The sequence below is a fragment of the Micromys minutus genome (assembly GCF_963924665.1).
Source record: "Micromys minutus genome assembly, chromosome: 5".
Lineage (NCBI taxonomy): Eukaryota > Metazoa > Chordata > Mammalia > Rodentia > Muridae > Micromys > Micromys minutus.
Window position 1 is genome coordinate 3837894 of NC_137974.1, and position 131294 is coordinate 3969187.

At 42.9% G+C, this 131294-nt stretch overlaps 1 protein-coding gene across 1 annotated transcript; it reads right to left on the minus strand.

Moving 5' to 3' along the window:
• Positions 1 to 60823: 60823 nt before the first annotated feature.
• On the minus strand, positions 60824 to 116862 carry DNAJC15 (DnaJ heat shock protein family (Hsp40) member C15). Its single transcript, XM_080916679.1, has 6 exons — positions 116560 to 116862; positions 100012 to 100063; positions 96402 to 96475; positions 92565 to 92641; positions 88540 to 88610; positions 60824 to 61053 (listed from the first exon to the last, which is right to left on the minus strand). The coding sequence occupies exons 1-6, from the start codon at positions 116659 to 116661 to the stop codon at positions 60980 to 60982; spliced, it is 450 nt and encodes a 149-aa protein (XP_080772805.1). The 5' UTR covers positions 116662 to 116862; the 3' UTR covers positions 60824 to 60979.
• Positions 116863 to 131294: the final 14432 nt, after the last annotated feature.

The following is a 131294-nucleotide window of genomic DNA, read 5'->3' on the forward strand; positions in this document are numbered from 1 at the left end:
TGTGGGCCAATCAGCCATCATATCTGTGCTGGCTGGTTCTGTGTCAGCTTGACACAAGCTGGAGTTATCACAGAGAAAGGAGCCTCAGTTGAGGAAATGCCTCCATGAGATTCAGCTGTAAGGCATTTTCTCAACTAGCGATCAAGGAGGGAGGGCCCAGCCCATTGTGGGTGGTGCCATCCCTGGGCTGGTAGACCTGGGTTCTATAATAAAGCAAGATGAGCCAGGGGAAGCAAGCCAGTAAGTGACATCCCTCCATGGTCTCTGCATCAGCTCCTGCTTCCTGACCTGCTTGAGTTCCAGTCCTGACTTCCTCTGATGATGAGCAGCATTGTGGAAGCTTTGGATTTGTGACCCTTTCCTCCCCAACTTGCTTCTTGGTCATGATGTTTTGTGTAGGAATAGAAACCCTGACTAAGACAATATCCTTCTTCAAACTGACCAATCCTCAATTAGGGAAGAAAAAACTCTGCAGAAACTTTAAAACACCAGCTCAAGAAGAGACTGGGTTTTTCTTGGCATCCTTCATCCTTCTGCTTTGCAGAGGGTCCTTTTCTCTTTGTGTCTGCTGCATGGGTGTTTCCTCACCTCCAACAAACACTTTTCTTGAGTTGCTGATTCTATCTGTTCCTCTTTGTGGGGTTTGTGTTTGAGATTTTTTTTCCCTGTGTTTTAGTTTTTCACATGGCAGAGAAAACAAACCCAGTGAAGACCTCTTATCACTTCCAGAAAAGGGGCCTCAGTAAACAAAAGAAAAATTTCCTGAAACTTTAAGAAAACTGCAAGTTTGGTTAGTAGTTCTGTAGTGAGAACTCTTGTTTCGCTGGATTGGATCCCCAGCAACACAAAAAAGCAGAGGAGGAAAGAGGAAGAAGATAGGGAGGGGAGAAAGAGGAAGAAGATGGGGAGGGGAGAAAGAGGAAGAAGATGAGGAGGGGAGAAAGAGGAAGAAGATAGTTGTGATGGCTGTTCTTAATGGTCAACTTTAACTAAAACCCAAAAATGGAGGGGACACCAGTAAGAGATTTTTGCATAATTTGAACTGGGAAGATTAACTTCTAATCTGGATATTTGAGGTAGGAGGACATACCTTTAATCCAGACCATTAGAGCTGGGAAAACCCACCTGTGTAATCTAGGTTACACCTTTTGCTGAAAGACTGAAGTCTTGGTCTTTGCTAGCCTGCTTTTGCCTTGCTAGCAAGGCCACTCCTTCAGTGGGATTAGAACCTACTTTGGGGAATTCCAGCATCTACTGAAGACCAGCTGAGACATCCAGCCTCCTAGACTGAGAAACTACTGAATTCTTGAACTTTCTGTTCACAGCCAGCCATTGTTGGATGAGATAGACTACAGCCTGTAAATCATTGCAATAAATGCCTGTTCCATATATAAACTTTTATTCTAGAGAACCCTAGCTAATACAAGAGAGAAACAGAGGAGAAGAAAGGAGGAGGGGGAAGAAGGAGGAAGAGAGAAGAGGAAAAGAAAAACCATGAAGGAAGAGAAAATTATAGCAAGCTAAGAATAACACTTCAGGCAAGAAGGTAGCCAGTTGTTTGGGGAATGTTTTGTGCACTCTGTATTTAGATACTGATTTCTGTATCCAGACTTCTGGGTGCAATCCAGACTTGGTATTGTCATTATTAGAAAGTATTTCCTGACTCAGGGTTTTATAAAGCATTGTTCTCCATCATCTTCTGATTGGTTAAATAAAGAGATGATCAGACTATAGCTGGGCAAAAGAGGACTAGGCGAGACTTCTGTGCTCTAAGAGAGAAAGAACGGGTGGGCACCAGGGGAGTCTGTAAGGACACACATGGAGAAGGTACCCAGGATGAGACCAGGCTGGCAGGTAACACCACATAGCCAGGAAATGGCTGGGAAGTAGGCCAGGCCAGCATAGTTGGGGTTAGAATAGATCAGAATCTTACAAGAATTACAAGCTTAGTGCCTGAAGCTTGTAATAAACAATGGTCTCCCTGCCATTGTTCCGGGAAAGGGATGGGCATAGAAAAGCCTGTACTTCTATAACCAATGACTTTACAAGGACAAAACTTCGGGTGTTATAAAGGTACTGTGTTCCCAAATACTTGCCCAGCTTTCACACTAGTAACTGAATTCACGCAACAATGATGTGTCTTCCTAGTCCAGCAGTCTCTGGATTCCAGCAGTTTTCTGGAGCACATCAGTTTCTGAGACTTGGACTAATTCACTCAGTTCACTGGTTTCTGCAGAAATAACTGGGATCCCTGAAGGTTCTCATGATTATTCAGCACTGGAAGAATGGGGTGGTAAGGCAGACTTGGGGTAAGTTTCTTAGGCTCCCATCTTCACAGTATTTCCCATGCCAGGGAACTATTCAGTGCTATCCAATGAGCCGTAGAAACTAATATGGCTTTAATGAAATGAGGGCCTTGGACTGGCAGTACTTTATTTTAAGTACTCTCCAGGCTGAGGAAGCATAATTTATTCATATCCCACTACTCCCCAGGAAGAGAAAGCAGATGGTTTATCTATTTCCAAGTTGGAGGTTGACGGACTAAGATCAATAGGTATGATCCCGTGATGATCACGCTGCCTGGCTGGGCTCCTGTCACCCTCCTCCCACTACTAGGACTGGAAGTGCTAAAGACTCCTGCTCCTTTACAGGTGACAATGCAGTAACGGAAAGATGTTGTACACTTCCCTGATCAAGGGGAGACACACAACGAGAATTCTCATTAGGAAGCTAGACAGATGTCAGAGGGCTTGGAGGCCATTGGACTTCACCTCCTGTTTCCTTGGAAACACTGGAAAAGGAAGATCCTTGGTATTTAAATGAGCATAGGACAAATTGGAGGAATCTGGGACTTCAGTGATGCCCTTTAATGCAAAGCATTCTTCCTGCTACGAAGAGCAAATCTAAGGTCTACCTCTGGCCCTGAGTGTAGACCAGACATCCCAAGATACCCCAAGCATTACACACGATCACTTTTTGCTCCTTTTAAATGTACATGACTAAGTGAGGCCATGACTGCTTAGGTACGGTTGAGGACAAGGTATGTTGCTAATATAAAACATCTGGAAGAATCCAGTTGACCTGGGACAGTAGACTGAACTGGGTCATAAAAAGAGGGGGGTTAGGGGAAATGGGGGTAATGAGAGGAGAGAGAGAGAGAGAGAGAGAGAGAGAGAGAGAGAGAAAGAGAGAGAGAGAGAGAGAATATGTAGAAGACAGGAGATGAGACCAGGAGCCAAAAGGCCAGGAGCAAGCCTGGAATGCCAAAAGACTGCTTGGCAAAAATGGCTGAGGCTATACAAGTATCAGAGGCTGGAGGAAGGGAAGCCGGGACCCTTAGAAGGAGAGGTTTAAGGTAGAGGGTGAGACTCATCCCTGGTTTCTCTGGGACTTGGCAAAAAATTGATTCCGTTTTGCCTGTCAATCATCTGGCTAGGATTCCAACTCTCCCTACCTCCACCCCTATAAATCTTATCCCCCTGAAGATTACTAACTGAGAACTAATTACTTCCTTAATAAAGCAGCAACTTCTTCCCGGAAGCCCTCCGTCGGTGCAGACACATGGATCTGTAGAACTTCCCATCATGATGTGCTGAGAGTCTTCCTGATGGTCTGAATTCTCACTCAGAGAAGCCGCTTCCCTCTTTCTTTCAGGTACGCAGGCCTGGCATGGCAGACCTCCTACTGTGCTGAGATGTACAGTTTGCCTGCCCTGTTTTCCTCTCATGTTCTAGAAAAATTGCCCTCCAGTTTCTTTGATGTCAACCTTTAAATATTTTCATCAATGGGGTCAATAACTCAAAAAAGAGATCTTGAGTCTCCTTTGTAACCAATGATGCCCAATGCTGTACTCTCAACTGTCAATGGCAACATTTTATATACTGTGACTTTTTGTCTTTAGACACGATTAAATGAAATACAGTGGGGGTAGCATTTTTATGGTCATAAGGAGCACAGACAAGAATTCCCGAGAAAGAAGCTATCTGCATAGGCTGGCAGTGCTGGCTGGTTTACGACCACTTAACAGGAGTTAGAGTCATTTGGGAAGAGGAAACCTCAATTGAGAAAATATCCCGGTATTTTACACACACACACACACACACACACACACACACACACACACACACACACACACACACAAACTGGCTTGTGGCAAGCTTCTCGTGCATTTTCTTAATTGATGATTGTTGTGTGAGGACCCAGTTCACTGTGGGTCATGCCACCTCTGGGCTGGTGGCTCTGGGTGTTATAAGGCCAGATGAACGAGCCATAAAGATCAAGCCAGTAAGCAGCACCCCGCATGGCCTCTGCATCAGTTCCTGCCTCTAGATTCCTCTCTTCAGGTAAAGTTCCTGTCTTGAGTTCTGTGGAGAGCATTTTTGGCACCTCTGAACAGTTGATGGTGGAGTAATATTAATATTAATATTATCCCAGGACATTTTGGGGCTGGCCAAGGCAGGAATCTGGCTTCTGTGCTATGCCCTATAAGGGCTAGTATCTAGCACATTGGCATCTTTAGCTCAAGGCAGGGCCCTAAAGAATAAGGCTATAAAGTACATCCACATCTGAAGTTCAGGGAAGGGCCTTTTAAGGATGTGGCATAGGGAAGTACATTCGTATTTGATCCTCCAGGCAGTATCTTTAGGAATGCAGCTCAGGGCAGGGTGGATTTCAGGATGTAGGCACAGCAGTATCCATTTTTGTCTCTTATCTTTTTCACCTGACCTCCAGTAAGATGTTTACAGGATCTTTGGTTGTTATCTCGCTTGATTCCAGTCTCAGAACTGCTGTTACCTTTTTGCATGTAATTAAAGTAATTTAAAAAGAGGACAAATAAAGCCAAGCTTTGCTTCGGCCATGAGGCTTAGGCCTCAAGTCCAGTCGAAGTCACACTGCAACTTTAACTAACTTGTCTTTGTTCTTTCAATCCTCGCTCCGGCCCTGACTCCCTTCACAATGGACTGTGATGGATATGTAAGCTGGAATTTGATCAGAATGTCTTATCACAGCAATAGAAACCCCAAGACAGATAGATCATCTGGAAAAAAACAAAAAAAAAAACAAAACATTTTCAATGACTGTGAAGAATATTACTGACCCAATAACCTAATTACAATTTTTGGGACCTTTTTAGCTCCATAAACAGTCATTCCTTGCCCCTCTCTGTATCAGACCAAACATCCTGATAAATAGATAAAAACCTCTGGAATGTATTAACTTAATTAAAAACCCCATTCTCCACCATGGGAATGGTTGAACACTATATTGAATGGTTGATAGCATCTGAGGCCTACAGTTGAGATTCCTCTGCCTGGTGTGACTTCCCACCTAATGTTTTCCCTGATGTATTTTTTTTTTTAATGCTTTGGCTTACAACTTTGTTTTGGTACTCTAAAAACCCCAAAATCATGCTTCCACATTGGAATGTGGGACCTGGGGAAACCTAGCTATCTTCCTCAGCCATGCCCCCTCAAGTTTGGCTAGAGAATAAAACATCTCATTTCCTTTGAAGTGAGACCTGTGGTGTTTGCTTCTTTTTTTAAAAATTCAGCTGTGGTAAACAGAACAGCATAGACCATAAGAACTGTGTGCCCAGGTGGCCAGGCACAGTGCACCAAAGGTTTGTGTGTTAGAAGGTCACACACTCAGGAGGCAGAGGGGCTGGAATTTGAGACTAGCCTGAACTGCACGGCAAGGCTCTGGATCAAGAATGAACGAAAAGACCTAAGAAGACCTGAACATTAGAGGTGTGTGTGTTGGTAACAGCTGTAGGATGGACGGATTTGAGCAAGAGACTCGTCGTGTTTCCCTATTTGGGTCACATGCTTCCTGAGGCTGTGAATCCAGGGAAATACTGGCAACGTTTAGAGTGAGTTACTGTCAGTGCTTGCAAAAAAGTAACAGACAACCATGGATCAGAGAAGACCAAAGGAGGAGAGTCATTTTCCTGAAATATTCTGTAGTTGAGAAAAACTTACCTTCCAAGGGACAACATTCCACAAAGCGCCCTGACTTTGTAAAACCTTCAGGCAAACACTTGAATCTCCTCCACCTAAGAAAAGGATACTTTTTACACCAAGACCTTGCTTCACACTGGAAACGTAATGCCTTCATTTCCTTCAAGCAGTGGTCCTCACCTTTGGCAAGTCAGCCTCAGACATGCCCAACATTGTCTTAGTTTGTATTACTTCTTCAGTGGAGGGTAAAACAAATGCTTGGTCGATCTTCAGAGATGGGGGTGTGGGGAGCGGGTGGCAAGGCTTCTAGGAAGGGGCTTGTCTTTCGGTAAATTGGGGGAGCTGAGCAGGAAAAGCTCTGCTTGGCCATGTTGGACACTTTGAGCCACAGGCTTCCAAGCCCTTGTTAACTGGTGGGTAAACAACTTTGGGCTACAGTCATTGCTAAGTGGATTTTCAGCTGCCTGGGACTCTGTGGCTCAGGGATCAGATCACCGCTTCCCTGAAACGGGATTCAGCTCCCACAGTTACCGGGTTTTCTGGAGACAGTCATTTAGATTACTAAGTATAAATATTTCTTCAAGTAAAATGTTAGTGTGTGCCGATAAAGATCCTAACACTGAGAACTTTAGTTTCTATGAAACTGGATAACCAGTACTTAATGAATTCCCAGAGTCTACGAAGACACGCTGTTGGTCCCAGTCACCAGTTTCATTGGAAATACAAGCGCACTATCCACCTGACACCCAAAATAGTATGGACCCCTAAGTGATGGATGTACAAGTGCTCTGTAGGAGAACTGAGCTCCTGGCATTGAGAGGCAACTGTGCTCACGCTACAAGAAGGGTGGAGCTTTACCAATGGAGGACATTCTGAAACAAGTTTCTAATACCAAATACTATTTTAACGTCACCCAGCCTGATGCCCTGACTGTGCAGACAGCAAGTTGAGGTCTAGGGCTGTGGTGAGCTGTTCACTCATGGTGCTCTTTGTTGTGACAGATCAGAGTTGAGACATTAAACCCAAGTCTCCTGAGGTCAGTCAGGTCCCTATGCTACTGGTCTGCTTCAGTGTGAGGAAGAGCAGTCATAGTCCCTTATCTAATATTGCTGATCCCAAAGCATTTCATACAGACCCATCGTAACTGTACCTAACGAGAATCCAGAGTTCTGAGGATTGAAGGCACGCATAGACGTGTGCTCTGGGGTAGCAATGGAAGCGTTGCTTTGCCAGTGACAATGTCAGACTTAAGAGGCTACACTTGTTGAAAGACTGGATTTCTTTTTCAGTCTTAAATTATTCCAATGAAATGGAGTTCTGTGTTGACACACTTGGGGCCCTGGACATCATAAGCACTTCATTAACAGTTGCTGAGTTGAACTGAATGGAATCATTTTTATGGGGTCAGAAGCACCATAGTCTTACACAGATTTAGATAAATGCCTTTGCAGCTACTTTATTAGCAGCAACACTGGAAATTATGTTTTCTACAGACTCTTTTGGAAATGTGACGAAGATTGCCCTGTTTCTCAGAAATACATACAAAAATACCTGAACATATTTTGTACAGTTTAATCAATAAACTAACTCAGTATACTTTAACAAGTATCTCCTTTTAGTCTATAACCAAGCTCATGTCGGGGCTCTAAGGTGAAATAGATAGTGTGTCTTCTGTTCTTGGGATCATTTGCTCTCTAGAAATAGGGTCTATGTCTATATCAAATAACTGTCTATAAACAAATGTCTATATCAAATGTGCCATGTAGATAAGACACAGCACGTACGCCTGAACTCACGTGTAAGTGGTACCCAGGGCAAAGGTAGGTTGTGATTAGAGCCTTCAGCTCAGTGGCTCCTCCTTTATCCACCTGAGATATTGATGATGCTGGCGATGGTCACACACTGGTCCTATCTGACTTGTATTTTCCCAGTGCTGTGACAGAGCACCTGAGAAAGTCAACTACAAGGAGAAAAAGGGTTATTTTGGCTCTCGGTTTCAGCCATTGCTGATTCACTGCACTGCTATGGGTCTAAAGCAGAAATAAAACTTCAGGTAGAGAATGAATTTTGGTGGAGCAGTTCTCCACTGTCAGGAAACAGGAAACAGACAGTAAGAGACAAAGGGCCCCTGACAGCCCTGACCCTAAGTGTCCAAAGGCCTTCGACTACCTTAATACCCAATAGCCCATTTCAATAGAGTACCCTGGTGATCCAATAACCTGTCAACAGTGTCACCAGGTGGGAACCAAGGTGCCAACATATGTCCCGTGGGGCATAGTTTATAACCAAATCTATAACCACTGGGGTGTCAAGGAGGGCGAGTGGGAGGTGAGCTGGAGTGCAGACCATTTATCATTAGTAACCCCAAGGAAGGGGCAGAACAGAAGCATTGCAGTGGGGACAGGGAGCCGGAAGGAGTGCAAGCTGGAAAAGAAAGCAGGGCCGTGGCAGACACACTCACAATACCAGTCTTCATCAGGAGAGAGGCAGAAAGCTGCTGATGACGGACAGTTGGTTTTCTTGGTGCGTATTCTAAAGCACTCATTCATAAATCAGGCCTGGGACTATTTATCTAACTACATCAGCAAGTTAAGAATAGAATGAAATACTGCTGATAGAGACTGAAAATTGGTCTCAGAAGAATTCTGTCTCCAGCTCCAATGGCTTCCTGGAAAATTCCACAGCCAGCCCCGCCCCCTCCTTGCTCACCATCAACAGACACCTGAGCACTGCTGGGCTCTGGTTGTTTCTCGGGGCTGGAGGAGTCCGCGGCTCCATTTGTGCCATGAGAGATTTAATAGATGCCTGCTCACAGCCTCGGTGCGTTATCTGAAGAATAAATGGAAAGTTATTCCAGGCTGAGAGGCTAAAGAGATCAGTTTATGGAAAAGAGAACCTCCTTGTGCAACACATTCTCCAAACTACAGATCAAAAGCCAGAAGAGGAATCCAACCATGAATAATGAAATCACACAACCAAAGGTCTGTGTGGACGCAGATTTCCTGATTTCTTTTTGAGGAAAAAAAAAATCAAGGCTTATGCCTTGTGCTAAATGCTTTGAAGATAAGCACACCAGGCAGAGCAAGACAACTGTCACAGAGTGGAGACAGGTGTGCTTTTGAAATCGACTCATTTAAATATCGCATCCTAGAGTACCTTGCCAGATAAGGAGGGTCAGAGGGGGTTTGAGGGACACTTTAATCTCAAATAATTTGGTTGTTCCATGATGTCAGGTGGCTAGGGACTGAGTGGATGTGTCCTGAAAACGGTACTTTGGACTAAAATCACAAGTCTCCATCCTATGAACTTCCTGATGTGGCAAAATCGTGAGGCGGGAAATCGAAGCCAAAGCCACACATATATCTCTGAAGGTTTCCTGCAGGATCACTCTCAACCCTTTAATCTTCAGTCCTGCCATCTTTCCACCCTCAATAATAACCCAGCTGCTGCTGTTAGGGAGAGCCAGCACCCGTGTGTGAAACCCTGCTACTTGAGGTTGGAGTCTACCACAAACAGGTAGCTCCTCTGAGCTCTACACAAAATGGAGGACCCCCTTTACCTGCAGGGCCTCCCCTTCTCTGACCTGGTCTGAGGATCCTGACCCCCAACACCCTCTATCTGAGGAAGGTCATATAGCCCTTGGCCAACCTACCCCTGATAAGAACCTGTGATTCTTGGAATGACTCTCAATATGAATGAAGTACTCACAATACACTATACTTCAGCCAATGGTTTGTATTCACCCTGAAATCTCCTTATCAGTCCCTAAGGTTCATGTATAGCTTTTGTTCACCCCAAATAAAGTGTATGCAAACCAGCTGTTTCTCTGATGGCTGTCTAAGAGAGCTGTTTCATTGAATGCCATCTGAAAGAGTAGTGTTAACACTAAAATCCTTGGAGAAGGCCTTCGTCAGGATCCAGTCCGGGATCCTGCAAAGCTCACCCATTCCAGACTCTGACTGTTTTCCAGCCTGGTGTGTAGCAGCTCCTGGACACCCTGATAGAGGAAACGGAGTATTGGGAACCACATCCAGTCCCTAACATACATATCACGTTGTGTCCCTGAGAATGTCCAACTGTGAGACTGAAAGATGTTCTGCGCTGCCCCTTTGGGTCCTGAACATATAGACATGTCACAGGTGGCCATGGATACACAGATACATCATAGGTGGCTAGTTGCTAAGGTTACCAGGATTATTTGATAGACACATGCAGTGACCTCTGTGTGGTCAATACCTGCCTTTGTAGTAGGTGCTAGTCAAGGTTTGTCCCTGATCACTCCATCCCCACCCCCACATTAGTCTGTCTTTCTCACTCCCCCCATTCTTTTCTGCTAACTCCCAGAATATCAAGGCTTCCTATCAAGTTGTCTTTACCTCTTCCATTGCTGGTGCCCATTTTCCTGGGCTGAGGACTACCTTACCCCTGTATGTCTCCTTAGAACTTCACAACATGGTCTTACTTGCAATAGGGGTCTTGGCAAATAAAATTAGTGAAGAAAAAGCCTTAAGTGTGTCAGGTGGGCACTAAATCCACGGTGACTGGTGTTTTTATAAAAGGGGAGCGAACAACAGAAAGATCTATGTGTTGCTGTAAAAATAAGATGAGGTAACCTTTTATCCCACACAGTAGGGCCACATGGACCTGCGGGACATCTTTATCTCAGCAGCTCTACACTGCCCCCAAGTACTCATAGACCCTGGCTTCCTTTGACCCAGGCGGTCTGCTACACCCGGCCTGGCTGCTTCTCTACCAGCCCAGAACTTAGCTCACATTCCTCACAGCCTGGTAAAAACATGACTCAACAATCAATAACTTATCAAACACGTTTATATGTTATGTTCTCAACCAACAATCCATCCACATAATAAACTTACAACCAGTTGACAAAGATGTAAACTGCCCACCTAGATAAGATGAATTGACCTATAGAAATCTATCCCTTATAAAATACACATAACCTATAGCTACTCAGAGCCCAGAAGACAGAGATGGTTCATCTTCACCTTCCATCCTGAATCTCCCATTTTCTCCTCTTCTGCTTTACCAAAAATCTGTCCCTGTCCACTCTACTGTCCAATCATGTATCACCTTAGCTAAAAAAACAGATGTGGGGGATACAGCTAGAAGCCAAAGAGTGCTAAAGATGGTCTAGAGCTAATAGAAGCCAGAAGGAACAAGGGCAAAAACATCTTCATAGCCTTTGCAAGGAGCTCATCTTACCTTGATTTGGATGTTTAGCCTCATGAACTATGAGATTAGGTCGCTATTGCTTTGTACCATTCAGCTCTTGGTCATTCGTCATGATGGGCTTAGAAATCTAAGTGTAACCGTTTTGTGTGAGCAGGTTGTTGAATCCTTGTGGTTACAATTCAATACATGTGTCTATGCCATTCATTCTTACGGCCTGCTCTAGCTTTCTGCTCTGCATTCTAGAATGTTTCCAAATCCTCCCCCAAATAACACAAATACATGGCTTCAGAGTTCTGCATCTGCTGTTTATATAATATGTGCAAGTGGGAGTTCATCCCTCCCACATCTGCTCCGTCCTTAGCCGTTTTCCATGTAGCTCAGTGCTCTCAGGGAATACTAAAACCTCAAATCTTGGTGTTATTTTTTTGTTCTTCCTGCTCCTCTATACTTCACTGGACATTAACACTGGAAGGGTGGTGAGCTAGGAGGTATGGCAAACTCAAGTGACCTCCATGGTTCAGTTCCTGATGGCCTGCATCTTGGGGGAAGATACTTAGGGTCTAGCCATGAGCCATTTCGGATAAGAGAGTTGTGTGGATTCATGGGGATGGCTACATCAACCTACAACTATGAGAACAAGTTCATGCTAGGGTGTGATGCCTCATGCCTACAGTCCCAACACTCAGATAACTGAGACTGGAGAATTGCTGCAAAGTGTAGGCTCAGCCTGAACTACAGAGTGAAACCCTGTTTCAAAAAATGAAACAGACTAAACAACAACAAGGCCATAATTCGCTCTCTCTTCTGCAATCAAAACCCTTGTGGCAGAAGAGCTCCTCTGTTGCTTGCAGGATGGGAGTCTGCCTAGGAATCCTTTTGTTATTTATTTCCTACACTCCTTAGAGGGACATCTCTTCTTTGTTATCAAATTAAACTGGCATGAGAAAGGGCAGTAGGCGGGGTGTTTTGGCCAAGAGTGTCAGAATCTATTCGAGATTCCTTGAAAACAGTAACCAGCTACCACGTTAAAAAGGATGCTGAGACATGCAATGGAGGAGACCTGGGAGAGTAACTGGAACCTGTGGTATGTACATCTGTTCCTTCTTTATTTATCATGTCCTGGTTCTGATTCTCTTGTCCACATCAAACACAGCATGGCTGACAGAAATTTCTTGCTTCATGAACCCAACAGAAAAGAACTTCTTTCCAAATCTTGGAATTAACCCCACAGCAGAGTATGATTGCGCATCTCATTCCCAGGACTGGCCAACAGCCACATCAGGACAAAGGTAAGAGGCAAAGTCTGTTAGTAGGAGACAGTGAGTGTTGAAAAGCAATGGCAGACACCGACCGCCACACATGTGTCCAACTTCATCTTCCCTTCTTGCTCTGATTTCTCTACATCCTTTACCTAATGCCTTAAAAGCTACATTGTAAAGTCTTGTCCCATCAGGAAATCCAGAACACATGCATCATTTAATCCTGTTATAGGAGTGTCACTAGGGAGGGAAGAAGACTATTCTTCCATCTAAAACACCTTATCTGACATCTCAGGATTCCCTCATCCCTGCGATCCCAGCAATGGATATGGATGCCAAGCCAGGAGGACATGGGAGTGTTTAAGCACAGAGAGTAGGTTATTACTATGAAAGAAGGAAGGAAGGAAAGAAGGAAGGAAGGAAGGAAGGAAGGAAGGAAGGAAGGAAGGAAGGAAGGAGGGAGGGAAGGAAGGAAGGAAGGGAGTACTGGGGTCTGGGGAAGATGGCTGACTGACTCGGTGGATAAGCCTTTGCCACTCAAGCATGAGGACCAGGATCAGTGTTTAAATCCCCAGAACTTATAAAAATGCTGGATATGTATATTAGTCAGGGTTCTGTAGAGTCACAGAACTTATGGTAGTCTCTATATAGTAAGAGAATTTGTTGGTGACTTACAGTCTGTAGTTCAACTCCCCAACAATGGTCAGGAGCAGCTGTGAATGGAAGTCCAAGGATCTAGACGTTGCTCAGTCCCACAAGGCAGGCAGGCAAAGAGAGAGAACCTTTCTTCTTCCAATGTCCTTATGTAGGTCTCCAGCAGAGGGTGAGTCCCAGATTAAAGGTGTGTACCACCACACTTGGATCTGGGACTTGCTTTGTCCCAGATGACCTTGAACTCAGAGATCTCCTTGCCTTAGTGTCCTAAGATTCATAGCCACTATGCCTCAAGATCAGGATCACAGGTGAGCCTTCCAATTCTGGATTGTGGTTCATTCCAGATATTGTCAAGTTGACAGTCAGGAATAGCCACTACAGTTGGTATGGCAATTCTTTCTAACCCCAGCACTGGGAAGGGCAAGCTGTCTAGCTAGTCTGGGTTTAACTGAGAGCTTTGCCTCAATGAATAAAGTGGAGAGTGAATAAGGAAGACTCAGGCTTCCATATGCACACACACATGCCCCAACACATGCAAACATATGTGTTACAGAGAAGAATGACAAGATTTATATAATTAGTCTAATCTGACAGATTCTGATTCTGCAAACATCAGAATTCTTGATTATCTGTCTTTCTCATGTAGTCATGGAGATTTCTCCAGAATCCCATCGGATATGTTTACTTCCCACCTCCAGGCCCTACTGCAGCCCCCCAAGGACGTCAGCTCTGCATCACTACATCTGAGCTGTGTCCGGGTCTACAGAGAGCTGAGGGGGTGGAAAGGATGATTTGTAAATAGAACTGGCTCTCCCAGAATGGGACCCCTATCTACCTTTTGGTCTGAGACATTTGTCATAGGACACTTCTGCTAAGAGTCATCCTGGTTCAATACCAGTCCTGGGTCTTGACTGTAGAGATAGTTACCAGCTAAGACTAGGGTATCAGAGGGACTGTTTAGCCCAGTGGTTCTCAACCTTCCTGATGCTGAGACCCTTTAACACTATTCCTCATGTTGTGATGACCCCCAATAATGAGATTTTTGTTGTTGTTGCTACTTCCTAACTGTAATTTTGATGGTCTTGGGTTGAGGACTGCTAGTTTAAACCTATTCTCACTTACATAAAACACACATGCATTACTGAGAGAAGCCTGGTGAATGGGAGTTTGTGGCTTGACAGAGAGTCATTCACACATTAGGAACAGAAAGCTGAAGACTTGGTGCAGCCCTATCATGATTACTCCCAGAACACACCACAATTGTATCCTCCCATTCAAATGTACTGGCAGAAATGTTTCGGACAGGACAAAAATTTAGGCAGATTAGAAGTGCTCATGCAAGATTGACAGGAGGAGATGGGGAAGAGGAAGTGGGAAGTTGCTGGCTCCACAGTGTTCAGCTATACCCGGCGAAAGGACAGCAAGACTGTTGCAGGATATTGCAGGTGAGCCCGGAGATGCTGTTATCTGCTAAAGAAAAAACCTGTTTCTAGTTGTTCTGTGGCTCAGCCCTTTGCACTTTGAATTCCTCTGGCTGTACTGCAGACATGTCCTTAGTACTCACTTTTAATCCCAAACAATGAAGGTAAAGTTAGTTAAGTAGAAGGAAGCAGCCGTGTTTGAAAGTGATGTCTAAAAGAGGAGCAGACAGAGAGACAGACTGACGGAACCAGAGAAAGACTCACAGAATGGGATACACCCAACTCTTAGGAGAACAGAGAGGAAAAGGAAGCTACTGGAGGGAGCAGTGCACAGAGAAGGGGGGAAGGAGGGAGGGTGAGAGGGGTAGGGGCAGGCTTTTTTTTAATAAAGTAGAAATGTTTATTAGTATTTTGATTTGAAATTTTTTAATTAAATTTTATTGGATATTCTCTGTAATTGCATTTTAAATGTTATCCCCTTGTACCCCACTTCCATCCCTGCCCCCTCTACTTGCTCCCCTGAAGATGCTCCTTCTCCCAACCACCCTCTCCCAACCACCCTCTCCACCTCAGTGCCTTGGCATTCCCCTACACTGGGAAAATGTACCTTCACTGGACTAAAGGCCTCTTTTTTCACTGATACCAGACAATGCTGTCCTCTGCCGCATATGTACCTGGAGCCATAGGTCTCTTCATGTGTGTTCATTGGTTGGTGTTTTAGTCTCTGAGAGTTCTAGGGGGTTTTGTTGATTGATAATGTTGTTCTACTCGTGGGGTTGCAGACCCTTTCAGCTCCTTCAGTCCTTTCTCTACCTCTTTCATTGGGGTCTGCGTGTTCTGTTAGATGGTTAGCTGCAAGCTTCCTTAACTGTATCTGTATGACTCTGGCAGAGCCTCGGAGGAGGCATCCATATCTGGTTCCTGCCAGTAAGCACTACTTGGCATCAGAAATATATATACATATATATATATATATATATATATATATATACACATATAGATATGTATGTATATATACATATATATGTATACATATATGTTTTCACTGCTGTGAACAAACACCAGGACCAAGGCAAGTCTTATAAGTGACAACATTCAAACATTTAATTGGGGCTGGCTTACAGGTTCAGAGGTTCAGTCCATTGTCATCAAGGTGGGAGCATGGCAGCGTCCAGGCAGGCATGGCACAGGAGGACCACAGAGTTCTACATCTTCATCTGAAGGAAGCTGAGAACTGACTGGGCCTCCTCAGGCAGTTAGAAGGAGTGTCTCTAAGCCCACCTGCACAGTGACACACTTCCTGCAACAAGACCACACCTTCTAATAGTGCCACTCCCTGGGATGAGCCTACACAAACCATCACAATACACATAGACATACATACAATATATACATGTATCATACAAACACACACACACACACACATTATACCAGTTCTGTTCCTTTAGAGAAGCCGCCCTAACACAGCACCCAGTTCTCTTTGAAGAGAACTCGATCCTCAGTGTACTCATCCTCTTTCTCTTTTTAATTTGGATAGTGCTGGAGACAACCTTTTCCTCCTCATAACCACCACAGCCTGAGATGTGGACAGCAGACCCTGATTAATATCCAGGTGCCCAGAGAATGCCTGCTTGATTAAGGGTCAGCTCTTCCTACTCATCAGGACAGAGCACATGATGCTGGAATGTGTCTAAGGAGTTTCTCAGGCCATTGCACTAGAAAGGCATGTGGAGCCAGTGTATCTCAGGCCCAAGGTCAAGCCTGGAAGTAGCCAAGTGTCTTAGTCAGGGTTTCTATTCCTGCACAAAACATCATGACCAAGAAGCAAGTTGTGGAGAAAAGGGTTTATTCAGCTTACACTTCCATATCACTGTTCATCACCAAAGGAAGTCAGAACTGGAACTCAAGCAGGTCAGGAAGCAGGAGCTGATGCAGAGACCATGGAGGGATGTCACTTACTGGCTTGCTTCCCATGGCTTGCTCAGCCTGCTTTCTTATAGAACCCAGGTCTACCAGCCCAGGGATGGCACCGCCCACAATGGACTGGACCCTCCCCCCTTGATCACTAATTGAGAAAATGCCTTACAGCTGGATCTCATGGAGGCATTTCCTCAACTGAGGCTCCTTTCTCTGTGATAACTCCAGCTAGTGTCAAGTTAGCACACAACCAGCCAGTACACCAAGGAAAGGGTAAAAGCAACTTTGTCCATTTAAGATTTCCTTTATCTTATTAAAAACAAGGCTTTGTTACAATTCTTCCTGTTACACCATTTGGAAAAATATCCCTGTGTGATAAAGGTCACGTGCACCTCAACAGTGTGTCAGCTTAAAAATTCTAGTTATGTGTGATTAAATTGTGTAATTTAGAATATGCTGCTGCTGCTGTGTTAGCAAGATAGACATACTTAGTGATGCTCACTTCCGAACACAAAAGAGCTATTTAATTTAAACAAGATAATTCAAGTATCTCATGTGCCTAAAGCTCATAAAGCAACCATTTCATTAAATCATGTTTTCATTTATGTAAGATGATAGTCATAGCTTTTATTGTTATAGAAGTGAGAAGAGTATGGTGCATTGTTATTAAATCATGACCATATCAGGAAAACATACCTTTGGGAATGGAATCACCTTTGCCACGTTGATTTATTTACGTACTTCATAAATACACATTGAGTATCTGCCATGTCCAGGTGTGACTCTGAACACCAAGGCTGCAGTGGCTCAAGTGGCTCTCCTCCACTGGGAGAGGACAGAGGTGGGAAACACAGAGGTCAGGCCACTAAAGAGATCAGTCTCAGACTGCCAACGCCCACCGTCAGTGCCACCTCACGTTGAAACGGGGCTTTTGCAGATGGGATTAAACACAGAGGCAGGCCTAGGGCTGTGCAGAGCAGGGATGCTGGTGGCTTACCCAGTGCACTATCCCATCGCAGAAGCTGTTCTTCCGGATGCTATTTTGATCAGCATCACCACTGGCTCCTCAATGATAGAGGGCAATAACTTGGACAATGCTTTTTCCTTCCCTATCTCCCATTATCCCCCCCATTGCACATGACCAGCAGCACAGTGGTAGAAACACCATTCCCACCCCTCACCTCCCTGCAGAGGGAACAGAGGAAGCCACTAGTGAACAAGAAACTATCCTCTTCTCCTTCCGTGCCCTCTTGATCTTCATCTTTCGCTCTCATCCTGGCTCGTCTTCCCTCCTCCCACCTTTTTACCCCCACCCACTGTGGCAGATTTAGTCTTCCGAAAGAGCTGTTGGTCATGTCCCTATTCTCAGCTCCCCTGTCACTGAGAAGTTCCCTCCTGTGCATGTCGGACACCACATGATGGCCCCTAGATTATCTCCGCCCCAGTCCTCCCCCGCCCTACTCTTCTCCCACTTCCTAGTCTCTCTCTCTCTCTCTCTCTCTCTCTCTCACACACACACACACACACACACACACACACACACACACACAGCTTGTCTGGTGCCTGTTAGTGTGGCTTTTCCATCTCTGAACCCTTCCAAAGCACTTCCCACAGGGTCCTCCCTCTTCCCGGCTCTGAATAAACTCATTCATTCATCTCTTCACTGGACCGGGCAAAACCCTTTATCTTGCTTGTCTATAGGTACACCTAGAGCAAACCAACTTAATCGGATGCAGTGTCCCCACACAGTCCCCTCTGATGGCCCTAAAAGGCAGGGTGGAGGTTGTGGGAGGTGACGTCTGAGATGAAACGGAGGGAAGAGTTTTGTTGAGAGTCGTAAATAAAGACAAGATTTAAATGCTGACTTTTCTCCATAGAAGGCCAGAGAGGTCTGACCTAATGAGGTGATGGGCAACTGGCAGCTTCCTAGTCCACAGTCAAGAGATGCCAGCCCTTGCCTGTCCAGTAGCCATGATGGCTGAACAGACACCATTACTGCACATGCCCAGTAGGAATCTAAATGAAAGCATCAAACCTCCATTGTCCATGCACATGGAGGCCGGAGTGTGGCTGCATAGGAGGTGATCAGAGGGAGGAAAGTCAAGGATAGAGCTTGCTGGACTGCCAAGGGGAAGTGGGGGTTGGGAGAAGGACGTCACATACTGTTTCTCTATGTCTTCAGGGTGGTAAGGATTCTTAAAGGTTCCGTTTCATCCAGTGGGTGGTTAACTCTTTCACTGCCAGCATGTTCTCAGCCGTGTTCTCCCGATACACATATTCATTCTCCTGGAAGAAAGATCTTACTCTGAGAATGCACACACTGTGGCTTCTGCATTACTCTCCCTTCCCTTTCCTTAAAAGAGAAGAAAACCATGAAGAGAAGCAGGAGATTCTGGCACCTTACCCTGTATACTAGTAGGGGAGAGATTTAGCCTTAAGAAAAGCAGCACCTCCCTATGCTCAGACACAGTGGCTCCTTTCCTCTCTTTGATCCATACTATGTTGCCAGTATTTCAGAAGGCCATGACAGGCCTTTGATTCTAAACCTCTAGTGACTAACATCATCAAGTTCACTTCTGAGAAGGAGTAAGATACCCTCTGTCCCCAAGGACTCCACAAAACTGCAGATGACAGCTCTACCCTTGCGGTGTTTCTGGGTCCTTGCTCATCCCACAGTAAAATGGACCCAACTAGACGTTTATTCTGGAGACACTAGAATCCAACCATCCAGGAAAGACCTCCGTGTATCTACATCATGGTTTGAGCTATGAAGATGGCTGGTAAAGACACGTTGGGGTTCTCTAGAACAGAACCAAGGGAGATAAGATATATGTTAAGTAAGTTTTAAAATAGTATCAACAACAGGCCCACCCCTGAGAAGCTGAGAGTTCTGTCCTTGAGGCTGGATGTCTCAGTGGTCAGAGTAGGTCCTTAATAGCTGCCTCTTACTGAGACAGGGGATGAGGGGTAGTTACTCAGTCCACAAAGCCAGTGCCTCAGTAGTCCCTATGTAGGACTACCGAGGTAGTCTTTAGGTAGTCCCTATGTAGGACTACCAAGGTTGTCTTTAGGTAGTCCCTAGCCTAAAGCCCAGGAGGCTCCTGGAGAGCCATGGGTTCCTGTTTCACCACGAAAGCTGGAAAACATGATTCCGCTAGCACGAGGTCCTGCCCACAGCAGGCTAGGTCTTTCCGTACCCCAATACCGCAATTCATAGCTCTTATCTCCTGCCAAGGTATAAACTCTTCATAATCTGGAATGGTGTGCTGCTTACCTTTTGCTGAACTGCTAAGCTCTGGGCCTGACAAAATCCACGCAAATTGATTGGGTCTGAATTTAAGTTGGACGGGACATGACGTGCTTATGTAGGTTTCCGGTGAGGTTGAAGGGCGTGGGCCTGACAAGGTTAAAAAGAGTCTCCCTCCCGCCAACCATCAGTAGTCAGCTCCTTTGAATGTCAAGTAGATGACACCACCAAACAAAACGGGAGTTTTTAGATGCAGAGAATAAATGAAGGTTGTAAAGAGAGTCAAAATTATTAAGGAGATTGAAGGTTTCTCTGGGTTTTGGGTTCTCTTTGTTGTCCCCTAATTACATGTCCTCCTGTAATCACAAAACTTATACGTTACCTTTCTTCACCTTTGCTTGTCTGGGTTCACGTGGGACCATGTGTAAGCTCTCAAGCACATGCACAGGTATGTGCACGTGTGCGAGCATGTGCACACACACACACACACACACACACACACACACACACACACACACACCGAACTTGTTCCTCTCAATAGCGCATGCTCTAAATGGCTATTCAGAAGGGAATCCATGAAGAAATAAATACCCGGTGAGATTGTCATCATGAATCTTTTTTTTTTTTCAGGGCACAGGGACCCTCCTGGCGTCTTATAGGGGATGGCAATGTTTCAGCTGCTTCCCGGTGACTAAGCTCAGGTAGGTGGGATTCATGACCTGAGACTCTGCCTCGGGGCATTTGCTTCAGTCAATTACTGAAGTTACTGCTAGTTTTGAAATAGTGTTTGCTTTAAATCTCAAATAATGTAAATCTCACCTGTAGGAAAAGTCCCTTAGCAGCCATTCCGGCTCCAATGCAAAGAACTAGAGAGATGCTGAGCAAACTATGACGCTGTGGAGACCAGGGCTCCCCATCGAGCTGGTGAAACAACCATTTCTAACATGCAGAGGGAAGACAAAAACGTCTGCTTTGCGTCATGCTCGGTATAGAAAGAAATCAGCAGCCTCGTATCAAATTATGCCCATAATAGGTCATTTACACAAATCATAAAATGAGATTATAGAACGTTGCTACGAATAAGATGCATGCACCAATATAGGGAGGAATTTCTCCCTTGTTAATTCTTATATTTTGTTTGTATTTAATACACCATTTAGATCTGAAGCCCTAAAATTTGTTCATTCAACCAGAATTTGCTGGCATGCTCTGGGTCCTGTGCTAGGCAGTAGGCTCAGGACTCTTCAGAACTAAAGCCTATTGAGTAAGATCAGATATGCTCACGACGAAATGCAATTACACTGCCATGGTGGTACCATCAGAGGGTGCATTACTCTCCTAGGGTAGTGTGACAGAGTACCCTACCTGAGTGACTTCAGACTACAGGGATCTGTACTGTTGATACAAGCCGGAACTCTAAAATCCAGGCATTGGCAGACCATGCTCGGTCAGCAGGCTCTGGGGAAGATACCTGCTTGCCTCTTCCTACTCTGTTTTCTGTCAGTAATTCTTGCCTTTCTTCAGCTCTGCCCTTGCCATCAGGCATGTTCTCACTGTGTCTCAACCCTAGAGAACTTGCTCTTGTGGAGGATCTGGGTTTGATTCCTAGCACCTACATCAGGCAACTCCCAACCACCTGCAATGCCAGTTTCAGGGGTACAGCCCTCTGGCCCCCACAGGTACTAGGCATGCATCTGACTGGTACATTGACATGCACGCAGGTAAAACATTCATGAATATGCATTTATCTGTGTATGTATATGCATGTATGTATGCATGCATGCATATATGTTTTGGGTACTGTATTATGAATGAGAGCAAAGCATCTTGCCCTCTATATGGAACTTAGGGTTGGTTCATTTGATTAAGACGTTGTCATTTAATACTGGATCCATTCAGGTGCTCTCCTCTGAGTGACAGGGCAATGCTTTTAGAAGCTCTGAGGGGAGGTGCCCCTCTCTGCTTCTCCTTCCTTTATCCAGAGTGCTTGGAACTTCTAGAAGGTCCCCCCCCCCCCAGTTATCTGTTTACTGTGGACAACAACAGCAAATTGAGGTCTGTGGCATGCACAGTCTTCCTTGTACCTAGGCCAGTTAATAAGCCACGTGAACAGGGCTAGCTAGGGCACTGTTCCATGGCCGCTGGCCAGCTCGAAACTGTACAAACTTTCTCCTCATATCTAAGATCACCCCCTTCTCCTACCACCCCAGTTTTAGTCCAGAAGCTGATTTGTAAAGTGTTTTCGTTGTTATTTTGACACACACAACCATCACACACCATTCTGGTTTTCTCTAGCCAAGATAAAGCACTGCCTACTTGGTGTAGGGTTTCACTGGTCCTGAGACTCTGAGAAGGGAAAAAAAGGACCCTTTTGGAGGTCAGTGTTGTTATGTTGTTGGTAGTAGGTGGCTCGGATTACCATCAATGCTCGAGTACTAAGTGGATTAAGCCACTAGATTCTCATAAAGGGTAACCTTACAGTTCTGACTGTCATAAAACACTTTGAGTAATGTCATTCCCCCTGCCACCTTGCAGCAAATGTCTCTAGGTGACTCAACCTCTATTCTCCCTCAGACAATTAATTCTATTCCTCCCTGTAGGAGTTTCAGCACAAAAGTTCCCTTTTTGGTTGTAAGCTTGAATAGCCAGACATTAGCCAGGTGCCAAGGAGGGATTCAACCCTGCAGACACCTGAAAAATGAGGCCTGGTATTCTTTTTTCTATAATGGGGGAGGGATGCTCTACCACCTGGGGGCAAAGACAGGGAGCCTCAGCCCTACCTACACCTACTGGAAAAAGCACCCACTTTTAATAAACTCTTCCCCCTACTGTGAGACGTGCTCATTTGCATCTGAAATACACTTCTCTCTCAGTAGCAATCAGAAAGGTACAGGCATTTGGTTGATGTGTGTGTGTGTGTGTGTGTGTGTGTGTGTGTGTGTGTGCTGGTGTCATTGGCATAAGCAGAGAAGTACAGGGCTAGACACCCCTTCCTAAGTCCCATCTGCTGTTTGTGAGCCTCCAGATTAAAAATAGTTCCTAACCTTTTTAGTTAATTCTTCAGATGGTATTTTCTTAAAATCTGATGAGTTATACATAATTAAAAAAAATTAATTTCTCAAGGTTCTGCATTCGTCCTTTCTCATCTGTTTTCCGTAGAGCATATGGCTGAAACAGATCCAGTTCCTGGCAGGGAGAACCCATGTGATCTCAGCAGGCTTTTGAAATCTACTCTCCAGCAAGGCGATCAGATGCCACATGGCCAGTGTCCTCCCAGGCACAGGCCTCTGTGTGAAGCAGGTTGTAAGAACTGTCAGGAAACACTGGTTCCTGAAAGCACCAGAGCTGAAAATCACAGTGACAAGGTATCACTTTATAGACCAGGTTGGCCTCGAACCCACAGAGATCTGCCTGCCTCTACCTCCCAAGTGCTGGGATTAAAGGCATTTGCTACCATGATCCTCAATTTACCATGAAAATTGAAAATCCCGGTGAGAAGTCTCTTCAGCATCCCGCAGATGATCATTCACAGACTGTGCCTGGTTTAAAATGTAAAACGAGACCTTGGTAAAAAGAAACATTCTCCAAAACTCAAAAAAGTAAAATATAAGTCAGATTTTAAGTTTTGGAGGGTTTTTTGTTTTGTTTTGTTTTGTTTTTTGTTGTTGTTCAGTTACTATTGACAAAACTTTCAACGTGTGTTTCAACTTTGTTTCCAAACTTTCATAGGACCTCTTCCCCAACAAGGCACAGCACACCTTCAGTTTCTTAGCCACCAAGCTAAAACAAAGCACACCCACAAACCCCACAGCACGCCTTCAGTGTCTTAGCCACCAAGCTAAAACAAAGCACACCCACAAACCCCACACAAGGCACAGCCATTCCAGAACACTGGGATAATCTGTTCTCTCCTTCACAAAATGGCTTCCGGCAAAATGCATAAGGAGGTTTTTTGCTGTTGTTTGTTTTGTTTTGTCTCTGATCTGAATTGCAAGTCCTGCCCAAGAAACCTACACATTTGCATGAAATACTCTTAACAAGTGCTTCCCAGGTGAGGAATTTTAAATGAATGTTTTTGTTTTGTTTTGGCCAGAGGAAGCAGAAAAATGGCTGCAGCTGGTCAAGGATTATATTTCTTACAGCCAGAAGGTTCCCATTTGTTTCTTAGTCCGTGGGATCAATAAACAGCTAGGCTGATATACATAAAACTGCTTTGGTCTTGCCAGTATATACTCACAAGAGTTGGGGGAGCATGCATGTGCACACACGCATACATACACACACACACACACACACACACACACACACACACACACACACACACACACACACACACACTCCACCCTTAAGGTGGAGCCATGCCAAATCCTGACATCATTGAAATATGTGCACTAACAGAAGCAATAAAGGGAGGCACATGAGAGAGAGACTCCACTGTGGATGTGCCCTTGAGACGGTTGTTTCTACAGTGCACGCTTTGTTCTTGTGCAAGTGAAACACAGACCAAATCCAATGCTGTCAGCAAGGACACTGGCACAGTCACCCCAGATGGGACTGGTAAGATAAACGACCTGTGTGAGAAGGATTGAGGAGGCAGAGCAACCACAGTCAGTCATAAACCCCCCGGAGGGCCCGAGATCTGCAGAACACAAGGATTGAACGGGTTTAAACGCTATAATCTCTATTTATAGACTTCTCAGGACTCCATCTAGGCCTCACAGCTGTGCCATCCCTGTACATCAGTCAGAACTTCAGTGTTGTTCACAAAGAGGAGGGCATAGCACGAGATGACACGTGTCCCAGCTTCCCTCTGGAAGTAGGATCCTGGGAAGTGTGCCTGTCTACTTCCAGGAAGTGCTCTTCTCCACTGCAGGATAACTTCCCTAAGAAGCTTAGGTGAGAAGGTAAGACAGACCATCCTGCCATCTCTCAAACTCTTACTTTCTTTTTTTCTTCTCTTCAGACTCTGCGAAAAGAGAAAGTTGAATATCCCTAATCTGAAACCTGAACTGCACCCAAATCCAAAACTTTGGGAGCACTCCCTCTCTCATACTATGTGTACTCAAAGATTCCAACCTCTCCCCCCACCCAGCTCTGAAGCCCCACGTATTTTAGATAAGGGACCTTCAAGCTGCTTCCGATGGTGGGTTTTGTTGATTTGCTGTGCAGTGTACAAGGGAAACACTTGGTAGAAAGGAGCTTCAGCTCTGTTCTTTAAGACCTCATGCACTGAGGATGAAGAAAAATGAATGTTTTGTTTTTCCCTATCACACAGGGGAAAGTTCTATAGCTCAGGGAGAAAGGAAAATACCTGCAAGGAGGGAGGTACTTCCCAGAACCACATCCTCAAAGAGAGTCCATCCCTCATGAGTTCTAAAGGACAAGTTAGGGGGACAACCTAGTAATCACAGCAGTAGATTTGGTCCTTGAGCAGACAATAGTCTCTTGGGTTTGAAAGCAGGCCCTGAACACCTCCCAGCTTGAGTAGACCTCTGCCTGAATCTGTAACTTGAGAATTGTACATAGCACAGGAAAACCACAAAACATACACAGTGCTCACAGTAATGCCTCTTCCTATAAGGCCTGACCTCTACTGGTTTGCAGCCTGAGGACTGGATTCTAAGCTGGACACATGGGCCATATATTTAAAAACAATCCCAAAGCAGGAAGGTTGGAGTGGCTTTGTTTGCCTTCCAGTTTGGCATTCTAAAAGAAAAAGCAATCTGACTCCCCAGGGCATGGCATTAAGAAAGGAAAACCCTTACTGGCTTCCTTTTGTGTCCTCAGTCTCTGGGGCGAACTCGAACTTGGGGAGTTCCTTAACTCTATGAGAGGAAGAGAAAAAGCTTGGTGCAGCATCCCCGCCCCGCTGGCCTGCAGGACCACACAACAATATTGCTGGGGCCCCTGCACTGCCTCTCCCCCTCTTAGCCTCATACAGCTGCCATTCCGGTCCCCAAAAGTCAGGACTCCAGACTATTTCAGACTCCACAACAGCAGACAGAGGGAGATACGGACCAGGGCCACCCCAGAGTTGGGCTGGCTAGGAAAGTCTCCCTTGTGGCAGGCTGGCTAGTGCTTGTGGCACCATGAGTTGCCAGAGTTAGGAAGCCAAGCTATGTGATGTCAAATTAAACTTGAATTTTATATATACTTCTTTTTCCTAGAGTACAACTATGCCCCCAGGGGTTATGTGGAACATGATTATATTAATATTTTGTGTTTTGAGACAGGGTTTTGCTATGTAGCAAGGCTGCCCTTGAATGTTCAGCCAACCCCCAGTCCTTCTGCTCCGCCTCCCAAGTGCTGGATTACCTGTGTGCTTCGTGATTCTGGCTCTGTGGGTGACATGTGTGCTTCATGATTCTGGCTCTGTGGTTTACCTGTGTGCTTCATGATTCTGGCTCTGTGGGTGACATGTGTGCTTCGTGATTCTGGCTCTGTGGGTGACATGTGTGCTTCGTGATTCTGGCTCTGTGAAGTTATAGCTTATCTGAAGTATGTCTGTATCCTGGATTTGTGCCTCGGTTCTTTCATTTGAGGCTTTTTGTTTGTTTCTCAAGCAGAGTCTCCAATTACAGTCCAAGCTGGCCTGGAACTCATTATGTGACTCCGAATGACCTCGTACTTCTAACAATCCCCATCCTCCCAAGCCCTTCTGCAAGTTACCACCGTTCCTGGCTCATCTGCTATTCTTTATAAAGAATTGTGTATGTGCGTATTCATTGTACAAATGTGAAGCTGTGGTGGGGCCATACATGCACATGTTTGCAAATGCCTGTAGAGGCTAGAGATCACCACTTTATCTTTTAAGTCTCTCACTGAACCTTGAACTTGCCACATGGCAAGGTTGGCTGCTCAGTGAGAGCCAGGGACCCAGCTGTTTCCATCACTATGTAGGGCGGGGTTCTTCTGTACCTGTGCTGGCACACCTGCATGCCGAGAACCTGAACTCAGGTCCTTATGCTCTTGGGAAGACAATTACCCAGGATTCTTATTCTAGTCAAGGCAGGGTCTCACTTTGCAGTCTTGACTGACCTAGAACTTCCTTTGTAGACAAGGCTGTGCTGGAAATCACAGGGATCCATCCACCTACCTCTGCCTCCACAGTGCTGGGATTGAGAGAAAGAGAGAGAGAAAGTCAAGCCCAGCTGGACATTGGTATACAAAAGATGACTATTGTTTACTGAAGCCCACATTTGACAGGCCTTCCACATGGTCTACCAAGCTACCACACACACATAGACATACGCTTGACCAAACTGGCATGGCTGTCTCCTACCCTGCCATTCAAACCACAAGACCAGCTACAGCCAATGTCTCAACATCTCAGGCCACCACCTACAATACCAGTATTCCACAATCTGTCCTCTTTCTGCTGGCTCTCCCCTAACTCAACTCTGAGCATAGTCAGAAACGGCATGATTGCTGATGGAGGTGAGCAGAGCTCTCGAAATTCACAGCCCCACATCCCATCTGTGTTCCACCCACTTAGCCCTTCTCCCTTCTGTCGATACCCAATGGCTTCTGTTAGTCTCAAGGGGAAGCTCCCTGGGGAAGCCAGGATGCGTTTGTTCCCACTCATTTGCCCTGGCATTGTGTTGTCAGGGGCTTTTCGGAGTTCTTGGTAGGCATGCACCGACAGTTTCTGTTTCTGTCAGAAACAATTTACTTAGATTTTTGCATCTACCCCGAGCATCTCACCCATGCAGATAGTGAATGAAGGATAGAGAATGAATCGATCTCTGTCATTGCTTGGACTTCGTTGATGGGAACTACAAGCCTTGTAAACAGCACACTGGCAGATTGTACAGTGTATGTAATAGGGTGACATCAGAGGCTAGCTTACCTTCCCTTTGCCTGTAGCTTCAAAAACCCCCCAAATGACAGGCACCTGCTTCCGGGAGCAGATGGTGATACTTGGCCTTTGAAAATCTACTCAAAGGCCAGAGCTTTGAAAATACCTTTTTCTAACACCTTCGAAATTGGTGGAACCCCAAAGTCCTAGAAAGGTCTTCGAAAGGCAGGAGACCCCTCTTGTCTGCCATTGCTCCTCTTTGCCCCCACTTTCCCAACAGCCATGGCCGACAAACACACCATGCACCACGCAGGCCACCTCCTCATGGCTGTTCCTTCTGTCCTCTTTCTTCAGGTGTTTGCTGCAAGGACACCTTACATCTCAGTCTTCCGTGAGTATCTTCTCTATGGCTAGAGTCCTCCTGGAAACTGATGCCCGCTTCCTCTATTTCCTCCCTAACTTTTTTGTGTACTGTTCCACCCCTTCCCACTGGACTGTGAACTCCAACGATCAGGAGTTTTAAATTTATTTTGTTCTCCCCAGTGTTTCCAGCCTCCAAGATTACAATAACAGCCCACACATGTTTGAGCAGATACATTTAATTTTTTTCTTGTAAATTTTCACAAAAAATTAGAAGAAAATAAACTTGCACCCATTTATTCTCTGGTATCAATGGAAGGGCCTCTCCAAAGACTATGTGTTCTATGCCTGAAAAAGAGAATTTAGGCGGCAGTGAGCCCTGGTCCTTCAAACACATTAGGTGCTTGGTAAACTTAGTGACTGGATGCTAAAGTTCATTTGAAAAACATGCATACACCTTCCTGAAGGCAAATGGAGCGGAGGGGGGAGGGGAGCGGGGGGGGGGTAACATCTCAAAAGGAAATACAAAGTATCTAATAAAAATATTAAAAGAAAAGCATGCATACCTTCAGACTGAATAACAAACCCCCCATGAGCGTTGCTGCCCTTCACCTTCCTCTGGCAGAGGTGGGGTCCACACATGTCCTTCTTTGAACTCCCCCAAGGCCCTATTGCAGGGTTGTGTGAGCACAAACCCCCCCACCCCCACCATTACTGCAGAAAGAAGCTAGCTAGCTCCCTCAGGGCTGGAGCCCAGAACTTGGTTTATTAGCACCAGCTGCAACCAACCAATCACACTGCTGAGTTCACACACAAATGGCTGAATGGCTGGGCCAGGAGTCTGAATCAGCGCACCCATAAATAATGAAACACTCACCGGAAGCAGAGGGTTTAGTGAGACTTCGTGGAGGGGGTACCGAGGAGAGAAAAGTCTGGCTGTCCTCTTGGTCAGGGAGGGCAGGGTGTCCTGATGTTTTTAGGCAGGTGTGAGCCCTCTCCCACTGTGACTACATGGACAATTGTGACTTGGAACACAAATTATTTACATGAATTTCATTGGTCTCAAGGGAGATTGAGTGCTGATGTCTTAGAACTAAGGTGGCTTCATTTCTTACTAGGTTTTTTTTTTCTTTCAGTTAAGAAAGAAGGCCCATATGAGTGGAATGGCTCTCCCCTGTAGTCCTAACCATTATGAGGCCGAGGGACTGTGAATTCAAGGTCAGTGTGGGCTACATGGGAAGACCCTGACCCAAAACAAGAACAAGAAAAGCACCAGATTCCCCACTCCTGAAAAGCAGCTGAGGGCTGGGGAGGCTTGCCTAGCATGCACCAAGCCCTGGACTCAGTCCTCCCTCTGCACACATGGGGAGTAATAGCAGTCGGCGAACCTAGTACCTGGAAGGTGGGGGAGGGAGCTGGGGGAGGAGGAGCAGGAGTTCGAAGTCATCCTCTCTTACTCTGCCAGCTGGGTTGTGAGGCTAGCCTGGGCTTCAGGAGACCCCAGAACTTTCTCATAAAAGATTTTTAAATGTCCATATTCAGGTTGGGTGGGAATGGTGGTTCATACTTGTACTCCCAGCTCTTGGGAAGGATGATCAAGTTCAAGGTCAGTCCCTGCTACATGGTCACTTGAGGTTCAGCCTGGGAAACACAAGTCTGGAGCTCACCTCAGGTGGGAAAGATGTGCATGCATGTGTGTGTGTGCGTGTGTGCGTGTGTATGTAGGGGGGTGTTAAGCAATCTGTCAGCCCCCAGCTTTAAAGGAACTTGAAGCTTTCGTTGCTAACTCATGGATTATTTAGCAAACAGAGAATGGACAAGCTTCTGAGAAAAGGTTCATGCTTTTCACCACCTATTCCTTTCCTATGAAGTTGCTTCAGGTATGCCGCTAAGCAGCCCTGAGAGAAGAGCCCCAGAGGGGGCTGACCTGGGTAGTTTTCTTGCTCATCCTCCATACAGAGCCGGAGGCAAGAATTCTAGGGCAGCTGTGTACTAGGAATCCATACCCAGGAGGTGGTGTGAAGGAGTAAGAAAGGAAAGCTTTCAAAATAAACCCTGGAGTCAGTGAGCTGGGCAAAGTGCTTGCAGTGTAAGCCTGTTGAACTGAACTTGAACTCTGGAGCCCTTGTAAAGGTAGGAAGAGAGAATGGGTTCCACAAGGTTGTCTTCTAAAGCTGCAAATCATTGGGACAGCATTCATTTGCCTGCATTGGCACGCCCATCCACAGCATGCACACACAGGGCATCCCTGTGCACACACACACACACACACACACACACACACACACACACTGCTTGGCTGCCCTGTATAGGGCTTACTGGCCAGGAATACTCCCAGCTGACCCCTGGGTGTGTCTCCTCTGTCTGTAAGAGTCAGCAGAGGATTTCTGCCAGGAGAAAGTATACGTGAGCTCTCTACCCCGCCTCTCTGCTCTACACTCAAAGCCATGCCATGCCTCCCTGTCTTCATTTGTCTAGGCAGACAGCTGACGGTGGCTAAGGTACTTTATCGAGATCTGGAGTAGAAGAGCAATTTGGACTGATTATGTTCAGTGATGGGCTTGTGGGCCACATACTCAGGGTTATGGCTTAGATTTGGGGATCCGGGTGCTCCAAGGCTTGGCACAGCCAGCGATGGTGTTGGTAGACAGGACAGATGTGATGGTAGGCAGAGAAGGGAACCTGTGGAGCCCCTCAAGGCTTGTGTTCAATACAGTGAGGAGGCTCACAGAGTTATTCTAACGCTGAAAATTACAAAACTGGCTTACAAAATTTGTTTTGAAAACCAGTGGCCATGCCTTCTGGTGAGTATGTTTGCTTTAAATCCACACCAGGTCAGGGGTTTCTCTGAAAGAGTTTGACGTGACTCTGCCCCGCCAACAATGATATGGAAGCCTCACAGAATTGATCCTTTTCCTTTGTGTTCCAGAAATAGATAGATCATATTTTCGCTCTTCTCCCTCCCTCCCTCCCTTCCTCCCTCCCTCCCTCCCTCCCTGTCTCCCCTCCCTCTCTATGAGTGTGTGTCTTGTTCTGGACTGTGCTTGCTCTGTCCAGGTTTCACGTCTTTCTTTTCTATCCAGCTCCCTCCCTCCACAGAGGACTGAGATGCTCAGTGGTTACACCATAGAACTTAAGGCTTCGGCCTTGACTGATACAGAAGCCCCAGAAAAGATTGCTCAATGTCCCTAGGCAGCAGGCGCAGTGAAATTGACTCCAGTGAGAAATGGATCCCACATGGGAAAGAGGACAGTGGCCCAGCCAGCTCTCCAGGCCAGACTTCCTTATCCTGTCCCCATCCTGCTTCCCGGGAGCCATTGCCACACTGTTCCCTGGTTCAAGCTGGTTAGAACCGGATGCTTTCAAGCAGATGCCAGCTTTGGAAGCTGGGGCCATAGCGTGGCACAGTTGGTGGGGTGGGGAGATGCTTCAGCGGAGGAACAGCATCTCTTGTCACCAGGGTCTGCAGTTCCACCAAGCATCTGATGCCAAGAGAGGGATGTTTAGCGATTTCTTTAAAAGGTGATAGAATATGCATAAAAGATGGTAGGATATGCGTAGGGAAAATATGCTGTGTGTGTGTGTGTGTGTGTGTGTGTGTGTGTGTGTGTGTGGTGTGTTAGGAGTTGTAAGGTCAAAAAATGAGGCCAGAATAATGTCTGAGAAAGCTTTCTCAGTGATCCCTTGGTCCCCCACCGCACACACATTACACACAAAGCGAATCAATGCAGCAAGCTATTGCAGAGACAGTCGATGAATAGAAATCTCCTCTCCATTGCCCCATGCCCAGAAAAGACAGGGGCTCTTCCTGCCCTTTAATTGTTCTGCCTACAAGATACATTGCAATGCCTTTTCTTTCTTTCTTTCTTTCTTTTTTTTTCAGGAGGAATTCAAAATTAATTTGGCTTCCCAGCATCTTGTCCTATTTTTATGTAGCTGCTAACAGTTCATTCAGAAATAAAAATAAAAGGATCCTAGAAGATGCACGTAGCTGCCTTTTATCCTTAAGGATGAAAAACGGGTTATGAAGGAGGTTAATGTTGTTATTCCAGAGAGATAACCCTGGTTGCTAAGGTGAGGAATCTTCTGTCAATCATCCCAATGAAGCTGGCTCCTTTTACAAGAACGGCCTATATTAGAGCCACCGTTGGAATCTATTTGCCACTGAGCTTTGACTCAAATGTTTAACTTAGCGGACAGGTCTGTGTTTTATCAATTTGGGAAACTGTAGCCTTTAAATGTAGTGCCTAGGAAATGCAGCTGGGCTTTCTGAACACACTCAGAAGGGGTCAATTTAACAACTCAGTCTGGGTAGCATTTAATGTCTGAATAAGCACAGAAGCTTTTTTTTTTTTTTTTTTTTTTTGTAAAAAGAATTAGCCGTAACCAGGAAAGGAATAGCCAAAAAGAATTCAACAATATAGAAGGTGTGATTCACTATCAAATGGGCCTTCCTTTGGTGAATTTGTTGATTGATTTTCAAAAATGCAATGGTTTTGATCTGCGGTGTTCACAGCTTAATGATCTGCCTTTCTGTCTGAAATTTATTAAGGCAATAATCCACCAGAAATGGGCTGTTTTCAGCACTTTATGACTTGTTATTTAACATTTAACAGAATGGCTATTTATTTTGGAAACAGCCAATTCTGAGAGGTTTATTGTCACTGTGAACCGTAATCATCACGGGTTGCACAACAGATAAAGTGGGCAGTTGCAATGGGAAGACTCTCGAGTAGCTTTTGCATTTGCGTCCTTGATTTCACGGGGGTGGGGTGGGTGGGGGCATGGTGGGGTAACTCTACTTTGGAGTCATGCTACTCACCACTACTTTGGACTTGCCTTCCCCATGAACTAGCTGCAGTTCGAAGTTACCCTGGGTTCCGTAAAGGATAACGCTCCTAACAGTCTGCATCCTCCGCAAGTTGCTTACATGGACGAAGAAGATAAGGCCTGGATGAACGAAACGGTGCCGTGGATTACATTTTGTGTATCCCAGTATCACAGCGGGAATTAAGTTTCCTTGCTTTGTGGAAACCTATGTTTGAGTAATTTATTCCAGTGAGCCCTCAGAGAATTTCTTTTGTCACAGTGTTTCTGCTTCTACACTTGTGGGGCTGGAAGATTCACGGCTGGGACTGAGTCCAGGGCCCTGATTAGATCTTGAGCTGCCCCCCGGCGGGGCGACCGGAGCACAGGTGATTTGTAAAGGACACCATGTGTCTCAGAGACACACAGGCACTCTTGGATACCTTTAATCTGAGATGTTAGCAATTTCTGCTGGGAATCAGTTCTCTCATTGACAAGGGCATCAAGGCCGGAGGGTGCAGAGAAGACATTCTGGGCCTGGCAGCATTGAAAACCCCCCATGAAAGAGAGCAGGTCTTTGAATCATTCTGAACTCCTGTTCCCTTGTCAAAAAAATGCAGATAACAATCTCACAGTCTCTCCTAATATACAAAGATTATGCCAATGAATAAGGAAGATGAAGTATGGAGAAGCCAGCTGTGAAAGGGATAGGATCAAGTACCGCCTTCTGTTCTAAGCTCCTTACCCTTCATTCCTCAGCCTATCTGTGTGGAGAATAGATCAGTCCAACACCTACAGAGACGTTGCTTCCTACACTTGGTATTTGAAAGGATTTTCGAGGATTTTAGTAAGCATTGAGACATGATTTCCTCTCCCAGAAGTGTTCCACGTGGGTCCCCTTATAAGAGTCTCCATAAACAGAAGATGCTGTTTATTGAGAACATTGTTGTCTGAGCCGTTCTCTGTAGCAGGAGGTCAGTGGGGCAGACTGGGCTGGAGGAACTGTTCTCCACACAAAGGCTCTGTAGTTCCATTGAGGGGGTGGTGATCCTGGAATCAGGTGATTTTATTTTATTTTAAATTAAAACCTCAATGTATTTCCAAGCCACCTTATTTAGTAATGGTAATAATAATAACAGTAACAATAATGTATATTTACACACACACACACACACACACACACACACATCTCATTTCCAGAACTTGTTTTAGCTCTTTACTGACCATGAATCTGCTCATTTTAGCAACAAATTCTATTTGTGGCCAGACTTTCCAACTGGAAGATGGGGTTAAATTGTCACATGCCTCCCGTCTCCTTATGCTTACAGGGTGGTGGTAGCTGGCAGCAGAAAACACTGACTTTTCTGTGCTCTGAAATGAATAAACTTGGCGGGCACCAGGGAGAGCCTGTGGGGCTCTGTTGTCTCCGTCTCTTCAGCAGCTTCCTTTTAGAATTCCCATGATATCTCATGGTCCCATGGCATTTATAGGTGTATATTTCCATGTAGATACCATGAGTTTCTTAGGAAATGGACAACACAGTAAAGCTGTGTTTCAACCCAATAGCTTGATATTTTTTTCTATTAAAAAATTAGGATAGAACACAGTTCAAATAAGATTATAGGAAAAATATGATATGCAATACATTGTAATTCTGAAAATAAAAATACTGCAGAAGGCTCTTAGTGTAACATAAAATGAATGCGCAGGTGCAAGTGGAGGTCAGAGGTCAACCGTGTGTGTGTGTGTGTGTGTGTGTGTGTGTGTGTGTGTGTGTGAGCTCAAGCCTGTCTGTCTGCCTGCCACCTTATGCCCCCTAGCTGCTGGGATTACAAGCATGTGACACATGCTCTGGGGCTCCAGGTCAGGTCATCATGTGTGCACAGCAAAGCACATGTCCCTGACAGAGTTACCTCCCCAGCCTCACACTGAAAATACAGCTGTAAATTATGGGCCCAGAAGACTTAATCGATTCAATGGATGATGGGTGTGCACCAGAGAGAAGTATAAGAAAGGAGAGGGATAGAAGCAGATGATACACAGAGAAGGGGGGTTGGAGAGAGAGAGAGAGAGAGAGAGAGAGAGAGAGAGAGAGAGAGAGAACACTTGACTAGGCAGTAACTGTAAGTTTCCTGTCCTCCCAGGAAGCTGACCAAGGCCCTCATTAGCAGCTGTGGACTTAATGGTTGGTCAGGAAGCATCAGAAAGGAGAGGGCCCTGTTTTCTGAAGACCTGGCTCAAAGAGCAAGCTCCTTTACAACACGACAGGCCTAGAATTACAGTGAAAACCGAAGTCTTCCAAATCCCCACAGCATCCCTGTGAGAAAGTAGTAGAGGTCAGAGGTTGGCAGTGTCCTCTGGCTGGGCTGGGTGCTGACTGGGTGGGTGTTGCCTGGCTGTTCTGTAGGGAGAGGGTGGGGTGATAGGTCTCAGAATTCTGACCTTGGGACATAGAATCTTCCTCCCCTTGCCTGTGTGAATGCTGAGTCCTGTTATTTTGTTGCCCACCTATTTCTAGGACAATAATAACTGGTATTCTATACTTAGCATTTGTTCTTTGTCGAAGATCAGCCTAGGAGTCTTTGCATAACAGTTCACTTCCTGTTGCCTGTGGTTCAAGATGTAGAACTCTCAGGTCCTTCTACAGCACCATGTCTGCCTGCGTGCCACATTTCCTGCCGTGATGATAATGGATTAAACCTCTGAACTGTAAGACTGTCTTAGCGTTTTATTGCTGTGAAGAGACACCATGACCAAGGCAACTCTTATAAAGGAAAACATTCAAATGGGCCTGGCTTACAGTTCAGAGGTTTATTCCATTATTATCATGATGGGAAGCATGTCAGCATCCAGGCAGACATGGTGTTGGAGAAGGAGCTGAGAACTCTACATCTCAATTCAAAGGCAGCAGAAGCAGACTACATCGCACTAGATGTAGCTTGAACATAGGAGACCTCAAAGCCTGCCCCCAATACTTTCTTCAACAAGCCCACACCCACTAATAGACCCACTAATAGTCCCACTCTCTATGGGCCAAGCATTCAAACACATGACTTTATGGGAGCTATACTATTCAAACCACCACACCAGCCCCAATAATCTTTTTCTTCATAAGAGTTGCCATGGTCATGGTTTCTCTACAGCAATAAAACCCTAACTAAGACAGATGGATAATAATATTTTTGGAACGCTTCAGATTAAATATACGCACAATTCCGCATAGCCTCATGTGTGGTCTACTTTTGCACAACTCTACTTATGATGCCATCTTCTGTATTTTATCAATACCTTGCTTTTTGTCCTTATTTGTTAGCACTTTACTTGGTGGCATGACCTTGGGAGGGTGGAGCCTAAAAATGAGGTGGTCTAAAGTCTCATGCAACGTTATTCTGAGCATCGGACAGTTATTTTCTGAGGGCTAAGCAGAGCCATGTAAGCACAGTTCATCTGAGTATAAGTTGTAGACCATCACATGGGCCTGGTCACATGGGTTTAGGCTGTGTATGGTCATGCTTGGAAACATCTGAGTGACAGCGATGTGATAGGTCATCTAAACCCACCCCTGTGTACCACACCCAGGAGGGGCACAAAAGCACACTGTAGGAAGAATCCATGTTTTGAGATCACAAGACTCTTGTTTACTTGGAGTTTTCTCACAAGCTCTCAGAAATCTCACAGAGCTTCGTTTATGAACTATGCTCTGACATTCCTTAACACAACATAGCAGTTTCTTCAAGCTCCAAGAAGGACATTTGTCAGAAATTGTTTGATCGTCCTACACCTGGCCCTTTGGATCTATGTTAGATCCATGCCGTCCCAGTGAATACATACTTGGGGTTTTGACGTGGCAAGCCGGGTCTAGGTTGCTGTGCAAAGCCCCTGCTGGGGTTGAATCTCAGGGACATGGGGTGTAATATAAAGTGGATTGGTAAATTGTCACTGTTGTTGAAATCTGACTCCAGGAGCCAGAAGGCCCTCCCATGCCTCAAATGTAAGCACACTTATCTCAAGTGTTCTTCAAACCTCCCTGTCGGGGGTCCAGCTGCCCCCAAACCCTGTGACACAGAAAAAGGAAACAGGAAACAACCAAGGCATTAAGAAAGCACTGTGCCCCGAGAAGAGATCAAGTGAGCCATTCCAACAGAGGCTACTGTTTATCCTTGGCATAAAGATGCTTGTGTTGTGGAGATGCTCTGCCCAGGAGCCACTCTGTCAGAAGGTCCAGCTTGACTGTTTTCAGCCCAACTTCCCCAGTCACTTGATGTCACTTTCTTTGTTCTCTTTACTGGGATGCTCCGGTCATTTCTGCAGCATGTTGTAAGTGCCCCGGTTAGTGTATTTGCTATCTATCTAGTTATGCTCTATGCAATATGATCTCCTATATATCATCTATCTATCTGTCTGTCTGTCTATCTATCTATCTGTATATCTATCTATCTATTCATCATCATATATCTATCATCTATCATTTATCTATCATTTATCTATCTATCATTTATCTATCTATCTATCATCTATCTATCATCTATCTGTCTATCTATCTATCTGTATATCTATCTATTCATCATCATATATCATCTATCATTTACCTATCATTTATCTATCTATTATTTATCTATCTATCATTTATCTATCTATCTATCATCTATCTATCAATCATCTATCTAACTATTATCTATCTAACTATCATCTACCTATCTATCTATCATCTCTATCTCTATCATCTATCTATCTATCTATCTATCTATCTATCTATCTATCTATTTTCTACATTCTATTTTTGGTTTTTCTGTTGTGGTATGCTATATACTCACTTAATAAGCTCACTCATTTGGTATTGAAAGCCTTGCTATTGTAGATCATTCTCCATCTAGAACACAGGGATGTAAATAATATTTCTCTAGGACCATGCTTTGAATGTTCCCTTCAAAATTAATACTGGAAATTAATCTTCAAGCCTGTATGTAAATAGTATTTAAAGATGGACTTTGAGAAATAATTGTAGTTAGGTAAGGTTTTCAGACATGAGAGAGAGAGAGAGAGAGAGAGAGAGAGAGAGAGAGAGAGAGAGAGAGAGAGAGAGAGCAAACTTTGGACTGGCCTATGCTTATTCTGACTTACCATACATTACCTTTTGTCATGTTAGGATGCAAAATATGACCTTGACCAAGTGCTAAGCAGATGTGTTGCCATGTTCTTGAACTGGGAGTCAGACAGAAACCTATCCTTTATTAATGACTTAGGCTTGGGCGTTTTGTTTTAGCATCAGAAAATGGACTAAGATGACCACATACTAAGGTAGCTTCTGCGTAGGCCCAGAGCTGATGACCATGATGGTGAGGTCTCTAACAAAGGTTGTTTTTACGTTGGTTCTCCTGAAGTATTCTGCCAGACGCAACAGGAAGGACATACGTGGAGGCTACAAAGGGGTAAATGGGGCTCTTCCATCTGTCCCCATAGACACCAAGTGTGTCACAGTCCTGACAGCTTGTGTAGACTTGAGCTTCATGAAGATGAGGGAGGTTGAATTACTGCCCCTGCTTTTGTGCTCCCACTATGGTCAGCTACCAGAAACGTTGGCTATAACCCCACAGGAAGTGGAGCTTCCTGCAATGCCTGCAATAACAAAAACATTTGCTATCTGTGCTCACAAAATGGTTGTCATTGTGTCGGTGAGTGTTGAATGTATGGCTAGTGTGCCTAGGAAGTTAACTTTAATCATATTTAGTGTGAACTGATTTAAATCAAACAGACACCTGTGATTACAGCTGCCACACTGGACAATACCGGGCCAGGCTCTGAGATTCCTGGCCTGCCAGCTCTGAGTCAGCTCTATCTATCTGGCCTGTGAGGTTTGGTCTGTGCATCTTAGGGACTGTGTGGGCAGATCTGGCTTATACCCTGTATCTGTACGCATCCTTTGTTTCCCCAGAAGTTTGACTATCTTACATTCTGAATGGAGGTGGGCAGGAGGCAGAGACACACGGCTGAATGCATCAAGCAGTCTTTAGCATGTGACCGGAGCCAACTCGGGCTGATCCAAACACAAACAAACATATTTAGAAGCACTCAGAAGCACCGGGAAGGCAGAGCCCAGTTCAGGGCTTGATCAAGTGAGGAGTTTGGAATTTATGTCATCAGTGCGACGTTTGTGTCACTGGGTGTCACCAGGCAGGATGGTTGCCAGGGTTTGATTGGTGGCACCTGGGCCATCTGCCCACCTGCTACCTGCAAGGAATGCTAGAAAAGGAAGCAGCTGCTCCCTTCAGCTGCTGCACAGGTTGAGATCTTGTGAGTTTAAGGCAGTGGTGCTCAACCTGTGGGTTGTGGTCCTTTCGGGAGAACAAAGGACCTTTCACAGGAGTGGAGTATCAGATATCCATGTTGTGGTTCATAACAGTAGCAAAAATACAGTTATAAAGTAGCAACAAAAATAACGTTATGGCTGGGAGTCACCATGAGGAGCTGTATTAAAAGGGTCTCAGTTTTAGGAAGGTTGGGAACTAGCCAGTAAAAGAAATCATGTCCCCTAGTATTCATGACTACGACAGGACACTTAACTCAATTTTCATTGAGGCAAGCATACTGCTGTCCTGTTAGATCCAGTGAAGGTTATTGGTGAGCCTAGCAAGCTAACAGAAAGCCATAGAATAGCTCTCACTGGACTGGCTACCCTGGGTCTTTCTCTACCTGCTCCTGTGGTGTGATGCCACAGATAGAAAAGGTGTATGAATCACTGTCACTTAAAACTGCATGCCATTTGAAGGGTGCCGTGGGAGACATGGTTCATGGTCACTTACATGCTCCTCTGTATGAGAAACCATGTGAGAGTTCTGTCTTCACTCTCAATAGTCACAGAAGCCTCCTCCAACCACATTGGACCGGTGCGGATCAAGCAAGCAAGAGCTCTGGTTCCAGTCCAATTCTGAACGACTTGGGGCTAAGGCTGCTAGCCACGTGCAGACCAAGAGAAGCCCGAGAGCATGCGTTTCACACACTTGCTTTCCTTTCTTCCACGTTCTCAGTATTGGGGACTGAACATAGGAGCGAACACACACGAATCACACACCCTCTATCCGGCTGAATTCTCAGCTTTCCTTAACTTTTCTGCTCTCCGACTCCTTTGCCTTCATTTTGTTATCAAGTTTAAAGTAAATGCCTTATCTTAGATATTACCTATCTTTGCCACCCTCCTTAATGCCTTTTAGTAATGGGTCAAATGGAATAAAGTGTTAGCCAGAATTAGTTCAAGGGCTTCCCGTGAACTGGGGACACAAGCAGGCAGGGGTCTTCCTGAGGAGGGTCTGTGGGACAGTGCTGTGGACACAGCCTTCAGGCGGGTCTCCATTTGGGAAAGGGATGAGTCACGGGTTCCCAGGCCGTGCAAACAAAACCAACACTGATTGCAATTTCTAGCAATAGTGCTCTGTAGTTTGGAGTAGAGCCTTTGAATGCCCACACTCTGAGAAGATTCTGGGTCATATTTTTGCCTTCTGTGCTCTGCCAGTTTTCAGGTAGACCACAGGTGCCAGGAGAGGACTCTGGAGATAACTCAAGGGGCTCTCTGCTGGCTGTTTTCATGCCTTCTGCCCCCTTTGGCTCTTGTCTCCTCTGACAGGTGGGCCTGGTATGGTGGCCAGGCCCTTCAGTTCATGATGGGCAGTTCTGAAGTCTGTTCATTCGCTCTGGAAAGAATCACCTAAATCAATCCACTCTCTTTGTTGGATTTTTGTAGCCAGCACCGTTTCTCTGGAGAGCCAGTGGAGCCAGAACAGTTTTAGGTCCTTGTCTGGTGGGAAGGGGGCATGCATAGGCATATAGATCAGGAAACGAGCGCCCGAGGCAATCTCCAGACTGGGGGCACACTCTCCACTCTGCATGGTGACTGATTCACGAGCTCAGCAGGACTGCAGGTCAGAGATGAGGGAGAGATGGGGTTCAAGTGGCCCTTGACCATCTACATGCTAAGCCCCAGCTTGAACCAGCCTCTGCCATCAGGGAATCAAACTAGACTATTGCAAAGATTCTGCTGAGAACTGAGGGCCCTTTACTTGAGGATTCACTGTCTTCCTGGTGAGGCCTAAGGGGGATGATATGAGTTTCCTGCTTCTCGGGGGGCTTGCTGTGGTTGGGGGAACTCTTGGTGGTGGGCAGTTCTTTTGGCCTATGGAGTGGGGGTTCTCTTTTCTGAGCCTAGCATTGAAAAAAGGAAGCCTCGGCTTGTGTTTTAAAGAGCCCAGCTTTGGGTTTCTTGTATGCGACAGGTATTTTGGTTTAGATGTCAGCGTTGACCTCACTAGCTGAGCTCAGTTCCCTTATCTGTGCAACAGCGGATGGTCCCATATACTTCACATTACAGTTGCCATTGAGAAGCCAGATGGGGGCTGAAGAGACAGCTCAGTGGTTAGAGCACTGACTGCTCTTCCAGAGTTCAATCCCCAGCAACCGCATGGTGGCTCACAACCATCTGGAATGGGATCTGATGCCCTCTTCTGGTGTGTCTGAAGACAGCCACAGTGTGCATATATATAATAAAAAAGAAGGGAAGGAAAAGTCAGAATGGGGGCTAGAGGCATGACTCAGCAGCAATACATGCACGCACACACACGCGCGCACACACACACGCACACGTATGTATGTATGTACGTATGTATGTATGTATGTATCATAATCTTCTTCCCGAGGACCAGATTTTCACTTCCTGCACTCATGTTGGACAGTTGATCTCCTAAATACCTGCACACACATAGAATTAAGATTAACGGGAATAACTCTAAAAATCAAGTCACAATGAATGTCACATGCACAGTACTCACTCTGTTTTTCTTTCTCATCTAAGCTCAGGATTTCTTGCTTGCTAGGAGTTTGTATCCAAGGATCCAACACTGAGTACATCAGGCTGCATATCTGACCATTGCAACGTAGCAACACACATTTCTCAGGGGGTCAGACTTCCAGGACAGCAGATGTGTACCTCTGTCCCCCCTGCCACCTTCTTGACCTGAGAAGATGTAGAAGTCATTCAATCCTCCCCCTCCATTGATTTCCAGGAGCACACACATCTGTAGGGCACTCAGGTGCCAGTGTTCTTACCAACTCTGATCACATGGATTCTTAGGGCTGGGGTGGAGCTCAGTGTTTTGGCTCTGTTGGACCTTAGCACTGCTAAAAAGGGGCCTTCACTGGAAAGCCTCCTTCCTCTCTCTAGCTCCACAAGTCCTCAAACAACTCTCATTCATTCAAGAGTACTTTAATCACACACACACACACAGACACACAGACAGACAGACAGACAGACAGACAGACACACACACACACACACACAATACCTGCAGGGAAAGATGATTGCACAGTGTGAATTTTGATATTGATTACCCGCTGCCTCCAAGAAGCCTAGAGGACCCTTTGGCCAAGACACGTAATGCTGAAGACAATCAGGGCTCTGCTATTGAGTCTCTGCCAAGTGTTGGGCACATCTGACTGCACCTAATCACCACAGAAACGTACAAAACAAGAAGGGATTCTTTGGTACCTTGAGTCTATGGATCACATTTCAGAATAATGTTTTTAAATGCATACCCACAATAATAACAATTGCACAGGAAACCAATTAGTTTAAAATACACTTTCATACAATTAAAAAGCCTCCCATGTCTCATTATTAATGCATTAAGTATCAAGAGCGAGCAGCAAGTCTGAAGAGCGGTGGTAAGTCTGAAGCCCTTGGATGCAGATGCTACTCAGACACCTCTGCAACAACCTTCAGGTAGCCTGGAAACAGCTGTTCCATGGTGACAAAGACACCAGGTGCTCACAAATGCTACTAACACTGGAGACAAGAGAAAATAAAAATGATTTCCCCCTATCCCGAACAATAGGTTCCTCTGTTTCATTCACAACGGTCCATTATCAAGGAAAATCACTTTGTCCCTAATTCACACATGAAGAAACTACCTTGGAGTGACTGTGTACCTTTCAAAGATCAGGCAGTTCCCTGCCCTTCCAGCTTCTTCCTTTTTCCACTGGCTGTGCTTAGCAGTTTTAATGAGCATGCTGCCAGTCACTTGGGAACCATCTTACAGTGGGTAAGCCTTGCTTTCAGCTAGAGATGTCTCAGTAGGTCTGCTTACCTGGGCATATTTAGTATGGAATTCTGCAGTTTTGACTAGCCCCCTGTGGTCCTATGCTATGAGGCCACTCTGAGAGTGATGTAGGAAACCCTGGTGAAAAGAGCTGTTCACTTGGGGCTGTGTACTGAGTGAGGCTGCCTCTGTAGTTGCATCTACAGGGTAGACTTTGTTCCCGTCCTCTTCAAATATCTCCTTCTCTCGTCATCTTTGCATATGATGCTGCTTTAGGATTCCATCTCATTTTATTTTAGACTGTCCTTGCTTGGGATAAAATGTTGGAGAAGAGAAAGCCCCAGAGTAATTAATCTATTAGGTCTTGGAAATACCTCTGTTTGCCCTGCCCAAGACAGTTGAGGGCTTCCTCTCACACTCCCCATCAACCTGAAGCCTAGCTACCTTGGGAGCCAAGCTGCCAAGGAGCCCATGCAGAAAGCCTTGTCTGGGGCTCAAATCTAGTCTAATGATGCTTAACCTAGGCTGGGCAGGGAAACAAGAAAGTTTTGATTGATGCTTGTGCCTGGCTCCACCCCAGAAAGCTGGACAGTCTGCTTTGGCTTCGGGATTTTTAAACCAGATGGTTCCAAAAACAGCCAAGAATCGCTTGTTCAGCGGAAGAGAATCAGCTAGGCTCATGACCATGGAGGGCCAGTCCCAAGCCAGACACTATTCAATGGCTCACATGTAGCATTTCCTCCAGCCTCACAGCAATCCCAAGTGGGGGATCTTAGGTCTACTTTATAAATAAGAAAGCTGAGCTCAAAGTGTAAGTAACTCATCCAAAGTCACACAACAAGTAAGTAAATGACCAGGAATTGAAACCTTTGTTGGTCTGTCTCCTGAGCCTAAATGAATAGAATTCTACTCATCCCCAAAGAGAAATGACATTAAAGTGGTATACTTTTTTTTTTTATATAACTCAAGATCTAAAGTGTTTCTTTTCATTTAGTGTTGACCATTTTTGGGGTGATTAAGCATATGACAGATGCTGCAAACCTGGAAACCCACCAGGCCACATCCACAGATGGCTTCGGAGTGAGAGTCTTCTTCCCGTTACGGCTCAGGTTTCTGTGACAGAGGAGACTGCTGTCTGTCTCAGTGGATGCCTGCTTGGTGTCCTAAGTGTGACGCGGCAGGTGACAGATGCTGTGCGGAGCAGGGAGGTACTTGACTGCACTCATGCAGGAACAAATGACTACCTTGAGTAGGCTTAATCAATGACCAGCTTCCAATGTAAAGTGAGAGGGTCTCAGGACTCAGGCTGAAAGGCACAGGGATGAGTTTGGCATTGACCTGAGAAACAGCAAAATGAGAGACTTTGGAGTTAGACTCTGGGAACAGAGGCCATGATTCCTCTATGGATTGTACGACGTGCTAAAGGCAGTTTGGCTCTTGAGCCCCACTTTGTATACAGTGAGGTTAGAAATATCTAGCAGTCTTGTTACTATAAGAGCGAGAAGAACATGAATGATAGCAGCTCCATTAGGCCCTCAATGACTGACAGGCACAACCGTCCCCTTCCCCTGACTGTTATGAGCACTTGGTGCTCAGCTGTAAAGCAGGCATTCTTAGCCGGCCATTGGCACTGGCGAGTGTTACTTTAGAAAGGATGACTCTTTCTTTGCAGTGTTGTTGCTTCAGATCTGGAGATCGGCATGTTGTCTCCAGGCATTTCCCAGGGCCGATCTTTACATGTACGGAAGGGATCGATCGCTCCTCCCCAAATAGGAGATGGTTATGAAATGGATGTCGGGGTTACTCATTGGTAACAGTATTCTTTTAAAATTTACTTACTGCTATTGAAAGATGTGAACAGCATCTGAAATGTAAAGTAAGCTGAACATCTTACAGAGTGGTAGGGAAAAGGAGTAGTTTTGAAAAAGCACCTGTGCTCAGGTGGGAAGCCCATCTCAGTGTCTAGACAATTGCCTAAGGTCCATGTTCTTTTGTCAGGGATCCAAAGGCCAGCTGACAAAATTGCCACAAGATCACTGTTGGCAGAGTGTGACCAGGGATGTACATAGGTCTAGTGACTCAGAAGAACACACTTCTCATGACTGTCTAAATAAGGGATTCTAATTTAAGCTGTTTTGTCTTTGTCTTGCTGAACTGTGCCCATCTAGTCCAGAGACAGATGACTAGAACTCTAGTTCTTTAGGTCTTTAAGACTTAGGTGTGTTCTTTGAGAAAAGTTGCCATCATACATATTTTACAAAATGGAACACAAAACTTTAGATAATCTTTACTGGGCCACAGGGCCCTGCATGGGTTCAAGCCAGAGTCCTAGAACTGAGAGGGGGCAGTAGGAATGATCTCCAGTCTCTAACCAAGAAACTATCTGCAACTGATAAACTACTGCAATGGAAAAATTGGTTTTCTCCAGTGGAATCTCCCTGGGTATAAAAACCACAGTTAAGGGCAGGCCCAAGTTCAGCTGTAAATGGTCAATATAAAATAGGCTCAATGGCATTCTGCAGATCTTTTATTTTTTGTCTTTGTTTTTAATCTCACCAGTGTTTTGGTTTCTGATTTGTATTTTTATGGACTTTGCTTATGTGTATGTTTTTCTTGTGCTTTTTCATTGTTTTATTCTGGTTTGTTTGCCTTTTTGTTTGTTTTATACAGAGAGAATAAGAACGTGTAGGATTGGATGAGCGGGGATCTTGTAAGAGGTCAGAGAAGGGAAACTACGTATAATTTTTCAATTAAGTTAGACCTACACATTTTCAGAAGGCTGTTCTCTCTGCATTCTCAAAGCACTTTGGCTGGGAGCATAGTTTTCCAAGAGACATCATCATACACATTAGCAATATGAAGAAAAGACTAGACACCCCTCAACCCCCACCCAAGTGGCAATAGAGGTGGGCACGCCTGCCTAACGGAATGCAGGGTAAGCGTGAACAAAGATGGCCATGTCAAGCGAAAACATCTTGCGGGAGTGCTTACCTTGAGCAGATCCCAGCACAGTGAGCCAAGGCATCTACAGATGATACCCAACCATCCACCACTTCCACCTGGCTCCGAGAAAACTTGCTAATTGGCTTTAAGGTACAGTCAGACAATTGACTGGCTGGGCTGCAAAGAAAACCCCATTCCATCAGTGTAGAAAAATTGCAGCATGACGCCCACAGATCTCTACACACCGTGGACCGTCTGCTTGGCGTTGCCTAACTCATCCAAGATGCTCCAAATAGAAAACTGACAATGCTTCAGTAGTACCCAGGGTAGATTGAAACAGACTTCTCAGCCACCTGCAAAATGGAGAAATACCGGCTAGAAATAAAAATCTAAACCCAAACTACAACTGAGAATTCCCCCAACTCTGTGTGAGTTGCTTCCCCATGGAACACAGACCTTGTCAGGTGTTATACAGTAGGACATGCCTGTAATCCCGGCAGGCTGAAAGGTTTGGCAGAAAGACTAACTGCTCTGGAGCAGTTTGGACTAACTATATAGCCAAACGGAGCCAGAGAATATCCATGAGAGAATGCTTCCACACCAGCAATTCAGCAGATGTAGAAGCGAACACTGTACTTCGCAAAGATGCACACAGTGTGCCTCTCCTGCAGGCTAGTTTTATGGCAACTAGACACAGCCAGAGCCTCAGTAGAAAAGAATGCCTCCAGCAGAATGGCCTGTGATACCGTGCGGACTGTGCCACTCAAATGGTGGTCCTGGGTGCTGTAAGAAAGCAGGCTGAGCAAGCCATGGGGAGCGGCCACTTAGGAGCTCCTCCCTGGATCTGCGTTAGCTCCTGCCTGGTTTGCGTTCCTGCCCCTCCTCTGAAATGGACTGTGACCTGAGAGTTGGAAGCTGAAATAAACTCTTTCCTCCCCAAGTTATTTATGGTTATGTTGTTTGTATCACAGCAATAGAAACTGTAACTAGACACCTCCTCCCAAGATGTCCAGAACATGGTACCCACTTCCCTAATTATTCCCCAGCGGGCCGCTCTGGGCAGGTGAATGGTACTCCAGAAAGAGAAATAAAGCACCCAGCTGAGCTGGGTGGAGAATGTAACACACATGTGGGTCAGCAGGAACCGTCTCCAGGGTGTGTGCCCACGGATGCAGGGGAACCAGCACAATGGAGAAGGCCAAGAGCTGTGAAGGAGAAAAACAGGGACTTCCTGCCAGTATGGATTCATGATGTCTCTTAGGCTAAGCCGTCTCACGAGGAGACAGTTGAGATGGGGGTTTAAGGGGACACAAGCTCTAATGGAAAGAAGCTACACTGCAGTTCATCTAGTCCAGAAAGTCAGCACCCTTGTCAGTAACTGGAACACTAAAATCCACAAAACCTCCTTGGGTTGATCTAGGTCCTCTAGGCTGATCTATACCACAGCCATCCCCCCACAGACATCCCCACCACAGCCATCCCCCCACAGCCATCCCCACCACAGCCATCCCCCCACAGCCATCCCCCCCACAGCCATCCCCCCCACAGCCATCCCCCCACAGCCATCTCACCACAGCCATCCCCACCACAGCCATCCCCCCCACAGCAGCCATCCCCACCACAGCCATCCCCCCCCACAGCCATCCCCCCACAGCCATCCCACCACAGCCATCCCCCCCACAGCCATCCCACCACAGCCATCCCCACCACAGCCATCCCCCCACAGCCATCCCCACCACAGCCATCCCCCCACAGCCATCCCCCCACAGCCATCCACCCACAGCCATCCCCACCACAGCCATCCCCCCCACAGCCATCCCCACTGCCCCCGTGAGAGAAGCTTGGAACAGTTACTGTCTGACCTACTGCTGACCTCCACTAACTAGGTGTTCAGAGCCAGATATTTCTGGTCAGTTAAGGTAAGGGACAAATTTGTCACCTGGATTGTTTTTTCCCTAGAAGTAAGATTCCCTACTCCCATAACCTTTTTAAATCCCAAAGGCCTGGAGACCCGCTGACCCTACTCATTTGAGATCATGGAGGTGAAGCTGGAATGGGCTGAGAGCATTTCTGGGCCAAACAGCAGATCTGAGGATATGCCCCCAGCTATCTTTGCCTTGTTAAGGAAAAGTCTGTGTAAGAAGGACCAGTAACATCAGAGTCTATGGATCTCCGTTAGCACATGCAAGAAGTTGTAGCTTTACAGGTATTTTGAACAAAAATTTCAAATGAATACTTTTATCACTTTTTATCTGTTTTTAAGTCTTCTAATTTTCCTCTTCATTAATTAACATCCCCCATGCCAGATTGTCACACGGCTTCATACCATGGGGTAATAACTGTACAGAAAACTGGTGTACCTTACATAAATCCCATGAATGGTCAGATAAAAAATGCTGTGTGGTTCTATTGCTTTTAATCCAACAGACTGCTGTGAATAATGTATTTCTTCTGTCAAAACAAATTCAGGCTCCTACTTTACCCCTTCACGTCATGTTAGCCCAACAATGTCCATCCCCTTCTTTGAGGGATGTGAACACACGTGCTTATAATGGCACCGGTGAGACCTTCCCCGGCTACATGAAATGTAGCTGACCCTTGACTACCAGTCAATGTAGGTACCTCCAAGTGGAGTCTGAGAATTAAAGGACAGGGATGGGGCCAAGACAAAGTTCTGATCAAGGCTCCACTTGACTGCAAACCAGCAGGCTTATTTATAAAGGCAAAACGCACAAACCCAACCCCTAGACGTGACAATCACTGCATGCTGGCAGCCGGGGGCATAGGTTTTCGTTTCTCAGCACAGGTCTCTCTTAAAGGAAGGCGAAACTGAGACCAGGCCAAAAGCAGAACTCCCAACTCAGGCAGGGGGATTCCACCAAGTGCTGTGACAGCAACTCCTGCTGCGCACAGGGCAGGGCAGAGCCTCCACAGCAAAATACAGCAGCACCCGCAGTGCCTGCTGCACGTCTGTTGGCTGGGGCGAATGTAAGGATGTGCGTTTGAGAGGCAAAAGCATGTCTCCATGCACACAAGCATGAACAGTAAGAAGGGGAGGCCAAAGAAGAGAACCAGCTGCGTGTAGACGCCTCTCAGCAGAGAGCTGAGTGGTTGCCCTTGCCTTCTCTTTGCTAGATGTACTTGTGTAGACATAGTTATTAATACATCCTGGGGGTGACGGCACAGTTGTGTCAGCACCTCTGTTACCACCACATGCCTAAGTGTGAAATTTTGTCTGCAGCCAAAAGTGCTGAGGGCTAACAACTGGTAAAATACCTAAGACTAGGATTGGAAGATAGTTACAAAAACGCTTTTTAAAGTATTCTTGGGCCTTGGCCTCCCCTCCCCTGGTTATTTTGGCATGAAAAGAAAAACCCCAGGTTTTAATAATAGCTTCAAAAACCCACGTTTTGGATTTCTTTCCCCGCCAGGAAGGGTCTTGCTGTGCCTAGGCTGGTTTAAAACTCCCCACCTCAATCAGCATCCAGAGTGCTGGATTACAGAGGGCAGCTCGCTGCCTGGCTTCAACGGCTGCATTAGAACAAACCAGTCAATATCTCGTCTGCAGGGGCACCTGCCTGTTCTGAGCAGCTCAAAAAATGTGAGGAAGTTCAAACAGATAAACGCCTCAGTCTTTTAATAAAGAGCACACAATGTAGATGGGATTATATAATACACAAGGTGCTTTTCCAGAGTTCTACAACAGAAACATTGAGTGCAAATCCAATTTTGGCAAGTATGATTTTATTTTAACTGTATTGGGAAAAGACATATAGACAGATGCATATCATACACTTTATCCTTTATGATGCTTAAAGGAAAGCAAATGTAAGAGCATTCCATTCCATTTCTTTATACTTTAGTACTAAAAAAGTAAGTCTTGTTATCCAGAAAGAAATAGTATATATTTTGACATTGTTTTTTAATCTCTACTTTTAAGATGTGTGTGTGGCGGGGGAGGGCAGGAACACAGTCTATACGTGAGCAAGAAGTAGACTAGAGAACACAGCCTGATTAGCTAAGTATCAGAAAGCCAGTGAGCAGAGCGCTTGGGATCCACATGGGGTTAATTAAGACTTGTGTGTGTCCATGTGGGGTTAAGTAGGGAGGTCTGTTGTGTGTGTCCATGTGGGGTTAACTAGGGAGGTCTGTTGTGTGTGTCCATGTAGGGTTAAGTAGGGAGGTCTGTTGGGTGTGTCATGTGGGGTTAACTAGGGAGGTCTGTTCTGTGTGTACACGCTTCTCTTCTGCAACACTGCCCTGTACACATCTCAGAACAGCCCATGAGAGGCAACAGTGCACAGAATCTCCTAGCTTACCACCAAGAACAAACATTAGGTCATTTCTTGTCTCGCCCGCAAGAACGACGCGGCACACACAGGATCCTTCTGTAGCAAGCTTTAATAACTCTTGAGAGGGAGAGCCAAAGCTATACAAAGCGGAGACCCTCCCCTTATATAGGGGTTTTGTGCACCAAACCCTCCCCTTATATAGGGGTTTTGTCTCGCCTCGGACGTGGCGCCTCCTGATGGGCTAGGGCCAAATCATGCGATGTGATGTCAGAAGCGAGCACCCGGGTCTAGGGGCGTGGCTAGGCTTTAGGCGGGCATGCTCTGGTTATTTACCGTTGTTCCTTAACGGAAACCAGCGCCATCTTGCAATGGCATGTAGGGCGGCGCCCCACATCTCCCCCTTTATTATTTATTACAAGGCCAGCCGGACACCCAAAAAAAATGGAGGGTGGAGATAGAGGCCATTCTCCTCGAATGATCATGGCGCACAATTAGTTGCGTGCGGTCAAGACTATGTACAAGCACCCCGTCAGGGTTGTTGACGTTACCCTAACAGGGCCCTGACCGGTCTCTCTGCCGTTTTGTGAGGGAGGGACACTGGGGCAGGCAACCCTCTGCAAGAAGGCTTGTCTCCCAGAGAAGGCGGGGGCGACTTCTCTGTGCGATGCCCTTTACTCTACAACCCTCTTGGGCTGCTCAAGTCTGACACTCATCCTCGTGCAGTGTGTCTAAGGACACAGAGGGTGCAAGAGCTATCAGGCCGGCGACCGGCTGCCTACTGTTTCAGAGCCGCGAGCCAAACGCCTGCCGAAGCTCCCTGTTCTAGGGCGACAAGCGCCTGAGTCATCATCATCTTATCTCTTTTTGTTTGATTGTAAAATTTGCAAAGCAACCAAAGAATAAACACAAGTCCAAGGCTAAACAAAACCCCGAACAAACCCACCCCCACCCATTCCTTAAAGTAGGACAGCGCAGATGAAATCCAGGGGACGAATCCTTCGGTCAGCGATAAATCAAGGCGTGTGGAGTTAATCTGCAGGATGGCCGTGCGAAGTTCTCTCAGGGTCTGGTCAAACTCCACCGACCAGTTCTGCAAAATGTGCTGAGACAAAGCCTTAGAAAGATTAGCAGCTTTAGTAAATTTTTCATATTGGACCGAGGTCACACACAGTCCGGGCAGGCGGTTTTCACACCCCAGTTGAGCAATCTGCCACAGTACATCTATCTGTTCTTGCACCAGATCTATACGCTGGTTGACTATCAGTAGTCCTCCTTGGATTTGGGTATAAGCCAAATGCCCAGCCTCCATGGCTGTAGTTACAGTGGAGGAAAGTTCATTAATGGTGGCTGCGGCTTGTACTGTGCCGGACAACGCCAGGGCAGAAGCAGTTACAGAGGCAGCCACAGCTGTGGCAGCAATGATGCCCACAATCAGGGCTGAAATTCCAAAGTCTCTTTTTTTCTCTGAAGAGGGTCTGACAAGAGCGGGGACAGGGAAAAATATGGGCCGACCTCGCCTACCATGCGCAACTGGCACCCCGACCAGGGTAAGATATGGCGCATGTCTTTTTTTGCTCGGCAAAATGGGGCTAACTTTGGCTGCTTTAAGTTTTCTGAATAGCTTGAGCGGGGCCAGGTTCCAGTAAGCTCTGTATAGAAGATCTGGCCCCAATGGGTCTTATTATCCCAACCATTAACAATATTAGACACAGACTGAACATGCAGCCCCAGGCACCCAGGGGTTGTTGAATTAAGAACAAAACATAAGCTCCCAGGGAGATAATGAGTTCTATTGTCTATGACCCTTTCTATCTGTGAATCCCAGGGAAGAAAGGGCAAACCTAGTTCTCTATCCGTAGTAAAGAACCGAGGGAAAATTTGGGCATTATACATCACCGGCATGGGAAAAGGGAAAGTTGACATTATCCCCCATCGATACTCATGAGCAGACATTCCCGCCAGCGTTGTCATCAGCAGAAGCCGGAGGACAGTCATCTTCCTGGGTGATTGTGCATGTTAATCGCTCTGGGACCCAGAGTGGATTTTCTTCAGTCTGTGGGAAAACACAAACAGCTCCCCTGGATCTTATAAGGATAGGATCCGGGCCTCTCCGTTTGTTAGATAGGACATCTTTCCATTTTACCATTTCTTTTGGCCTTTTTGGCTCGGAGCAGTGCCTGTCAGCAGCACTCCGGCCCTCATCATCCAAATTTAGAAAATTCAATGTAAAGAGAGCCATAGAGAGCGCCACTCTCGGGCCATGGGGTAAATCATCCATAATACCCCCCTTTTGTTTAATTAAGTAGGACTTAAGGGTTTTATGGGCATGCTCAACGATGCCCTGTCCTTGTGGGTTATAAGGCAACCCAGTAATGTGAGTCACTTGCATCTGAGCGCAGAACTGCCTGAACTTTTGAGAAGTATAAGCTGGGCCATTGTCAGTCTTTAGGCACAGAGGCTTTCCCCAGGTGCTCCATGCTTCAAGGCAATGCTGAATTACATGAGATGCCTTTTCTCCAGAGAGTGGGGTGGCAGACAAAATCTATTGCTGCCGTTAATTTTTCAGAGGTAAGAGGCCACTGGGGAACCCACACCAGATCCTCTGTATTCCACGGAATGGGTCGTGTTGCCCCAGTGGCACCTAGGAAAAACCCAGACCTGTTTTATCAGTGTGTGTCCGTGGAGAAACGGGGCGTGGGTCTCCTTGTTCATATTTTCCTAAACCAGATCCCTCTTGATATCCATGTTTTTCCATCATGTCTCTCACATGGGGCGAATACTCATTTGTAAGAGTTAGCCCTAAGTCAGTCATAACATCTCGACCCCAGAGGTTAACTGGCAATGGCAACACATATGGGGTAAATGTCCCCGTTTCTCCTTCAGCCGTTTTCCAGACCAGGGCTTCAGTGCTCATGTCTGGACTGGATTGATACCCTAGCCCTTGAAGGGAATGAGATGACTTAGTGAGGGGCCATCTTTTTGGCCACCAATGGGAAGAAATGATGCTCTTGTCTGCCCCTGTATCTAAAATGCCCTCGAAGCTTTTGCCACAAATGGTTAATGTCAGGCGTGGGCGAGTTCCTAAGGTTAATGTTAAGTAGGCTGAGTCTGTCCCAGAGGACCCCATCTGGTTTTTACTCTTTTGTATAGGTTCTCCGGGGGCGGGGAGCAGTAAAACTTGGGCTATACGGTCCCCCTTTTGTACAGAAAACACCCCCTGGGGGCTTGCACACAAAATTTGGATCTCAGGGACATGTTGATTATCAATAATTCCTGGGTAAATAATTAGTCCGCGGGCAGTAAGTGCACCACAGCCAATAATCAGGCCCACCGTATCTTTGGGCAAAGGGGGGTGTAGTGGTTGTGCAGGGACTGGGCACACCCCCATCTGAGGCATTAATAAGATTGAGGTGGCGGCACGCAAGTCCATTCTTGAGTGTCCGGCTGCGGGCTCCCCTTGGATAGAGATTGGGCCTTGACAAACGGAGTTCCGTATTTTTGCGGGCCCCGGAACCGGGGGCCCACTGGCCCGTTTTTTGGCTCCTCATTGGCTGAGTTTTGAAGGGATGGTAAGAGGTTGCCCCTCAAATCTCTGACCGATCTACATTGATTGGCCGTATGATAACCCTTTTGACATCTGGAGCACAATGTAGGAGCCTTACGTTCTTTCTTTGGCTCTTGACAGTCTCTTGCCAGATGTCCAGGCCTTTTGCAATTAAAGCAAGTGCGTTCTCGCCCAGTAGGGGGAGGCCGCCTCTGCGCCTGTAGGATGGCGGCAGCAAGTCCTGTATTACTCAAAGGGCTGCCAATGTCTCTACAGATTCTAAGCCAATCTTGTAGGCCCTTATTTTTTCTAGGGGCTATGGCATTTTTGCATTCTTGGGAGGCTTGTTCATAAATTAACTGTTCTAGAAAAGGACCCACGGCATCAGGGTCTCCAAAAATTTTGCCCGCGGCATCCATCATTCGTGCCACATAGTCCGAAAAAGGTTCTTGGGGGCCTTGGAGAATTTTTGTGAGCTGGTTGCCTCCTTCCCCTTTCTTATTTAACGCCTTCCACGCCCTGATGGCCGTACCAGACACCTGGGCGTAGGCTCCCCATGGATAATTTGCCTGATCTGCCGAAAAGCGGCCCTGCCCGGTAAGAAGGTCAAAGCTCCAATCCCTTTGTTCAGCTGTAAGCGCGGAAGCATTAGCCCGCGCCTGACTTTGCGCTGCCTCATGCCACAATGCCTTCCATTCCATATATTGACCCATACTAGGGAGGGCAGCCTTAGTGATGGTTTACCAATCAGCGGGTGTTAAGGCATTTAATGCCAGTCACTCCAACTGCATGATTGTGAAATTGGCATTGGGACCATATTCCCTTACTGATTTTGCAAGCTCTTTTAATTGGTTAAATTCAACAGGGGCATAAACTCTGGCATCGTCAGGACTCTCAAAAACCGGGAAAGCAAGGCTGAGCTGATGGCGGACTTTGTCTGTAAGGCGCGAAACAGCCTTGGGGCGGGTCTCGTAGGGCGGCGGAGCCGGCGGGGGCCGTAGGGGCCACCGAGGCTGGCCGGGGGGAAGCCTTTACTTGAGCTCGTGGTTCAGGCCCTGAACGCGGCGCCCGGTTGGTCGCAAGGTTCCTGTGCCACCGCTCATCAGGGTGATATCTTTCTCCTTCATATCGTGCAGCTTCTTCTTCTAGATCTGCTTCCTCTTCTGCATCTAACCTTTCATCCTCCTCTTCAGAGGAATCTCTAGGGGTGCTGACGCGAAGCGCCGCAAGTTCTTGTGTTGGATAAATGAGGCCTGTCTTAAAACGAGGCCGGGCAACAGGTTCCCACCATGAGTCGGACCCTCTATCAGGTGAGACGGGCCTGGGGCCCAGTCTTCTCTCCCGCCCTATCTTCGGGTCTGCGGGAGGGCCTTTTTCACTTATATGTCTAGGGGGATATGTTTTGGCGCGCGCACCCATCCTCTCACTACGTTCAGATTCTGACATGCCATCTTGCACAGTTTCTAGGACCATCTGTCCCTCTCTTTTAACCTCCTCGCAGGCCTCATCATCCAGGCAGTTTTTTACCATTTCCACAGAGTGAGCAGCCCCCATAATGGGGAAGAGTGACGACGGCTTATCTACGTCCGCTTTATGTCACCCTCAATAGGTCTCGGCACAAAACAGCGGCTGATCTACGCCCGACTTATGTTTGCGAAGAAATCGAAAGTAATCTTCGCTCGAGGCTCCCTTATCTACGGGAGACTTAAGAGGTGCCGCGGGGTGGTGGGCAGAGCTGCTTATCTACGCCAGTCTGACCTGCCTTGATAGCAAACCCTCAACACCACCGCCGATGTTCACAGAGGTAGGAGGTGAGGATGAAGAACAAAAGAACAAGAACAAGTCCAACTATCGCCTCTGGGAGACCTACTAACGAACCGGAGAGACCCAATAAATGAGAGAGAGGAGAAAAATCTGACATACCTTTCTGAAGCGTAGTCTGCGCTACAGTTCTGAATCCACCCCGCCACGGGGGGGGGGGGGGGTGTCTCTGGAGGTGCGGACGATGGTCTGGTCAAAATTTTCCCGGGTTTCAGCACCAGATGTCCCGAGCAAGTCGTCTCGCCCGCAAGAACGACGCGGCACACACAGGATCCTTCTGTAGCAAGCTTTAATAACTCTTGAGAGGGAGAGCCAAAGCTATACAAAGCGGAGACCCTGAGTGCACCAAACCCTCCCCTTATATAGGGGTTTTGTCTCACCTCGGACGTGGCGCCTCCTGATGGGCTAGGGCCAAATCATGCGATGTGATGTCAGAAGCGAGCACCCGGGTCTAGGGGCGTGGCTAGGCTTTAGCATGCTCTGGTTATTTACCGTTGTTCCTTAACGGAAACCAGCGCCATCTTGCAATGGCATGTAGGGCGGCGCCCCACAATTTCTTTCTGCCCAGAGGCATGGAAACAAAAATATAAGCACCTACAAACTCATATCTGGAACTCATGGAGCCAAAGAGCAAAGGCTCCAGAAATCCAGATGACTTGACTAAGTCAATGACATAGCTGTGGGATGAACTTTCTGAGCCTGGGTGTGGTGGTTTGCATAAGAGGCCCTCCATAGGCTCATAGATTGAAGGCTTGGTCAACAGGGAGTGGTGCTATTAGAAAGGATTAGAAGTGTGGCCTTGATGAAGGAAGTGTGTCAGTCACTGGGGGTGGGTGGGCTTGGAGGTTTCAAACGCCAATGGCAATCCAATGTCGCTCTCTCATACTGCTGCCTGTGGGTCTGGATGAAGAGCTATCAGCTCATTCTCCAGCACCATGTCTGCCTGCAGGGCCACCATGCTTGTCACCATCATAATGAACTAAACCTATGAACTGCAAGACAGCCCCAATGAAATGTTTCATTTTATGAGTTGCAATGGTCACGGCGTCTCTTTACATAACAGAACGGTGACTAAAACATTACGTGCACCTAATACTCAGAGAGGTCCCATTTCTGCTATGAATACTGAAACCATTTCATCTGTTGGTTATGACTGCTGCAGACATTTAAGGGTTTAATCTCAAGACGGTCTCACACTCACGGCTGATGCACTGTAGACTCCACTAGAAAACCTCACCAGTGTGGAAATGCAACTTTAACTTTAGAATAAAAGCATGGCATAGGCATACAATTCAGTTATAAAAAAACACATTGTAACTATTTCTTGTGTTTGAGGTGTTGATTGGACTCAGAACCTTCCACAGGGTTAGGGAGGAGCTCTAGCTCCGAGTTACATCTGCACCCCAAGCCACCTTTAATTGCACAAAAGCACCCAGCTGCCCAAGTTCTCTGTGGTTTCAGGTCTCACTCTCTAGCCCATCTGTTCCTTGCCTCTTTGCTCCTTTTCATAAATTCAGTCCTGTTTTGCTAATTTACTGAACTACCATTCTCATCCAGTCAGGCTTTCCTTTTGTGACATGGCTTTTATTCCAAGTTCTGAACATCCTTGTGTGCTTTTACCAAAATGCTTCAAATGAAATCTCATCAGGGATGTCCCCCAGCCCCGAGCTGCAGAAAACTCACACTGTTCAACCTTACAGCCGAGACTGCTAAGTGCAATTAGAACATTACACAAGCTTTTGGGCAGTTATCCATTGCTTCTGCTGCCAAAACTGGATTTTTCTGCACACAAGCCCATTCCACACTCACGATCCAGGTCACAAGAACAAGCCAGACTGATGTAAACTCCATCATCTGCCCCTTCCAACATACCTGGTGCATTGCTTCGGGGTTGAAACAAACTACATTGAGACCCTACTCTCCCCTTTGAAGAAAGAAATTGCAATCTTGAAAGGGATTTTAAACTCCCTCCAGTATGAGGGAAAAAAGTCCCACCCATGTCTGAGTTAGCTCTGAAAATTAAAACATAATGTAGTGGAATGTTTGCAGAGGTGTTTAGCAAATATTAGGTATACTATTTGTGGGGCTGGGGAGATAGCTCAGGGGTTAATAGCACTTGTTGATTTTGTAGAGGATGTGAGTTTGATTCCTATTACCTGCATGGCAGCTCACAGCCATCTATAAATCCAGTCCAATCTTATCTCCTGGGCATCAGACATGCATATACATTTGTGCAGGCAAAATATTCATATGCATAAAATTAATCTAAAAAACTGATCTAAAACAAAACAAAGAAACCCCCTCCAAACAACAGCAACAACAAACAAACAAAAAGGTTGGAAAATGAAGTGGTTTCTTAGGAGACGGCAGCTCAGATTTCAGTGTCGAAGGTGCTGCTCAGCACTGCTGACCAGAGCACAGGGGGACCAGTCACCGCTGCAGGAAGAGCGAACTGAAAATGACGCAAAAAACTTGCGTGTCTGTGGAGCAAGGTGCTTTATTTATATACAATGAGTTCTTCTGCTCAGCAACAATAAAAGGAAGTAAGCACTCAGCTGGGAACAATAGCTGCTCAGCCCAAAAGGCGGCAGCAGAAAGGATGGTCTCCTTGTCTACCATATCTAGCGATTTTGCTTGGAGGCCACTATTAAGATCACTTAGAATCTCCCTATAAAAATCAGGCCAGAGAATCTTCTCACAAACTTCAGCTAATAAATTTCCTAATGTAACTACCATTAACAAACTTTTGGCCCATGTTCACAGAATGTTTTTGACAACTGGATGATACTGACCCAGTGCTAACAGCATATGCTGTTTAGTAGCATTTTCTCAGGAGCAGGGGATGGTGACATGCAGACAGTCAGATGTCAGTGGGGGAGGAAGTGGGGAAGTTTTGGGGACAGCAGCACACCCCACTCTGCCGTGAAGCAGCCTCCCTGGGAGCAGTTCTCGAAAAAGGGGTTTCTGCAGCTCACCCTGAGCAGACTGAGCCACAGAAAATTTGACATTAAGGATCTGAGTGAGTCATCTACTCCCACAAGTGTCATTACACTATTTTAAGCTAATTATGAAGGGTGTTGAAGATCAATCGCAGAATGCTCTTGTCTGTATTCAAGGTTTTCCACCACAACCCAACTCTTTCTTCACATAGACACACATTCATCAGTGGCCTTGCTGGATAATCATACGTAACACAACTCTTGAATTTTCTTCATAGAAAAGTAGGAGGCAAAAGTCACCTGTGTTTAAAAGTATTCTTTTCTATTTAGTTTGGGCATTTGCATTTTAAGAATGAATGTTATTCTGTACCCTTAGTGCTGTGGTAGAACTCAGTATCAAGTAAAACTTTTAAAATGTTGTTCAAACAAAGCGCAGGGCATGCTCTGAAGACTCAACAAAAGAATGCCTGCTACGGTCACCACTCTCCTGCGTCACAGGGCCCACCTTTTATACTGCACTGCAGCCTGGCACCGCTGACTGTGATCTAATGGCCCTACACGCTCCCCGTTAGCTGTTGGCACATTCTCTGTCCAGTAATCCTATTTTTAAAAGGTCTTTCTCATTCTCACACTTAAGCTCTTAAACAGAAAGTGCAATATCAACAGTGTTTAACTGGGCAGAGTAGGCAATGGCAGGAAACAGAAAAGCAGTCTTTACTGAAGTTACCATTCAAACATACTTTTTACAGATGAGGAATTGAGGGGAAATAGTTGGTCAAAAACCAACTTTAAGGCTACACCACCACTCAGAGAATCACTACCGAAGTACTCTTACCCCGAATGGCAGTTCCGTGCTCTGAGACGTGGGAGCGGAGGCTCCGGTGCCTGTGAACCATCCCCAGCCTTGTGCAGGCCGCGGAAGTGCTGAGTTCCTGGGCTGTTGTTTGCTTTGTCTCATTTCCTCATCCTGAAATACTTGTTTCCCAGGCTGGCTTGGAACTTGCAGTCCACTTGTCTAACCTGCTCAGGTAAGGTGTGTCCCAATGCAGTGCCCCTTCTCAGTGACTGCTTTTTTTTTTTTTTTTTTTTAATAATGCCTAAAGCTGATATGATAAAAGGATCAAGGTCCCCTGATAGAGACACAAAGGGCCCCCCTATGACTCTCTCTGGCAGGCTCTACAACTCTTAGATCACTGAGTATGCAGAAATGATGCTTTCAGATTCCAGACCCAGGAGGAAATGAGCCGCTTCCATTTCCTGTTTCCTGGACAACTGTCTCCTGCAGTGGGAAAGCATGTTCTTGCAGCTCTGTGGAGAAGCCCATAGAAAGAAGACTTAGGGTCCAGCCAACAAGCAGCTCCACCTTGCAGCCCCATGAAATGGTCCCTCTAGCCACAGCTGATGCTGCAGGAGTTAGTGATGAACATGCCCGCGGTGTCAGACCCAAACCAGAGGCAGGGTGAAATAAAGAACCGCTGGACTGTATGCTGAGCCTTAATTATTTATGTACATTTATTCTCTATAACTCCTGTCCTGGACAGAGTTATTTTCTCCGTTCAGCAGATGAGGGTTATAGACTCACAAACTAAGCAGCTGTTCAAGATTACATAACTGGAAGAGAGATTTCAAGTGGAAATCTGCCCTGAAGGGACACATGCTTAGCAGGGGGTGAAATGAAGGAGACTCCAAGATACTACTGGGGTGACTCAAATGTGCTGCATGTTACAGGGCTTGCTTTCACAACCTCTCCATCCTTCATCTACTTTTGAGCATCTCCACACTCTAGTCACAGCGTCTGACATGTCTGCCGATTCCGACTTCAGGACCAACACTGACTGACCGTTTACATGGTGTCTGTAGTATTTTTAAGGCCTAGGGTTCAGACCTAGGAAGACCCTGTCACATGCTGGGATTGAAAGCACACTTCTCTTACTGCACTCCTCAGCAGTGGTCTGTGCCTGCCTGGTGGCACTCATTACTCACTTAATTCACCTTTTCTCTACACAAAACTTCTGGGTTCGTAACTGGTTCATACACGTGACTCTCAGAAGACCCCCTACATTACCTTATGCACCATAGCTGGGTCGATAGATATTCACAGAATGAATTACTGACTACCTACACAGCATAGGAAGACCATAATTAGACGCAAACTGTAGATTTTCCCAGCTCTGTCTGGCTCTCTTCACAGGCCAGTATAGCGATCCTTAATCGTGTGAGTGGCTCTCCTTGTCCTCACACTTCATGCAGGGTCTCAGAGAGCAGGGCTCCCCGCAAAGCTCCACTCACTCGCTCCAAGTTACCATGCGGTAAATCACACACTTGGGATCGTTTCCCATGATGTAGTGGTCGATGTTTGATCTCAACGTTTAAGGGCATTGACACTGGCAGCGTCCCAAGTCTTCTAAAGCAAAGGACAGTTCGGAAGCATGGAGAAGGAAGCGTTAGCCCTGCAAAGAAATCCCAGTGCCAGTGTGAAGGTCAGACTGTGTGTGTTGGAGCAGAGAGGGCTAGAGTAACATCACCAAGGTCTTTACAAGTAACACGTTACATATGAAATGACGGGGAAAAGCACCAGCTACAGCACGTATGAAGTTCCTGCCAGAGCAAGGCTGCAAGGCTTTTATTGCTGCACACTTAATGACAGAGAACACACTTGTCATGTGAGACGAGACCGTGCTCCACACTCTGCTCAAGGACTTTTAAAGTCTTGCGTTTCATGTTCCCTCGGTGTGGCCCTTCAGCATCAGTTACCTTTGCTGGATGATTCCAGCAAATCTTTGGCTTCATTTATTTTGGATGCTAAGTAAGGAGATCCACCTGGGAGGACAAAGAGAGATGAGTGATTAAGGTTTATGTCACTACTGACATTTTAAAAAGTCAATACAGGCAAAACAACAATTTAGGTATTTTCTCACACATTCTTTTCTCCTGAGAAACTTTTTTATAGGATTACCAGAAAATCAAACAGTACAAATTAAACTTATTTAGTAAAGCATTACAGGTACCCAACATTCAAAATACAATTTATGAGAAAAAATTAAATAATCACTTGAAAAACACCCACAGTTATCATATAGATGTTTGGCCAGAATATTTTCTAAAATTAAGCATATTATTAGGTAAGCAAAATAACAGTTTCTCCATAGCTACATTTTAAAAGCAATAAATATGCATCCCTTTGAGAAGAAGGTAAATCCCTCTAAGGGGGTCTTTTCCTGTCCTATCATAGTTTCAAAATATAGATACACGCATAAAAGGCCCTCCATGGTGTCTAGTGGCGGGGTCAGTGGACTGACAACAGCGGCAGTGAAGACGGTGCTGAAGAGGCTCCTGGTCTCTGAAATGACTCCACCATAAGGTTTATACCGGAGTCTTAGACAACAATGTCCTCAAATAAAATTAAATCAGTTCTTTTTTAAAAGAGTTCTTTGCAATGAAGTCTTTCTAATGCAAACAGCAAACCGAGGTGAATTTCAAACACAGTCATTATAACCATAAACAATGTGTATCCGACATACAAAAACCCCAAACAGAAAACGTGGCACGTTTACACAATGGAGCACTACTCAGCTATTAAAATTCATAAAATTCTTAGGCAAATGGATGGAGCTAGAAATATTATCCTGAGTGAGGTCACAAAGAACACACATGGTACACTCACTGATAAGCAGATACTAGCCCCAAAGCTCGGAATACTCAAGAAACAATTCACAGACCTTATGAAGCTCAAAAAAAAAAAAAAAAAAAAAAAAAAAGCTGATGCCTCAGTTCTTCTTAGAAGGGAGAACAAAATACTCATGGGATGAAATACAGGGACAAATAGAGGAGCAGGGACTAAAGAAAAGATCATCCAGAGGCTGCCTCAGCTGGGGATCCATTCATATGCAGTCACCAAACCCACACACTACTGCTGATGCCAAGTAGTGCTTACTGGCAGGAACCAGATATGGAGGCCTCCTCAGAGGCTCTGCTAGAGCCAGACTGATACAGATGGGGATGCCTGCAGCTGGATTGAACATGGGGACCCCAATGGAGGAGCTAGAGAAAGGTCTAAAGGAGCTGAACGGGTTTGTGATTCCATGGGAAGAACAACAGTGTTAAACAACCAGACCTGCCCCCCCGCAGAGCTCCCACACATGGAGAGACCCATGGCTCCAGTTGCATATGTAGCAGAGGATTGCATTGTCTGGAGCTAAAGTCCAGTGAAGGCTCGGTTTCCCAGTGTAGGGGAACGCCACGGCGCTGAGGTGGGAGAGGGTGGCTGGGAGTGGGAGCACCTTCATGGAAGCAAAAGGAAGAAGAGGGGGTGGGAATGTAGGGAAAGGGGATAAGATTTGAAAATATTTTGAAAAACAAAACAAAACAAAACAAAACTCAAACTGTCACATCAAAGCAACACATCATGGCCCTAACTTGTATTTTGCCGATGCTTAATGCTTGAGCTAATGACCATATTACAGTTCCCAGGCTCTGTTTTTATTTTGTAATATTCTCTTAAGCACAAACTATCTGTGGCTGTTGAAAACACGGGTAAGTCTCAGAACCTTTTAAGAAATCAAGCATTTACACAGTACAGGTATAAACCACCCTGGCCTCAGTCAGGTATTCTAGAGTCACCACCTGCCACTCTGTGAAGGAAAAGGCGGGGAGAGGAAACACATCGGCTGCAGCAGAGCTGGAGGGGCTACAGCTAGCCTTTGTCCTTGAGGACACCACTGACATTTTCATATCAAATCTGAAACATGATAAACATATAAGGAATAGATCGCAGTGGCCCCGAGTACACAAAGAGAATTACAAAGGAAGGTCATAACCCTAGTGGGTGTGAGTAAGTTGATTTCATGATTATCTCTAAAAATGACCTTGGAACATGCTAGGCTCTCTTTATCAGCTACTTAAATGTTTGATTTAGCAAGGAGTTGCCTGGCATTTTGTGTGCTCAAAAAAAATTAAAATATTAACTGATCTTAGTTTTAATCTTTAATTAAGCAATATGCATTCTGATTATTTAAATTATAAGTCATTATAGGCACATAACAGAAAACAGATAAACAAACCAATAAAAGTGCCCATAAGAGTAAAAATCTTATTAAATGTTCTATTTATTGATGGTGATTAATGTCAGATGAAACAATGAAAATTTATTCAGAATAACCCCGAGTCCTCTGCCATTCCTCTGAAGTATGGAGACACCAGGCTTATAACTGTGGACAGGTGGAGGGTTGACACTGGCTCTCATGTCTCTTGGTCTACCTCCTTGTACCTGAAGAGTCACTAAGCCAAAGCACAGTCCCTATGTCCCCATCCATGGTAGTTTAATTCAGAACAAGTTTTTACCAGCTAAAGGCACTCTTGTTACAAATGTAAAATATCTGCTTCTTGCCCCTAACCCTGCCTGACAGCAGATATAGGATGCATAGCCTATAGCTACAGAAAACTATACTCTTTAATTTTCCAGTCCCTTTCAGTTTTGGGGGATGAGTCCCCTTGATTGTACTAAGCACACACCTCTCCTTTCCTGATAATCGGTGTATGTTTGTACCTCCACTAAATACTGAATAGTAACCCTCCTGTTTAAGATCAAGTCTTCTTGGGAAACAAGTAAGAGAGCTGAGAAAAGAACACACACATAAGTAAAACTGTACTGGAAGGTTCTAAGTCAGGCAGTTCCTCACTACAGACATCCGATCAGGAAAATGCACAGTGTAAGTCTGGAGGGTAAGTCTATCGGTTTGCTTTGATTTTCCTATACAGACCAGACACTAATTATGCAACTGCACTCTCCTCAAATTCTGGAAAAGGCCTGTTTAATCTACAGTGATGAAGGCAGAACCAGCACTGCCCAAGCTGGAGGGTTGGTAACGGAACCAAAGGGTTGGGCCTTAGAGTGATGGACGTGATCCATGGCCTGTTAGGTCAAGGATTACATGGCGGAAGTCTTTGCCCACAGTTACCAAACTGCACATTTAAATGGTATATACAACCACACACTACATTCATATTCGATGTAGATCATCTGATATAGTTTATTTATTAAAAACATTAGCCCAGGAGGTGTTGGCTAAAGGAAACTTAGTTTTCAAATAATATCTAAAGATTTACATCGATTAAAAAAAAAAGTGAGCATTGCTTCGGTAATTATCACAGGAAAACTGCTTTAAGGCAAAATGCAGTAATAGAGATTTCATAGTGTTTTAAATTTGTCTACAGGACAAAACAATGAGACATAGATCTTGTACATATCTAACATCTTAGGATCAGAACATGTAAAGAAAACCCCGACAAAAGGAAAAACACACGCTTATAATCGCTGGGAAGTTTAAGGCACTTCTCTCAATAATTCATTGAAAAACTAGAAGAGTTAGAACATTAAATACATAATAGCACAAGCAAATGAGATTGAACTAATGTACACAAAACATCCCACCCTACAAAGCAGATTCAACCTTTAAGCTGCAAACTTATAACACTTTCTGAAATCCACTAAGACTCAGAAGACCAAAAGAGTAAAAATAAAATAAAGCCAGCAGTAAGCGTGAGTCATCCTCTATTTGCCCTAAGGGTGAAGTGGAACTGGGTTGAACAGGTTCCACGGGTCTCTGCCAGGCAGGAAAAGCCTGAGAGTTACAGTTCTTACAGAAGTGACATGGTTTGGGTCCTACTACTCGCAGCAGCATGTCAGGTGGCTCCAAGGTCCAGTGATGAATGCTTCAGGAGAGGAACCGCTTCCCCGAATGTTAAAGCTCAATAAAACAGCCTCTCAGATGATCCTCGGTGATGTGCTTTATTCCATGGACAGGACTATAGAAATACTGAAAGCAGGGTGGGGTTTAGGGAGAGATGTTGCGGATGCCTTACTCTAAGATGTTAGTGATAGACCTCCAGGTGTTGTGGTCCTCTCAGTGGGTGTCATGGTTATATGTTCCAGAGCAGGTAGAAGTAGGCAGGGACGGCTCTACTGCTACTCTTCTCAATTCTGAAATTCATGGGGTCTGAGCTCACCCAACCTTACCAGTCTTCCTTCTGCTGGTATAGTCTACTTGTCCCACAAGTGTGTTCTGTTGACAGTGACCAGCCACGTTTAGAAACCAAGACTGTTTTAAAAACCATTTCTATATAATTGTTGTATTTTACAAAGACACCAGGGTTAGAGAGAGAGAGAGCTCAGAGGTGAAGAACATTTGTAGTCCCACCAGCCTACATCACTCGCTGTCTGCTAGCTCTGGCTCCAAGAGATCTGATGCCCCTGGGCACCCTGCAGACTCCTCACGCCCATGCTCACACCTACACAGAGACTCAAGCAGCTGCACAGAACTACAAAAATAAAACACTTCTAAAACATCACCAGAGATCAGGAGAAAAATACATCATGAACAATACAGTTCTTGCCAGCACTGACACACAACTCTACACTAGCAGCCTTACAGTAGAGACCAACAGCACACCCAGAGCGTCTCAATGCTTAGAAACAATTCACACATAAAATGTCACAAAATAAATTAGCATTCAAGATTCAACAAATTCAAGGTTAGTTTCTTTTAAAAGAAGAAGAGAAAAAGGAGAGGAGGAGGAGGAGGAGGAGGAGGAGTAGGAGGGACCTATGAGATTGTGAGATAGTTCATCAGGCAAAGGCACTAGCCAAGAGCTTAAGTCTATCCTCAGGACTCAGATGATAAAAAGAGAAAACTGATTTCCACACACATGCCCCCTCTTCACACACACACACACACACACACACACACACACACACACACACACACACATTTTTAAAAAGCTTATGTTAAAGTGAAAAATTTACTGAAATTTTTAAATGAAAAAATAACTTCCAGGAAAAATGCAGCCTATCATAACCACAGATAATCTGAAAAATCAAAAGCACTGTATTTACTTAAGGAACTGAATCTATAATTAAATTACCAGCCAGAATTTTATCAACAAATCCCAGCCCCAGCAAAAAACCAACCAACCTAAACAAAATGATGAGCAGGAGAACATATTTGATCATTTTCTCTGCCCAGAATGACTACTGATAACAAACTGCAGTGAGATATCACAAGGAAACCTTAGATCAGTAACTCTCACAGATGTAGATTTGAAAATACGATGCTCACTTCCCCAGTCAGCCTAAATATCACAGCCAGGTTAGGCTTGGATCAGAAGAGCAACACTGGTTTAATGAACATTCAAAATTGAAGCAATGTAATTCAATGTATTAACAGATAAAAAAAAAAAAAAGCACACATCTCACATATACATCTCAGAAGACACAGACAATTCAAAACATGTAATAAACTCTTAATTAATTAAGAAGAGACGGAGGGTGTTTTGAAGCCATTAGAAACACAGCCAATGGATTGTTAAATACATTGAAGTACTGGGAGCTCGGGCCGTGAGGGGGGGATAAGAGGAGACAGTAGCCACCCCACTTTCCTTTAACACCACATGAGAGGGGCTTTCCTACCCTGTCTCTCCCTAACAGAGATGGAATAAAGACTAGGAAGAAATGACAAATGACAATGCTTATTCTGCAGAAAATCCAAAATGATATAAATACAAATCACTGAATTCATGAATAAATCCAACAGGTTGACAGACAATATAAAAATACTTGAAAGGCAGTATTTCTGTATCTTGCCAATAAATAATCTTGTTATAGTTTCTGAAATGATTTATAGCAGGAAAGATCCCTGCAATACTAGGATCAAGAGCTGGCTCTTTTGTATTTGTATACATTTATGCAAAAATGTTTAAAATTTTTTTCTTTTATCTTTGTTTTTTAAAATAAAGTTAAAAAAAAAAAAAGAGCTGGCTCTTCATTATGAGCACTTGTTGCTTTTCCAGAAGACCCAGTTTCAGTTTCTAGCACCAACACAATGGTGTTCACAACCCTCTGCAACTGCAGCTTCGGGGATCTGACGCCTCTGGCCTCTGGACGTCTGCACCCATGTGCATTTACCCACACACAGACACAAACACCCACACATACTTACAAATACTAAACATCAATCTTTGCCCAGGAGCTAGGGGCTGCAGTTCAGTGGGAAAGGACCAGTTAGCATGTGCTCAATCCCAACACCTTCAAAATAAATTCCCCAAAACAAACAAAGCAAAACCCACGCCTGGCAATCAGTATGCTAAGTCATGTGAGACTGAAACAAAGCCATCTGAACAACGCTCCTGCTGAGCCAATGATGACTAGGCTGCAGTCCCTCAAACACAACAGGCATAGAAGGGACTGGAGCAGTGGTTCTCAACCTGTGAGTCACAACCCCTCAAAAGGCCCTTTCACAGCACTCCCTTAAACCATCTACAAAACACAGATATTTACATTATGATTCATAACAGCAGTAAAGTTATAGCTATGAAATAGCAATGAAAGTAATTTTATGGTTGGGTGGTCACCACAACCCAAGGAACTGTATTAGAGGGTCACAGTGTTAGGAAGGTTGGGAACTGGACGAGAGGGAAAAGACAGATCTCATTAGGAGAGAAATAGAATAGACAGATATAGATGTCGGGGTGGGGGCTGGAATGGGAGTGTCAGTGGGGGGCGGGGGTAACGGAGAGACATTAAAGTTAAAGCACACTGGCGGGTAGTATGGAAACAATACAATAGAAACTTCACAGACACATATAAAGAAGGAAGGAAACAGGGAACAGGATCAGGTATTGGGTGTGTGTGTGACAGGACTGGAGCCCCGAGGACCAAATGGAAACAGGCAACCTCCAGAGGTAGTAGGTGGGGGACCCTCTAGAACGTACCAGGGACCTGGGAGGTGAGAGACTCTCAGGACTCAAAGGAGGGAGCTTGGATGAAGTGCTCTACAGTGGGGAGAGGGAACTTGTAGTCCACTCCAGTAGAAAGACAGGACACAAAGTAGAAGAATGGGGTTGCCATTCCACAGTCAAAACTCTGACCCATAACTGTTCCTGTCTGAAAGAACTGCAGGGATGGAAATGGAGAAGAGCCTGAGAGAAAGGCGGTCTAGTGACAGGATCAAAGTGGGATCCAGATAAAGGGGAGTCCCCAAGGCCTGTCACCATTACTGAGGCTATGGTGTGCTTATGGACAGGAGCCTAACATGGCTGCTCTCTGAAGGCCTAACAAGCAGTTGAAAGATTCAGATGCAGATACTTACACCCAATTAATGGACAGAAGCCAGGGGTCCCATGTGGAATTAGGGAAAAGCTGGAAGAAGCTGAGGAGGAGGGTGGCCCCATGTGACTACCAGCAGTCTCAACTGACCTGGACCCCTGCGATCTCTCAGACACTGAGACAGGCAGCACACACCAGCTGATGAGGCCCCAACACACACACAGCAGAGAGCTGCCTGGTCTGGCCTCCGTGAGAGAGCACCTAACCCCAGAGAGCTGGAGAGTCTTGAGGCTCCAGGGAGTGGAGAGGCCTGGTTTGGAAGGGGGTGTGGCCTGGTTGGGGGGGAGGAGGTGCAGAATAGGGAGCCATTGGGGGAATGAAGTCTGGACTATTAAAATATTAAAGAATAAAAAAAATTTTTTAAAAAATTAAGAGGGATCTTCCTGGAGGCCATCTGCCACTGGGAACAGCAGAGATCCAGGGACGCAGGCCTGGTGAGACTGTGCTGTGAGTAGCTGGGGTGCAGAGAGGTCTGGACCGAGCACAGGAAAGTGCTCCAACGACCCCAACACCCACTGGTTCAGGGGAGCAGGAACTCTGCTTAGGGACTCAGTTTCTACCCGGAGGGTCAGTGAGTGCGGACCAAATCCTCAGGCCATCTGCCACAGGGAACAGCTGAGATCCAGGGACATAGGCAAGGTACACGGGAGAGACGGGAACCAATCACTGGCAACAAGACTACGTATAATCACAGACAACAAGATGGCAAGAGGAAAGCAAAAGAACTTACCCAATAGAAACCAAGACAACCTGGCAACACCAGAACCCAGCTCTCCCATCATAGCAAACAGCGGAATGCCAAACACTCCACAAAAAGAAGACTCAGACCCAAAATCATACCTCAAGATGATGATCTTGAGATCCTTAAACAAGTATGGGAGGAAAAGTATAAAGAAATAGAAGCTTTTAAAGAGGAAACAAGAAAAACACTCAAATCAAAGAACTAGAGGAAAACAGAACCAAAGAGATGAAGGAATTGAAGAAGGAATTTTAAAATGGAAATAGAAACAATAAAGAAAACACTAAAAGAGAGAACCCTGGAGGTAGAAAACCTAAAAAAGAAATCAGTAGTCACAGATGCAAGCATTTCCAACAGACTACAAGAGATGGAAGAGAGAATCTCAGGGCCGAAGACAACACGGAAAACATAGACAAAACAGAGAAGATGCAAAAGCCAAAAAGCTCCTAACCCAAAATATCCAGGAGATCCAGGACACAATGAGAAGACCAAACCTAAGGAGAATAGGAATAGAAGAAGGCGAAGAATATTAACTAAGAAGCACAGTAAATATCTTCAACAAAATCATAGAAGAAAACTTCCCTACCCTTAAGAATGAGATGACCATGAGCATAAAAAAAGCCTTCAGAACTCCAAATAGAGTGGACCAGAAAAGAAATTTCTCCCAACACATAATAGTCAAAACAAGTGCCCAAAGCAAAGAAAGAATACTAAAAGCAGTAAGGGAAAAAGGTAAAGTAACATATAAAGGCAGACCAATCAGAATCACATCTGAGTTTTCAACAGAGACTATGAAAGCTAGAAGAGCCTGGACAGACATCATGCAGACCCTAAGAGAGCACAAGTGTCAGCATAAGCTGCTATACCCAGCAAAACTCTCAATCACCATAGATGGAGAGACTAAGATATTCCAAGACAAAACTAAATTTACACAATATCTGACCACAAACCCAGCACTACAACGAATTACAGGTGGAAAACCCAATACAAGGAGGGAAACTACATCCTAGTAAAAACAAGAAAATACCTAAGCAGGAAAACCAAAAGAAGAAAGACACACAGGCACAATTCTACCTCTAAAAGCAAAAATACCAGGAAACAGCAACCACTATTCCTTAATATCTGTTAAAATAAATGGACTCAATTCCCAAATAAAAAGACATAGGCTATCAGACTGGATACATAAACAGAATCCAGCATTTTGCTGCATATAGGAAACTCATCTCAGAGACAAAGACAGACACTATCTCAGATTAAAAGGTGGGGAAAAAACTTCCAAGCAAACAACCCCAGGAAGCAAGCTGGAGTGGCCATTCTAATATCAAATAAAGTAGATTTTCCACCAAAAGTTATCAAAAAAGATAAGGAAGGACACTTTTTACTCATTACAGGGAAAATTTGTCAGGAGGAAATCTCAATCCTTAACATATATGCTTCAAATACAAGAGCACCCATATTCATAAAAGAAACCCTACTAAAGCTCAAAAAATATATTGCACCCTATACAATAATAGTGGGAGACCTCAACACCCCACTCTCATCAACGGACAGATCATGGAAACAGAAACTGAACAAGGACTAAGTGAAACTAGCAGAGGGTAAGAACCAATTGGAATTAATAGACATCTACAGAACATTTCATCCTAAAACAAAAGAATACACCTTCTTCTCAGCACCTTCTCCAAAACTGACCATACAATCAGTCACAAAACAAGCCTCAATAGATATAAAAAAGATTGAAATACTCCCATGCATCCTATCAGATCACCATGGTCTAAGGCTGGTCTTTAATAACAACAAAGACAACAAAAGCCCACATACACATGGAAACTAAACAATACTCTATTAAACGATAGCATGGTCAAAGAATAAATAAAGAAATTAAGGATTTTCTAGGATTTAATGAAAATGAAAACACAACATATCCATACCTGTGGGATGCAAAGAAAGCAGCACCGAGAGGAAAACTCATAGCTCTGAGTGCTTCCAAAAAGAAACTGGAGAGAGCATACATCAGCACCTTGACAGCACAGTTGAAAGCTCTAGAACAAAAGGAAGCAGATACACCCAACAGGAGTAGATGGCAAGAAATAATCAAACTCAGAGCAGAAATTGACCAAATAGAAACAAAAAGAACCATTCAAAGAATCAATAAAACCAAGAGCTGTTTTTTTTTTTTTTTTTTTTTTTTGAGAAAATTAACAAGATTGATAAACCCTTAGCCAGACTAACTAGAAGGCAAAGAGAGAGTACCCAAATGAACAAACAGAACGGAAAGTGGAGACATAACAACTGAAACTGAGGAAATTCAAGAAATCATTAGATCCTACTACAAAATCCTAAACTCAACAAAGCTAGAAAATCTGGAGGAAATGGATGAATTCCTAGACAGATACCAGATACTAAAGTTAAACCAGGACCAGGTAAACTATCTAAATAATCCCATAACACCTAAAAAAATAGAAATAGTCATCTAAAGCCTCCTAACCAAAAAAATCCCAGTTCCAGATGGGTTCAGTGCAGAATTCTATCAGACATTTATTGACGACCTAATACCAATATTCTCCAAATTATTCCACAAAATAGTCAGATGGAATACTACCTAACTCATTTTCGAGGCCACAATGACCCTTGTTCCTAAACCACACAAAGACCCTACAAGGAAAGAGAACTTCAGACCAATCTCACTTATGAACATTGATACAAAAATACTCAACAAAATCCTTGCAAACCGAATCCAAGAACACATCAAAACGATCATCCACCATGATCAAGTAGGCTTCATCCCTTTGATGGTTTAATATACGGGAAATCCGTCAACGTAATCTACCATATAAACAAACTCAAAGAAAAAAACCACATGATCATCTCACTAGATGCTGAGAAAGCATTTGACAAAATTCAACATCCCTTCATGTTAAAAGTCTTGGAAAGAACAGGAATCCATGGCCCATACCTAAACATAATAAAAGCAATATACAGCAAACCAATAGCCAACATTAAACTTAACGGTGAGAAACTTGAAGCAATCCCATTAAAATCAGGGACTCGACAAGGCTGCCCACTCTCCCCCTACCTATTCAACATAGTACTGGAAGTCAAGGCCCGAGCAATTAGACAGCAAAAGGAAATCAAATGGATACAAATTAGAAAGGAAGAAGTAAAAACATCACTGTTTGCAGATGACATGATAGTGTACTTAAGTGGCCCCAAAAATTCCACCAGAGAATTTCTACAGCTGATAAACAAGTTCAGCCAAGTGGCTGGATACAAAATTAACTCAAACAAATCAGTAGCCTTCCTCTACTCAAAGGACAAACATGCAGAGAAAGAAATTAGGGAAAAGATACCCTTCACAATCGTCACAAACAATATGAAATACCTTGGTGTGACTCTAACTAAGCAAGTGAAGAACCTGTATGACAAGAACTTGAAATCTCTGAAGAAGGAAATTGAGGAAGATCTCAGAAAATGGAAAGATCTCCAATGCTCATGGATTGGAAGGCTCAACATTGTAAAAATGGCCATCTTGCCTAAGGCAATGTACAGATTCAATGTAATCCCCATCAAAATTCCAACCCAATTCTTCATAGAGTTGGAAAGAGCAATGTGCAATTTCATCTGGAATAACAAAAGAACTAGAATAGTGAAATCCATCCTCCACAACAAGAAAACATCTTTGGGAATCACCATCCCTGACCTCAAGCTATATTACAAGGCAGTTGTGTTAAAAACTGCATGGTACTGGTATAGAGGTAGGCATGTGGATCAATGGAATAGAATAGAAGATCCAGAAATGAGCCCTCACATATATGGTCACTTGATTTTTGAAAAAGGAGCTGTAAACATTAAATGGAAAAAGGACTGCCTCTTCAACAAATGGTGTTGGTCCAACTGGCACTCAGCATGCAGAAGAGTGAAAATAGACCCTTTCTTATTGTACAAAGCTCAAGTGCAAGTGGATCAAAGACCTCCACATTAAACCAGGTACACTGAAACTATTAGATGAGAAAGTAGGGAAAACCTTAGAACACATAGGCACAGGAGAAAATTTCCTGAACAGAACACCAATGACTCGTGCTCTAAGGTCAAAGATTGACAAATGGGACTTAATGAGATTGCAAAGTTTCTGTAAGGCTAAGGACACCATCAAGAAAACAAAACGGCAGCCAACAGATTGGGAAAAGATCTTTACCAACCCCACATCTGATAGAGGCCTAATATCCAAGGTATACAAAGAACTCAAGAAGTTAGACACCAGAGAATCAAACAACCCTATTAAAAGATGGGGTATAGAACAAAACAAAAAAAATCTCAATTGAGGAATATCGAATGGCTGAGAATCATCTAAGGAAGTGCTCGATATCCTTAGCCATCAGCGAAATGCAAATCAAAACAATCCTGAAATTCCACCTCACACCAGTCAGATTGGCTAAGATCAAAAATTCAGGTGACAGCAGATACTGGTGAGGATGCGGAGAAAGAGGACCACTTCTCCACTGTTGGTGGGGTTGTAAACTGATACAACCACTCTGGAAATCAGTCTGGCGGTTCCCCAGAAAATTGGACATAGTACTACCTAAAGACCCAGTTATTCAACTTCTGGGCATATACCCCAGAGACACTTTAATACACAACAAAGATATATGCACCACAATGTTCATAGCAGCCCTATTTATAATAGCCAGAACCTGGAAAGAACCCAGATGTCCTTCAGTAGATGAATGGATACAAAAATTGTGGTATATTTACACAATGGAGTACTACTCAGCTATCAGAAACAATGACTTTATGAAATTCCTAAGAAAATGGATGCATCTAGAGAATATCATCCTGAGTGAGGTAACCCAGTCACTAAAGAACAGACATAATATGCAGTCATCGATAATTGGATACTAACCCCAGAAAGCTCTGAACACCCCAGAAACAACTCACAGACTATATGAAGTTCAAGAAAAACAAAGGTTAAAAAAAAAAAAGAAAAATAAAAGAAAGATCATTATGCTTAATATTTACACACCAAGAAAACTTTGACTATTTCCAGGTTACATCTTGTTTTACATGTACTTTATGCTCATTGTAACTAGTAAGATTTTAAGGCATTCTATCAAACCTTTAAAAATATCAAGTACTGACAAAAATGTATTCATACACCGTTATGCAAAAATGCAAAATGCTTTTAAAATCTGTACATTTATGTTTGTTTTTTAAAATAAAGTTGTTCAATTAAAAAAAAAGAAATTAAAAAAAAAAGAGTGATCTTCCTGCCTACCTTGGGAATTCAGTGGTTCATGACAAGCACCACCATGTTTGGATTTGATAATTCTTAAATTATGTTAAAATAAAAAATGGACAAATAGCCCAAGACATTCAATAAGAAAAAGCACGAAGTACTTTCACTATTAGAATGGAGTTCTTTATAAGTTGTAGCTATGCAGTCAATAAGGAATAGCATAGTATAAAACCACATAAAGAAATCAACTGGGGAAAGGAGAGAAAATGCACATGCATATATATATATATGATTATTTACTTACTACCATTTACGCTTTGGGTCACTGGACAGATGATGCCTTTTCAATAAGTAGTACTTACTATGGTACTTGGGCCAGAGACAACATGCTGCAGGATATTTGATCACACTCAGATTGTTCTGTTTACTGAAAAAACAAAGCAAAACTAAACAAAACAAAAATCTCACAACTGTTTCTAGTTGTGGTGTGGCTCAGCCCTAGCACAAACCTTTAATCTAGAGCTTTCTCTTTATTGAAAGCAGGACTAAATGAAATCAACCATAGGCAAGCAACCCCTTGACAGGGAGAACACAGGGGAAAAAAATCAGAGAGTAAGGAAGTTGGGAGAAGGGAGAGAGATGGGCAGGAAACAGAAAAGTGGGCATGCTGTTTTAGGAGTTTTTGAGACCACATGGTGAAAGGGAACTTCCTTTTGGGTCAGCTGGGTGATTTCTCTGCCTCTCTGAGCTAGCAGGCTTGCACCCCAGCATCCGGCTTCCTAATCTTTATTGGCAAAATAGAACATTTGAGATTTTGTTAAAAACAACATCATAAGCTTGGGATTTTCATAACCTTGAAAGAGGCAAACATTTCTTAAAACGAACAATAACCCATTGAAAATGAAAACGTTAAACTGGTTTAATCGAAAGGTTTTGCTCATGAGTGAGTATCACTAATTGTACAGAAAAAACAAGCTGCAGAGGAGATACTGGGTAGAAAGGATTCTTACCTGGAACATTCCCATATGTTGTTCCCAAATGTCAGTAAAGACAAGCTGGGTGTGCATAGGGGTCACACCTGTGACCCAGCACTGGGAGGAGGATCAAGAGGTCATCATAAGGAGTTTGAGGTCATTTCTTAATCCAGGTACTAGCTACATTTCTGGGTCCACTCTGCAATAATTTATTCACTTATAGACTTTTTTGGATGTGTACTTCACGTTTTAAAGTTTATGTCGACACCATGTGGCTTGATGACATTTCAAACAATCGGTGTTGAGCAGGCTCTGAAGCCATGGGCTGGGGAGAGCTATTCCAATGCCCTACCTCACTGAGCTCTCCAACTATACCCCAACTGTTCAGCTTCTTGTTTCCGTTAGGTGAAGAGACCAAATTCACAAAATCTCCCGGGTTGAGATGCCACAGAGCTCATCGGCACGGCCTGAGCCTGCTCTCCTTAGTCACGCCCTCACACCATGTCTACTAACTTCCTCCCATAAGAATCCTGGTCATTCTTTCTGACCCCTGCTCTTCCTTCTTGCTGAGGATACTGAAATCACTTCCTTATGATGACTCTGGAAAATCCGAGCTACCATTAGATAATAAACTCCTCGGGAAGAAACCATGTGTTAGTTCTCTCTGGGTTACCCATCTGCTGACACACACATCAGGGAGCATGTCTTTGCTGGGAGGAATGAAAGCAGAGGCACTATCTATCCTGGTGTTCCACAGAAGCCCCTCCCAGACACAGAAAGCAGGTAGGGTAATGTAGTTCTTATGGTAAGTGCAGCCAACCAGCAGAAACAATGAACGGAGTGCGTAGCTTTGTTTCACGGCTCCCTGACCTGATAAAGATGCCCACAGAATGCTAGAGCTGATACCACACCCACTGGTGAAAGATTAGCGTTTCCCCCTAAGATCATATTAAAATCAAGGATGTCCATTTTTAAAAATCACTTGTATTCAATATTTTACTGGGATTTCAAACCAAAGAATTCAGTAAGAAAAAGAAACAAAAGGCATCCAGAGGTAAGAGTTCAAAATCTTTTTTAATGGATATGATGCTATATACGAACAACCAAGAGGAACACAATCAAAAAGTATTAGAATTAGTGATTCCAAGGTTGTAGAATATATGTCCAAGACGACAGCAAAAATCATTGCATTCCTATACATTTGCACTTAATAACCCCATTCACAAATCAAAAAGAATAGGAAATTAGAAGCACAAAACATAGACACGCTTACAGAATATTTAAATACATGAGAAAACATCCCGCACCCATGATCAGACCACTTAACACTGTTATAACAGCAAAACTCCCCAAATTGCTTTACAGATTCAGATAATTCCCATCAAAACTCACTGTTCACCAGAATTGAAAGGTACCCAGAACAGCCCAACAGTCCTGCAACAGAAGAATAAGTAGGCTAACACTGCACAATGGAACCTCTTTCAAAGCAATTACAATCAAGGCTTTGTTGTACTGGCACAAGGACATGGTCAACGGAATGAAACCAGAGAGTGGGAAGGGCGGGTGTGTTTAGTCTGCATTCTCCAGCGGGGATAAAGCACCACTGCAGGAAGGACTGTGTCTACTCACTTCACACGTCACATTCCCAGTTCAGGACAGGACCTCCACAAAGCAGGGGCCTGGAGACAGGTGGGCCAGAGACCAGAGATCACCGGAACCAGGTACTTGCTCAGCTTGATTATTACAGCACCCAGAACCACCTGCTACCGGTGGCACTGCACACAGTGATCTGGGTCAATCAAGGAAATGCCATACCCATTTGCCTACAGGCCACATAATGGAGGTATTTTCTCAACAGAGATTCTTCTCACTGGACTCTAGCTTGTAGCAAGGTAACAAAAACAAACAAACAAACAAACAAACAAATAAAAACAACCTATGCAGGAAAAGGGTTTCTTTTGGAGGTGACTAAAATGTTCTCAGGTTTGTGGTGATGATGGCTGCAGGTATCTGTCACTCTATCACACACTTTAGCCAAACAATTATGAATACCTTATCTCTCAACAAGGTGCACTTAAAACAATGATGCAGACTCAGCAGTGCTGGCTAAACAAGTTAGACTGGTAATACCTGGTTTTTGATAAAGAAGCTGGACATCCTCCACATAGATCAAGACTATATAAACTTTTTGTAGTTCTTAATACTAAGGAGCCTTGTAGGCTTTTAGAACACATGCCATGGCTCTTTTCACACCAAACCCTGCCAGTTACATTTATATAACTGATTCAGGAACCTAAAAGAACATTATGCTGATTTAAGTCTAATTTCTTCTAATTTATCAATCTCTCTAGTTGATCTCTTTCACGGATGCACACAAGCTTGCTGAAAACAAGTGCTTCCCCCACACTTTCAAGGGTTCAATCGTCTCCTGCAGTCACTCCATTTCTTTCCTCCTTTTCCTCACAAATGTTTAAGTGTTTTTGTTCCTAAATCAGTGTCAGCTGAAACTGTCTTAAGGTCACAGATTCTTCTCCTCTTCTGATTTTGTTATTTCACTTTGGTTTTGTTTGTTTTTCAAGACAGGAAAGGTTCCTCTGTGGCCCTGGCCATCCTAAAACTCACTCTGTGGAGCTGGCTAGCTTGGAACTGAGATTTGCCTGTCCCTGCCTCTCCCTCCGCCTCCCCTCTGCTGGGATTAAAGGCGTGTGCTATCACATCTGACACAGAGTCTCCAGTGTGTCTTCCTCCTCACTGCAGTGTTCAGTTCAGCTGGATTTTTAAAATTCCTTCCTGTCTAGCTTCTTCCATTATACTATCTTCTCCAACCATCTTTTACTGATCTTTCCTCTTCTAATTTATAAATATAAATTCCATGTCTTTTCCCTGTCTCTACACAGACTTTCACTTTCTATGACTTTTAAAGGTACTATTTTTATAGTGTTGGATGAATCTAGAGGTTTTGTGCATATTACATTAAGTGCTCTACCACTGAGTTATATCCCAAACCCACAGCACACACAGAGGAACTTGGAGACAGTCTTACTATGACACCCAGACAGACCTTGAATGTGCTCTGGCCAAGTTCAAGGCAGAGCTCCAGATCTTTGGCCTTTGTCTCCACATAGCTGGAGATAAAAGCCTGTGCCCACAGGCCTGACCTCATGTAAACACTAAGTGCAGACTCCTCTTCTGTACTCTAAACTTTCCATCTTTCTGCTCTTCCAGCTGGATTAGAGCACTTCATCCAGCATACAGACAGTATTGCTCTTCTCCAATCCCATCTACAATCTGCCTGCCCGTCCAAGTCCTTTCTTTCAATAAACTGTTCTATTACCAATTTAATTCTTGAATTCAGAGCTCAACCAGAAATAGTGTATTTCTAGCAAAAACGGAATCATTGACTATCTCAAAACTCATCTGCTTCTCTCGGTCCTGAATTTAATTTATTAATTAATTAATATATTAATTTAATTTAATTATAAGTATTTCCACGCAGACTTCCAAACCAGCCTTCTAAACAGTTTACTGGTCAATCCACCTGCCCGATGGATGCTCAAAGGTGACCTCTTTAACCTCTGCTTTCAGGAACAACGGGACTATTGATTGCATTGAAATAAGACAAAAGTTAAAAACAAAAAAATGACCCCCCCAATAAAAATCAAAGCAACAAGGTCCTTACTGTTTCTTAACACAAGTCTCAGTGCCCAAAGGTTCTTCTGAAGAGACATGAGGAAATTGAAGAGATTATGAAGAGATTCACTGTCCCCTCTCCAGAGTTCTTTGCTTATTCTTGGTGTGGGAAAGAGGCTATCACACAGGCAAATGGCTGGGAAGGCTGCTCAAGGGTAGGACTGACCCTATCCCAAGACACAGAAAGACAAAAACTAAGAGCAGTATATATAAGCAAAGGCTTTAGGATCCAATAGGGGTGAGGAGGGGGCAGGGCTGAAACAGAAATTTCATGACTTAATTTTTTTCTTCAAATATGACTAGCTTTTGAATTTGAACATGACAGAGGACAAGGAAGCAAAAGAGAAAGGTTTTGAAAGTAGCAGGGAGCTTTAGTTTCTAAACATTTCAGATGACCAGCGGAACAAACAGAGGCAGAGGTCAGAACCAGTTCTAATGAACACTCCCGGGCCTGGGTTGGAAACTTTAGAGTGGGTCTCAGACATCATTCAGCATCAGACTCTCTAGAGGGTTTGGTAAAACAGATTATTGCCCCCGTCCAGTTTCTGATTCAGTAGGTCTAAGGTGAACCCAAAAAAATTTGCTGCTAGTCCCCAGACTCCATCATGAGAAATACTCCACAATGAAATACCTCCCTCATCAGTGAGCAATACTTTCCAAAGACCAGCAAATGATGTTACGAAATCATACTTGGATACAAAAGTCCATTCAGAGCTCATGATAGTCCAGTACATTTTATATAATAAGCTTTGGAAATTCATTCCTGGTGTTTTAGATCTAAATGCTACAGATCTTAAAAAGCACCACTGCTGAATTCTGGTCTAGTGGCAGCAGCCTCCTCAGGCATGCTTTTCCAAATACCTATGTGTGCAAAGTCATATTTTCTTCATATGCTTAACGGAACCACACATCACACCAGAGGGAATGCACAGGCTGACACTAGTATGTAGGTTTTTTCTGTTTTAACAAAGCTATAATGGGGGATTTTTTTTTTTAAGTAAGTAAAACAAGTACAGTTTTCTACACTATGGTTGTGGAAAAATACAAAAACAAAATTTTGTAAGAATTATATTATTTAAAAATAAGTAAATATACAAGTTGAGACTGAAGAGAAAAGAAACTAATTTCAAGAGTAGTTCTGGAAAGCACTAAAGCAGCTGGGGTTGCCAAACAGAAGGACAAACGCACTCTAACAGAACCAGACACAGGACAAGTAAACATAGCACATGACAACACCACCATGTTGTACCTCAACCTACCGCTTCCCTATAAAGGACCTGAACTAAAGACAAGATGAAAATGCCTGAGAAAACATCAGAAACTTACTGTTCAAAAGAATTAATGATCATATAGAGAAGAACAAATGGGGAAGAAATTTAGGACAGTCTCTAAAGTGAACAAAATGGTAAGTTAGACGTGAAAGTCCTAAATAAGAAGAAAAAACTTAGCAGAGAGTGAAAGGCTGAAAAGAAGCTAGACAAATATTTGAAAGGAATAGGGACATCAGCTAACCACGGTGCCTACTTAACATATCAAAGCGGACTCTGGCACCAGTGTCCCTTAGCACAGCCCTGTTACATGTTACACAGCCCTCTTACAGGTTACACAGCCCTGTTACAGGTTACACAGCCCTGTTACATGTTACACAGCCCTGTTACAGGTTACACAGCCCTGTTACAGGTTACACAGCCCTGTTACATGTTACACAGCCCTGTTACAGGTTACACAGCCCTGTTACATGTTACACAGCCCTGTTACAGGTTACACAGCCCTGGCTCCTTCAGCACTTCTCAGCCTGCCCTCCACCCAGAACCTCTCCACTGCCCCTTCCCCAGCTTTCTAGTCCTGTATCATCACCTCAGCCATGTGGCCACATTTCTTCTTGGTCTCTTTGTTTCCTGGTTGGCTCCTGACCTCTTGGCTCTTGGTCCCTTCTCCTCCCCCTCTCTCTCACCTCCCTTTTTCTTCCTTCTCTCTCCTCTCACAGCCCCAGTTCAGTCCGGACTTTCCTCACATCTCCCATAAACCTTCTTCTCATTACGGTCATGTTTACATTGTTTTTTTTTTTTTTTTTTTTTTTCATTCACTAATCAATCAAGTAAAAACCACAAAAGAAAGCTTCTGTAAGGCAAAGGACATGGTCAATAGGACAAAAGGGCAACCAACAGATTGGGAAAAGGTCTTTACCAATCCTACATCCGATAGAGGGCTAATATCAAATATATACAAAGAACTCAAAAACTTAGACTCCAGAGAATCAAATAAACCTATTAAAAATAGAGTACAGACCTAAATAAAGAATTCTCAACTGAAGAATATGGAATGGCCAAGAAGAACCTGCAGAAATGTTCAACATCCTTAGTCATCAGTGAACTGCAAATCAAAATAACCCTGAGATTCTACCTCACAGCAGTCAGAATGGCTAAAATCAATAACTCAGGTGACAGCAGATGCTGGTGAGGATCTGGAGAAAGAGGAACACTCCTCCATTGTTGGTGGGATTGCAAGCTGGTGCAACCACTCTGGAAATCAGTCTGGAGGTTCCTCAGAAAACTGGACATGGTACTGCCTGAAAACCCAGCTATACCACTCCTGGGCATATACGCCAAAGATACTCCGACATATAACAAGGACACATGCTCCACCATGTTCAGAGCAGCCTTATTTATAATAGCCAGAAGCTGGAAACAACCCAGATGTCCTTCAGTAGATGAATGGATACAGAAAATGTACATTTACACAATGAAGTACTACTCAGCTATTAAAAAAATTACTTCATGAAATTCTTAGGCAAATGGATGGAACTAGAAAACATCATCCTGAATGAGGTAACCCAGTCACAAAAGAACACACATGGTATGCACTCACTGATAGTGGATATTAGCCCAAAAGCTTAGAACACCCAAGATACAATTCACAGACCATATGAAGCTCAAGAAGAAGAAAGACCAAAGTGTGGATGCTTCAGTCCTTCTTAGAAGGGGGAACAAAATATTCATGGGAGGAAATACGAAGACAAAGTGTGAAGCAGAGTCTGAAGGAAAGGCCATCCAGAGACTGCCCACCTGGGGATCCAACCCATATACAGACACCAAACCTGGACACTACTGCAGATACTAAGAAGTGCTTGCTCACAGGAGCCTGATACAACTGTCTCCTGAGAGGCTCTGCCAGATCACGACAAATACAGAGGCGGATCTTGCAGCCAACCATTGGACTGAGCACTGGGGCAACAATGGAGGTATTAGAAAGAACTGAAGGACCTGAAGAGGTTTGCAACCCCACATGAAGCACAACATTATCAATCAACCAGACCCCCCAGAGCTTCCAGGGACTAAATCACCAAAAAGTACACATGAAGGAACCCATAGTTCCAGGCATATATGTAGCAGAGGATGGCCTTGTTGGACATCAATGGGAGTTGAGGCCCTTGGTCCTGTGAAGGCTCGATGCCCCAGTGTAGGGCAACACTAGGGCAGGGAGGTAGAAGTGGGTGGGTGGGTGGGTGAGCACCCTCATAGAAACAGGGGTGGGGGGATGGGGTAGGGAGTTTAGGGAGGGGAAACCAGGAAAGAGGATAATATTTGAAATGTAAATAAATTATAAAAACCCACAAAAGATACCATTAGTAATAGCAAGACTAGGCAGAAGAACAAAGTTCAGTGATAACTGAGCCAGTACAGTAATAATGCAGACACACACATGGGGAAAATGAAGGAACATGATTGACATTTCCCTTCTCCCATTTTAGTTCTAAGGTTTGCTGGATGTGTTCTTCCCTGGCTCCTCTATGTCTTTCATCTACTTCCATGAAGGTTAAGCTTTTGTATTTACCTAAAAGGGACTATCCTCCTCCTCCTTCCCTGGGAATATGTTTGTCTTGATATAACAATTTGGAAAGATACTTTTGTAAGTTATAGCATTCTCGGGTCCCTAGTTGCTTATTTTTAGAGTTTGAAATGTTTCATTCCAAACTCTTCTGGCTTTTATTGTTGCTGATGTAGAGTCTGGGGTGATTCTGATATTTCTGCCTCTGCGTATGAGTCAATGTCTTTCTCATGATGCTTTTTTCCTTTACTTTATATTTTTAACATGGAGCTCTGTAGACCACATGTGTGTGGATATATACTGCTTTCCTCTAAGTTTGGAGAGTTTTCTGCTACAGTTTCATTAAGTAGTCTGTCTACTCCATTTTATTTTACCTCTCTGTTCTTTCTATACCATGAATTCTCAAGTTTAACCTGTGAATATGTTAAATGTGTCAGCTGGATCAACTGGACTTATGAGGTATATACAAAATATTCCCAATAGATAAGAAATAGGCATTTTCTCAATAGCTCTTTCAACAGTTCTGTTTAGAAAAGATGGAAAACATCAAGATAACCCCTTGAGTCCTACTGAAGCACATGGAATAAAGGTAGACATTAACAAGAAGAAAAGCTACAGAAACCATAAAAATATTTAGAAAATAAACAAATCATTTTTCATGAGCAGCTTGTGAATCAAGAAATCAGAGAGGAAATTAAAAAATCCCTAGAGACAAGTAAGAATACAACCTCTCAGAACCTCTGGGATACAGCCAAGGTAGTCGAGGCAAGTTTAAAGCTGTAATTAAAAAATCTGAGAGGAGTGCACATGCGCAAGCCCGAGATCTCAAGTACACAGCCCAGCAGTCCAGTAGTGAACTTCACCCTGAGATCTCAAATACACAGCCCAGTAGTCCAGTAGTGAACTTCACCCTGAGATCTCAAATACACAGCCCAGTAGTCCAGTAGTGAACTTCACCCTGAGATCTCAAATACACAGCCCAGTAGTCCAGTAGTGAACTTCACCCTGAGATCTCAAATACACACCCCAGTAGTCCAGTAGTGAACTTCAGCAATTGGCCAACCTCAAACCTGGTAGATGGCAAGAAATAAGAGATTAGGTAAGACATTTATGGAACAGAGTCTAAAAATAATGTACTAAATTAACCTAAGAGTTGGTTATTTGAGAAGTAAGACTGACAAATCCTTGGGTAATCTGATAACAAGAGGGAAAAGACAAAAACTAACAGATTAGAGACTAAGGGGTGTCTTTACAACAGACTTCAATGAAATACAGAAGATGATCAGAGAACATTTTCAAAATGTATACCCTAAATGGCTGGGACATTTAGAAAAAAAAAAAACAGAAGAATTTCTAAATACATCTCTACCAGAGTGAATGCCAGAAGACAATAAAGAGACCAATCAGAAGCAGTCAAACAATCTAAGCTACAAACAAATGTCTCCCTCAAAGAAAAGCCAGCCATGATCAGTACTGAATTCTATCAATTTTGAAGGAAGATATTATATCAATTGTTAATAACTTGTTCCACAAAATAGAAAACAAAGGAACAGTATTAAATGTTCTCTATAAAGCCAGAATTATTTCAATACCAAACCACAAAAGATAAAAAAACAAACTACTGACCAATGTCTTTGATGATGTCAAATGCAACATGATTTGGGAACATATGAACAAGTAGACCTAATCACAGACAGACAATGTTGGTCCACATAAGCAACCTACTTTACTTTTGAAGACATGGGCTCTATGCACTGAATCTGGAGCTCACCCACATGCCTCAGCTGGCTGGCCAATGGGTGCTGGCGACCCAATGTTTCCCTCCCCAACACTAGCAGCACAGACCTTATGCCTAGCTTTCAACATAGGTGCTGAAGATCTGAATCAGAGCCTCCTTCCAGCCCTTAAAACATACTCTCTTTAGCCTCTCACTATTGATTTTTTTTAATGTATTATAAAATTACCTACTCAGAAAAAAAAATCTCAAAGTCTTAAGGCAAAATAAAACAATTAAAATAAAGACCAAATAGGAACCCCTGTGTGATGGGGAGGGTCGGGTCGTCTATTTCATACATTATAAAAGAAAATCAGCTGGGTAGAGTGCGGTATGCCATTAACCGCAGCACTCAGGAGGCACACACAGGCTCTGCCAGCTTGAGAGTAGTGTGGCTTATGTACATAGTGAGATCAGGCCTGCCAGGGGTACATAGCAGGACCTTGTCACAAAACAAAAGCCAAAAATAAAACAAGAATCAAATTAGTTAGGCATTGGATTTTCCTTAGAGAATCCATATAATTCTAGTGATCACACATCTCTTCTTCTAAATGTTTATATATGTTTAAATATAAAATACTATAGTAAATTGTAATTTTATCCTAAAACTTCATGTCAAAATTGGCTTTTTAGGAGAGTAATTAAGATCCATTAATTAACACAATGACCATGTATTTTAAACCCAATATATTAATTTTGATTTCACACATTTAAAAGTATGAGAATATTGAATCTTTTATTAAAATGGCTATAAATGGACATAATTGGGAATCTCTCCAGTGTTAGCAAGAATATTCCATTCAAATGCAAAGAAGAGCTATACAGTAGTTGAAGCTGTCTACCTCACTGAGACCAGAAAAGCTTCTATTCCAAGTCTTTAAGCAGAATTAACAGGCCATTTTCCCTGCAAGATGAAACTGTCTGATTTCAAGCAACAACATCAATTCCATTAAGTGTCCCCTGGACTCTTGGGTGATGAAGACAGAGCCCAGTGCATGAGGTCTACCCTAACCCAGAACTGCCACTGTATTACATAACACAAGGTATCGAGCATTTGGAGATCCAAGTGTGTGTGTGTGTGTGTTCTATGTATATCTCTGTTATGTTACACACACACACACACACACACACACACACACACACATCTCACTCAGGAAGATGTTAAGAAATACCATTGAGACAGCCAGTAACAAACCTCAGCTGGATCCTTAGCACCTCAGGTGAGGTGGGTAGGAGGGTAAAGTCCAAGGTCACCTTCAGCTACATGATAAGCTGGAGGTCAGAGAGGAAGGAAAGCCTGCAGCCAACAGTTTTCAAATTGGCCTCATTGGTCTGTCTTCCCTCTTGGATGTTCACCAGGTATTAGATGACACTTCTGACTTTATAATGAATAATTCCTTTCTTCAGCAGTTAAAAAGTTGATAAACTAAGACATTAGCCTAAAATCATCAGAGACCTGAGATAGTTTACAGCAGTAATCTTCTAGCTCACTATACTGAAGAAGTAAAATGTACTTTTTACTGAAACACACTGAAAGCTCATTTCAAAGTCATTACAAAAGCATTTATCCCCACACTCACTTCCCAGAATCCTTTTCTTTACACAACCTGATAAGGAAGTATTTAAGAAGTTACAGCTAACTGGTCGCACATGTGCTACTCCAAGTTTATCCCACCAGCTGGTAACAAATAGAAAAGTTACTGTGGGCAGAGCTGGGAGAGGTTAGTACCTGAAAGGGCTTACAACACCTGATGCTAACCCTGCCAGAACAACTGTGGTAGAGAAACAGAAAAGGTGGGGACAGAACTGAATTGCTCATGGCCACACTCTGCAATATTCCTAGCTTTCCCTTTCCAAGGTCAATGACACATTCTTGTTTAAAAATCTGTTACATTCCCAAAGATAATTTTCAGATTTATAAGGCAGGATTCCCACTTCATCATACATTGTAGGTACCAATATCCTCTTAGCTCATTGCTGTGTTTCTTACCAAATGTGATTTACTTAATTTTCCTGTTACTGTGAAAAAATGCTCAGATAAAAGCAGCTCAGGGGAAGAAAAGGTCTGTCATGGCAGGAGTCACCATGAATACATGAATGCAGTGCTCAGCCAGGTTCCACACTTTATAGAACCCAGAATTTTCCTTGCGTAGGGAATGGAATCACCCATAGTGGGTGGGTAACAGCCCATAGGTCTGTTCTCCATGACATTCTAGATTCTGCCAAGTTTACAACACTGACCATCACCGCTGGTTCATGGAGAGGATTTAGGAAGTCCATGAACTTCATGAAATTCCAAATGTTTTAAATTGAATGGATAAGCAGTTCTATGAGGGAAAATAACCCACAATTTTAATACACTCTTAAAGGGTAAAAAAATATGAAAAGACAGAGAGATCTTTCTTGTACGTGTGATCTGAAGAGAAATACAAAGTAGAGTTCCTTCCATAAATAGGCACAAAATATGTGTACATTAAGTTCCACAAACAAAAAAGACAGAGCATCTTTATTTTATATATGATAACTGAAATTTAGAGACATGAAGGTAATGTTCAGGATATAATGCCGGCAGAAAACAATAGCTTCCTGCCAGCATGCTTGTCGATTCTCACTAGGCTGTGCACACAAAACCAGACAGGAAGGCCCTGGTAGGCTTACTGGCAGCAAGTCCCATATCTGATAAATATATTAGCTAAGAAAAAAGAATGAGTCATTATTTTGGGTACTACTGGGTCCCAACACACACAGACATTTTAATTTTTATGTAAAACCACACACTCTCTTGGATACAGTTTAGAACTTGCCTCTGTCATGGTAGAAACAACAAACAGCTTGTCAATCATCAGACAGACAGGAGCTGAATACAATTGCAATCAATCCCAGCCAAGAGCACACACTTGACCCAGAAGGGGCAGAGACACCGAGGAGAGAAAGGGCTTCAAGGAGGCACTTAAACACATCTCTTGCTCAATTACAGAGAAAGCGCACAATAAAGAACAAATTAGTCGAGTGGATCTTTCAGTAACTGCTGAAGCTGTTTAAAAGTTTTAAGCAAAACCTCTTTTCAAAGTTTATTCTCCTGTTTATCCACACCAAAGAGCAGTGAGTATAAAAGCCAACAAGGATAATGTGCAGTGAAAAGAACTTTTATAGTAAGTAATTAAGCTGAAGAAGCTGAAAAAGAATGCCTTATTTTGGTGTCAAGATGAATAGGAATCCAACATTTGTTTTTAATTTTTTTCCAAAATAATGAAAAGACGGAAAGTCTATAAATAAGAATCTAGGAACGCTTAACTTTCCTGCCCCCCTTGACTTCTGAAATACAGCGCAACTTTCTGCCAGCTGTTACCTTACAGCACAAACAGTAATGAGCATATGGGGCTTTCTCAACCAAGCAGCTGCAGTGTAGTTAAAGTTATAATAATTGTCTTTCTGTAAGAAATTTACATTAAAAACATGGCCAGTAAGAAATAAATAGCTGAGCCTCAGAGCCTTCTTATCCAAAATTTAAAAACCCACACGCATCTATGACAAATTACAGAGATGTAGATGAAATCCCTAAATCCTGTCCTCTGACCTTTAGTAAACATAGCAGATGATGCACAAATCAGTTTGCCCCACCCCCACGGCCCCATAGCTCATAATTTCCTTCTTGATCACAAAGTGGTAACTTTGTTGAGTTCAGATACTCATCCCTAAAGCCAGCAACTAAGCTCTTAGAAGTTAACAGTTCAAACCCACTATTTCCGTTGGCCATTGGACTCTGAACCACAAGTCCTCGCGTGTGAGGAAAATGTCAACATGTGCCACGTGACTGGCCCTCCAGCTATGCATCACTTGTGAGCTTGAGGAGACCGAAAGGAACCCACAGCACATCTGACCACTCCATGGAAACGGAGCGACACCTACCTTTGTCTGGATGGTTTAAAATCATAATTCTCTTGTGTGCTGTTCTAATCTTGGCCTTGCCAGCAGATGGGCTGTAAAAAAATTAATAGTACAAAATGCAGATTATAAATTAATGATTTTTATGGGTTATAAGAAATTAAAAACTAATGAGAATTTCACCATCTTGTGGACAAATACAAAATTACAAGCTTTATGCTGAATTCCACTAACCATCAAACTAAGCCACTGTGACAATATTGTATTTTCCTTCAGCCTTTTATAACGTCAATCCTCATTCTCGGGTTTAGAAAGTAAGTAAATAAAAGACAGTTTGGAGATTTAGCTCCATCACAGAACCCTGACTAACAAACATAAGAAAGACCCTGGGTCCAGCACCCAGCACTAAAACCAACTCAACAATCCTGCAGCCAACAAGCACCGCAGATACACAGGTCAGGAGTGTCACAGAATGCACCCTACAAGGTTTGAAGGCTTATGTTCGAGTCATCTTGGAGGAAGCTGGCACGTGCCATCGAGATCTGAGCTCCAGAACTAGCCTGCTAGCCTTCGGTCATACTGGTCACAGTCTGGACCTCAGTGCTGGGTTTCCTCACTGCAGAGCACCAACATACGCCCCACAGGGCAAGGATAACAACAAGCTCTAGGACTAGACGGGCCCAGTAGGAAATGTGTGCTCCAGAAGAGCTGACTTCTGTAGTCCTTCAGCAAGTAATCTCAGAACTCCATATAGTGTATCTAGCTTTGTTAAAAAACATGGGAAAATTTGGTAGTAGAGCAAATTGTGAGTGACAATTAAAGAAGACGGTTTAAATAAATATAAAATTACTATAGCAAACTGATATTTTTAGGATTCCAAGTGTTTCTCATTTATACATGTTCTAAGTATGAGAAGAATTTTAGTACCAACAGTAGACTCTACTGTACTAATGGCCATTGGAGTTAAACAACTTCACTCAACCAGGTTTCAAATGGGTAAATTAACAGCCAGCATAAAGTACGCTGGTCATCATGAAGCTCAAAGGAGTGCGAATGGACGAAGCACGTGTTCGTGAAGCAGTTTTGGTTATTCAAGTGTAACTCAAAAGTCCCAATTCCATTCCACTGCTCTTCAGCTATCAGCTTGTCTTGCTCACTAAAGCTCTGAGTTATAATTGACTCATACGCAACATACACACAATAATGCTACCTCCAAGGATTACTTTAAAAAGTAAAGGATATATATCCTTTATATATATATATATAATGTGTGTGTATATGCATATATATGTATATGTATATATATTACATTTTGTACTTTTAAAAAGTGAAATATAAACAATCTAACATTTCTTGAATGACTCAGAAGCATTATCCCAAGTGTATGAACTAAATACACCCCTGAGCCTCGGCAGAGGTTGGCTGGTCCTTCTAATGGGTCCAGAATGATGCTTGAGATCCTCCTCCTGTTTAAATATCCCCCTTGATACTGGGTGTCAATCCTTAACTCTGTTCATGTCCCAGTTTTTAGCAGTTTCTTGCCAGTTACATGCTACCACTAACTACAGGCAAATACCACTGCCATGCTAAGACCCCATGAGGGCCTGGGAGAGTGACACATGCTTGTACTTTTAGCAGTCAGGAGGCTGAAACACTAAGATCTTGAACTCAAAAGGCAAAAAAGTCAGAAAGACAACTCTACTGCAAAAAAAGAACAGTTACTGGCTAAATGAATACACAAAACTTTCTTCCATGAATAAAATAGACAAGGTCCTTATATGCAAAGACCCAAGAAACGTTTCTGTTGTTTATAGAAAGAAGCCTTATGGAGGAACATTTTTTAAACTTACCTTTTAGTTGTCTCTCAATTACTGTTTGATTTCAAGGACTACTGAGCTTTGAGAAAGCAAAGTAGCAAAGTGCTAAGGAGACTTTTCTATTTAATTACTTATTAAGAAATAAAGAACCCGTCATTCTGCACCCAGCACAATTTTGCTTCCTGTGGCTGATGTGCACAGATCTTTTGTTTAAGCGCGTTCTCCATCGTGTGTAGACTAGTTCTGCTGTCTCCAGATGCCCGGCATGACTCCGTAAGTACACATACAACTTACAGGCACAGTCTACAACCATTATCTTAAAACACTACCTCAGACTGAAGGCAGTCTGTGCTTGATGGATTTTAAAGTACCTCAAACAAAACAAAAGAACCCAAAGCCAAGAACAGTAATAATCACAAAAAGCGAACTTGTGAAAAGAAGAAAGGCTCGACCCTAGCAAACGCTAACATTATAGAAGTTACATTATCCAAATTAGAAACCCAGAAAAAGAGCTTCATAAAACATCAGAAAGCTATCACTAGTTAATGAAGACATCGCTTTAGGAAAACAGAAATTCCTATTGTACATATTTGTAGTCACATGGAATGTTGACTCTTACTTTAAATATTAAGTTTTAATTGAACATATGAAACAAAGTCTAAACATCATGTTATAATATCCTTAAAAATCAATTACATTGCCTATTTAAAAACAAAGAGTAACATGTTTTTTTTTTTTTTTTTCACAAACCCTGAAGTATTGTGTATTCTGAGATCTGCTACCCACCAAAGTGGATTAAAGCAGAAATGCATGGAAGGGAAGTTCCTGCCCATAAATAATTTATGCCACTGCCTTTTGGATGATTATCATCTTAGTGGTGGGCTCTGAAGATGAGGGGTGGAGCCTCATCTACACGCACAGCCTATTCCCCCTTTGCTTTTGCCCTATGTAGACTCTACTACGTCTTTGCTACATTTTAGTAGATTTATTTATTGCCTGCACCATGGATTTCAAACTGCTCCCTGTAATATGTCTGACTGGTGGGGTGAGGGTAGGTGGAAGAAATGAGGTGGAGCTGAGTAGCACTCTTACCCCTACAAGGGTAGTATTAAGCATGAGTAAACAAAGCCATGTTTAGGGAGAATAATGCTTCATGAGTAGTGCTGAGTAAGGAATCATTAGTTACTACCCTGCTCCCTTCACTTAATTCTATCTGCTGCTTTCTCTGATAAGAAAAACTCCCATCTCCTAGATTAAAATAAAGCACTAGGAGGAAATAAGCCCCAGTTTTAAAAATTATTATTGTGCTTGTTCATTTGTACCCATCCCTCCGTGTGTGTGTGTGTGTGTGTGTGTGTGTGTGTGTGTGTGTGTGTCCACAGTTTGTTTGTTTGTTTAAAGCGGGCTATAAAACATGGTTGGGGTTAAAGACTGTATTGACGTATTAAATTTTCAGTATAGCACTTTAACTCTGCTTAATCGCACTGATGAAGTCACTAGGAAATCTGCAGTAGATAATACACTGTAACCACCTTCTGTGTTCAAGGCCAGCCTTGGTTAGTTTTACAAAAATCTAACTGCTGGGGACATAGTTTAGTGGCAGAGTCCTTACATAGCCTTCATGTCCTTAGGTTTAATTCCCAGCACAACAAACCCCACAAACAACCAAAACTTCTTGAACATATGCTCTAGGGGAAATACGAGAACCACATGAACACAGATTCTAGTAAATCTGTGATAGAAGAAAACAGTCCCGACACTAACGTTAATCATAGCCACACAATTTCATTAGCTTTTCCTTCCATAATGTCTAATATTAAACAGTAAATGAATAGTAAAATGGAAAATGTAGTAATAATAATAATAATAATAATATAATAATAATGGTAGACAGCAAACTGCAAAAGTAAAGAAAGAATTTGTGAAACAAAATCTGCATTATAATTAAAAATATTTATCACATTTTAAAACTAGTCCAGAGAGAAATCAGCAGCACAGTGAGGATCTTGTGATGAATAGACCTGGAATCTAGAAATCCTTGTTAAAAAGCAAAGAGCATAAATAAACTTCAATTATTCCAGACCTTGAGTTTTAAAAGGCAAAAACATGCTATGTTCTTTCCTGGGTTTTATTTTTTAAGTTTTAAATATAAGTACTAACTTACTGAAATTCCCCTCCCTAATTTTCAAGACAATCTTGGCCACAAAACAAAAACACGTGTGCAGCACTTACCTTACACCTAAAATAAGACTAGCTTCTCGTCTACTCATTTTCTGCTCGAACCCTCCTTTATAGTAGGATGAAAAGCTCTGCGCAGAAGAGAACAAGGAATAATTAGTTCCATGCACGAAGTAGCATGACCTCAATCCCCTCACACTGGTACAGTAAGAGCAATGCATTTTCCTAGAAATCAACTTGAAATTGCAGGGAAATGCACTATACAATGATCCTTTCATGAAACTCTAACCAAGATGAATGTAAGAAAAAAGTTAACAATATTTTCAACTTTTCAATGCATTAATTTTTGTCTACTGAGATTTAACTAAAGGATCAGCAAAAGCCAGTGCCTTCCCCAGGCAAAGAGCTGCCTTTCTCATTGGATAACCTTGACCTTGATCTATGTGGCAGGTTTGCCTCTGTCCTGGATGACAGAGAAAGAAGAACGTGTCATGGTAACCGACAGGAACACCAAGAGAGAATGGGAAAGTAAGCCACGGCCACGGAGGCTGCTGATGTGAGGTAGGAAGGAACAGGTCAGAAGTAGTAAGAACCCACTGTGAACGACCTGCTGCTGTGGAGAGAAGTTTTTACTCTAAATGGAACGAAAACCACGTCACTGGAGTGACGTCGTCTGGCTTGGTTTGGGAGCATTAGCTTGAATCTGAGGGGTGGAGTAAGAGCCCAGCTGAAGAACATGACTGCAAACAAGCAAGACCCAGGGGATGAAGGAAGTCGGCAGCTGAGGATGTTGTGGAAAGTGGCCAGTGACTTGCCATGAATTTTGAAAGCAAACATTTGCTTGGTGGACTAATATGGGATATGATAGAGAAGTTTAGAGGGTGTAGAGGACAAGCCATGTGCTGTCCAGATGCCGTGTCATAGCCCTGTTCTAACCACACGGAATGGTGGCTGCTGTAGCCCAGCCTTCATTACGTCTGCACTGCAACCCAACTTGCTCCGCCTTGCTTCTTGTCATGCTTGGAAAGACTCTGAGTCTAAAACTGTTCCTTAAAGGTACAGCTCTACACCTTTTGCCCCAATTGTCTGCTTTTCAGAGAACCCAGAAGCAAAACACAGAGACTGTTCCAGAGGACAGGAGAGTGAACCCCAAGGCTGAGCTGGAGAGAGACTGGGCACTGGATAGAGGAAGGCCAGATGGCCTAAAGGCTTTCCCAGGAGAGCAAAGGCCGACCTCACTGCTAGATGAAGCAACTTATTTGAGTTGATTACAAGAGCCATTTCTACAGGAGCCCTTTTTTGTTTTGTTTTATTTTGTTTTGGTTTTAAATCATGTTTAGGGCTGATAAAGTTTTTCTTTACAAAAAAAAAAAAAAAAAAAAAAAAACCCAAAAAACAAAGGTATTGCTGTCAGCATAAGATAAAATGATGTTTCCCAAACTGTCAATCTTCCCTCAGTCCCAACTCACTACCCTTAAAAGCAAGCACTGACATTTGTACTATTTTTCTTTTTTTACTATGTGGAAATGATGCCGCAGAAGTTTCCTCAAAATCCAGTATCTGCAAGAACTTCACATCCAAAAGTCATCATACCTTTCTAAAAGAACATTGCTTCATGGACAGACACTTAACACAGTGGGATCAACAGATGGAAAAACAGACAAGAGAAAATGGAAGCTTATTTAACTACTAAAACATAGGCTTGTTTCTTCAGAGAAAATTTTGCCTTCTAAAACCACGAAATTTCGATTTCCATGTTAAACAATTTTAAAAAGAAATATTTTATAACACACTATTGTCTTTACATTACTATTGGAATTATAAGCAGGCACAAAATTCTACCTTGGCATCTCTCTCCTCTACTATTAAAGCACAAAGGGTGTCTGAGACCTGTTCAGGACATGGACCTGCGATGCTGCAGTCCCTTCCCTGAAAACGCTGTGATCCCATGGGAAGGTCAATCCACTAATACAATACTGTCACAAGTAAACGTTACGTGATCAGACATGGCGAGAAGATGGTGCTGCCTACTGGAAACACCCTGGAACCCCATTCTTCTCTCTGACATTAGGAGGAAGTGAGCAGTGTCATGCTATCAAAGGAAGAACACGGCTCCAGCTGAACTCATCTTCCCTAGTCATTCGGTCAGTAACAAGAGAATCCTCCAGAAACCCAGGCAAGAGTGGCTATTGTTCACAGGGTGAGGCGAAGAGTGCACTTCACAGAAACTATCACGAATGATCTGAGTGATGAGCCATAGCGGGATGACTTCAAGTTTACAAATAGAAAATTAACAGCCTCCAAGAAGAGAAATGATTCAGGGCTCTAGCCCCAAATTAGGAGTACAGACATCTGTTGAACCAATTAGTTTTCATTTATACATTTCTAGTAACAAACAAAGAGGCACTAGCTCACAATAACAGACTGAGTCATTGTGGTGGTTTGAATAGGAATGGCTCCCATTTTAATGCTTGGCCCATGGGGAGCGAGTGGACACTATTTGGAGGTGTGTCCTTGGAGGAAGTACACACTGTGGGGGCGGGCTTTAAGGTCTGGTGCTCAAGCCAGTCACAGTGTCACTCCACTTCAGCTGCCTGCGGATCCAGATGTGAAACCCTCAGCTCCTCCAGCACCACGTCCGCCTGTCCATCATTACGCTTCCCACCTTGATAATAAACTAAACCTTTGAACTGTAAGCCAGCTCCAATTAAATGTTTTCCTTTGTAGCAAAAGAAACCTAAGACAATCATAAAGATCTTTTGTCTCCCAAAGTGACTTAGAAATGAGAAAGTAAATATTTTTAATAAGAAAAAATAAGACTTTGCAAGTAAAATTTAAGTTGCAAAGTTTAAACAAGCAATGATGTACTAAACATGAAAGACTGCATTTACAGGTGGAAAAACCACCACAGTAGCCCCAAATATCAGGAAAACAGAACAAAACAAACACACCAGGAAAAAATAAACTCCTCCTGGGAAACCAAGAAAAACTATTAAGTTGAGGCCACTTCTTTTTTAAGTACTGAGGTAAAGAGCAACAAGGGACCACCACTATACTCTACTAAGCTCCAACCTAAAAGCCCAGAGCCTGTGGCTTTTCCCTTTTGACCAAGAAAACAAACAAACAAAGATACATTGCCATGAAGAATAAGTAAAAACAATGGCTGGCTACCTTGTCTGGCCTCCAAGAGAGAGGATGAACCTAGGCCTGCAGTGACTTGATATGCCAGTGTGGGTTGATACCCTTGGGTGGCCTCCCCTTTCTCAAAGGAGAAGGGAAAAGGGGGAAAGGGGAAAGGGAAAGAGGGTGAAAGAGGTAGGGGGAGGGGGGAGAAGGAAGCTGTGGTCAGGATATAGAGTGAATGAGTAAATCAGTGAAGCCAACAACAAAGACCTCTTAGAAAGGAGGAGATGGCTGGTAGGTAAAAACACCAAGGCTCTTGCAGAAGAGTCACAGCAGACATCTTACATCTGCCCCTCTAACCAGCCCCTGGGATCTAACACTGGCTCTTGCACTGCTTAGGGATCTGCACTCATATATGGACTGAGGCACATATAATTAAAAATGAAATACATCTTAAAACATTTCCCTTATATAAAATTTAGATGAATTGAATTAAAGATGGCCTGGTGGTTTGCAAAATGAAGAATTATGAAATGTAGAAAAAAAAAATCCAGGAACAAAAAAATGAGATAAACCAGCCAGACATCTTTTTCTAATAAAATACTATACAGACTTTAACAGAGAGAAGAAATAATCAAAGAAAAACAAAGTAAGAAAGAATAATACTTCTTCCCATCTTCCAGGTGGGAAGTCTAAGCCATGCTGAGTTGCTCTGGGAGGACAGGCAAAAGTCAAAGAGCCTCCTAGTTACAGCCTCACTTAACTCACGGGAGAGGAGATCTTCCTTGCTGTTGCAGTGATCACTTGTTCTAGAGGCTTCCAGATTTGAAATGCATAACGACCTATACAGTGAGTAGAAAAAACACAAATATGTTTTTCATAATCAATGTCAATCATTACTTTTAAGGTGCTTATACATAATTTACTGATAGTTTATCTTTAAAGTGCTATTTCAAATGAGTATTCAAATTTCATCAAAACGACCTATTATTTTTCAAACTTGTAATTTACTAAATAAACAGATTTTGACTTTAATATTATCATAGCAACACACCTATCAATTTCTAGCTCATGATAATAGAATTAGTTTTCAGTGTTTATATGTATAACATTTTATACTTATACAATGTTACAGAATATAATAATTAACATCTTAATATTTCTTCCACAATAAACTGGACAGGGTAAGTCACTGAAACATACACTAATGATACTAAATGATTAATTATATTGGTACTTACGATGATAATCACATTGAAATACGCATGGTAAAGCAACCACATGGGAAGCTATTTCCTAAAGAATTGATCATCTGTTTTTCTCACTTTGTTTATTTTCTCTAAAATCTTGTTCTATTTTTCCTCTCTTTTTTTTTTTTTTTTTTTTTTTTTGGTTTTTAAATGTATAATCTCATTTAGAAATTGCTAGATTCCAGTGATTTCTCATCCATAAAACTTAGTATCACTCTTAGCTCCAAGTTACCTAGAAAGAGTTCAGAAATTATCTCTAAGTTAATCAAAAGATTACAATTACTATTGTTATATTTCAGATTATAATTAATACTGAAATTGAAAGTTAAAATGGTTAAGTTTAAAGACAAATTTACATTTTTACATGTACATATTGGAGTAAATGTCTCTAATTTAAGTGATCAAATCACTGAGAAGTAAAATTGGTTTAGGAAATGTAAAACCAAATAGAAAACACATATTTTTTTATACTTAGAGAAATAGTAAGAAACTCTGTGAGAGGAAATGTTAGTTGTTAAACCAAAATTGCTAAACTGGCCTTTGCCTGAGATTTCCTAACAATCTACCAAAGATGGAAAATTTAATATGAGGTTTTGTTCTAAAAATATATCTGAGTTTTTGGAAGAAGGACTAACCTCTGACTTCAGTCCCCTTTGTTAAGTGTTGTAAGAGCCCCTTGTGTTGACAATGAGAATCCACAGCAATACAGTTCTGAAGTCCTTCTGAGGGCACCTCCCAAGAACACCATCAGAAGGCACACTTTCTACTTGTGCCCTTCCCACAGGGCTTGTTAGAAAACCATGTAAGATACCACAAACCTAAATTCTAACACCAGCCAGAGGCTCATGTGCAAACTAAAAGTACCAGTGGGAAAATTCAACTACCTGGATCTTTGAAGATAGTTTACCATTTTACTCCATCTACAAAATATCACTTTAAAAAAATTTCGCTTTCAAATCACCTCAAAGTTCTTGAAGACCACAATTAGGTAACCAACTAAAGTCCTATCTTAGTGAAAAGGAAAGTTGAAGATTTCGGGAAGTGATACTGAGGTTCATTTAAACATAAACTAGAAGATCTAGTTGCAACAAATGGAAGTAGATATTGTCATTGTATGAAAGAAGAACAGATTATATATGCTTCTAAAATAAAATGAAAAGCTCACAGTTGAATTTATAATTATGCCTACCCTATAATAGTACTAAAATTGATTTATGTTTATGACAACTTTCAGGATTTCTATAAAATCATCTTTTTTCTCATCAAAGCTCAGAAATAGTTAACTGTAGCAGAAAACTGGTACATGTAAGTTCTAATTGTTTTTAATGAGAACTGTATGAAATACCTTATAGAACCAAATAAAACTCTGTCATTTTATATTGAAACTTAAATGTATAACACTGAATGTAGCTTTATCCAAAGAAAAATACAATTAACATAGTCAAATCCATAGAATTTAGAAACAAACATTTCAAATACATGGTGTAATAGTTAATTTTAACTGTCGCCTTGACACAGTCTAAAAATCACCTGGGAAGAGTGTTTCCATAAAGGGCCATCTTAGCTCAGGCTGGTCTATGGACTCGACTGTACAATGTCTTCATCATGTTCAGTGGTATGGGAAGAATGCCCACTATGAGCGGCACCATTCCTTAGGCAGAGACTCCGGAACTGAGTGAGGGTGGAGAACTGCTGGCCACAGCATGCATGCACTAATTCTTTCTGTTTTAACTGTGGATGTGGCTCGCTGATTTAAGTTCCTGGCATCTAAATTTCCCCGCTATGATAACTGTATCTGGAACTGTGAGGTAAAACAACCCTTTCTCCCCCAAGTTGTTTATCAAGGTATTTTAACAAAGCAACAGAAAAAAAAAAAAAACTAACACAAGGAAATATTATCAAATTAACATTTACTGAAGGAATCGCTATGTAATTTAAAGTTGTCAGTTAATAATTGAGTAATAAGTATCTTTAAAAATATCTTTCTAATAAAATAATTGCGGTGGTGAAACTAAATTTGTACAAATTTATAAACAAACAAAAAGCTCTATCAAAAAATAAACAAAGAAAAAAAATGTATCAACAGTTACAAGATGACTAAGTAGTCAAGGAACAGCTATATTCTTCCGAAGATAATACCTTGAAATGTTTACTTCCATATAAATATGAGAGTATAAAAGAACCCCCATCTCTTGTATTACATTGTATTAAAGATGTGAGGGCCAGAGAGATGACTAGAGGGTAAAAGTACTTGTTGTTCAAGCCTGACAACCCAAGTTCCATCCTGGAACCTCTGTAGTAAAAAGAGAACTGATTCCCTAAAGTTGTCAAAAGCTGTCTGTGTACTCCTGCCCAGAGTTACATACACATCATACATGTACACAAACACATGATCAGTTAACAGCAATAACTAAAACATAATCTTTTAAAGATTTACTTTAGCATTTATTTAGGTATTTGTGGGCAGGTATCTGCAAAAGCCAAAAGAAAAGAGTTGGTTCCTCTAGAGCTGAGTTAGAGCAGTTGTGAACTGCCTGAGGTAGGTACCAGGAAGTGAACTCTGGTCTTCTGGGAGAGGAAGCAGCAAGTGCTCCAAAGTGTGAACTATCTCTCTAGCAGGCGTTCTTTCTTTATCACGTATAGGGGAGGGGAAATAATGTATATGCCACAGTGAGTATACAGGGTCAGAGGATAACCTAGGATGCTGGCCGCACTTATGACCTGGTCTGACCCAGCCTTTCTGTTGTTAACTGGTATATACTCCAAGCTGGCTGGTCCAGGAATTCTAAGGATCCTGTCTCAGCCTTCCACTGTGCACTGGGAGGGCAGGAGCTACTGTGTGACTTTAGCATGTGTTCTGAGTGTCTCACTTGGATCTTCAGGCTTGCATATAAGTGCTTTAGCCACTGAGCCATCTCATCAGCCCATCCTAAAGATTTATTGTTGCATACTATACATAAAACTGAAAAAGAAAATGCAGGAATATCAACCATTATGCAATAGTTTTCTTAGCTCACTGACCAATAATTTTCTTTACTATAAAGCTTATTTATTGTGCTTGACTGATTACTGCTAGGTTACCTGTAAACAGTGGGGATGTATTATGTCTGAAAACCAAAACAACATACCTGCAAATGCAACAGCTGCAACACCCAGTCCTACAGCCAACAACCTTCGTCCCTGCGGAGGAAGGACACAGTACCATTTATAGTCATGCACGTAATGCTATGGAAGTAAATCTCCTTAGTAACAAGGATAAGTACAACTTAAAAATCTATACTGTCTATTCTGTATGCTGCTTGCTTTATTGGCTGGCTGACGCTCTTTGTCTGTCTGTCTGTCTGTCTGTCTGTCTCTCTCTCTCTCTCTCTTGATTTTTCAAAACAGGGTTTTGATTTTTCAAAACAGGGTTTCTCTGTGTAGCCCTGACTCTCCTGGAACTAGGACTTGATTTTTAGCCCAGGCTGGTCCTGAGCTCACAGAGATTTGCTTGCTTCTGCTTCCTGAATGCCACCATCTCCTGGTTATTAGCTCATTTTTAGTAACCTAAAATAATTTCAGATTTTCACCTAATTTCTGAGCTCATTCTACCTAAGGGTTTCATACTGTTAAAGTCTTTTCTGTAGATTATTCTCAATAGTGGGTTTAACGTTTGTCCTCCATAAAGGTAAAATCACATATTTTCCTCTGTAAAACTTTATCAATGCTCAATTGCATTTTCTCTACTTAGAATTTTAATAACACCTTAGATGCATCTTTAAGAAAGAAATCAAATTCAAAATTAGTAAAAGTAACAAATGATTTTTAAATTCTCTATTCTCTTAGGACAGGTAAAATTATTTTATAGCAAAAGCCTTTAATTCAGAATGTCATAAAGTTAATGAACAAATTCTGATGCAAAAGATCTACTTAAAAATGGTTCTATGTTCTAAGCTTTTTTCCTTAAACATTCTAGGAAAATACGTCAACCATAAAAAAGAAGGTTCAACAGTGGTTGGACCCAGTATCCTTGTGTCTTGTCTTCTAGAGTGGGGAATTTCTTGTTAGTCAGACATCGATTTCAAATCTCCCTTAGATCCTTGTGTTTGGTTTTTTTGAAACCAAAAGGTATGGTTACCCATACAGAACTTACCCAAAAGTGAGCCAGCAGTTCTAAGAGGAAAGATACAACTAAGTCTTAGGCAATCAAAGATAAATCATGATTTGACTCTAAAATGATAATCATCAGATCAGAAAAAGCAGCTGCACAATGGTGCAAAAGCCAATGTCCAGTAAATCATTGAGCCTTCTAGAGATCTTCACAGAGAAGCAAATTCCCCTAGTCTTGCCATCCTGGGTCAAGTCTACCACAAACTCCTCCAGCCTGTGACACTAGTAAAGGACTACTCACCCCCTTGCAGATGAAAAAAAGCACTGAACTACTCAACTGAACTACTCAGAGACCCGAGAAACTTCCAAGTTCTTTTTAGATTACCTAGGCTTTTACTTACTAAACAGAAGGGAATTAAGTATTGAGTTGCAGGAAATGCTCTAGAGGTATAGTGTTTACTTAAGGTTTCCATTGCTGTGAAGAGACACCATGACCAAAGCAACTCTTATAAAGAACAGCATTTAATTGGGGCTGGCTTACAGTTCAGAGGTTCAGTCCATTATTGTCATGGCGGGAAGCATGGCGGCATCCAGGCAGGCATGGACCTGGAGGAACTAAGAGTTCTACATCTTGTTCCAAAGGTAAATGGATAAAGTCTGTCTCATAAGCAGCTAGGAGGGCCTCAAAGCCTACCCCCAGTGACACATTTCCTCTAATATAGCCACACTTACTCCAGCAAGACTGTATCTCCTAAAAGTGCATTCCCTAGGCCAAGCATATTTAAACTACCACATATGGTTTTTTTTTTTTTTTTAAGAGAGATTTCCTTGGTGTTATGTACCATGGTATTATGAACTTTCTACATCTTTTTTAATGACCTTGTTTTAATCAAACATTTTTTTCTTCGGAAAATCTAATATCATTATAGATTTTATATTTTCATCTCATTAGAGACATCCATTTTTGCCTATGCTAACCCTTCCTGTTCTTAGTAATACTATAGTGTCAATCTCCTATAGACTGGCAGAAGTCTTCACAACAAGCAGCCTATGCCTAAGATACAGATGAAATTCCTCCAACTTAGCAGCAAAAGACAACCCGGTAGGAGCAGGCAGGACACTAGGCCAGAGGCTTTCATCGTTTAAAAAAATTCTTAAGAGTCAAGGACTTAGACAATGTGCCTACATGAAAAAGGTCTTGAGTGCAAACTTCAGCAGTGTTTGTGGGGGATAGGGCTAACATCTAAACGGCTCACAAACATGATAAAGTATTCAAGCATAAGCAGAAAACACCAGCAAGTGCAACATGGTAAGAAAATATCCCTGCTGGGATGTAAAGCTCCACATTCTATTTGTAGAACTGATTTGTCCATTGGTGCATTCCAAACTGCTAGCAAGTCTGCAAACACTCACGGCCATTGTTAGGACAGAGTGTTTGCATGTCTACAAAGGGCTCGGCACAACGGGCTGGCACATGCTAAGTAGTAAATGCCAACTGCTTTAATAAACCAGTAAAGTAACCATCCAATACCAACTGCCACTGCTGTGACAGAAGTGTTAGCCAAGTCCTTCGGGTACAGGAAGATTCAAAGAACTGATTTCTGAGGAAGGCTCCAGAAAATTAATTGATCTTCCCTAAGTTAAACACAATCATTTACAAAGCTTTAAAATTGAGGTCAGACAATTAGCTAGCTGGGAGTCAGGGGTCAGAAACCACAGAACCCTCCTGCCCCAGGAAAATATCTTCCTTGTTTTGCCCTTAATGTGATCAACTTCCTGTTCTTGTTCAATCACAAATGAGGAGCATTATAAATCACTGCCAGCTACACGGTGAATGAGCACTCAGTAACTCCCACCAGGAACATCAGACTGTTACCCTAAGTCTGATAATGGCCTCCAAGAGTATGTGGCTACCTCACTACTAGCAAGAGAATGATGTAAGTCCCAATAAACCATACATACACAAATAATTTTAATTTTTGAATATAACCAGGCCCACCCATAAACACACAAGAGGTAACATGCTCCACCACCTGGCCAATGAGGTCTGGCAAGGCTACCTGCTACTGCTGGCCAGTCTTACACTTTTGCTTCCACATACACACCTCAGGTTCTGTTCTAAATAAAGCTTACTTTCTGGCCTGTAATGTCCATTTATAAACCTTTTACCATGAAATCAATACTTTGGATGAAAAGGACTTGGATCTCCTTGTTCCTCTCCTATATAACAGTTACTCTAGTTTCAAACTCTCTCCGATAATTATTGCAACATTTTGCTAATGCAAAAATTAAAAAATATATGAGACAAATAGTTGCTGACAGAAAGCTTCTATTGTTAAAACGGATTCCCCTGAGATTACAGATGACCTTGCTCAGCCTTATCAGCTGAAAGAATCAGCTGAATGAAAGAAACAGAAATGAATGTCTGCTGAGCTAACAATTTCAGGAGGATGGAGGGAAGGAGGACCCATAGGCCCTCATAGCTACAGCAGTTTCCCATTCTCAAGCCCCTCTTTCTACCAACTTTTCCACTGACAGACCCCTCAATTTCCCAAGGGAGAGAAGCTGCCTCTTGCTGTGCGCGCTAAGAAACAGTTCCATCTAGTGAGGTTAGACACTGGTCTCTTTACCGATGTCTTCAGAAATCTAACAGTTGCCTCTACAATTACAAAGAGACTTTATTTCTGTACTAAAGATATTTTATTAGAAAATATTAACGCCCTAGGCAATGACTTTATTCTAATAATTTGTATAACTACATTGTATTTAAAAGCTACAAACCAATTTAATTCAATTAAGTGCCGAGTACTCAACTTATTTCCCTACTTGCTTCCCCAGGCCCATTCTCTATCCGCCTCTGTCTACTTTTGTATTTTTCCTTCATCTCCCTTATCTCTAAAACTCTACCTCTCAGTACTCTTGCCCTCTGGCCTCTGGCTGACCTAGGACGAAGGAGAAATAGTTTACAACTCCCCAATGCCTTTTCTGCCTTGATCTCTCTGAGCAGTGGGTCTGCTGAATGAGTGTTTCTTCATGCCTGAACTCTCACTGATTTCCGTGAGCCTTGCCTTCTCACTTGAGGAATATTCCCCAGCTCTTGCTTCTCTTGGCGATTTATTGTCTCTTTTTGATTAACTTCCCAGGCCCACTTCCTTCATCAAAATTATCCATTTATTACAACTAGAACACTGTGCCTCTTACTAACCCGCCACCTTATTACACACCCTGCACATAGTAGGCCTCCAATATTGTCTCCATGTCAGTCTCCAAAGATCTCTCCTGCTATTCTTGTTACAATATTTACAATACTGTATCCTTATCTAAACCAATGTATTTATTACTTTAAGTTGTATATACACACTGCTTTTGTCTCGTGCAGCTTTCTAGGTATCAAGAGTTTTTATAAAGGGAAAAGTGAAAAAGGCCTTATGACTTTTAAATACACTAACAAACAAACAAACAAACAAAGAGAGAGAGAGCACAGGATTAAATAAGTTCAGTAAGTAAATGACCAAAATTGTGCAATCACATCTTATTTGCATACTAAAGGACAAAGAATGGCAAGACTACTTGAAACCCCATTTTATTTACTGTAATTAAAATGCCCTGTCTGAATTATCTCTTTACGTATATTAATTTCAATAGTTTATACATAACATAAACTGACAGCAAATTCACAGTAAGTGGATGATTTTGTTGAAGATAATTTGAGGAAGGAAGGATTTATGGGGAAGTGAAAACTGAAGTCAATCTGAAAGATGTGTCTACCCTGCACAACTAGCTTTTTAAAGGTAGAATAAGTCCTTTTAATCCAGTTACATATGGAAATGTTAAGAAAATGGGAGACTGAAACAGAATTAAACCAAAACTTAGTTGACATAGGATATTATTTCCTAGAAAATACTATTCCCTTCCTTATCCTTCACTAAAATGCTCTGCCATTGGGAGCTGAGCACGGATGGCATGGCCTGTAATCCGAGCATGTGGGAGGCAAAGCAGCAGCGTCTAGGCTTGGAGGCCAGCCTGGCCTACAGAGGGAATTTGACGTCTGCTTGTACTACATCTTGATTTTTTTTAAAGCCCATCAGTCTTTTGATTTTTTAATTATTTGTATATGTGCAAAGAGGCTTGTGCACATGAGTGCGGGAACCCAGGAAATCCAGAAGAGGGCGGTAAATCTCCTGGAGCTAGAGCTGCAGGCGGTTATGAGGTGCTCAAAATAGGGGCCGGGAACTGAACCTAGGTCCTCAGCAGGAAAAGCATGTACTCTTCACCATCTATATAGTACCTGGTCTTCTTCCCAAGCACAAGTACTGAGTTATAAATTACCAATAATTCTTTCTAATCCTCTACAGCTGGGAATGATTCTTATGGAGAGGAAGCCACATTTCTAATTCCACATGGAGAAAACAGGAAATATAAAAACGTCAATCTTTAGTCTGACAAATAGTTCACACAGAGCAGATTAATTTGACCTTAATTTATGTATGTATATATGTGTGTATGTATATATTCACATGTGGATATGGATATGTGCGTGTATAGAAGTAGAAGCCAGAGTTGCAACCTTAGGTAGTATTCCTTAGACAAGAAGCACTTTTTATTTTTTTTGAGACAGGGTCTCTTACTGGCCTAGAATACACCAAGTACTACTTGTGAATCCCAGAGATCTGTCTGTGTCTAACTCTCCAGTGCTGGGATTCCAAGTGTGCACTGTTGTACTTGGCTTTTCTTAATGTGGGTTCTAATAACTCAGGCCCCCATGCTTTGTCAGTAAAACATAAAGACATTAAGAATATAATGAAGCCAGTGGTGGAATGTCCCTTCAATTCCAGCACTGAGGGAGGAAGAAAGAGCCGGGAGGACTCTATGAGTTTGAGGCCAACCTAGTCTACATAGCGAGTTCCAGGACAGCCAAGGCTATATATTGAGTCCCTGAGTCAAACAAAAGAAATAAAAAAATTCACAATCCCCCCATCAAACTAACAAACAGCCCCCATAAGGTTTTGAACACCCACCGTTTAGTGCACAGAGCTCTATCAACATGTTCTCTATATCACTTTGTGGAACACTAATTCACATTTGCTCAGTAAAATATAATACTTATTTACTAAAATGTTAGCTCTAACCTAATCTTCAGCTTAAAGGTGCTATTTTGGCTTTTGTTTATATTTTTCTTGTTGTTTGAACCATGGTCTCCTGTGAACACTTGACTCCAGAACCTCCTGACTCCATGTCCAGAATACTAGAATTGCAATCCAGTGCCACCATGACTGACTGCATTTTCTTGTGGTGTTGAGGGCTAAGCCAGGCTTACACATTCGAGGTAAACAATCTCTTAATTGCATGTCTAATCCTATTTTGGGTAAGCAAGCCTTACTTTGATCCAGCCGAAAGAATGAAGGTGTACTTTAATCTTTGAATCTTTTTGTCGTGTGTGTGTGTGTGTGTGTGTGTGTGTGTGTGTGTGTGTGTGTGTGCACAGAGAAGCTAGGGTCTGCCTCGGTCAGTTTTGCTGGCATGCCCTGATGATGATGTTTGGTGTGGGTCGGGTCCTTGTGTTTGCACTTTCCCAACTGAACCATCTCCCATACTTTTTACTATTTTTTAAACAATGAGATTTTAAAAACTAGATTGCCAGTGACAAAATGAGAAAAATCAGATTAAAAGGAACATAAAAGCTAAATGCAGAATTAGGAATAGTTAGTAAATCTCAGTCATTTTCTACCAACTGTACTAAAATAACCAAATGTCTAAAATGGTTCATACAATGACATACTATCTACACATCCGTGCATCAAAGTTGCTAAATGTCTCAGAGAATAGGATATGTGCTGAAAAAAATATAGATAGTATGTTTTTAAAAATACCTATAATACAATGTCATAGTTCATGTAGGTCATTTAAAAAATGTTTTATTTGGGGCTTATGATTCTACCTCAAGAGCCAGGGATCTTCTTGACAGGTTGGTGATGTAGAGCCACATGGCAAGAGGTGGGCAGGAAGTGTGTGTATATGTCCTACTGGTCTTTCTCCCTGCTTTGATAAAACCACCAGCTTTCCATCACCCTGATGGCTTTAGAGAATGAACAAGCTATATTTAAGCCATACCAAGCAAGTATTAGTTGTGAAACCTTTTCTTTGAAGATTTAGATATGTATGATTCAAAATCCCAGGGGTCTATGACCTGTCCTGCTGAAACAATAAACAACCAAACTGTAGCCATGGTGGTACATGCCTTTAACTCCAGCACTTGGAAGGTGAAACCAGGCAGATCTCTGTGAGTTAAAGGCCAACCTGGTCTGCAAAATGAGTTCTGGACTGGTCAGGGCTACAAAGTGAGATCTTGTTTCAAAAAAGTTAAAACAGGGAGGGGGTGTGGGGGAGGGGGGCAGAAAGGGAACCAAAACCAAACCAAAAATGAATACACAAGAAACAATGGTTCGCAGTGATGTGCAGCGCAGGGGGGAGATAAAGTGATGAAGCCAGGACAAATGTGTACAAAGTAGACACAAAAGCTTCACTGAGGAAAGTGACTTTAAAAACAGCAGCTGTAGAACGTGAAGAAGCCATATTCACATCTAAGAAAGATCACCACAGACAAAGAGAACAAGCATGAAGGAGGCAGGAGCTGGTGTGAGGAATAACCAGGCCAGCAGGCACAGAACAGAGAGGAAGGGAATTAGGAATTACAACATAACAGTGTTACCAAAGTTCACATTCAAGTGCCATGCAATCAAGTTACAAAGCAAAGACCAACACAAAACTCTTACATTTTAAGTAAGTTTATAATTTTGTGTTGGACCAAATTGCACGAAGCCCACAGGTTGGACACCCCACTGTAGGCCTTTTGGGTCACCTCAGGACTCCAGCCGCCCTGCTGTTTCCAGCAGAGACCTAACACTGTCACAAAGCTCTAAGGACCTCTATTAGTTGTCATGTCGAAAAAGCAAAATCCAACAATACAGTAAAAAACAAGAGGCACAGAAATGAATTGTAAGTATATTACATAATCTAAGAAAAAATCATAGGTGATTAGTGATAAAAACGGTAAGGTTTAAGATTTCTATATTTTGAAGGTAAAAAGATTTTTCTGATACTGTCTGAGGTAGAATGTCAAAGTTACTTACTGTCTTGAACAACTACAAAAACGAAATTGCTTTTGGCTGAAGGGTCAGTAGGAAATCTGAGGAACTCTCTTTGGGCTTACTTTAAACTACATGCTATGATGAAGAGGATACATTGTATAGGAATGCATTAGCACTCGGCTGAGAGGGGAGGGAAAGAAGAATGAGAAGGATTAAGCAAAATCATTCTTTGTTTCTTGGCAGGGTATCAATTCTCAAGGGTTAATCGCAAACAAATCACTTTTGCTGAACTCAGTGTTTTGTATTGTCTTATTATTTGGTTCAATTTCCACAAAGAAAGCTCTGAATTTAAACAACATCAAGTAAAGGGAAAATATGAAGAGGGAGTAACAAAGGCTACTGACGACTCAGCAGGATCTGGGGAGAGATGACGGGGCAGTGCTTCCAAGTAAGGGTAGTGTGCGGAGCTGCCCCAGAGACCAAAAGACTCACACACAAAACATCAGCCCTTAAAATGACACTGGGAAGTGAAAGTTTACAATGATCTTACCTCAAACTTTCAAGCTGCATGAATTTCTCATTCTTACTGGCCAGTCCAAAGCAACCTATGCAGCCCTCAACAGTGCTGTTCCACCTCACATACACTGATGTCTCAGGATAGCCCCATGTAAAAATACTCTGATGTCTCAGGATAGCCCCATGCAAAAATACTCTGATGTCTCAGGATAGCCCCATGCAAAATTACTCTGATGTCTCAGGATAGCCCCATGCAAAAATACTCTGATGTCTCAAGATAGCCCCATGCAAAAATACTCTGATGTCTCAGGATAGCCCCATGCAAAAATACTCTGATGTTTCAGGATAGCCCCATTCAAAACTACTCTGATGTCTCAGGATAGTCCCATGCAAAAAGGACAGGCACAGCTAGCACAGTTCTATTTATTCTGCTTTTAAGCCATTTTTATTTAATTTCTTTTAAGCCAAAGGCAAGCATTAAACTCTATAACAACACTGATGAATAGATGGGGCATGACAACAATGTAACAAAACCAAAGTCAAGCACAGAAAACAACTGTTAGGCTCACCTCCAGTGAGTTGTAGTCAACTCATCAGTATAATAAATGAAAATTTCCCAAACTCAAAGCTTCGCTACATAATGATTTCTTGGGAATAATCTTTTAAATATTACTTTGGCTTTACTCAAAACAATGCTGAGTCTTGCCTGCACTTTCTCCTGGTAGCATAAAGAGCTCTGTGTGAGCAAATGTATGTACAAACCAGTCATGGCAGCCATAGTGAAGGACAGGATGTGGCAAATTTCCAACTAAGCTGCAAATTTGCTTCAGGTTCTTTCTTAACCCAAGTACACATCGAGGTGCTTCACCTGTTGACTTGGCTGGACTAAATACTGGGCTAGTCTTGGAGAGGCTGTGGGGTATTCTGTAGAGTTGAGTCTAGCCTGGTCTACATAATGAGTCTCAAGCCAGCCAAGGGATACATGGTGAGACACTGCCTCAAAACAAAACAAACAAAAACAAGCAAGCAAAACCAACTTACTAATGCACCTACGTTCATATCAGCCTTCTCCTTGCCAACTCTCCCACATCCCATCTTCATAATACTCATCTATAAGCTTCTCACATCAGCAAGTTTATTTGTTGACTTTTGGGGAAGTTTTTCATTTCTATTTATTTTGAGAAGTATAAGAAATATATGCAGAATTTTTAGTACAAAAAGGTCATTTTATTCCTTTTTCAATGGCCTTGCTTTGTCAACACTCTGGCTGTAGTAAGCCTGTGTCACAAAAAAAAGACCTGGCCAAAGTCACACCTCAAAGAAAGGCACCGAGGACCAGAAGTCACGTGTCTTACGAACTGCTGCTCTGTCTACACTAGAATTAGAACTCAGCCTAAGTATACACTGACATCAGTACCCCAGCATTCCTTTAAAAAAAGTATATTCAATAGACTATTTTAAAAAAAAATCACTACTTTCCAAGATGAGCTCACAATGAAACATCTATCTGACTCTAATGCCCACTCACAAAAATGTCTTAAACAACTACCTCTTCACTGGGTCATTTTAAAAAGCAATCTAAGGTATAGTATCTTCTACTTAGCAAAACTAGAACTAGAGACCAGCACTGGCCTTTGCTGTCCCTAACACATTATAACTCTCTAATGTTATCTTCCTCTCGCTCACCCAGGGTACACTGTGGTACTCTACATAAGGCAGGACCACGGTCTGATCCGTGTACAAGTGGCATTACTAGTCCTTCCCTGAACTGCTCTTTCAGCTGGTACCTTGTGACAATATGTCATAGAGCTGGTTCAGAACCGCTAATAATGAAGGCATACCACCCCACTCCCCTGGAAGTAAAGGCATGTGCCACCACCCCAGCAAAAGAAATACATTTTCACCAACAGCTCACAGTCCGAAAAGCCAGGAAAGCAGTTGAATGAATAATCTCTTGATGTGGGAGAATTAAAAGTAGAACTCCATCTTAGGGTAATTTCCTAAGACTGAAACACCTTAATACCTTATCTACAGCATTTTGTGTTTTCTTGTTTTTACTTGGGAACTTATCTCCCTTCCCAGAACCCACTTTACTGGAGGACAGAAACTGCTGAGAAGGACTGCACTCATGGCTCACAATGTTCATGCTATATCATTCAATCCTTGGTTTCAAATCTATCTGCTCTGAAGCTTAAGAAGTTATAAACGTATCTGTTTATCTGAAGATCCTGAAAATTATCATAAAAGCCAAGGTTACAGAGCATTTCTTGGAAATCCATCCATTTCCTTTATCTAAGTGGTGGAATGGTAATGTTCTATAGCAACAGGACTGGCTTCCTTCTTCAGTCCTGCAACTTACTATCAGTGTAACCTTGAGAGACTTAATTAACCTCTTTACGTCTCAAATTTCTTATGTGTAAAATAAAGAAAAGCCTCATGAAACCCCACACAGGTTTATACAAAGAGAAAAAGACCATCACAGTACCTGTGCATAGCAGACAGTCATTAAATACTAGCTTACTTCTTCCTAACTACTCACACATACTGAATGAGAACAGAGACACCAGGGCTCAAGAAACACCTTAGTGCTTATGAATGCTCACTGACTTTCCAGAGGACCCAAGCTTGGTTCCCAGCACCCAAGGATCTGAGACCCTCTTCTGATCTCCATAGGCACACACACACACACACACACACACACACACACACACACACACACACACACACCAGAGTCACACACAGACAGAAGTGAAAACTTTAATGTTATAAAATAGCTTATTTGAGAGAATTGTGCAAAAGTAGTTGTTTTAGGTCAAATAAAATCAGGAGGAAAACCATATAGTAGCTAAAGTACCTAAAACAACATCCATAAAAATCTCTTAGTCAAAAATACTTATCATACTGAGAAAATATAAACAATTACTGTTAGCAATATGAAGAACAGTTTCTATTGAAACTTAAGAATAATTGTAAGTCACATGATACTCTACCTTCTAACTGACAAAGACTGCAAGGCTAACTAATTCACCAGTTAACCCCTTTCTTCCCCTGTCTCAAAGTCTGGCTCATTCACTTACTTTTCAATAGACTTTGTGGATTTCCCAAAGTAGAAACCGTGGCTCTGAACTCTAGAAAAGTGTCTCCCGTGACACCTGGCTCGGCCCCTCACTAACTTGTTCTTGAAAAATCAAAGACTCTACAACCTGCTCTGTGGTGGTCTGCCCCAGGGGAAGGTGTCAAAGGGTGCCAGACAGGATCACTAGGAGCCAGTCTCCTCAGGACAAAACTCCTATCTTTTGACTTTGTACTTCTAAAGCACTTAGGCACCTTACACACTGAGAGAAGACTCCATAAACACACATGGGAACGAGAAGATGACACAAAACTCAGCAATCCTTGGTGACTATAAATAACAACCACTTGTAACAAAGTTGCAGAGCCTAAAACACTCAGTCCCTGCCTGCGGAATGGCTCTGTCCTCTGGCCTTGGTCTCTTCAGTTGCATGCACAAGCCAGGCTTCTATCCTTTATAGAGTCTTTCCCAACAATCTATTAAACAAAACTAATTAAACTTGGGGGTTCTGTTTGATGGGAGTGATAGGCACACCACTGTACATGTGGAAGTCGGTGGCCAACTCATGGGGGCTGCTCCCCTAATTTCCCATGTGAGTCTTGGTAATGGAAAAGTACTGAAAAGGTTCCACTACCATGAATTTAAAAAAAAAAAAAAATCAGAAAACTAGAAAAGCAGCCCACACCAAGGCAGCTGCCACTGATAATTTTTTTAAAATGACATCAAAATTGTTTAAAAATTCTCTGTGGCATTTTATTCTCCCTAACAGTGTAAGTAGTAAATAACTATCATCTAGATAGATACAAATTGCCCAAGTATTATAAAATGTTAAAACATCTGTCTTGAGACTGCATCACCTGAATTCAAGAAAGACAGTAATTGTGCCAGAGGGAAACAAAGAGAAAAAAAAAATCTTCCTCTCAAGGAGTGATAGTTGGGATAGAAAAGGGAGGACGGATCATACATTGATTATTTACTTGGCATTTGCCATATAAACATGCCAGGCCTCGTGCTAAGCTCTGGAGAAAGAATAAGTAAGACAGATACTTATTCTTATTTCTTGTTCTTCTTTACAATCAACAGGAAAAAGTGTGCGGCAGTCCAGTATTAGACTCAAATACCCACATATTAGCCATGTAGTAACAGAAGACAAAAACTGGTTTTGATTTTGTTGTTTGCTTGTTTGTTTGTTTTTCAAGACAGGGTTTCTCTTCGTAGTCCTGGCTGTCCTGGAACTCACTTTGTAGACCAGGCTGACCTTAGACTCACTGAGATACCTGTGCCTCCGGAGTGCTGGGATTTAGGGAGTGTACAACCATGCCTGGAGTTTTAGCTTACATAAATATGGATATAAATAAATTTGATAATGAATTCGTTACTTTTCTTATTGCTATGATTAAACAAGGACAGCAGCTTAAGCATGCACGTGACATGGTGGCACCGGTCTGAGATGCCAGCACTCTGCAGCTAGAGAAGTGGTGGAAGGATTCACGGCTCACGGTTCGAGGGTGTGTCCGTCCTGGCAGGAAAGGCAAAGGAGTACAGGGAAGAGAAGCAGCTGACCACAGGGCATCTATAGTCAGGAAGCAGGGAGAAGAAAGCTGCCACTTGGGACACCTTCTCCTTATTTGGCTCAGGACTTCATGGGCTGAAGCTGTCCATATCAGCTCTCCCTCCTCAGTTAATGAACGTTCTCTGCAAACTACCTTAAAGCTACCCCACAGGTGTGTTTCCAGGGAGACCTAAATCTAGGGAAGCTGGGAGTGGGGGTTAACCATCAAATATATAATAATAAGCTATAATAAAAACCCAGGTAACTTCCTAAGAAAATAAATAGGAGACAATATTCCTGCTACAAAAGAGAAACTCAGGTCAGAGAAGGCTCTGGCTCTGGGTCCAGAAGACCTGGGTCTTCAAAAAGGAAGGAGGAACTTATTCAGCAAAGAGTATTAGACAGAAGAGAAAGCTTTAAAAATGTCACAGAAGTGGGAGTTTTCATAAGGAAAATGGAAACCCAATTTACCACAGCATGGGCGTAACGTGTACTCCAAGGGATGGAAAACATGGCTGGGCACGCCCCTGAGGGCACGAATAGTTCTGTATCCACCCTGACTAAGGTTGGGAGCTGGGCCACTGAGAACTTTGAGAACAGGTGTGGTCTCATGACTAGTCTGTACTAAGGAACTGGTGGCGGTGTGAGGCTTGGAGAATGTGAGCTATCAAGGTAAGTGTGTGACAACAGGTGATCCTCTGCTACAGAAGAGAAATGATAAAAACTAAGAGACTAACAATGAAGAGTCAGGAATAAAATGGGGGTGTGTGAAACCTAGGTGGTTCAAGATCACAATTAAAGGAGAAGGTAGAGTTGATGGCTTTATTCAAGGCATGGAAATAGCAGAATTGGCATGTCTGGGGGGCAGCTCAGATAACAACCATATTTCAGAGACTTTAAGTTGTGGTTTTGTTTGCAGGACTCAGTGTTGGGCCATGGGAAATTCTTACTCTCTATCCCTTGAGAAAATCATTCTCATCCCTTCCTATTCGAAAAATAACATTCCTGCTCCTAATACTGCATGTCAAGTATTAACATAGATGCTGGACAGTCACACTAAACTGTAAATATAACTTGTACCATGGAAAAGAAAGGACAGGATCATGGTTAAAATATGAATACACAATAGTGAGCCCATGTGATTCCCAGGACAAGGGTCCAAGTATGTTAAAATGTTTTAGATGGTAACGGAAAGATTGGACAGTGTTCCATTATTTGGGAGGAACAAATGCTTACTAAAACATAAGATTTTAGCTAATACATTGATAGATTTTTAACCTTCAGGTAGTGGTTATAATGAAACATAGGTGGCTAATTGCCTTACTTGTTTTACTATCCTAATAATAAATTATGCGTTCTGGAAAAGTAATTGAATTCAAAGGCTACCACTTCAAATAGGGTTTCATCTAAACATTTAAGTATCGGTAATATTCTCGTCCTAACTAAAGTTTCTTTTCTCCTTTTCCATTAGAAGCAAACAACTGTAGGATATTATTTTATCAAGGTTAACTAGATATATATTTTATCTGATCCATTTAGTCCTGCATACAGGTAAATGAACATCACATCTTAGTCTATTAACATAAGCTTCATAAGAAAGGAAAACTATTTGGTAAGTACAGACGCAGAGGAATATTCTACAATTTACATAAAAGTAAATTTAGTAAAATGAAAAGGTTTTCCCTTAACTTCTAATAAATATCAGTGTCTACTATTTTTTTCCTTCTGTTTTTGTTTTTCAAGAAATTGTTTCTCTGTGTACTCCTGGCTGTCCTGGAACTAGAGACCAGGCTGCCTCTGCCTCCCGAGTGCTGAAGGCTTACACCACCTGCTCACTGTCTAATTCTCTTCTCTTTCCTTTGTGTCCTGAGTCAGGGTTTCTCTGGATAACCTTGGCTGTCCTGGCACTGGCTCTGTCAGTCAGGCTGATTATTTTCAAGGCTATGTTTTCCTTTCCTAACACTTACCCTTTTGTCAGTTTCCCATTATTTTCAGTTACTTAAAGTTATTACCAATAATCTTGGCATCTACCTCATTGGCTTGATTTAGACCAAGTATCTCAAAGAGTCAACAAGGATCCCTCAGGGACATTGTGAAAGTGTTGTGAGGCCCTTTTGAGCTTCCAAGGTAATTTGCCTAAGAGGAAAAGTACTTTGTGGATAGTGGACTCCTGATTTCAGAAGTCCTTACATGTTTAAGGCCAGTCAACACAGAAATAAAGAACCACCCCTAACTCTTAAAGTTTTACAAGACACCAGTGACATTAAGTACAAGAATAGCAAGTTTCCGGTCATCTTTATTTTGTTAAGAACTTGCAACCATTTATATCACTTTTATTCTGTTTTAGTTCGGACTTCATTTTCCATAGTGAACTTACTCTGTAAGCTGAGGAGACATTCTTAACAACTTGCCTCAGAGTGTTCTCCTTTTTGGGGAAAAAAAATTACAACAGGATGCCAATATTTGATAGGCCAGAGGTAAGAAGGCGGAGGCAGGAGGATCATAAGCTCCAGGCCAGCCTGGGATAGGCATCAAGTCCTTTAAAAAATAAAATCCGGATGGCTTGAATTTGTAGCAGTCACACGTACAACTGCCGCAATCCGAGAGCGATATGACCGCTTTATTTCGGCCTCTAACACAATAACGTGAACGCATTTACAAATTCAAACAGCTACTTGTTACTAAGAAGATATTTACTTCCCCTTTACATTTCAATTTGACTATTACACTGATTTTTAAAAACTTTGAAGTTCGTGTCAAGATATCACAGGGAAGTTTTTTAAAAGTCCCTGTTATAAAAAGGACAGTGCCAAGGACTGGCGAAGACTCACACACAATTTAGCGTTCTTGAGGCTGGCTATTAAAGAGACCTCCTCACGTATGTCCTGAATCCTATACACCTCTCCAGGTGTGAGCCGGCGGGGTGACTCGGCCGGTGGAGGTGTTAGCCGACTTGAGTTCGATCTCCAGGACCCACGGGGTTGAAGGAAAGAATCCACCTGAATAAACCGCATGCACTTTGTGCCTGGACCCAGGTACAGTGCTCCAGACTCCGGGGATGCTAGAGGAGAGCCTCTCCCGCCTCCCTTCGCTGGGCCCTAATTATTCTCACGCATCTCCACGCCGTGGTTCTTAACTACTTTTCCCCAAGGAGGGACCCCCGGGTCTCCTCGGCCCAGGGGACCCACAGTATGTTCACTGGATAAGCGCGGGCCTGCTCTGTGGTCCCTGTCACTTGGAGGGAGACAGCGTGTCTTACCCCGCCGGGCACAGGCAACCTCTTTAACCGAGGCACCGGGCGAGCGGGTGGGAGGTCTCGGGGTTTAGGGGTGCGGACAGTGGCGGCCCCCAGACTCACCGCTGTGTGGTCGATGTCAGCGTCCGGCCTTTGGGTAGAAGGAGGCAAGTATTCGGCATAGCGCAGCCCCTCTCTGGAGGTCACGCCGCCACCGGTAGCCATAACAGTGCAGGGACTCCTAGGACGCACTGAGTTGACTACGGGGCGTCCGCGGGGACAAACTAGTGCGGACCGACGGGTTAACTTCGCGTTCTGGGTTTTATTCGTGGAGACCTAGCTGGAGGTTTTCACCCCATCTCCAATAAACTTACCCGGTCAAACCCTTTAAAGGACCTAGCTTGTTTCTGTTTGTTTGGTTATTTATTTCTAGGATCTCCTGGGGCAGGACTTGTCCCACCCTCCACCACAACCACCAAGCCTGGAGAGGCGGGGCCTTAGGTCTATCTTGAATTTCCTCTAAAACCTGGCTGGGAGAGACTCCCAAGTTCAGCCCGATGGGGCCTGGGAGTAGAGACTAGGCTGGGGCGTCCTAATTTGACCTTCCCAGCCAAAAATGAATATGATTTCCCGTTAGTGAAATTACTGGGAAGAAACTGGTGATCAAGAAACTTGGGCTCACTGCAGATGATTTTGACTCAATTTGAATACATAAAGGCTTACTTCATTATTAATTTATGAGTCAAGCTTTTTTGAACAGATATTAGGCAATAATTGAAGCTAATTAGCTTTCTAACCCTTGTACCAACTTTGCTGCTATTTTACCCTTTAGACACTTGATGCAATCCAGTCTATAAGAAGGTCATTTTTTTCATTCTTATGTTAAAAGTTTTAAGAACCTCTTAATTTATCCATATACTTAATATTATTCTCATGCTTAGGGCCTGAAGGAATTTAGAATCAGGAAGGAAAGATTACGCCGATACCGCACTGGCACTGTATACCAGGGCACGAGCACGCTAGGTTGACTGCGTTTGAAAGTCAGAGTTTAGAGAGGAACGAAAATAGTCACAAAGGCTTTCTTGGAGGCTCGGCCACCGAGACGGAACAGTAAGGAACATGGTTTTTGTCTTATTTTAGCTAGAAAAAAGAAAAGGGTCAGAAAATCTACATGGAAATAAACACCAAGAATTGAAACGGTGATATGTAATAGTGTATTAAAAGTTCTTCGGAACTCTTCAGAAACGCGGCTTTATTACAAAAATTATTCTTATAAGTCAGTCTACAATTATCTGTTGTCAAAAATGTGAATTGGATTGAAGCCTACATATCATTCATTCATCATCCATTTGTCCAGTCTGTTCAACTTAGTGCGCCTATGTCAAATTTTAGGAACAGTGCCCTTTAGCATCGAGTAAACAAGTCTTTGGAGCTATAGTCTGAGGAAGGCTAATGATGTATCCTAGCAGCTGGACCCTAACAGTCATGGGCTGCTAGCCTGGAGTGAACGAGCAATTAGAGCAAGACAGGCTTGAGCCAGTGCACCTGCTCAAGCGCTGGAAAACAGCTTCCAAAGCGGAAGCCAGGAGAAAAGGAGGCTGGGGAGGAAAACGCAGCAGAAGACAGTAGAGCAAGGAGGGTAGCGAGCCCGCTGCGTTTCAGGTCAGACTTCAGTCTACGGAGAGAACATTACTGGCTGCTTTCAGACTTTACTGAACTTCCTTCCACTCCCACTTCTACTGAAGTGGACAGTGTTAGAGGAAATCTCATCCCCAGTGACGACGCGGCTCTCAGCCTTTGTTCTTTAGGAGGCTCAACGGAACCAGCAAGAAAGATAAAAGAAAGATAAAAACAAAAGCAGCGAAATCCTTTCCTTCCCTTCAAGGGAAATCTCTTCTGGGTTTAGCTCAACTCACTTTTCTGGCTTCCTTAAGAAAGAAGATAAATAGCTACGTGTGGTAGTGTACACCTCAGATAGCAGCCCTCTGGAGACAGAGGCAGGAGGATCTTTGTGAGTTCCAGCCCAGTCTGATATACAAAGCAAGTTCCAGGAAAACAAGGGCTATACAGAGAAACCCTGTCCAAAACAAACAAACAAACAAATGCCAAACAAAAAAAAAAAAGAATAAAGATAAACGTTTTGTGAATAATAAAAGAGAAGTGTGTTACATTTCTGTTGGTTTTCTCCTAATTCTACCTTCTCAAAGACAGATTGTAGTATGCTTATATTCTATGGACTTTGTCATAACAGAGATTGGTGATATCTTTTGGAAGTGGCTCAGTAAATGTTTAACATTTTGTTAGGATTTTCAGGAAAAGAACACACGTCTTAACCTCTCTGTGCCTGCCCATCAGGAAGTGATGAGCGTCATTGCCTGCACTAAATGCATTAAATGAGTCAGTTTTGTAGCCATCTTAGAATGATGGCTATTATGGGTTGGATGTAAGTGCCCTCCCAAAAGGCTTTGGTTCCAGTGATGATCCTAGCAATGAGAGGTCAGTGGATCGTGAAGGCCCTGAACTAATCAGTGGATCACTCAACAATTTGACACCATTGTTGGATTCTGAGTTAGGACCTAATTGGAGGAAGAGGGTCACCAGATTGGTTTGGGCTTATATCTTCTGTAGAGTTGGTCTGGCTTCCTTTCTTGCTCCTTGGCTATGGTCAGGTGAGCAGCCCCTTTCAACACGTTTGCACTTGGTCTTCCTCACTGCAGGCCTAGCCTAATGGGTCTAGTCAACCATAAAAGAAGTCCCTGGAGCTATCTATTTCTCTTTGGTATGTGTCACAAGAACAAAAAAGGAACCTAACTAGTTGGCTGGTGTTCCGTCCTGCAGGATCCAGTTATTAGAGGAGCACAGGGGGACCATCCCTCTGTAGAAATGTCGAGAAAGAAAGAGCGAGACCAAGCAAAACAGTTGTCAAGGTCTTGGTTAATGTTTCAAAGACAGTGAGTTTTAAGCTGTAGAGAGAAGAGATAGAGAGGGGGGTTGGGGAGGAGCAGAGCCTGGTAGGAGGCCAGGGAACAATGCGTGGCTGTTCTTGGAAGGTCACAGGTATTTCTGGCTTGTCTTGTCATTCCAGACTTAGAGGGGGTTGCATTTTGGCCTTGATGGCTAGTCTCTATTTTGGCCTTGAGAGCTAGTCTCTGACAGGCTGGAATCTAGTAAGTTCTTCAAACATGTTCCTTACTATTTCTTCTTTTACAATTTCATATGTGAGTATAATGTAGTTACATATTTCTACTCCTCCAACTACTCCATGCTCCAAAACACCCTCAAATTTATGGCCTCTTCTTCTATAATTAACATTGTTTGGGGCATGTGCATGTGTGTGTGTGTGTGTGCACCAGTGCATGAATGTGTTAGTGTTGTCAGTATGTAGATCTATCTATGGCTGACCATTTTATCATCTTTCAGGAAGCTTGTCCCTAGAGAAAACTGATTCTCTACCCTCACAATCCATGAACTCCCACTGGCTTTTTAATCAGTGGGTAGCCTTATTAAATTTCTTCCCACCCACACTGGCAGGTTGATTGGTGTGGCCTTTTGCAGGCACCTCTATTGATGAGAGTTCATGGGTGCTACATCACTGTCATTTCCAGAAGACACTATCTTGCAGCAATTACCCCAGTCCTCTGGCTCTTAGGATCTTACTGCTCCAACTTCTATAATATTCCCTGAGCCTTAGGCATCAGGATTTGTTGGTGACAATGTCTTAATTATGGACATCTCAACTAACCCCAGAGATACTTATTCTCTACTTTTTGACACATGTGGATCTCTATAGTACCCGCTGATGAAATAAGATCGGTCTTTGAAGAGGGCTGAGAGCTACACTCATCTATGATGTAAGGATAAGTACTTAGAGGACAGTTAGATACTATAACATTTTGGTAGTAGGTTTTCCTCTAAATCTACAACATCTTTAGTCATGGGTTCTTGGCTAAGTTTACAGAACGAGGCATGAGTGCCCTATTGAGCAGGCTGTAAGTGCAATTAGACAGCTGACAGCTACTCTAAAGATATAAACACCACTGTTGTTTTTCTGGGCTAGTCACTGTTGTGGCTCACAGGCTTTAGCGCTGGGTAAGACTTGCATAGCACCTTCCAATAAAATGAAATCCAGACCTCAGGGAGGAGGTACCAAGTCAGTACCAGCTTGATTCCTCTTGAAAGGACCAAGGTAACTCCATTTTGTCTTAAACTCCTCCTGCCCTCTTCCCTCCTTAGCTTGTTCTAGCCCCCATACCTTTCCTGACCCCACACCTTTCCTGACCCTACTACACCTTTCTTGACCCTACACCTTTCCTGGCCCTACACCTTTCCTGGCCCTACACCTTTCCTGGCCCTACACCTTGCTGACACAGGCACAGCCAATATCCTTAAAGAACAAGTTGCCAGTATTGCCCCCCTTTTCCTACTTGTGTAGTTTTTGTTGTTGTTTTCATAGTTTGTTTTTGTTTTATTTTGTTTTTCTTAAAAAGACCTTTGAGAGCTGCTTGTTTGGGGTTGTGGTTCCAGCTCCTGAGTCTGGCCGCATCCCTAATCAGTCAGCTTTAGAATTCCACATTAAATAAACTGTTCCTGCTTGACTTGTACTGCATGGTCCTCATCATTTGAATGATCCCAGACTCAACACTCTAAGGCTTGTGGCCTTGGAGAGAAATAGTCCCTGCATCCTGTGTGTCTTAGTTTCTTTTCTCTTACTGGAGCAAAATACTGTGATTAAGATAATTTATAAAAAAAGAAGACATTTAATTGGCATTACAGTTTCAGAGGGTTAGGCATGGAAAAAGGAACAGCTGAGAGCTCACATCTTGAACTGCAAGTAAGAGGCAGAGAGGCACACAGGAAACTGGAAACCTTAAAGGCCCCTCTTTCAACAAGGCCATACCCCCTAATTCTTCCCAAACAGTTCTACCAACTAGAGACGAAATGTTCAAATATATGGTCTATGGGAGCCATTCTCATTTAAACTACTACACTTTAATAATAATAATAATAATAATAATAATAATAATAATAATAAATAATGTAAAACAAAATACATTGAAATAAATAGATGAAAATACTCAACATGCAACACCAACCTCTAGCTTCCATATGCGAATGACAAGTTCTAGGTCATCCTCAGCTACATAGCAAGTTTAAAGTCACTCCTGGGATACACGAGACCCTGTGTCAAAAAGAAAAGAAACGTCTAAAAGTGCTCCTTGGTGCTGACACAGAAAAGAAAAATCATGTACCTGGAATTTTGGCTACTCTGTGGATTCTTTTTCCTTCTACCCTTCCAACCTCCTAGAACTATATGGGAAAGAATAAAGGATAAAGGGGGAAGGGGTTGATGTCATTCATTGTTAGACTACTTCCTGCTGACTAGGCACATCAAGTTCCTTGGGCAAGTTTGATCTTTGCTGTCAGGATATCTAGTTTCTTCTTGTCGTTTTTTTTTTCTTTGCTCATTTCTGCTTAACAAACCACAGCCAATAGCAACCCGCTACCCATCAACCAACTAACAATGACCAACCAACTCTCAGAGCTCTAGCATTTACATAGCCCCTGAAGAGCCCCCAGAATTCCAAATGTCACATACTCATAGAAATTATTTGAAGCTGGCAAAATTATGCCTCTGATAGAGCACAAGGCAAATCATAGTCAGATACTGTGGACAATCTGAAGCAGCCCCATACTTGGGATTAAAATGAAAACATATTCTTATATTTCTGTGTTTTGAAGAAACCAAATTTCTCACTACAAGATTGTTTATATGTGATATTAAAAAAATAATGTGCGAAGTGTGTATCATTAGTATTGTGATCGCAGATGTAACTGATTATTTTCAATTCACCTGCCAACCATTATCTTGCTCAGCAAAGAGGTTGTACTTACTATAGGACAAAGTCTAGAGGGAGGACTGTCTAAAGAAGGAGTGAGAAAAAAGACAGAACTAAGGGTGACTATGAAGGGCTACAATCAGACGTGCTTCACTGTAGGATGAGGCCGATTTGGAGGCATGGAGCATATGAAAGCATTGTATATGAACCACAAGTGGGTCAGTTTTGTTAAAGCTTAAATCACAAGGAAGATAATAAAGATGGATGAGGTGCGCAATAATGCCAACATCTAGATATCAAACATCTTAAGGCATTTGGGGTTTATTTTAAACATCAAAGACTATTGAATTCAGTTGTATCTTGATATGTTTGCAAGCATTTTGTCCCTAACAAAAAGCATCTGAGAAAAACAACTTAAAAGAGGAAGGGTCTATTTTGCCTCAAAATTCCCAAGGTTTCTGTCCTTGGTCCCTTAGCTTTACTGTTTCTGGACTGTGGTGACCTAGAAAAGAAAGCCATTAAGCAAATGGAAGATCAGAGCTGCTCACTCTGTGGTATCTAGAAAGTAGAGACCGACAGAGAGACAGACACACACACAGAAGCGGGTGGAGGGACAGAGAGACAGAGATAGACAGAGAGACAGAGACAGATGAAATAGGCAGAGACAGATGGGAGAGACAGAGAACGAGAAAATGGATCTAGAAATAAGCTCCATGCTTCAGTGACTCACTCTTAGAAACCTACCCCTCCAGACAGGACAAACTTCCTAACATAAATCCACCCACTGATGAAGTAAGAGCTTTCCAGATCCAAACAACTGGTAAAGTTATGACAGCCAGCAACCAACACATAAGATTAGCAGGAGCTTCATATCCAAACCACAGCACATAGTGATGTACAGCCATTCTTTGAATATTGCTGCCACACCACTTACCTAGAAAAATATATAAAAATAAATGAAGTTAGCTAGCTGAACTGGATTTAATTTAAAAATGATTATTCCTTTTATTGCTTGGCTACTTGTTAAAATATTTATCTTCTGAACACTACTGATTCCCTTTAAAGTAGGAAGGTAGTGCGACTCCTGGCCTTTGTCTCTTAGTGTTTTGGGGAGATACAACAAGGAAATAGAGCTGTGGGGTGGTTTCAGGACTAATTTTACATGGGAATTTTTTTTATTATTTAAGAAATAAACCCAAAGGAAATCAGGGGATAAACCAAACAAAAATATGTGTTCATTTTCTAAACTTCACTTTTTTTTTTTTTTTTTTTTTTTTTTTGTAGCTAATGAGAGCAGATAATTGGCTACCCAGTTTGGGCCTATGTCAAAAATGGTAAAGTTTTTTTAAAATTCTCCCTTTGATGGGAATCTGCCTCGTAGGTTTGTCTAATGGTCACCCGGAGCAGCATCGGTGGCTTGGGCGCCAGCTACAGATAATCCCTCGGAAGAAGGGCTGGCAGAGGTACACACGTTGTTTTCCGGAGCCAGTTTGCATTTTGGGTTTTGTCTGTCTGCGCCAAAACAGCATACACTATGCCAAACCTGGTTTTCTGATTGTTTTCAGGCTGATTGAAACTGGCACATGACATGGTTTTATCTAATTAACCCACATGTGGTACAAAACAAAACAAATTTGAAATGGAAAGCTCTTCCTGTCTTCATTGAAAGGCAGAGGTGAATATATAATTATTTTGTCCTTGTCTCTCAGCCAAATTTACAGTTGTGGGAGGAGATATTTTTCTAATAGATAGCAAAACAGGTTCTATGTATTCTGTGTCTATAATTAAAAGTGATTATGTTTTTCAAACTCAAGGATTTTCCTTTACAGCATCTGTAAAACATCTAGAAAAGAAATATGTAGGAACTGTGTGTTTAAATAAACACAGAGGTTGCTCTCTACACAGACACTGCAGATATCACATGTGTAAGAGTTTGTCTCTTACTAATTTTCCAGTTCTCCGGACATCCAGGGTGTTCTACAATCCAATCTGACATTAATTATCCCGGAATTAGCAGAATTAGTACAAGCCCACAGGTTAAGAATTTGGTCCCACGAGACTGTCCCCACTTCAGATGCCAATTTCAGGTTCTAGAGAACCATCTGTACTTCTGATTGATTGGCTTCAAACAGGAAGGGGCAGGTCCTATGACCTCTTCCTCCTCCTCCTGCTCCTCCTACAGTTTGATAATTTACTATACTCACGAAGCTCAGTGAGGCTTTTTTCACACTGCCCCTAGTTTATTATAAAGAACATAACTTAAGCACATCCAAATGGAAGAGATTCAAGGAGCAAGGGGTGGGCAAAGCAGAGTTTCCAAGCTGGCTCTGATCCTTGATGTGTTCATACATCTAGACATTCCTTAAACCCCACTGTTTAGGGAGTATATAGAGGTTTCATTACATAGCATGGTGGAGTGAATCTTTAGTCCTTGGTGACTGAACTCACCAAGAGGCCTTAGGACCTCTCCCTTTCTGGGAGGTTTAGTGGGTGGGGCTACACATATAATTATTCCAAATTCCAAATTCCTGTTATTGGTTCTTCTACCAATGACCCCAACCCCTTTCTCTAGCCCACCTCACCATCCCAAAGTCAAACATGGTTGAAAGGGGCTTGCATTACTGTATTAGTTATGTATTACTGTGACAAACTATCTGATAACTTAAGAAAGGGTTTATCTGAGCTCACAATGTAAGGGTACACACCTTCTGGTGGGGAAGTCTTGGGAGGAAAACCTGGGGCAGCCAGGCACATTGTACCCCAGTCATGGGAAGATACTGCTTTCAGTTTGATTTATTCCTTTTTATTCAATCTGAGACGCAAGCCCAAGAAATAGCAGGGAGGTTTTCCCACCTCAATTAAGATAATCTCTTACTTAGATACAAACCTAACTAGATAATCCCTCACAAACATACCTACAAACTTTGTCTCTTAGGTGATTCAATATTCTGTCAAGTGGTAATAATATTCACTATCACAGGGTTCATTATGAATAACAGGTATGTCAGGGAAATTTTAAATTATTATATTTGCATTAGTGTCTGTTTGTATTTGTTTTCTATTGCTGCTGTAACAAGTTGTATAACACTCACTTATATCAGCTTTTACTTCCACAACATCCGAAGGAGCTCAGCAGTTCGGCTCTGTGCACAGTCTACCCGAAGGCCAAAGCCAAGGTGTCTGGAACGTTGCCTTCCTCTCTAGCAGCCCTGGTAAATAATCTTCTAAGCTCGTTTTGGTTGCTGGCGGCCTTCAGTTCCTTGTGTTTTCCTTATGAACTGAGGCCATTACAAGTTCTTTATGTCCCCTTTCTGGCCAGCAATGGCCTGCTGTACCTCTTGTGTCTTCGATCTCCACTTCTCTCTGCTCACTGCTGATGACGACTGTTCCTAAAGATTGTAAGTAGCCTAAGCATATCTGAATAATTTCACTCAGATCAAATGAAGACAGGCATGGGAACACCAGGAAGGCTTGTTCTAGAGCTGCTGGGGCCACAAAGCAAGACCTTGTCTCTAAGATTCATACACACATAGATTTAGGAGTTTAATTATACTTTCAAAAATCCCTTTGTAGTGAGTGGTACCTACATTAAATAATTTGAAACAAGAATCTTAGGGAGGGAAATCTTCAGAATTCTGCCTACTGTGTTATCTATTTTCCTATTTATAGATCAACAGATAGCTATTGGGTAGTGAAATATAGATAAGTATATATATATATATATATATATATATATATATATATATACACACATACACACACACACACACACACACACACACACACACACACATATATATATATACTTATGTATTTGCTCGCTTGTTATATGTATATGCCTACATATATTTCCCAAGTCTTCTGGGAAAGACCCAGAGACAATCCAGGAAAGATATGTATATGCTTAGTACCTAAATCATAATTCCCAAATACTGTCCCTCAATTTGATAAAATGTGGAACAGTGGAGAAATGGTGAATTCTATTGTCTTAGGCAGAGAAAACATAAGTCTGGGACACCTTACAGTATCAGAGAACAGTAGGAGGTATAATAAAAGGCAGAGAAAAGTGTCTGGTGCCCAGAGCTTAAATGTTGAGGATGGACTCCACTCTCCGTTCACAAGCTACTATCTAGCAAAGATCAAAGCCATTCTCCTCTCCTCTCCCTCAAGAGCTAACTAGAATGGGGGCTGGGAGTGATGCCTCCGTGGTTAAGAGCACTGCAGAGGACCTGAACTTGGCTCCCTACATCCCCAGTAGGTGTCTCAGAATCACTTGAAACTCCAGTTCTAGGGTATTTGATCTTAGCCTGGTAATCTCAGACATTTATACTACACACTCATGCACACACGCATGCACACACTCACACACTTTAAGAAATAGTATAAAACTACCTAAAATTCATTCTTGGGTTGGCACAATGGTCTCTTTAGGTGCTGACCACTTAAGAATTCCTCACTTTAGCAAGCTCTGAGGTATAAATGCTGCCTGCCTTCTACTCGGTTCTTTGGGTGCCTTAATTAATGCAACAGAGATAAACAATGATCAGGGAACTGAGGGGAGTCCAGAATGAAATCCCAGAAACAACAGTAACATATTATAACCCATTGAATAAAATAAAGATCCATGAGTCCCTATTCGTATAAACAATTGAAAAGGGTTATTCTCCCGTGCAAGGAGAATACTAGTTCATTTAGAAGGAATGATGAAGTCTGAAATTACTATTTTATATTCATAAATGATTCAGGCAAAAAAAAAATCTGCGGATGCTAAAATCAGTGGGTAAAAGTTTGATGAGGAACGGATGTTTACATAGCCTCAAAGTATCTCCCCACAAATTGCTTATCAGATGCTTGTTAATAATTTAAAAGCCCCACAGTGGAGAAACCCAGCATGTGTTATCTTAAACCAAGCGATTATAGTCTACAGTGCCAATAACAGGACAAGCCATCACCACGCATTCCCCGACACGAGACACTGAGAAAACACACCATCCTTCTGCGGGATTCCTGCCAAAACCACACAGCTTTGTTTGAATCTTGATGAAACATCAGACAAAGGCAAATTAAAAATCACCCCTCAAAGTTCCTGGCCTGTGCTCTTAAAAAAAAAACATCAAAATCATTATAAAAGGGGGAAATCTAAGGATTTTTTTTCCTAGCTTGAAAGAGATCAAAGAAATGCAATAATTAAATAGTCCAGCATTAAACCCTAGGTCATGAAGGTTGGGTGCGGGGAGAATTTTGCTTTTTGCTTATGATTCTTTTATCGGAACAACTTGAAAAAGTTGAGGAGAGTTTCATGTATTAGATGGGAAAGTGTGTCAGTGTTAAATTCTTGATTTTCACAGGTATGCTCTGGGTGTTTAAGGGGATGCTCTCATTATTAAGAAATGTACACCAAAGTATTCAGCAGCCTTAGGACAATTGCAGTGAAAGGATTCAAGCAAAGACCATTTGAACCCCCTTGGGCTCAGGATGGACTCCCAAGAGGGTAGGGCTCATAGTTTTGGTGTCTCTGAAAGGGAAGAGGCCTTTGCATGTGCAATGATTAAATTGGTCACACTGATTGGATTTGAGCTTTTATAAGAAGTGAGAGAGACACAGACACAGAGAAGTGTTGTCACGGCTGGGGGTGAGGCTGGGGGTGAGGTTGCGGTGGTGCGCTCCAAGTCAGGAACACCAAGGATTTCCAGCCAATATCAGAAGCTATCCCTGGAAGACAGAATCCCACCAACACCTTGATCTTCCAACTTGTAGCGTCCAGAACTGAGAGAGTGAATGTTCGTCATCTTAAACTACCCAGCTTGTGGAATTTGGCTACGGCAGCCCTAGAGGTGAATAGAGTTTTTGTTTATTTGCTTTTATTGCTTTCTAGGTGTATGTTCTTCTGAGAAGAAAATTCTAAGGGATCTAGCGAAACAGGTTTATTTTATATTTTAAAAGGCTTGCTTTTATAATTTTAAGTTATGTGTGTACCTATGCGTGTGAGTGTGGGCACCCATGGATGACAGAGGTGTTATGTTCCCTGGGGCTGGGCTGGAGGTACAGATGGTTTTAAGCTGTCAGACACGAGTGCTGAGCACTGAACTTAAGTCCTCTGCAAGAGCAGTATGTGACCTGAAAGTTCCTGAGCCGATACTCCAGGCCCTCAGTGAGACACTTGAAAGATGCTATCTTCCTTTCCTATCCACACACTTTTATATGACGTTGCTATATATTTTAACCCCTCACCTCCTCTCTGGATGTTGTCTTCATCCTTACTTTTAAAAGACACATTTATGTGTGTGTGCGCCAGTGTGAGTGTATGCAGTAGTGCCGGCACCTGGGTGCGGAGGTTGGAAGAGGCCTCCAAAGCCTTCCTCTGTTACTCTGCACCTATTCCTTTGAGGCAGGGCCTCTCCCTGAAGCTGGGGCTCCTGTTTAATTGGCTGGGGACACTGCAATGATCTTTTTTCCTCTGAGTTGGCATTTCAGGCATGCACAGTGTGGCCAGTTTGTTATGTGAGTGCTGAGTTCTCATGACTGCTCAATAAGTTCTGAGCCTTCTTTCTAGTTCCTGTTTTTTAATTAGATACTCTGTATTTACATTTGAGATGTTATCCCTTTCCCCCACCATGCTCCCCTCCCCCTCCATTTGCCTTCACAAAGGTGCACCCTCTTTACCCCATTGTCTTGGCATTCCCCTACACTGGGAAAACATGGCCTCCCTGGGCCAAAAGCCTCATCTCACATTGATGCTATCTTTAGCTACATATGCAATTGGATCAATAGGTCTCTCAATGTGTGCAAAAAGATTGGTGTTTTACTCCATGGGAGTTTTGGAGGGTTTGGTTGGTTGATAATGTTGTTCTTCCCATGAGGTTGCAACCCCTTTCAGCTCCTTAGGTTCTTTCTTTAGCACCCTCATTGGGGTCCCCGAGTTAAGTCTGATGGTTAGCTGCAAGGATGCTCAGCTGTATCTATATGACTCTAACATAGTCCCTGAGGAGGCATCTCTGTCTGGTTTCTGCCAGTAAGTGCTTCTTGGGATCAGCTATAGTGCTTGGATTTGGTGACTGTATATGTTGTGGATCCCAAGGTGGGGCGGCTTCTGAGTAATCTTTTCTTAATCCCTGTTCCTCTATTTGACCTTGCATTTCCTCCCGTGAGTGTTTTGTTCTCCCTTCTAAGAAGGACTGGCGCATCCCTATTTTAGCCTTTCTTCTTTTGAGCTTCATAATGTCTGTGAATTGTTTCTTGGGTGTTCAGAGCTTTCTGGGGCTAGTATCCAATTATCAGTGACTGCATATCATGTCTGTTCTTTTGTAACTGGGTTACGTCACTCAGGATGATAGTCTCTAGTTTCATCTATTTGCCTATGAATTTCATGAAGTCTTTGTTTTTTTTATAGCTGAGTAGTACTCCATTGTGTAAATGTACCACACTTTCTGTATCCATTCCTCTGTTGAAAAACATCTGGGTTCTTTCCAGCTTCTGACTGTTATAAATAAAGCTGCTATAAACATGGTGAAGCATGTGTCCTTGTTATATGTTGGAGCATCTTTGGGGTATATGCCCAGGTGTGGAATAGCTGAGTTTTGGTACTACTTTGTCCAATTTTCTGAGGAACTGTCAGACTGATTTTCAGAATGGTTGTACCAGCTTACAACACCACCAACAGTGGAGGAGTGTTCCTCTTTCTCCACATCCTCTCCAGCATCTGCTGTCACCTGAGTTTTTGATCTTAGCCATTCTGACTGCTGTGAGGTGGAATCTCAGGGTTGTTTTGATTTGCATTTCCCTGATGACTAGGGATGTCAAGCACTTTCTTAGATGCTTCTCAGACATTCGATATTCCTCAGAATGAGAATTCTTTGTTTAACTCTGTACCCCATTTTTAATAGGATTATTTGATTCTCTAGATTCTAGCTTCCTGAGTTCTTTGTATATATAGGATACTAGTCCTCTATCAGATGTAGGATTGGTAAACATCCTTTCCCAATCTGTTGATTGCTGTTTTGTCTTCTTAACAGTGTCCTTAGCCTTACAGAAGCTTTGCAATTTCATGAAGTACCATTTGTCAATTCTTGATTTAGAGCATAAGGCATTGGTGTTCTGTGCAGGAAAATTTTCCCTGTGGCTATGTGTTCTAAGGTTTTCCCCACTTTCTCTTCTAATAGTTTCAGTGTACCTGGTTTTATATAGAGGTCTTTGATCCACTTGGACTTGAACTTTGTGCAATAAGATAGGAAAGGATCAATTTGCATTCTTCTATGTGCCGGCTGCCAATTGAGCCAACCATTTGGCATTTGTTGAAGAGGCTGTCCTTTTTCCATTGAATGTTTTTTAGCTCCTTTGTCAAAGATCAAGTGACCATAGGTATGTGGGTTCCTTTCTAGGTCTTCAATCCTGTTCCATTGATCTACCTGCCTGTCTGTGTACCAATACCATGCAGTTTTTTTGTTTTTTGTTTTTTTTTGTTTTGTTGGTTTTTTTTTTTTTTTTTTTTTTATCACAATTGCTTTGTATTATAGATTGAGATCAGGGATGGTGATTTCCCCAGAAGGGTATTTATTCTTAAGACTAGATTTCACTATTCTAGGTTTTTTGTTATTCCAGATGAGTTTGCAAATTGTTCTTTCCAACTCTATAAAGAATTGAGTTGGAATTTTGATGGGGGATTGCATTGAATCTGTAGATTGCATTTGGTAAGATGGCCATTTTTATAATGTTGATCCTTCCAATCCATGATCATGGGAGATCTTTCCATCTTCTGAGATTTTCTTCAATTTCCTTCTTCAGAGTCCTAAAGTTATTGTCATACAGATACTTCACTTGCTTGGTTAGGGTCACCCCAAGGTATTTATAGTCTTTGTGACTATAGTGTTGATTCTCTAATTTCCTTCTCAGCCTGTTTATCCTATATGTAGAGGAAGGCAGGTAATTTGTTTGAGTTAATTTTATATCCAGTCACTTTGCTGAAGTAGTTTATCAGCTATAAAAGTTCTCTGGTGAAATTTTTGGGGTCACTTACATATACTA

Excerpts from the sequence above, each read along its gene's own strand:
- DNAJC15 (XM_080916679.1), bottom strand. The coding sequence starts at position 116,661 with ATGGCTACCGGTGGCGGCGTGACCTCCAGAGAGGGGCTGCGCTATGCC. Across the intron at positions 96,476-100,011 it reads TGCAGCTGTTGCATTTGCAG|GTCGTTATGCATTTCAAATC; the intron begins GTATGTTGTTTT and ends CTCACTGTATAG. Across the intron at positions 92,642-96,401 it reads CAAGGAAGATCTCCTCTCCC|AGCTTTTCATCCTACTATAA; the intron begins GTGAGTTAAGTG and ends TCTTCTGCGCAG.